The sequence below is a fragment of the Lissotriton vulgaris genome, chromosome 8 (genome assembly GCF_964263255.1).
Source record: "Lissotriton vulgaris chromosome 8, aLisVul1.2, whole genome shotgun sequence".
NCBI lineage: Eukaryota > Metazoa > Chordata > Amphibia > Caudata > Salamandridae > Lissotriton > Lissotriton vulgaris.
In genome coordinates, this window is record NC_141696.1 from 1,434,513,664 (window position 1) to 1,434,657,842 (window position 144,179).

General features: G+C 43.8%; 1 protein-coding gene and 1 pseudogene across 1 annotated transcript; both read left to right on the forward strand.

Moving 5' to 3' along the window:
* Positions 1-3,632: 3,632 nt before the first annotated feature.
* LOC147698891 (uncharacterized) lies at positions 3,633-105,591 on the forward strand. Its single transcript, XM_086935508.1, has 4 exons — positions 3,633-3,765; positions 79,051-79,076; positions 83,982-84,019; positions 103,300-105,591. The coding sequence occupies exons 1-4, from the start codon at positions 3,734-3,736 to the stop codon at positions 103,531-103,533; spliced, it is 330 nt and encodes a 109-aa protein (XP_086791634.1). The 5' UTR covers positions 3,633-3,733; the 3' UTR covers positions 103,534-105,591.
* On the forward strand, positions 32,437-33,131 carry LOC147698892 (large ribosomal subunit protein uL24m pseudogene; annotated as a pseudogene).
* Positions 105,592-144,179: the final 38,588 nt, after the last annotated feature.

Below are 144,179 nucleotides of genomic sequence, written 5' to 3' on the forward strand. Positions count from 1 at the left end.
GGGCTCTTGTGTGTGTGTGGGGCTCTTGTGTGGGTGTGTGTGTGTGCAAATGCAATACGTCTCACATTTGCGACAGAGTAAGCTATTGGCATTGTAAATGACAATGCCATATATTTATCTGTTTTCAAAACCAACACATAAATAAAAAGTTTGTCATTTACAATGCCAATAGCTCTAACTTTTCCGAAGGCGAAACCGTTGCATTGTAAATGCTTGTTTTCCCTTTGTTGATGAACTTGCCTGCTGGACTATTTGGAGCTGTCTGGTGGGAGACCAGACCTGAACTTTCCTGATTACAGCTCCATTCTCCTTGCCATCAACTTTTCCTTAGTGGTCTCCAACTTGATCCCTTTTCCCATGCTAAGTGAACTCTATGGAACCATCCTCCTGCTTTTGTTGTGGTAGCAAACTCAAACCTGAACCATCCTCTTGGTGGATTCTTTTATTCAGATATAGATTTAATTTGGCTAACTCTGTGGCTTTATACTCCGAGCTGTAAGACTCATGACTGAACTGCTTATAATGTGACTTATATGTACTGATTTTGGATCTTTATTACAATAACCTAATTATCTAAATGTGTCTGAGTCTTTTATTGTGTCTTAATATTTTTTCCATGGAAACTGTGCTAATAATTATCTGATGTCTAGTGCATGTCAGAGAGTGTTATAATCTGAGAATAATGTACTTAAACTTGATCACTAATTTGTGAGTTGGCTACTAATTATTGGTCCTCACTGAGTGGCCAACAGTTAAACACGAAATTCGTTTTATTTATTTAAATGTTACCTACCTCTAACCGGCCGTAATCTTTAGTTTACTGAACCCCCACCCTGCCCCTCCCCCTCCCCACATTAGCGCCCCGCAGCACTCCCACCACAGGCTCCTACTGTTGGGTTGATAGGGAGATGTAATGTGATAACGAGGACTATTTTTCCCTGTTATTTATACCTATTTTGGTATACACTGCTTTAGCTCCCCAAACGTTTTTTTGTAAGATCAAGACCAGTTGGCAGAAGTTTATATGGTCTTATAAGAAAACCCAATCCCATTTAAAAATAACCAACTATACTACAAAAAAACTACAGGGTGTTTTCTGTATTTTTTTTTTGGTCTGGTGGGCTAGTTTCTACTGTTGATTTTCCAGATGTTACCACAAATATTGCCTGCTAAAAGCACAAATGCATATAGCCTCCCATACTTTGCAAAACAGAAATGCAACGTGTCCGTAGCGTACAATTCCAAAACTGCCCCAGTTTTCAAATGGGAATCAGTTTTCCAGCTATCTGACTATCTATTTGGGACCACTTTTATTTGCAGCCCTTATCTGTTTTCTGTCCTAGTCACCCTCGCTAATAACAACACCTGAGAGGGAGACCTCGGCCTTCTGCTGCTCTGGTCGCTGTCTGATATGACGAATGGGCGCGCGCAGCAATGAATGTCAGCGCCTGGGGCGCAGCAGGTGACCCTGAGTCTGAGACCGGCCCTGGCCTCTGCTGGCTCTGCCCATTCACTATTTGTTGATGGTTTATGAGAGGGGCGATCTGCTTACATCGCCGCACCTTTCGCCACGGGGGGAGATGAAATAAAAATAGACTTGTCGACTCTCCTAGTTTAAGCTACCCATGATGTCACTCAGCGATTAAGCATGCTAAGCAAAAATATTTCTTGAGTAACATTTGTAGTAAAATGAGGCATTACATCATGCCATTGGGCCTATATGAAAGACTTTCATCCTGCTATAAACATGGACAAAGTACAATAAAATCTCTATTATCGCTGCGCAGGGAAGAAATGACTTGATCTCACTTGCGATTAATGTTGTCCTTCATCGCTTTCAAATATGTTTATAACACATTATTTTTTGTTTATATGTTATTGCCATGTTACTTGTGCATACAATGTTTCGTTACTTCATATTCTTTCATCTCTATTTTCCTCTTAGTCGCCATTATTTTTGTTTTTTATTTGAACTCCTGCTTCCTATGAAGCAAACGGTAAATAATGTCCTATTTGTTATATGTATGCATTCTGATTTGTGCTGAAAGTGGTGGACACATGCTGATAAATGTGTAACTATCCACGTTCTGTAAAGTGTTCTAATGCACTCTTTGCCTAGATAGAAATCTTTTTTAACCTAAACAAGTAACGTGGGGCGGGACTGAGAAAACGAAACCTATCGTGGGGCGGGACTTCCGTTTTGTGAAGCCCGCGCCCACGGAGTGCCTGGAGGAGCACCGAGGGAGAGCCCCGCGGTCGGAGGGCCTTTGACCGGTGAGCGGAGGGGGGGGGGGGGGGGAGGGGGGGGGGGGAGAGAGAGAGAGAATGCCTGTATGTCTGCGTGTCCGGAGGGCCTTTGACCGGTGAGCGGAGCGGGGGGGGGGGAGAGAGAATGCCTGTATGTCTGCGTGTGTGTGTGCGCGACGGCGGAGGGGTGGGGGGCGGGGTGCGACGGCGGAGGGGAGGGGTGCGACAACGGAGGGGTGGGGGGGATGCTCGGTGCACGTGTGTGTGTGTGTGTGTATGCATGCGACGCTGGGTTCGCTGTATGTGTGGGTGCGTGCGTGCATGAGCGCTCGTGTGTGTCTGTCGCTGTTTCTGCGCATGCGCGTGTGGTGTAGCTGCTTCCCAGGAGACAGCAGCTGAGCGCGTTCGCGAGCGCGTGGCCAGCGGAAATCGCCTCCAGAGAGGCAAAGCGCGCGACAGACCCTGTCTCCTGGGAAGCATCGTCCCTGACATAAGATCTCGGCGGAGACGCGCTTACGCGCGTCTTTTAGCCGAGACCTAACGCGCGTCTTTTAGCCGAGACCTAAAAAGTGTTTGTCCTCCCAACAGCTGTGATAATTTTGTTTATTTACTCAGTTGCCTTAGGGTGAGCTTTCAGGAGCACATATATAACATTACAATACTATTAAAGTGTCTTAGATAACTAGTTTGTGCTGTTTTTCTCTGGCAACAGGACAGATGAAAGGAGGACAGTCGTTAGCCTTCAAGGATTTGTACGTCTGGTTTGACAGTGCAACTTTCAATGATCTTATAACCTTCTCCAGTATTATTCTACAGTTCTTTACTTCCCCACAAATACATATCCATACCCGTTTTATCGACTTGTAATGCTTTACATTACCATTCAACATTCCTGTTTTAACCAGGCACATTGGCTTTGCCAATGCTTGTTATGACTTGCATTGGACAAATCACAGCATCCATTCGGCTTTGGCTAGGTACTTAGGAAGATATTTGGCCAATGAGGAATATTTTGGGGCAAACTCATGTCAAATACGAATCGAAAGCTGTACTTTCATACTCTGCAGCTGTATTTGGGAAGCTAAGGCGAAAGTCGGGTTTGGTTGGTCATTTATTTCTAGTTAGTTAGAGATGTGCTGTCTTTGGTGTGCGAGACAAGGTCCTATTGGCCGTGCACCCTCTCTCGTGCCTGCATCTCAGGAAATGATACACTCCGTACATCTCCCTTCACTTCCTGTTCACTTCCTCCTTGCAGGGAGCCCGGCTTTGCACTCGGTTCATCTGGGGCGCTCTGCATGTATGTGCGGTCTGCGCGCGGTCCACAACCGCACTACCTTTCGCATCTCCGCCTGATAGAGCGAGCATAGAGGGGAGCGGGGAGGGGCGCGGGGGCTTCTGGGCGCAACAAACAGCGCGGACGCTCAGGATGAGAAGAGAAACAAATTAAAAGACACAAAACCAGAGCTGCAGCCAAGTGTCCGAGAGAATGGGGAACTTCAGCTGCATACCAAAGCAAAGGTACGTGCTACACCCTGAGAAGCAAACTAGAATGTATGCCTCCTGCACACACCCCAGGTGACAAGACACCTACCAGCCTTTCCGTAGTACTGCTTCTTAGAGACTATATCTGCTTGACTCTAAAATGTGTCGTTTGAACAATTGTTTCATTCTGACTATTTTTTTTTCTTTTTTTCTTTTACATTTTAAATTAAATCTTAAATAATGTAGCGGTAGAAAGAGCTCTCTTCTTTCGTCTCGCATAAAAAACGATTTCAAATAGTTGAGCATTCCGCTGCTGTTTATCTGGTGAATAAGCTCTGAGTCGTGGACTGTAGCGTGTGACGATGAGTAACAGAATGAATGACTCGAGCGTCAACCAGAAGGTCGTTCAGCCCTTTACTTCTGTGCCAACTAGCAAGAGTTCAAAGCTGGTCAAATGACCGACTTTGGAGCATATGTACACACTTGTCCCAACTCTCAGCCATCAGCCACTACCATGGAGGATAGCCTAGCACCTGCCAAAAACATGAAACAGTATAAACTACATATATACTTGATTTCAAAGCCATTCATGGCACAGAATGTCCATGATACTGTTGATTTCCCGAATATTCAAATAAACATTGCTGCAGCAAGCTGAAATCCATGCAGTCTTCCATACATTGCAAAACACTTTTACAGCGTGTCTTTATAAGTTTAAAACTGCCCCAACTTGCAAACATGGGCCACTTTTTTAGCTATCTGATTCACTAATGGAGGCCACTTTTTAGCTATGTGAGTTGTTAAGGAGGACCACGTTTATTTGTGTGCCCGGGCCTACTTTCTGTTGCAGTCCAGTCTGTCCTTTAATCTCCCAATTTGTCATGCCCCGCACTCCAATCTGAATTACCGACTCAACCAAACCATGTCTTCCTCAAACTTGTCTTGAACTCCTCTGTAATGCCTCCACACCCATCTTCGAAAATGAAAGAGCCATCCCTGGACCTTTTTTCTGCACAGGAGTGGTGGAAGGGCTACTTTCTCTTTTCACTGGTGTTCTTTCTAGGATATCTGACTCTCATCTTCACTGGTTTCCGGTTCTCTTTAAACCTGTGGTAATTGGGGAGAGGTTGTGGTTTCACGGCCAGAGCTAGCTATTTTGGAAATGGGAACCAGTTTTGTGTCTCGGCTGAGCATCCTGAGATTGTGGGCAAATCACTTAATTTCCCTGTGCATAAAAAAAGGAAGACTTTGTGTAATGTAACTGTTGCTCATGTAAAGCGCTCCTGTTCTTTTGGTCGAAGTTTGTGCTATATAAAACTGCAAAAACAATAACACACACACACGCCGCACACATACACGCATGCACACAACCACACAAATACTCACATATATATTTGTCGGAAAAGGCCGGAATCACGGTTGCAACGCGTTCAGTATGGCAAACCGTGTCCGAATAAAAATGTTAGATGTGTCAGTCCTGTTCTTTATTTGGAGCAGGTTTTGGAGTATATATGTATATATATGTGATCAAGGGCCCAGGAGCCCGAAACGCGTCTTGATGCTGCTGTTTTACCTGTGCCATTAAAGAACAACTGAGGCCAGATTCTGTGGTCCGTCTCCTTTCTATGCCTCGCCGATCGTAGAGATTGGAAGTCGCTTGGGGAGTATCTTTGTGCATATATATATATATATATATTTGAATTTTTCCATAGCAGATACTATGGCCTTGAAAACTGCTCACTCGCTTACCAATGATGATATTGACTCCATAGCCAATACTCAGGAAGTTTTTAAGTCTATGGAATAATTAGTAGCAGTGCTGGCAACAGTCCTTTTTGTTCAAAGTCCACATTTGTCCCTGTTATGCCAAGGGACGCCATTGACATTTTTAATGATCGTGTGATTGAGGACTTAAAGGAACTCAATCGGACTGTTGCTAGAAAGGATAAACATAGAAGTTACAGAGATAAACAGTACTCCACCCTTAGCCGTAAAATAAACTCTCATGGTAACATCATTGTCAATAAAGCAGATAAAGGTGGAAACGTCGTCCTGTGGCCACGGGATATGTATGTTAAGGAAGCTGAGAGGCAATTGAGTGACCCAGCTTGCTACAGAAAAGCCTCATTTAATGAATTGAACAAGGTAAAACTATTAGTGCACACGCACTTGGCACAATGGAAAAGGGAAGGTTTGATAAGTAAAAAAGAGTTTGAGTTTCTGAAAAAGGATTTTCCTCTCACTCCTACGCTTTACTTATTACCCAAAATCCATAAAGGTATTTCACCTATACCTGGGCGTCCCATCATCTCAGCCCAAAATGGACTTTTGGAACCTATATCCAAATATGTGGATTACTTTCTTCATGATTTTATGGAGGCTCTTCCTACTTATTTAAGACACTGGTGATTTTCTGACCAAGTTGAATGACATTGTTTGGAAACCTAATTACATGTTTTTGGTAATGGATATTACCTCTCTTTACACCTCGATCAATCATAGTGATGGTTTAACTGCTGTTGAATATTTCTTATCTAAAAGGGACATCAAGTATTTTGAACATAGCAAAATGCTGATTACTATGATCGATTTGTGTCTCAAGAATAATTTTTTCTTGTTCAACAATGAAGTCTACCAGCAATTGCGGGGTGTTGCGATGGGGGCATGCTTCTCCCCCAGCTACGCATGTTTACACGTGGGCTGGTGGGAGAGGCATGTTCTTGGTGGGCTCCGTGATTGTTTGGGGGACTCTGAGACAGGCATTGTTAAAATGTGGCGTTTTATTGACGACGCATTTATAATCTGGCAAGGTTGTAAATATTCTGCGGAAGAATTTGTGAGTAATATCAATATCAACTCGTTGAACTTGGAGTTTACAGCCAATATAACCAATGTGAGTGTAGACTTCTTGGATGTAGAGGTTTAAATTATGGAAAATAAGATCATGACTAGGATGCATAGAAAATCCACTGCTGGAAATTCTATTTTACATTCCCAAAGCAATCATCCTCGCCATCTTATCAAGAGTATTCCTTATGGGGATTTTTTTTTAAATACATATATACTTGTTTTAAAAGCCATCCATGGCACAGAATGTTCATGATACTGTTGATTTCCTGAATATTCAAATAAACATTGCCTGCAGCAAGCTGAAATCCATGCAGTCTTCCATACATTGCAAAACACTTTCACAGCGTGTCTTTATAAGTTTAAAACTGCCCCAACTTGCAAACATGGGCCACTGTTTTAGCTATCTGATTCACTAATGGAGGCCACTTTTTAGCTATGTGAGATGCTAAGGAGGACCACATTTATTTGTTGCAGTTCAATCTGTCCTTTAATCTCCCAATTTGTCATACCCCGCACTCCAATCTGAATTCCCGACTCAACCAAACCATGTCTTCCTCAAACTTGTCTTGAACTCCTCTGTAATGCCTCCACACCCATCTTCGAAAATGAAAGAGCCATCCCTGGACCTTTTTTTTCTGCACAGGAGTGGTGGAAGGGCTACTTTCTCTTTTCACTGGTGTTCTTTTTAGGATATCTGAATCTCATCTTCACTGGTTTCCGGTTCTCTTTAAACCTGTGGTAATTGGGGAGAGGTTGTGGTTTCACGGCCAGAGCTAGCTATTTTGGAAATGGGAACCAGTTTTGTGTCTCGGCGGAGCATCCTGAGATTGTGGGCAAATCACTTAATTTCCCTGTGCATAAAAAAAGGAAGACTTTGTGTAATGTAACTGTTGCTCATGTAAAGCGCTCCTGTTCTTTTGGTCGAAGTTTGTGCTATATAAAACTGCAAAAACAATAACACACACACACGCCGCACACATACACGCATGCACACAACCACACAAATACACACATATATATTTGTCGGAAAAGGCCGGAATCGCGGTTGCAACGCGTTCAGTATGGCAAACCGTGTCTGAATAAAAATGTTAGATGTGTCAGTCCTGTTCTTTATTTGGAGCAGGTTTTGGAGTATGTAATATATATTTGATCAAGGGCCCAGGAGCCCGACACGCATTTTGCTGTTGCTGTTTTACCTGTGCCATTAAAGAACAACTGAGGCCAGATCCTGTGGTCCGTCTCCTTTCTATGCCTCGCCGATCGTAGGGATTGGAGGTTTCTTGGGGAGTATCTTTGTGCATATATATATATTTTAATGTTTCCATAGCAGATACTATGGCCTTGAAAACTGCTCACTCGCTTGCCAATGATGATATTGACTCCATAGCCAATACTCAGGAAGTTTTTAAGTCTATGGGAATAATTAGTGGCAGTGCTGGCAACAGTCCTTTTTGTCCAAAGTCCACATTTGTCCCTGTTATGCCAAGGGACGCCATTGACATTTTTAATGATCGTGTGATTGAGGACTTAAAGGAACTCAATCAGACTGCTGCTAGAAAGGATAAACATAGAAGTTACAGAGATAAACAGTACTCCACCCTTATCCGTAAAATAAACTCTCATTGTAACATCATTGTCAATAAAGCAGCTAAAGGTGGAAACGTCGTCCTGTGGCCACGGGATATGTATGTTAAGGAAGCAGAGAGGCAATTGAGTGACCCAGCTTGCTACAGAAAAGCCTCATTTAATGAATTGAACAAGGTAAAACTATTAGTGCACACGAACTTGGCACAATGGAAAAGGGAAGGTTTGATAAGTAAAAAAGAGTTTGAGTTTCTGAAAAAGGATTTTCCTATCACTCCTACGCTTTACTTATTACCCAAAATCCATAAAGGTATTTCACCTATACCTGGGCATCCCATCATCTCGGCCCAAAATGGACTTTTGGAACCTATATCCAAATATGTGGATTACTTTCTTCATGATTTTATGGAGGCTCTTTTCACCTATTTAAGAGTCACTGGTGATTTTCTGACCAAGTTGAATGACATTGTTTGGAAACCTAATTACATGTTTTTGGTAATGGATATTACCTCTCTTTACACCTCGATCAATCATAGTGATGGTTTAACTGCTGTTGAATATTTCTTATCTAAAAGGGACATCAAGTATTTTGAACACAGCAAAATGCTGATTACTATGATCGATTTGTGTCTCAAGAATAATTTTTTCTTGTTCAACAATGAAGTCTACCAGCAATTGCGGGGTGCTGCGATGGGGGCATGCTTCTCCCCCAGCTACGCATGTTTATACGTGGGCTGGTGGGAGAGGCATGTTCTTGGTGGGCTCCGTGATTGTTTGGGGGATTCTGAGACTGGCATTGTTAAAATGTGGCGTTTTATTGACGACGTATTTATAATCTGGCAAGGTTGTAAATCTTCTGCGGAATAATTTGTGAGTAATATCAATATCAACTCGTTGAACTTGGAGTTTACAGCCAATATAAACAATTTGAGTGTAGACTTCTTGGATGTAGAGGTTTAAATTATGGAAAATAAGATCATGACTAGGATGCATAGAAAATCCACTGCTGAAAATTCTATTTTACATGCCCAAAGCAATCATCCTCGCCATTTTATCAAGAGTATTCCTTATGGGGAATTTTTAAGGATCAAGCGCATCTGTAATAATGAAATGATCTGGCTATATGTCTTGATGGTTCCTTTCACAGGTTTTTACGTAGGGGATATGATAAAGATGCACTCACTAGTTCCCGAAAGAAAGTGATGTTTAATCAAACGGAGTCCAATTTTGATACTGGGGTTACTGTTACTGTTACTCCTGAGTCAGTGCCCACTCAAACTGATAAATCTACTATCCATTTAATCACCACCTTTAATAACCAAGAGAGGAAGATCAAACAGATACTAAAATCCAATTGGCCTATTTTAAAAACAGATATTACATTAGCGCCCCTTTTGGAAGACAGACCAAGCATTACTTTTCGTAGAGCACCCTCTATGAGGGATGCTCTGGTAAAAACAAGTCCGGAGGTCAATATTAAATCCAACTGGCTTTCCAACAGGACTGGGTTCCGTAAATGTAGCTCATGCAGGGCTTGTAAATTTGGAGTTAACACTACTGAATATTCTGAAGGTGTTACTAATACTACTATGAAGATTAATAGTCTTTACACCTGCAAAACTGATTATGCGGTTTATGTTTTAAAGTGTACTTGCCAGCTACTATATGTTGGTAGCACCAAATTACAAGTATATAACCGCATTTTACAGCACCTTCGGGCCATAGTCAATTCTGACCCTAATTACCCCGTGGCGCGTCATTTTAAATTAGTTCATAATAACAATCTGAATGAACTACAATATTTTGTGATTGACGCTGTCCCTTCAACAAAGAGAGGGGGTGATAGAGAGAAGAAATTAAGACAATTGGAAAGCCATTATATAGTCCTCCTTAATAGTAAGATTCCTAACAGCTTGAATATGGGCGAAGATCTTCATAACTTTCTGTAAATATTTTAGCTTATTTCATTATGTGCACAGTATTTTAATGGTTCTACCCATATGTATGGTTTTAGCTATTTATATATTGTGCTGAGGATGACTTATTGCTAATTTATTGGGCTTTTCTATGCAGTATTCTAGTGTTTTGTTGTATATATTCTATGAAATTCCTCTTGATATTTTCCATGCAGTGTTACCTTTTCTTGCCCAACATATTCTGATGTTTTCCCGTCCTGACCAATATCGGTGACATTACCACCGGCCCCTCTCTTCCTCTCCCATGGACAGATCATTTCCTTATCCCCTTCTCCTGCCCTCTATTTACAGCCCCCCACAACTCGCCAAAACCCGTATCACCGATCGACGCTGGCACAAACTTGTCCCAGAGGAATGGGCCAACACCCTTGCTAATTCTACACCGACTCTCTCTGGTGACCCCATCGTCGCTGATGATCAGTACAATCTCTGGATCACATCCTCATTGGATCAACTCCTCCCCAAAATAACCACCCTCAAACATCCCAAGCGAGTCACCCCCGCTCCCTGGTATACTCCAGAGCTTAAAGTCCTTAGACAGGAATGCAAGAAAATGGAACGCTCCTGGAGGAAGGATAAGGATAAGGACAAAAAGGATGCCTACCAAACCGCACTCCAAACCTATAAAACCTCTCTCCAGAAAACTAAAAGTCTATTCTTTCAAAAAAGAATAGAACACGCTGCTTGCTCCAGTAAAGAATCTTTCACCATTCTAAAGGAGATCCTCAAAGTCCCCGACTCATCACCCAGAATCCCACCAGATCCCAAGGCTGATGAGGAAAAATGCTACAAATTAGCCAACTTCTTCACGGATAAGATCCAGAAAATCCTCGATTCAATTCCAACCACCAACACGTGCGAAGATATAGAGACCAATAACACTCCTGTCGCCCCTTGTCTCACCTCTTGGGGACCAGTGACAGTCGAGGAGGTCGAAAGCACGCTAAATAACATCAAAAGCGGCTCCCCCAGAGACCCTGCGCCGTTACGCTTTCTTAAGAGTGTAGCACCCACGATCATCCCCCCCTTACCCAGCTCATCAACACCTCACTGGAACAGGGTATCGTCCCCCCCAACTGGAAAGCGGCAGTAGTTAAGGCACTATTGAAGAAACCTTCCCTTGACCCCGCCGACTTAGCCAACAACAGACCAATCTCCCTCCTCCCTGGAACTAGCAAAATCGCCGAAAAGCTGGTAAACAGAAAACTATCCCAATTTCTGGAAACCAATGATCGGCTGAAAAGATTGCAAACGGGATTCCGCCCAGGGCAGGGCACCGACATCGCCCTCCTGGTAGCGGTGGAAGACGCCAGAGCACTACTCGACGCTGGAGGATCAGTGGCAGTGATCCTCCTCGACCTCAGTGCGGCCTTCGACACCGTCAACCACCAACTCCTGATCCAACGCCTCAGGAGTGTCGGCGTGGAAGGAAAAGCACTGTCCTGGCTATCCTCCTTTTTGGGGCATCGGTCCTTTAAAATCTGGGAGAACAACACCCGCTCCTCCGAAAAACCCCTCCAGTGTGGCGTACCTCAGGGCTCCTCCCTGAGCCCCACATTGTTTAACATCTACATGTCCCCACTGGAGGAGGTCGTCACCCCTTTCGGAGTGAGCATCGTCAGCTACGCTGACGATACACAACTAGTGGTCTCCTTATCCCACCCAAGCCAACAACCTGCAGACCTCTACAATTGTCTCACGGATATACAAGGATGGATGAACCGTTCCCATCTCAAACTTAACGGCTCGAAAACCGACATCCTCCTCCTGGGTCAGAAGGGACCCTCCCTGTCACCGAACATCTGGTCACAGAACATCTGGCCACCCTGTTTAGGCCCGCCCCCAGACCCAAAATCCGAGGTTAAGAGCCTGGGAGTCTGGCTCGAAAAAGACCTTTCGTTCGCCACACAGGCAAAGAAAGTAGCCGGGACATGCTTTGGGCTCCTTAAATCAATCCGTAAGATCCGCCCTTTACTCCCTCCTACCGCAAATAAACTATTGATCCAAGGCCTAATACTCTCCAGGATCGACTACAGCAATTCCATCTACCTGGGCGCTCCTGAGGCCACTCTGAACCGGCTACAGAGGATCCAAAATGCGGCTGCCCGGATCGTTACCAACACACCCGCCAGAGCCTCAGCTAAGCCGGCTCTTAGGCTCCTCCACTGGCTCCCGATCAGGGAACGAGTCCAGTTCAAAGCCCTTTGCCTGACCCACAAATCTCTGCAAAACAAAGGACCTCCGATCCTAGCTAAATTCATCATACCGTACAAAGCCGGAAGAGCTCTTCGCTCCGATCAGGAACATTTCATCACCATCCCCAGAGTCAAGAAGGCCCGCACGGGTGGAAGACGCTTCTCGGTTCATACCGCACGTCTCTGGAACGCCCTCCGCCGCGAGATCAGAACAGAACCCAACTACCTAAGTTTCAGAAAGAGGCTGAAAACCTTCCTTTTTCCATAAATCCTTCTCACCTCCTTGCCCCTCACTCCCCTCTGGTTAATTGTTCCTAGCGCTGGGATACTCACGGGTGACTACGCGCTCTATAAAAAAAAAAAAATATATATATTAATGTTTTGTCTTTGAGAAATTGATAAATTTTGCACATGTTTTTTACAGTGCATGTATTTACTGCTTAATTTGTTACATTAGCCGGTTAATTGCACTTTATTGCACTTTACACTTTTTCACCCATGAATTTTTTGTCTTGGCTGTGGATAATTTTTAAACTTTGGAAATTACCTTGCTCTGGTCCATGTCATGGGCTTAAAATTGTTGCACTATCTTTCTGCACTTTCATTATATTATGTGGTTTTTAATCGTTTTATTGGATTGTGTCCGCTTGACCTCCTGGGACAAGACATATTTATGAAATATTTTCATTAATGTATTTGGGGCTATGATCTAGGCCACTTGCCCTGTATTTTCAGCCTAAATTCTATCATCGTTTCATCATTGTATTTATGGAGATAGTTTTGGAAATGATTATGGTTTTTTAAACTTGTTCCTTGACTATAAATTTCTCCAATACAGTGATGTTATTAACATATAAGTATGGAATTTTATCCTTACATTTGAGCAAGCCGATTGTGCTATGAATAGTATTTTTTCTATGTCCTTGCTGGTATGGGATGAGTCAAATGTAGTGACTGCCAGTATTTAACCACATGTATCTCTGGGATTGTCATGTGATCAAGTCCAGGTTTCCCGGACGAAACACGTCATGTTGCCGTCCCCATCGATGGAATAAAGCACCTTATTTTCACTACGAACCCTGGCAGTGGTCTGTACCTGGTTTTGTGTTGGAGCCGTTTTCTGGTTACTTGCACTTCAGGATTGTGGACTCCTATATATATGTATATATATATGTATATATATATATATATATATATATATATATATATATATATATATATATATATAAAAACAGCAATCTCCTTTCTGAATAAAAAGAAGCAGAAGCCTCAGCGGGGGTGAAAGGCAGCTCCATTTAATTAACATTTTTAAGGCGAATGCATTTCGGCCGGTGTGGCCTTCGTCTGCGCCAACAATAAAATGAATGAAGAGTCCCTCGCTTCTGCAGTGTTAGTAAGTCCAGCCGCACTATGATAGGTGCAGATAGTAGCTCCGCCCCCAAGCGTCAATTACCTCAATTCAGCTGGTCAGTGCAACACAAAGACTCAGTGTCCCAGAAAGCAGCAGTGGCTCCCAGGTGAGTGATGCTTGGGTTCAATATATATATTACCTACTGGTGGTCGCCAGTAGGTATATATAGTTAGGATTTTTTCTCTATGGGACTTTTGAAAATTCTATGTCTAATAACTTTGGCGTTTGTGGACGGAATCGGCTGAAATGTTCAGGAAAATGGCACATTTTGTTTCTGAGCAGCCCCTGAAAATTTGGGGGGTTTCGTCAAGGGGGGGCTGAGAAAAAAAGGGGGGTCCCAAAACGCGTTTTTAACATTGAGTTTTCCATAGGGCGTTTGGCCTCACTTTTAGCTCGAACGGCTGAATGGATTTGCACGAAACTTGGCAAAATTGTAGGGACTGTTAGCCCGATGTGCCTTTGCTGGGTCTCAATATATGTGCTCCAGTGGATTTTGAGACATTTTTTTATTTTTCTTTTTTTTCTTTTTTTTGTCCTCATATATGCCACCAGAATATGTATGCTCTAGATGGGTCTCACTGTTGCCTCTTATACTGTTATTTTTTGAGTCCGCCATGGAAACAGTATCATAGCAGACAGAGATTTCCCAGAGGTAGGCTGCTTTCCTTATCCTACTCCTCCAGGCCTATTTTAGGCACCCTAGGCCTGGTGGAGGACAGGACCGACACAACCTCTGGCATAATACACAGGACCGCTCACCTATTTATCCAGACCATCAATTTAGACCAGACATTCTCAGTGTTCTCACTGCGGCCAACCTGATCCATTTTACACACTTCCATTATGTACTTCAGGCATACTGCAAATCTAGGGGGAGATGCTGACTTCCACTCCATGCAAATTTGTCTCCTTGCGATAGCTATTATGTAAAAAATGAACTGAGTATCCAAACTCTTGATATTATAGTCTTTCAATAGACCAAAGAAGACAAGTCTGCGAGAGCACATGATGGTTATTGAAAGTACATCACCCAGGAAATCCATTATCGCTTTCCAGTAGTCTTGAATGACTGGACATTCCAGAAAGATATGGATATCATCAGCAGCGTTATGGTTACAACGGGGACAATAATAGTTGTTTAGTGTAATCTTATGCAATTTGACCGGAGTCCAATAGACTCTATAAGCCGTAAACAGGTGATTGCGTCTTAAATTGGCTGGTTTAATTAGCCTCTGTGAGAGAGAAAAGGAATCTAACCATACTTTACTGACTTCTTCGGGGGGCTCAGATATACAATTTCCCCATAACTTTATTATCTCCAAATACAATTTACTCTCCTCTTCTTTGATCATCAAATTGTACCAAAATGAAAGCTCTTTTACCCATTTCCCCCCTCTGCCAATTGCCTCAAGAATATCTGTATCTTCCTCCCTTTGCATATTTTGACTGGACCACCAGGCGGATAGTTGATAGTATTTGAACCTAGTCAACTGTCCATCTGTAAGTTGTGCTAACGAATTCCAACTCACTAGGCCCGAATCTGCCCAAAGATCCCCCCATTTTTTAAACCCAGCTGTTTTCAGGGGTTGTGACAGTTGATCCTGGAGGCATTGAGGTGTACCAGGAGAGTCCCATATTGGGGAATGTGTATGGTAATAGGGAATATTAAATGTCTTCCTGATGAACCCCCAATTTTTTAGTGCAGTCTGTAAAATTTTAAGGCGAATTTTTTAAAAAAAATTCTGGTCTCCAAACTTAAATATAAAGTAATCATGGTTATAAGGTGAGTCGGTTAACATAGCTTGGAACAGGCGGCCCTGTGATGATGCATCAAGCTTATTCGCAAGAAGCCTAAAGTTTTTAAAGTGAAATGCATGACAGTATGACAAAAGATCAGGGAGGGCTAGCCCTCCTATTTTTAAACCCCTCCTCAGTTTCTTCCATGCGATTCTTGTTGACTTACAGGCCCATATAAAGGATCCAATTTTACCCTGTAGAGTATTAATGTCTTTCAATGGGAATGATAAGGGGATGCAGTTAAATAGAAAAGTCAATTTTGGAAGAATTGTCATTTTAATAAGGTTGACACGACCATAAATGTTCAAAGGCAAGTTCCCCCATCTTGTTAAAGTTTTATTAATATCTTTAACCACCTTTTGCCAACTGAATGATGTAATATCATTTAATGATTGAGTTAAGTAAATTCCCAGGTACCTCATATTCTGTTTTGCACCCAATATATGTGTGTTATTATTCCAACCCATAATCTCAGTTTTCTCCTTATTAATCTGGTACCCAGACAATTTCCCAAATTCTTCCAATAGATGAAATAGCCTCGGAATTGCTACCGAGTGATCAGAGGTATATAAAAGAAGGTCGTCTGCGTACAACGCCACCTTCAAGGGCAGATTTCCAAGCTGAAATGGTTGAATGATATTGTCCTCTCTAATCCCACAAACAAAGGGCTCCATATAAACGTCAAACAAAAGGGGAGACAGAGGACAACCCTGCCTGGTACCTCGAGATATATCAAACCACTCAGATAAAATTCCGTTAACTAAGACCTTTGCCTTTGGACTGTGGTATAAGGATCTAACCGCCTCTATGAAGATTTGAGGGAACCCAAAAGCCGCCATTGTGGCCCATAGATACTTCCAATTGACCTGATCGAAGGCCTTAGCCGCATCTATGGCAACCAGGGCCAGTGGGAGATTTTTAGCGTTGGCGTAGTCTATGGCCCCTATTGCTTGAAACGTTAGTTCGTTTAACTGTCTCCCTGGGATAAAGCCTCTCTGGTCAGGGTGAATTATAGATTTTATGACCTTCGATAGTCTAGTGGCTAAAATACCAGAGTACATCTTCATATCCGTGTTCAGTAATGAGATGGGTCTATAGGACTCTATTCTTTTCAAGTCTTTATTTGGTTTAGGTATAAGCGTTATAATAGCTTCTCCCCATGAAGGAGGTGTAGAATAGCCATGAATCAATAAAAGATTGAAGAGTTCCCTTAATGGAGTTATTAATTGGTCTTTATTATCCAAATAGATCTCCACTGGCAACCCATCTGAACCTGCAGCTTTCCCTCTTTTCATTTTCTTCAGTTGATCTAGAATTTCCCCTTCTGTTATCTCACTTTCCAAGTATGCTTTATCCGATTCGGATATTTGCGGAAGATGTTTTATAACCAGCCAGGATTCTAAATCCTCCCCCTTAGGATCTTTGTCTTCTGTGTAAAGACTCCTCATGAAGGACCTTGCTTCTTCTCTTATCTCTGCGTCTGTTTCTATCAAATCTCCTGTCTGTCTTTGCAATAGGGCTTTGATGTTATTTCTCGTTCTCTCTTCTCTGGCTTTCCAAGCAAGGAGGGCTCCACACTTCTCTCCATACTCAAAATTTTTTAATCTACTAGACTCCCATTTTTCTTTAAGAGTTCTCTCATCCGAAATTTTTAATTGAAGCTGTAAGTCAATAAGTTCCTTCTCTAACAAATGTATTTCCCTGGAGTTCGTTAAGATTGCATTTTGTAATTCGAGATCCTTTCTTGTTATTGCTGCCAAGTCTTCCCTTCTTTTTATTTTTATACTCTTTCTCTTATAATACATTAGAGAACTTAAAACACCCCTCAAGTAAGCCTTATAAGTTTCCCATACTACCTGGGAGGAGGAGGATCCTGAATTTATTATAAAGAACTCTGATGTTTTATCTTTAACTTCTACTTTTATCTGATTATCTAGTAGAAACGATCTCTCCAGTGTCCACCTTGGTTTTGGTGAAGTTATATTCAGTTCAATTACCGATTCTAGAACAGCGTGGTCCGATAATCCTGTAGGCGTGAAGGAAAGATAGTTAATATCTTTGAGAAGGTGTTGGTCAACTAAAAGATGATCTATTCTAGAATAATTCTTGTATTTTTTACTATAAAAAGTGGAGCCTGGTTGAGATCTATACTTTTTTCTCCAGACATCTACTAGAGTAAAGTCTTTCATTAAGGCATCTAAAATGGCAAGTGATTTTAAGGGAGCATGGTATTTAGCCCTAGAGGTTCTATCTAGTTTTTGATCGAAGACCAGATTAAAATCCCCACCTAAGATTAGAGGGCCAGTTGTCGTAAATAATGCTAATTCTAGTTTGGACAGCGGAACCGGATTGTCCTCGTTTGGACCATAGTACGCTGCGATTGTATATGGGATAGTTTGAATATATACTTCTGCGACTAGCCACCTTCCCGATTCATCTGTCTCAAAACTTCTCAAGCTTATCCCTCTGTTCGCTCGAATTATAATGGAAACTCCCCTTGTAACGCCAGATTGCCTGGAACTAATTATGTCTTGAACCCACCTAGACTTCTTAAAGAGAGAATCACATAATACTGCCTCTAAGTGTGTTTCTTGTAACATTATAATTTGAGCATCCGAATTTCTTAAGAATTCACGAATTCTATTCTGTTTTATTTTTTCCCCTATACCATTAATATTCCATGACAGAACCTTAAGCTTATACGGATTAATCATGAATCTGATGTACGCTTGTGCCCATCCATACCTTTATGCATCAAACATTTGTTTATATATGAGGATTTTTTATTTTTCCCCCTGACTCCCCCCACCCGTTGAACCCCTCCCCCCTGAGGAACCCCCCCAACATACCTGGCGATGACTTCGCCTTTCGGAGCAACGGAGTAGTGCCCTTGACCAGTTTACTGTATTCTAGCGAGACAAATTAAATTACAAATAAATCATCGTGTCTCCCAGTTTTGTCATACAGCCTTCTTATACAATCATTTATTTTCTCAAATTCTCCCCTACCATTCCCCCTTTTTTTTATTTTTTTTTTTATTTCCTTTTATTATTTTCTTCCTTGAAGTAATCAGCTTATCTGCCCAGTTCTATTCCTCCTGCTCGCATCTTATTCGGTCTAAAAGATTGTCGACCTCTTCTGGCTGTGTGAAGCTATATGTCTTGTTCTTCCACATAATCCTGAGCATGGCTGGGAATCTCATCTGGACATGTGCTCCCATTGACCTTAAATCCGGCATTCTAGTGCCCAGCTCCCATTGTCTTTGTGCAGTTCTTGCGCCAATATCGGACCTGATAAGGTAAGGACTAGACTTATAGCGTAGATCTGTTTTCATAAGGGATCTCCCTAGGATGAGCTCTTTAACACTGTATGTCTGGAAGTTTACAATTATTTTCCTAGGAGTTTTCCTATCTGTACGCCTCTTGTAAGGGTCTCTATGTACCCTTTGGATTTCTGCCTCCAAATCTATATCCGGACGATCTTTTAAAACATCGTCTCTCAGGAGTTTACAGATCCCTTTAATCCCTTTAAGTCCTCCAACTCTTCCCCTTCTGGTATTTTCAAGATCCTTAAGTTATTCCTCCTAGCTTGGGTCTCCAGCCGTTCAATGTCCATAACCAGTGATCTGTTCTGGGCTTTAAGAAGTTCTATGTCCTTTTGATTTCCATGTACAGTTTTGTTCAAAGCAGCTGCTTCTATTTCAAGTTTCCCTGTGCGCAAATTGACCTCCTCTAGCTTAGATTCTAACACATCGAATCTGTCCTGTATTGTTTTTTGATTGGCTTCCGATATCTCAAATTTCGACATCATGTCACCTCTCAAGGATCGAAAAAGATCCCCTAGTCGGTCACTCTCCTGCTCGCTTGAATCATCAGACCTCCTCCTTATTCCTGAAGTTATTTGGGCTGAATCTGATTGATTATCTTTGCTTGCGTCCATTCTCCTAGTCTCCTCTTCTGCCTCCTTAGAGCTGCTTTGTACAAGTTTAACCGTTCCAGCCTGACTCTTAGGTCTAGTGTCTTGGTTTCCTTGCACTTTATCTACTGGGGGTGCTTTATTTGGATTAGCCGGGGCAGAAGTCTCTGGATTTAGGGCCAGATGTAGGTAAATCCGATTTACCGACTTTTAAATACCGAGTCATATCATATTTAAAAGTCGGTAAATTGGAAGGAGGCAGATGTAGGTAAAAAATTACCGAATCTGTCAGAGTCGGTATTTACAGATTCTGTAAATACCGATTCTGTATTTCTCATTGATTCCTATGGGCCTTGAAGCCCATAGGAATCAATGTGAAATACAGATTCGGTATTTACAGAATCGGTAAATACCGAATCCTGCAAGGGTGCAGGGGGTGTCACTTTGACACCCTCTAGCACCCCAATTCTGGACTTGTGTGCAATGTGGCACACAGGCATGCACACCTGAATTCGGTATTTTACCACCCAATAGGATTGGGTGGTAAAATACCGATTTTTAAGGGCCTGTGGCACTCTTAGGAGTGCCACCTACATATGGTTTTTCCGAATCGGTAAATATACCGATTCGGTATTTTACCGATTCTGTAAATTTACCGATTCGGTAACTTTACAGAATCGGTAAAATATAGGCCCCCTACATCTGGAAACCCAAATACCGGTCGGTAACGGCCGAATTTGGCCGTTACCGACCTGTATTAGGGCTCCTACATCTGGCCCTTAGTGTTTCTATTCCCTCATCCGCATTCTCCATATTTCCCAAATTTTCTAGGACCCCGTAGCGGTTTTTTAAAGATGTAGTGTCAATGTTGCCCTCCAACTGCACTGAGGAACGCTTAGCCTGATCTAGGACCTTAAAAAAAGATTTGAGGGATGAGTACTTTTCACCACTTGGCCCTCATGGGATACTCCTTTAAGTTTTTTGACTAAAATAGTCTTTTTCTTCTTGCTTTTGCAGGGGGTTAATGGCATAGGTCGCTCCCTCTCTTCAAATTGTGAAGCCCCTTTCTCTTTTAATTCTACCCTAGATCTCAGCTGGTACCTGTTTCTTCTTATTGGAAGGATATTTCCCTGTTTTACAGGAATTGAGCTTATCTCTACATTAGCTAACTCGATATTCCTAGGTATAACCGCTTCCTTTAATTCTTGCCCTCCTGTCTCAGGAAATTTCAACAGAGCCGGTTCTTGAGCTAAGACTTCAGTGTTCTTATAAACTGGGAGACCTAGCTGCGTTTGCTCCATGCAACACCTCCTCCCAGTAATAAGCCTGTGAGTCTCTACCACCTTACTCCCCCTCTCCCCACACCTTGTTACAAGAGAGTAAAGCTTCTTTCTCTCAAAGTCCGTTTTGTTGGGCTGTTGCTCGAGTGTATGTGTTACCAAACTTCCAAGTTTAAGTTTAAATAGTGCGGAGCGAAATCTGCTCCATAGGCACCGCCGGCGTTCTTCCAGCGTAAATGTTAATGAGCGCTGGTCCGTGATCAGACCAGCCTTGGCCAGCTACAACCTTAATAGAAGTAAAGTCAAGCGGGTTGTAGATTTTCTATCTTGCAGTGATTTGCTATAATACTCCAGGGACTTACTACTATCCCCCTTTAATACCTCCTTACCGCTGATTACCGCTGAATACTGCTTTCCAATAGGACATTCTTGAATACACAGCGCGCAGATCTCAGAAGCATTAGATTTAAGGGATGCATAACCTGCAAACCCTGCATACGTTTCCTGGCCAGCCGCCTCCGTCGGCGTTCACCCAGTAGAGGCGTTTCCTCTCGCACTGAGCCGAACCAATTCCGAGACCATGCTGGTCCTAGCGCCGCCTGCTGCAGCACCTCCTGAGGCAGCCGTTGATCCTCGGAGGAAAGAAACAGAGGAGCCGGCTTAGGATAATGATCGGCGGTTACGGGGGAAAAAGCGCATCTATCTCTCACCTGGACAGGGGGAGACTAGCGACCACTCGCTATCGTGCCACGTTCATTTCGGTCGCCAGGGGCGCCTCGGTGCTGCCGCGACCGGCTCTCAGCCTGCCGCCATGTTCCTCGTGGGCGTGGTCAGTGTCCTTTGTCCAGACCAAGGATTTTGAGAAATTAACGTTTTAAAAAACAGATATATCTGTGACAGCGTCCCGGGTAGCGCTCCGGTTCGCGTACTTTTCGCGTAACGGAACTTTGCGGAGCGAAGCTGATTGGCTCTCCGGTGTCTGTCAACATTCTAAACAGTCCGGAGCGGCCGCCATCTTGTCTCTCGGTAGGATCGAGAGACAAGAGGAGGCCAAAACGAAGGGGGAAATGAAGGAAAGGGGGCAAGGTAGACCCCTTCTGACCCCCTAGGATTGATGAGGGGGATATTAAAGTGCCCCGCGGGGCCAAAAAAAAAAAAAAAAAATTTGCGATTTTTCGTCGTAGAGGCGTGTCTCGGTACGCGAACCGGGCAGCTAACCGGGCAGCTAACCGGCAGCGTAACAGGAGTCTGAGGAGAAGCTGATTGGCTGTCAACATTGTAAACAGTCCGGAGCGGCCGCCATCTTGTCTCTCGGTAGGATCGAGAGACAAGAGGTGGTGAAAAACGAAGGGGGAAATGAAGGAAAGGGGGCAAGGTAGACCCCTCTTGACCCCCTAGGATTGATGAGGGTTATATTAAAGTGCCCCGCGGGGCAAAAAAAAACAAAAAAAAAAAAACGATTTTTCGCCATAGAGGCGCGAACCGGGCAGCTAACTGGGCAGCTAACCGGCAGCGTAACGGGAGTCTGAGGAGAAGCTGATTGGCTGTCAACATTGTAAACAGTCCGGAGCGGCCGCCATCTTGTCTCTCGGTAGGATCGAGAGACAAGAGGTGGGAAAAAAAGGTGTAAATGAAGGAAAGGGGTAAGGTAGACCCCTCCTGACCCCCTATGATTGATTAAAGTTCCCCGCGGGGCAAAAGAAAAAAAAATTGCGATTTTTCGCGGTAGAGGCGCTTCCCGGTACGCCAACCGGGCAGCTAACCGGCAGCGTAACGGGAGTCCGACATCTTGTGTTTTTGGAGCGTCCGGTTTGCGTACCGGGTAGCGTTCCGGTAAGCGTAACAAGGGGAAAACCAAGAGAAACAGTAAAATAAAATTTAAAGGAATAGATTTTCACCAAATTTGGCAAAATTGTAGGGACTGTTTGTTTGATGTGCCTTTGCAAGGCCTCAAGATATGTGCACGTGTGGATTTTGTCTAATTAAGGTTAAAAAAATATGTATGTCATTTGAGATGTCATCGGTGATGTCATCAGTGATGTCACTGACCATGTCATGAATGATGTAATATGTGACATCATCAGCAGTGGATTGCGGGTGCGCGATATATAGTTAGTGCAACTAACTATATATGGGAATTTCAATGGTTTTGTGCGAGTAAAATAAGGTTTTGTAAATGCTAATCCCTAACTATATATGGTCTATAACCTATGGTTTTTCAGTGAATTTTCAAGGTTTTGTAAATGCAAATTCCTAACTATATATGGTCTATAACCTATGTTTTTTTCAGTCAATATATATATATACATCACACAAAGAACGCCCATTAGAGGAGCCTCAGCGGAAAGTTGACAGCCTTTATTTGTAGGATTGCAGCAGTACGGCACAAACAGAATGTCTCTCCAATTAATGTCAACGCCCGACGCGTTTCGAACAGCGAGTGTTCTTGTTCACGGGCACAGGAAGCAGTGATGGCAGCATTACTGGGGAACACACCTTGATAAGTACAACTGTCTCCTCCTCCGACATGAAGTGCTGCTAAGCATGCTGGAGCTGGTGGTTCCACATAGTGTTACCCTTGTGGGTGCTGTTCACCATCTGCAAAGTAATCCAAATAAAATCATTGGTAGGCAGAAGATAAAGTCTTTGTTTGCCGCACTGTTGAATTACACATCCTTCAAACGCCCTTTCCGCTCCAACGCGCTCCGAGGTTTCGAAGCGCTGGATCTGCCGGGAAGGTAGCGGGCTTCCTCGCGACCAGGCATAGCCGCTTTTTATACATCACACAAAGAAGGCCCATTAGAGGTGCCTCAGCGGAAAGTTGACAGCCTTTATTGGTAGGATTGCAGCAGTATGGCACAAACAGAATGTCTCTCCAATTAATGTCAACGCCCAACGCGTTTCGAACAGCGAGTGCTCTTGTTCACGGGCACAGGAAGCAGTGATGGCAGCATTACTGGGGAACACACCTTGATAAGTACAACTGGCTCCTCCTCCGACATGAAGTGCTGCTAAGCATGCTGGAGCTGGTAGTTCCACATAGTGTTACCCTTGTGGGTGCTGTTTACCATCTCCAAAGTAATCCAAATAAAATCCTTGGTAGGCAGAAGATAAAGTCTTTGTTTGCCGCACTGTTGAATTACACATCCTTCAAACGCCCTTTCCGCTCCAACGCGCTCCGAGGTTTCGAAGCGCTGGATCTGCCAGGAAGGTAGCGGGCTTCCTCGCGACCAGGCATAGCCGCTTTTTATACATCACACAAAGAACGCCCATTAGAGGAGCCTCAGCGGAAAGTTGACAGCCTTTATTTGTAGGATTGCAGCAGTACGGCACAAACACAATGTCTCTCCAATTAATGTCAACGCCCAACGCATTTCGAACAGCGAGTGTTCTTGTTCACGGGCACAGGAAGCAGTGATGGCAGCATTACTGGGGAACACACCTTGATAAGTACAATTGGCTCCTCCTCCGACATGAAGTGCTGCTAAGCATGCTGGAGCTGGTAGTTCCACATAGTGTTACCCTTGTGGGTGCTATTCACCATCTGCAAAGTAATTTGAACTTTCTCCAGACCCACTGTGGATTTAATTTGTCAAATTTGTTACAGCACGCCAGCGACTCACTGGAGCAATACCAACAGCACTACAAGGACCAACGGGCTCAGCGAGAGCCGACGCCCACTGGGGCAGGTGGAAAGAATACAAATGAGTGCTGACGTTGCACGCTGGTAATGGACTCTGTGCCTCTGAAGAAATGCTTTGACAGCATGAAACGCGTCAGGCAGCTTATGATATATGGCGTTTGTTCACCCGCTTTGCTGCAGCTTCCGGAATAAAACAAAATTGAACCTACCTGCTGATGTGGCTCTCCTAATGGGAAACTCTCTGTGTGTGGATTTTGAAACGGCTGGTCCCGGTCGTGGGAGAGCCCTGCCACATCGTATGTGGTCCATGCTGCAGTCACCCGACTGGCGGCACGTGTGGCAGAGAGGTTGTTGTCTTGAAGTAGTATGGTGCAGCACAGCGTGATTTGAACTTTCTCCAGACCCACTGTGGATTTAATTTGTCAAATTTGTTACAGCATGCCAGCGACTCACTGGAGCAATACCAACAGCACTACAAGGACCAACGGGCTCGGCGAGAGCCGACGCCCACTGGGGCAGGTGGAAAGAATACAAATGAGTGCTGACGCTGAATGCTGGTAATGGACTCTGTGCCTCTGAAGAAATGCTTTTACAGCATGAAACGCGTCAGGCAGCTTATGGGATATGGCGTTTGTTCACCCGCTTTGCTGCAGCTTCCAGAATAAAACAAAATTGAACCTACCTGCTGATGTGGCTCTCCTTAATGGGAAACTCTCTGTGTGTGGATTTTGAAACGGCTGGTCCCGGTCGTGGGAGAGCCCTGCCACATTGTATGTGGTCCGTGCTGCAGTCACCCGACTGGCGGCACGTGTGGCAGAGAGGTTGTTGTCTTGAAGTAGTATGGTGCAGCACAGCGTGATTTGAACTTTCTCCAGACCCACTGTGGATTTAATTTGTCAAATTTGTTACAGCGTGCCAGCGACTCACTGGAGCAATACCAACAGCACTACAAGGACCAACGGGCTTGGCGAGAGCCGACGCCCACTGGGGCAGGTGGAAAGAATACAAATGAGTGCTGACGCTGAATGCTGGTAATGGACTCTGTGCCTCTGAAGAAATGCTTTGACAGCATGAAACGCGTCAGGCAGCTTATGGGATATGGCGTTTGTTCACCCGCTTTGCTGCAGCTTCCAGAATAAAACAAAATTGAACCTACCTGCTGATGTGGCTCTCCTTAATGGGAAACTCTCTGTGTGTGGATTTTGAAACGGCTGGTCCCGGTCGTGGGAGAGCCCTGCCACATCGTCTGTGGTCCGTGCTGCAGTCACCCGACTGGCGGCACGTGTGGCAGAGAGGTTGTTGTCTTGAAGTAGTATGGTGCAGCACAGCGTGATTTGAACTTTCTCCAGACCCACTGTGGATTTAATTTGTCAAATTTGTTACAGCGTGCCAGCGACTCACTGGAGCAATACCAACAACACTACAAGGACCAACGGGCTCATCGAGAGCCGACGCCCACTGGGGCAGGTGGAAAGAATACAAATGAGTGCTGACGCTGCACGCTGGTAATGGACTCTGTGCCTCTGAAGAAATGCTTTGACAGCATGAAACGCGTCAGGCAGCTTATGAGATATGGCGTTTGTTCACTCGCTTTGCTGCAGCTTCCAGAATAAAACAAAATTGAACCTACCTGCTGATGTGGCTCTCCTTAATGGGAAACTCTCTGTGTGTGGATTTTGAAACGGCTGGTCCCGGTCGTGGGAGAGCCCTGACACATCGTATGTGGTCAGTGCTGCAGTCACCCGACTGGCGGCACGTGTGGCAGAGATGTTGTTGTCTTGAAGTAGTATGGTGTAGCACAGCGTGATTTGAAATTTCTCCAGACCCACTGTGGATTTAATTTATCAAATTTGTTACAGCGTGCCAGCGACTCACTGGAGCAATACCAGCAGCACTACAAGGACCAACGGGCTCAGCGAGAGCCGATGCCCACTGGGGCAGGTGGAAAGAATACAAATGAGTGCTGATGCTGCACGCTGGTAATGGACTCTGTGCCTCGGAAGAAATGCTTTGACAGCATGAAACGCGTCAGGCAGCTTATGAGATATGGCGTTTGTTCACCCGCTTTGCTGCAGCTTCCAGAATAAAACAAAATTGAACCTACCTGCTGATGTGGCTCTCCTTAATGGGAAACTCTCTGTGTGTGGATTTTGAAACGGCTGGTCCCGGTCGTGGGAGAGCCCTGCAACATCGTATGTGGTCCGTGCTGCAGTCACCAGACTGGCGGCACGTGTGGCAGAGAGGTTGTTGTCTTGAAGTAGTATGGTGCAGCAAAGCGTGATTTGAACTTTCTCCAGACCCACTGTGGATTTAATTTGTCAAATTTGTTACAGCGTGCCAGCGACTCACTGGAGCAATACCAACAGCACTACAAGGACCAACGGGCTCAGCGAGAGCCGACGCCCACTGGGGCAGGTGGAAAGAATACAAATGAGTGCTGACGCTGCACGCTGGTAATGGACTCTGTGCCTCTGAAGAAATGCTTTGACAGCATGAAACGCGTCAGGCAGCTTATGAGATATGGCGTTTGTTCACCCGCTTTGCTGCAGCTTCCAGAATAAAACAAAATTGAACCTACCTGCTGATGTGGCTCTCCTTAATGGGAAACTCTCTGTGTGTGGATATTGGTCCAATCCTGGCTTGACTTCCAAAAGAACAGGCACCGACTCCGTGGATGAAAATCAAAGGTTTTTATTTACCAATGCACACGATCAGACGCGTTTCGGTGGACAAGTCCACCTTGTTCACTACATCTGCTTGCACCATGTTAGTGAGCCTTATATATACTGGTGCTTAATTGATGTGTGGAAGAACCACCATGTGACATACAAAACCATGTGACATCAAACATGGAAGAGTTGGTAGTGCTCAAAATTGCAAGTCATTCTGGCAAATTAGGCAAAAAATCATGTTTAAACTGTGTAATTACATCATTACAATATATAAATAATAGTCGTGTATACACATTTTATGCATTGGAGAATTGTAGTTGTTTTGTTCATAAGAACTATATTTGTGTAACACTGAAGGCCGTTGCATGGCTGCCTGCTGGTTTGGACATAGAAGAGTTCCTACATGTGTGGATATAAGCTCCCAGAGGTTCTCTGATCTGTAACCTCGTCACGCCCAAGCTTGACCCTTTGTAGTTCCATCGCATTCCATGCTGTGTGTGCTTGTAGGTGAGTGCTGGGCGGGTTAAAATTAGAGGCGAGCGCATTTAGATGTGTTAGTAACAGCACGCATTTGCGAGAGACTTAATGTGAGTGAGACTTAGTTTGAGTTCGACAATTGCACTATAATTGCTAATTATTTCTTTTTAGGCGGCTGCCTTTTCTGAGTGTTCACGCATTTTAGTCAGGAAAGTTACAGAGCATTTAGCTACAAAGCCTCGTTTCTCCCAGATGAAAAACGCTGATTAGCGCTTAACTTTATGTTTGGAAAAATGTCAAGCCTGCATGATCTGACAATTTATCACGAGGTATGAAAACATTTTGCTCAAGTGAGTTACGAGGTTTGAAGCTTGCTGTCACGGTTGCTGCCTTTTATTTAACTTGGTTGTGGGGATATAACGCAAGTGCGTGATGAAAGAACTGGGTTGCCAGAGGGTGACAAGGGGTCCAGCCCAAGTGGGCATTAGATTTGTATCTCGTGAGAGAAGTCTCAAGTTGCCTAAGTTCCAGGTTTCCCTGTGCGTGTTGTTAGCGCAGATAGTCTGGTGAGGGAGCAGATATAATGAAGGAGCCTTAATTGTGGGGTTGCATGCAGCATCATTAGGAGCGCATGGTGGTACTGGTGAAGTATTGGGTTTATATGTGAAAAATTGGGGGAAGAGAAAGAATAATGAAAATTAAAATAAAAGTGCACTAGGTGATTTAAAAAGGATCAAGTCCTAGATGGTGAAACTAGATGTTATTCAGTAGAAAGGGTGTGTTTCCTGAGGCATGAGGAGGAAAGCCTATACAGAATATCAGAAGCCGTATCATAGGTGTACACTAAGTGCCTCATAAGCATTAAGACCAAATGGGATTTTACTATTGAGTTCTATGATGTATTTAGACTCAAGACGCCTTAGTTTTTGTAGTCTGTTCCCTCCCCTGGGATTTGGTGCTACACTGTCCAATACAAAGTATCTGAGTTCCTCACTTTTGCTGTTGTGGTGGGCATTAATATGGCGAGCCAAAGGATATGCTGGGTCGTCATTGATGATGGCTCTGAGGTGTTGGAGCATCCTCACATGGACTGGGTGTATGGTGCTCCCTACGTAGGTTAAATCACAGGAGCATTTGAGAACATACACAGCAAAGTCTGTTTTGCAAGTGTAATGTTGTTTAATTTTGAAGGGGGATTTTCTGAAGGGGAACTTGACTGTTTTCGTGTTGACCCCATGTTGGCAGGCTTTGCACTTGGTGCACTTATAGAAACCCGGTTGGGAATGTAACCAGATCTTCTTGGCTGGAGAAGAGGGAGCGTAGTTGACCAATTCTTGGCTCATTGAGGTTGCTCTCCTAAATGTTAGCTGGGGTAATTTGGCACAATTTTGGCCAATGACTGTGTCATTTTTAATCAGTGGCCAGTGCCTGTACAGGATTTTTCTAATGTTCCTGTGATATATATTGTATCCTGTGATTACTCTGGGTGTTTTGCTGGTGTTATTGGAGTCACTTGCTGCTTTGGGCTTTTTTTGTAGAAAAACCGACCTATCCAGGCGGTCGCTTTTTTGTCTTGCTATGTTCAAGGTTTTTGGGCTGTAGCCTCTCTCCTTGAGTCTGGTACAGAGACTATCTGTGCTTAAGGTGAGGTCTTTCTGTAGACTGCAATTTCTCTTAATTCTTATGCACTCTGCATAAGGAATGCTTTCCTTAAGACTTGTGGGGTGAAAGCTTGATGAGTGCAAAATGGTGTTCCCTGCAGTTTCTTTTCTATGTGTGCGTGTCTGTATTTTGCCTCCCTCATGGAACACCTCAAGGTCTAGAAAAGTGATTTTTTCTCTGCTAGCTGTACAAGTGAACTTTAGATTCAGGATGTTGTTATTTAAGTCCCTGGAGAATTTGAGGGCACTTTCTTCCGTGCCCCGCCAAAGGATGAAAATGTCATCTATGTATCTCCTGTACAAAACTACATTGTTGGTGAAAACGTGATGGTATTGGGACATGAGTACTTGCTCCTCCCACCAGCCCATATGCAGATAAGCATAGCTGGGGGCAAAGCAAGTACCCATGGCTGTCCCTTGTATTTGTTTGTACAGGAGTTTGTTGTATACAAAGGTGTTGTTCTCCAGGCACCATTCTGCCATGTGTAAAAGCATCAGGGTGTGTTGGAAAAGGGTTATGTTTCTGTTGCCAAGAAAGTGCTGCATTGCTTTCAAGCCGTCTCTGAGTCTAATGCTGGTATATAAGCTCTGGACATCTAAGGTGACAAAGCTGTAATTATCATCCCAAGCATAATCATATATACAATTCAAAAAGTCCCCTGTGTCTTGAAGATAGGCTGGCAAAGTTTGCACTATCGGTTGGAGGAAATGGTCTATATATTTACTCGTGTTCTCAAAGAGACTTCCTATTGCAGAGATTATGGGCCTTCCTGGGGGACACGTTGGATTTTTATGAATTTTAGGAATTAGGTACATTTGTGGGGTGATTGGATAGTCATTTTTGAGAAATTCCAGTTCCTGTTTTGAGATTAGGCCTTTTCCCCTCCAGTCGTAGAGACCAGTGTGGTATCTCTAATTGATGTTGAGGACGTTTGTGCTACTTGTTCTGATATAACATTCTTTGTCTTGCAATTGGAGCATGGCCTCTTTGTCGTACATTTCAAAATGCCACAGCACTATGTTGCCTCCCTTGTCAGCATTGCAAACTACTGTGTCAGGTCTTTGTTTCAGTTTCTCCATTAGTTTGTCATATTTTTTCCTTTGGTGGTTGATATTTTTGTTGTAATCATTGCTGCTTGAGAGAGCCAATTCTTTGAGATCATTGATTACTTTATCCGCAAACATGTCAATATATATATACATACATACATACATACATACATACATACATACATACATACACACACACACATCAAAATACCACTAGGCCACAGATTCAGTGGCAAAGGAATACAGACTGTGCTGACTTTATTTACAGACAGTTGTTTTCTTTTGTGGCCCTCTTTTAACTTGTTGCTCCTTGGTTATATTTGATGTTTTTTTTCTGTTATATTTATCTCTTTTATTTCCTGTTAAAGTGTTGTATTATTTTTATTGCTGGGCGTAGTTCACATAATAACGTTACGCGTAGCTACGCAAAGTGCACTTCGTACTACGCAAGCTACATTTAGCTTCGCTAACTGCGTAGTGCACTGTGCAAAAGGCTGTTTGCACTGATTGCACAGTGCCAGATGCTTGTCCGCAATGTGCAAACAGCCTCTTGTATAGTGCAAGCGGTCATTTTCTGCCGCTCAAGTAGATTTCTACTCGAGCGGCAGCTTTCTCAACGCGGACTGTAGTTTCTCATCGAGAGCGGTCTTAAGCATACGCGACCACTCGCAATGAGAAACCTGACCTCCCCACGTTGAGAATCTCGCTGGGAGGTTTATTGTCCACGCTCGCAATCTGCAACTTGATGTTGCTGATCGCGACGAGGAAAAAGTCTCGCCAGGATGTCATTTTGCTCGCTCGCGGTCGCCAACTTGAAGTTGAGGACCGCGAGCAAGCAAAAAATGACTGCTAAGCTAGGCGTGTTTGCACTGTGCTACGTGCAATACGCGTAGTATGAGTTAGCGCAAACTTTGCAAACTACGCGAGCGTAGCATAGTACTTCGCCCAGGGTTACTTATTTTGCAGTTCCAAGAAGCTCCTGATTACAGTGCTCTACACAAATTAAATTAACCCTGACCATGATGTCTGAGTTATGCGTGACTGACTAATGAAATAAGACAAGGACTATAACCTGAAATTAAGTTGTGGATAACAGACCTATGTCAGAGCCTGACTCTCTGCAGTCCTGTGATTCCACATTAACCTGTGCTGTTATTTTCTTTGTCATTGCACATCTTGGGCATGATTCACAAAGATAACCTCCATTTTTGACTACGTTTACGATTTGAGTAAGTTTATTACTTTTCAGTATTCACAAAGTGTAATGTACTACTAAAAGACACAGTGGCAACTCCAGCACAACTTAAAACTGTGGAGTCTTTCTATGGTAAAGTATAGAGAACAATAAGAAATGTATTTGACTCAAAAATACATATTCTAAATAGTTTTAGTTTAAATAATAATGAAAATGTGTTTTATATATGTACTTTAAATGTACAAAAAAGATGCTACAGCACTATCAAATACATTTTGAAGCAAAACAGTAATTAATGCAAATATATTAAATTAAAATTCTTTTTCTAAAGTAAAAATAAAATCCCCTCTGAAAGAAATATCTTAATATGTATAATGAAATATTAGAGTGAATTAAAATTAATTAAAATATGTCTTAATAAAATGTAATTTAACATTATCTTAATTTAAACTAGGTTATAAAAAAAAAAAAAAAATATATATATATATATATATATATATATATATATATATATATATATATATATATATCCAAACAGCTTGGCGAAAATCATGCCCGCGCCTCTTCGTTTGTGGCGGGCCTCGACGGGGTTTCGCCTCGCCCCGTTAAATCCAAACAGTTTACCGTCTTTGCTAGTAGACAGAGAGTCGAGGCCCAGATTAGCTTAGTTCAAGTGCTTTTATTCAGCAACACTAGCAATATATATATATATATATGATTAGTTAGTACTCTAGTTCTTGATTGCCACTTTGAAGCCTCACAGAAGACGTGCACATGCGTAAAACGAGCAGCGCGCATACGCTGAACGGATCGGTGCCAGATGAGTCCAAGACCAGTTTTGAGTTCTCCATGTTGGTGTTCTTACCATGCGTTGGGTAACAGGCATGAATAGGTGACCGTAGCATGCTGGACATCAGTATATAAATGGAATTGGAGGCGTTTTTCAACACCCAACCTGCAGACAAGAACGTGACCTGACGATTTTAATACACTATCACTAAACTAGTAAGAACGCAGAAATGCGTCTGACTGCCATTTTGGCTATGGTTGCCAAGGTCGAACTTCCTCACAACTATCGTTATGGAATGTCTCGGCCCTGGACGTTGGCAGCCAAGAGAAAAAACCCACCTGGCAAGATGCGCAAGAAGGTGTTTGTGGAGCCTATAGCCAAAGAGGACTGGGAGTATTTCCGTGGTGATACAGTGCTGGAAAAGATATCGGAAAGCAAGGGAAGATCAGCTAAGTCATCTTGCAACACAATTGGGTTGTTGTAGAGGGTTTAAATACGCATTACCGGTATGTGGGTAAAACTGGGGATTACAAAGGAACGTATGTGGCCAGCGAGTCCCCCCTTCTTCATAACCAGGTTGCTCTTGTTGACCCTACTGACCGGAAACCAACATCAATTGAATGGCGATACACGGAGGAATGGGAAAGGGTGAGAGTTTCCGTTCAGACTGGCGGAATCATTCCTGAACCTGTGAAGCAGAGAGATGATGGGGTTATTCCTAAACAGTGGGTTGATGGCTCTAAAGATACATCTGTGGATGACACCTTAGAAAACACCTACGTACCTTCTTTGAAGACATTTCAAGAAGAAATTATGGAAAAGATGAAAGACAGCTGTTACTTGTGTGCAGGATACACATGTGAGACTATTGTTTTGTTTTTTAATGTTTCCATACTTCTAGAATGAAGCACTTGTACATTTACAATAAATATCTATATGTCTAAAAAAAAAAATATATATATATATATATATATATATATATATTTATTTATTTATTTAACATTCATTTATAATATTTTCTATGGGGTTTTATTTTAAGTCCCTACCTCCATAATTTTCTATGAGATGAAGTTGCAGTACGAGTGGTTGGTTATGTGTGGTGTGTGACTTACTACTGTTTTTGTAATAGTAAATTGCAGTCACGGTTTGTGAATACCGACAATTAGTAAACATACTCAAATGTGTAAACTCACTCAAAAGTGTAGCGACCTTTCTGATTCAGACCCCTTATGTGATCGTGGTTACTCTGAAGTTCATCTTAAGGAGTCTGTTTTCCTCAGAGGCGTGCTTAATTTGCACACGAGGAGATAGGAATAGTAACCTATTTAATTTAAAATCATACATTTACAGGAAAAACAAAGATAGTCAAAGCTTGATACCATATTTCTCTATTATTTGGAAAGCTCAGGTGAAAGTTGAGTTGGTCATTCATTACATTTTCAGAGGTGAGATGTCTGTGTTGTGCGAGGCAAGGTCCTATTGACGATGTATAAACTGGACAAATGCATATAGCAACCTCCTGATCCCCAGATTCCAACCTTGAAGCCCAGGCTTTATGTCAAGGAGATCATCTTGTGCAGATGATGGAATTTTTTTGTTAATGAGTTCCTGAATTTATTTTCTAAGTGTTTTTCGTTTTCTGGCACATATGTTAGACTGAGCATCCTATCATGGACCAACACTGCCATTACTCTATAAGATTAGCCCTGGTTGTCTATTTTAAATACCACTAAGGTCCTAGTTGCAAGTTGCTTGTAGGCGTGTGCCCACGGATAATGCTTCAGGCAATTTAAAAAATACCTTCCTGCACATTGGATTACCGGGTGCATCTTTACAGGGCCCATTTTCATAGTCTGATCCCAACCTGACGCTTGCCACTCCATAGGGATGACCATGGAATGATTCTTCTAGCCTAGATACAATTTCTGTTGGCCCTGGACACCATCCTTAACCTCCGCTTCACCAGATTGATCCCCCACTCCTGTTTACCACCTGCTGAAAGGAAAAGGGCTCCTTATTGAGCCTGAAATGGGGACCCATGTGTGGTTTTGAACCTGGAAATACTGGGTTGGCATGTTATTCTCCATTCGTTGTGAATAACTAGCAATAGCTGGCATTAATATGGAAGGCACCAGTCAGAATTGTAAATTCCAGCCCCACTATCACTGCGCTTTAGTGTTATTCCCATCAGGGTCAAATCAGTCTTTTATCATTGAGCAGTTTTGCAGATGGTACAGACCTGAACACTAGAGCTGCGACCAGCACGACTCAGGCGTAGGGGAGCCTCCATCCACTTTGGAGGCCCGGCAGCTGCGTGTAAAGAGAAGAGGCAGCAGCAGCGGAGATGCCGGGCATGTGCTCAGGAGCCCAGAGGCACTCGTGGCTGAAGACAGAGGTGAGCTATCCTCCCCAGCGCATGGCAAAATGGCGGCTCCTATCTGCGCTTGCCTGCAGAGAAGGGAGATGAGACCCTGTGGGCTTCTAGTGACTGCGCGGGCCCCGATCACCCGTGGACGCCTGGGAGCACTTGTGACTCGCGCTGCAGATGTTTGACTCATGGAGGTATTTGGGAGCCCCCATCACCCGCCGGTTCGCTTTGTCCTCCAGGTGCTTGGGGAGGGAGAGGGGAGAGAATCAATCCGCTCAATCAGTGCATTACCTTAAAATGGCGGCAGTAAGTCACCTGCATTGTAGCCTCGTTAAGGGGCGCCCAGCTTGAGGGCTTTGCTAGTTGTGGGGAGCCCCTACATAAACGCCAATGTCAACACAAACAAAAATAATAGATCTTGAAGAAAATGCTGTTGAAGAAGTTGTTGATATTACATGTGAATCCACATCAGATGCAGTCGTAGTTGACTTAACTCACAATTATTCTGTTGTGTGCCCAGATACCATGGTCTGAGCATCATCCTCTGCACCCAAGAACTTAATATGAAAACATCTGGATTGCTGATGTGCAGCGTACTATAAACTTGGGTGAATTGAGAAGAAAAAAAAACATAAATAATAATTTGAATTACAAACTGTGTGCTTCTTGTCCTGGAGGGCAAAACTTCTGGAATGGACTGTGCTAGGTTTTTACCTTTGAGATGGGGCAAACTCATGGACACAGAGAGAAAACAGATGTTCCCTAAACTGATGCTGTTTGTTCCCATTTAGTACTCTTTCTCTCTTTGTCTACTTCCCTTGCTCCTATCCCCTGTCCCCGGAATCTCTCTCCTTGCCCGCTACACCGCCTCATCCCCTGTCCTTTGTGCCCTTTGACTAAGCACTCCTTCTCCCCTTGTTGGGGAAAGATCCAATATTTATAGCGAACCTGCTGAGAGAGTCCACAGCGCCAACGGAGCCACTCACAGCTGAGGTATGGTATGGCACCCCTTGCCAAAGCACTCCCCTTCCCCTTTTTGGGGAAGGATCCAGGATGTAGATCTTGGAGTCTCAGAGAACCCTCTGAAAGAGTCCACTGCGTAAAGGGAGCCGCTCGCAACAGAGATGGGGAAATGATACCACTTCCCCATGATCACAGCTTACTGGACTTTGGACGCAGCTTTGACTCGTCTACCGGTTTGTGTCCCCATCGCCCTCCCCCTCCTCTTTCCATGCTGTGTATCTCACCCGCCCCTCCTCTTTCCCTCCATCATTCTCTGTCTACTTCCCCTCCTCCTACCCCCCTCCCTTGTATCTCTCCCCTTGCCTGCTTGTTCCCTTATGTATATGTGCTTATTGTTTATCTCGACCTTACATGCAACTATGTTGCCATGCTCTAATAACTGTGTAACCTTTGTAATTATGTAACCTGCAACTATGATATGAAACTGATGTAAAGGGCTCTGATACCTCCGAGCCTAGCCAGGGCTATATAAAGCCTTTAAGAGAAAAATAAATAAATAAAAAATCATTCTGAGATGGATGAAGTGAATATTAGTTTCTATTGGTTAGAGCTAATTATATATATATATACACATTTACTATATGAAACATTTCGGATAAAATCACACCGTGAATAAAAATCGTTGTTATTTTTACTATTATACAGTTTAGTTCAGAAAGGAGCCATTCAGTGGCCCGATCTCAAAAATTGCACCAAAAATAGAAAGTCCCTTCTGAGGCTTTCAAATGGTTGAATGAGATTATGGAGAAAAGCACATTTATGGAAGCCTGTTCTGAGGAAACTTTCTCCATGAACCAGTTTCCTCTATAGTTTGCCATATCTAGAATGGTAAAAGGTCAGTGATGGCTCACCCATTGGGGCGCCGCCCTACTTGTTTCTCGCAGTGCGAGAAGGCAGAAACATAAACGTTAAAAACTACAGTTTATGTTTCTGCCTTCTCGCATTGCGAGAAAGCAGAAGTGCCTCTGTGTCTGGCTGGGGGCGGGCGGGTGGGCGTGCCTGCTCAAGGGCAAGGTGGGAGTGGCTTACCCACTGTTGTGGGTACTGACTGTTTGGTTGGTCCCAGGGCCGAACAAAGCAGTCATGCGCACTACCTCTTTTTCCCGATGTAGGCTGCTACATGCAGCCTACATAGAGAAAATGGCCCGGCAGGGGCGCTCTCCGCTGCGCCTCGCCAATCACATCGCTGCCATTGCAGCGTTGTAATTGGCTAGGGTAGGGGAGGGAAGCTGCCTCCAGGCTGCTTCCTGTTCAGGAAGCAGGAACACGCGGACCGGCTGCCGCTGCACCACTATGACTGGCCAGGAGCGGAGGCCGTGCGGTACCCGGCCCTCCCGGCAGTAAGGTACGTTTTGTTTTTATTTTTTAATTCCCTACCGCGACCCCCCCCCCACTCCCTCCCGCGAGCAAACCGGCCCCCGCAGCCGACGGTTGTGTTTCAAGGGACTGCCACTTCACATTCCACATACACTTTAATGTAAGCGCGCTAAGAAAGGCCACTACTTACTAAATCGTAAAAGGGCTGCTCTTTCAAGTGATGGCAAAATAGTATTTCTCCTATTTTGTTCCGCTGCTTTTCAAAGCCGTGCTGAACTGCACACTCATCACATTTGTTGTGGATGGATCATGCACATTCAGAGTGTCTAGCTGTATGTATATTTAAGCAAGCATTAATTACGTTTTTTCTTGTAATAACTGCTGTTAAATATTGTCTCTTCTTTACTGTTATGGTAAGCGAGGGCCGATCATTAGTTACTGCTTGGTCACACTACTGTGGCAATGCCACCCTTGCATAATCTTTGCGTGCATGCAGCACACATGTATTTTGTGGGAGCATAAAAGTCATGCAAGGAAGTTGCAATTGTGCGCTCCACGGTGCGGAAGTAGTAAGTTGCAGGAGCCTCTGGCAGTGTTTGCCCATGAGGTCGCACAGCGCAGAGGAGGCTGCGTTTCTCTTTCTAATCTCTCCTCGGTGCGGCGCGAAGAGAGAGAGAAGCCGCATTGCTTGCTTTAAAAAGAGCGGCTGCCTTCGATCGTCATTGTGCTTCCTAAGTTTGTATCCTCACATGGTGAGTTGTTTAGAAGCCCAGGCTATTTTCGTTGTGAAGGGCAGGACCCTCTAAGTGGCACGGGCACCTTTTCTGCAGTACAGGCTGTGTGCGCCGAGGAGCTGGGTTATAGCGAAGAGGTAAAGACACAATGCTGTGCTTTTTACATGACGTTTCTATGGAATGGGGGAGGGTTCTTTGTACCTTATTCTTTGGTACATCATGGCTTAGGGTGGTGGTGGTGGGTTTTAGCTTGGGGCACAATGAAGACACTTTGGAGAGGTCGCGAGTATGGCAGTGGCATGAGCTGTGGGCCCTCCGCTGTGCCTTGCCCCCTGCCAGTGGGTTCAGTGTGTGACATTTCACACGGCCTGGCCCCCACAGCAGGAGAGAAAGGTCGGTATGATTCACCCTGTGTGGCTTCTCGCTGAAGTCTGCGCTTGCCCGAGGCCACGCAGTGGCCATCAGGAGGGCGGGCTCCTAGTCACGGAGGGCTGCCCCCGCCCACCTTGTGACGAGCCACTCCTCTCCTGGGCAGGTATCGCCCAGTAGTAGGTAGGCGGGTCACTGACGCACGTCCGGGGCGGCTGGGAGGTGCCTCAGAGGGTTTATTATTCCCTTGCCCCTTCGGGGAGGGCTCTTTGCCGCTCCGGACGTCGCGATACAACTTTGGGACACTCTTTTGGGACACTCTTGACGCGTATTAGTGTCCTCGCGGGTGACTCTCATTTTTCTTTCTCTGCTTGCTGCCCTGTCGCTGCTGGAGGTGGTCCCAAGGGGGCACCTCGCTGGTCTGGCGTCAGGTTTGTTGGCTTCTTCCGTGTGCGGTGAGTCTTGCCCTGCGTTGTTTGTCGTGAGATACGCCAGTAACATTGTGTCTGGTTTGTGCGCGAGTAACGGCAAGGTGTGTTTTGGATGATGGCAGCAGGGGTCATTTGCATGTGCAGTAGGTGTCGGAGGAGTCTGCTGGGTCCCGTTGCTCCGATATCCTGGCATGGTCCCCTTGGGGGAGGGCAGCCTCGTTCCCCAGATTAGCGGTTCAGCGGCGTTGAGAGAGTGGGCGTTGAGGCCTTGGCTGCCTGGGGCGTTGTCCCGTTGCGGCTCAGCAGATTCAAGTGCATCCTAGGTAGGGCAGCGGGTGCGTCGGGCTGTTTCGCACTTCTGGGGGCTGTGAGTGTTGCGCATATGGGTCACGGCCTCCTTAATTTTGGGGCAAGTTGTCTGGTGTTCGGCGGGAGCACGGGTGGTGGTGGTATTGTGCCGAGCGCAGCTTCGCGGGTACCTTGGCACGAGGCGGTCACAGGCGGGCGCCGCCGGTTCTATGCTGCTAACCGCCCCGTGGAATACAGAGTTAATTTCGGCATGTTGATGTTATTGCTGCTGTCCCGGACTTGGCTCGAAGGGGTGGTTGAAAGAGGCATGAGGTCATTTCCATTAGCACTAGCCTCGGGCTATCGGCTCCGAAATTCGGCGGTGCCTGCTGTGGTTTCTTGAAACGCTTCTGACCACGGTGCTAATTCAGTTAGATATTCAAATTACGTGGCCATCCCAGCATACATACTCGTCACTGACGGGTAATAAATTCAAACTCTGCGTCATTAGTGTTTAACTCCGAGCCCATTATTCAGTCATCTCATTGTTGGGGTGCCGGCTATTTTCGGGCCTTTCTCGGCACGCCGGTTGTAGGTTTGTTGTGCTGGCACACTTGGGTCAGTCTCCCAACGATCAAGGAACGGCGCGATTTCTATACCGCAGTGTGGTTTGATAAAGTACATGCATATATTAGAATTCCGTGGGTCTTCGGTATAGGGTCCTGATTCTTCGATCATATTGCCGATCAAACCATGTGAGCAAGTGCGGGGATGGTGCTGGTCTCTGGCAGTTGTTTCCTACTATTCCGGTGCACGTGCGTAATGGCGGCCGGGTGCGGCCATTTTTAGGGACACCATTGTTTGATGTCCGGCGCATAAGGGTAATGGCGTCCAGTGCGGCCATTTTCAGTGGCGGCTTGTTTCTTTTGTCCGGCACAAGACGTGTATGGCGCCTGTGGGCGGTAAATTTGGGGGCACGGTTTGTTCATGACCGGCGCATGTGGGTAAGTTCGGACATTTTGATGGGCATTTCCTCTGGAATGTATAGTTTAAGGGGGATACGGTGTACGGGTTTTACTCCATTATCTTTCCTTTTTGTTCCTCGCGGGGAGCATGCAAGCCGGCTTTTCCTTTGATAATTTTGTCCAAGTGTGAGCCCGCAGTATGGTGGAGTTGCCTCTTAAGGTCGGCTATCGTAGGCATCAAGACGTTTATGTTGTACCTTGGCCGCCCGCAGCGGTGCGTCTTTTGCCATCGCAATCTTGGTTCGCACCAGGTTTCGTAACATAGATTGCGGGAGAGGTTTTTTTCTCCTCTATCCTCTTTTGTACTTTCAGCGGTTTCCAGCTGGGGGTTGGCCCCGCCCGTAGCGCGCCCTACGCGTGGCAGCACCGCTAGGGTCCCAGGTCGCATTTGCGGTCCACCGCGGCCTCTGTTCACAGCATCGTTTAGCATTGCCGTGAAATCGTGTAGGGCAGCGTCGGGTACCCCATTGGTCATCCTATTGCGTGAGGGGCTCGCAGATTTCCAATTTATTTAGTTCAGGTTTCTACCATGGTCAGAATACATGTTCCTTTTACATTATGCAGTTCGACACTTCCGAAACGGCTCTGTCCGCTGATCGAAACACGAGGTTCAAAGCAGTAAAGAAGGGTTTCCTGTGTTTGCCATCCTGGGCTAGGGGGCTCTGGTATTACAGAGTGATGTAAGCCGCAGTGCCCCTCATGGGTTGCCCCAGGCACCGACATGTAACTTAACGTGTTGCACAGAGGCTGCTTGAATCTTATATAATGTTATTTCATCAATAGTCTGATAATACGGGCCCCCTATAAATAATTTTGTTACAGAAAGAGCCATTACCTCAGAATTTAGATCTTGCGGGGGATTATCCGCACTCCACTGGACTGTTTTTAATTGTCATTTGCATGCGATTATATACATCTCTTATAAGTGATTTGTATCATATATAACTTACTGCTTGCAGATAGCCGCGGGTAGGAGTAAGATTGACTTTGGTATAGGACGCAATGCATTGATTTTAAGGCTGGTAATAATTTGATTTTAGTTGGGACGATGTTTCACTTGTGCGGCATATCAAATAGTGTTATTGTATCATGGTTATAGAAACCGATAATACACTTGGCACTCCAATTATACATTCATTTCAACTGCATTCAAGGTGGACAGCAGTGACATGCTTCCTGTTAGCGTCCATGCCGCTTCGCGGCTAGGAAGTATGGTGTTCGGCAGTGCCCGCCTGGGCATGCCGCGCAGCGTTGCACGTGTAGGCCCGGTAGATGCGACGCGGCCGGGCCCCCTGCTTTAGTAGCGTATTCTCTGGGCCGGGGGTTTTGAGCGCTAGAGTCGCCATGTGCAGTGCGGTTATGTGTGTTGCCTGTGGTAAAAGAAATGCTCAATATTGTCCGTCATTTATAGAGGTAGCATCATGGTATTCCAAAGACGCATCATTCCCCCCATGGGAGCAAGTCCCCTAGCTCAGTTCCTCAGTTCTAGCCTCAAATATTTAGGCCTCTTCCCCTAAATCGGAATTTTCAAGATGCCACTAGCCCGGAAAATGAGGTGTGTAGAGTAGCCATGTCAGCCTAGCAGAAAAGCACAAACCAAGAGGCCCGGGCCCCAAACTGAAAGTGTTGCACAGATACTTATGTAGGTATTTCTGGTTGGCTGAAATAACTATTCTGGTTTGTTCCCATGTACCCCTGTTATGAAATTGACAAGCTATTTATAAGGAAGGGCACTATACGATTTCAATGGGGATCAGCCGTGCGGTGCTAACCCTTAATTCATGTTACTTCTTTATAATTTCACCCCGCATCGGTTGTGCCTTCCCTATAAGTCTCTATGAACAGGTGCGAGTGCACAAGCCTTAACGTCACCAGTATTGCTCATGTTGTAGGATGTGCAGTTAAGAATATTTTCAAATTCATCGACCCCCCTGTACGCCAATTTGGTCCGGTTTGGGAGCCCGGCATAGGGGGAAGTCGAGGCTAATGCGCAACATCCTGTCCCATGGTATCTTACAATAAGTTGTCCAACCATTCCATTACAATGTGTGGCATTTAGGTGGCAAATGACATGCCCACGATCATATTACCTAAGATAAATATTGGATATTCGGCCAGCGTCATCAGGAGTTTAGCAGGACAGTTTCACTGGCGATGGAGGCTGCTAGTGGTTAATTATAGACTTATTGAAAGCGATCCTTCCGTCGAGCCCTGCTTCTATTCCTAATAATACATTACCTTAAGCCCCATGTATGACAGAGAATAGTGCTGTGTTCTTTCTGCTATTATCAGGAATAATAATGGCAAGTAACCCTCTAACCATAAGGAAACTGGGTAAGTCACAATATTTGAACAAAGTGTTCCCTTGGCGGATCCGTATTTACCGGCTCTGAAGATATTTTACTTGACCCAATCATTTTCTCTCCACATACCAGCGTCGCTTATTCAGACCTTATGCCCATCATACTTGGACTTTACGTCCCCCCCCCCCCCCCCCCCTTGGTATAAGTAGAACCACCTGATTTCGAAATACTTTCTGCGACTATCGCCTGTCCTATTCTTTGTGTTAGGGAAGGTTTCCCTGCTGCGGCAATGTGCAAAAGTCTTGGTTTGCCTTTGCTAAAAAAAAAATACTCTAGTGCGCTTATCATCCCAGTGTTTTATTCTGGTATAAAGTGACACTAAGTCCAGAGACATTAAATGGTACCCATCTTTCCATTCAAAATTGTTCATCTTGTCAAGAAGTTGCTGGTGTCTCTAATTTAAATTGCCTGTTTTGTGCAGAAAGGACTGGACGGCCAGGTGGGTTTTTTCAATCTTGGTGGGGGCTCCTCGTTGCTCCCCTCACTATCATAAACCAACAGTGCAGTGCCTCCCACCTTTCCATAGCCCTTCTCTCAAAGGTATGTATTTGTTTGATGGTTCCTCTCATACATGTGTAGGGTGTCGGGGCACTTTGCTCCACAGGTGGGGGTAGGCACTGTCAAACTGTGCGTCCTGTACAGTCACTTGAGTATTCGGATACCCTGTACCCACTATTCTAAAGTCCACCAGATGGGGCCGCTGTGTCGCGCTATGTCCAGACCTGTTTCCTGAGCATACATCAGGAGTGAGTTTTGGGCCCTTACAGGAGGAAAGGGTCTGGTATGCAAGAGTATACTATGTTCAGGTAGTGGGGTGTTTTAAGAGTGAAGTGCGCGGTTTCAGTAGTGGCCCAAGCTCAGAGAGAATGTAACATGCTGCTTAACAGATTGTTGGGGCAGACTTTCATACCATCTGAACTCCCTGGGAGGACCTCCTGAGCCAGGGGAATTTAATATCCTACATTAAGAGGCTCCTTTCAGACAATAGCAAAGGCATGTTAATTCGGAAGAAAAGTAACAATGCAGCAGTCTTCCTGACTTACTCTTAGAACATGTAATTTAGTTTCCACCTGCCCCTCTTATTAGTGAATGTGGTGGTCGACCTGCTTTTAGTCACTGTCATCAGACTTGACCTTGGTTGTGTGCGGCACTTAGGGCCTTGTCCCATCACAGGAACGCATACTTATATGTGGGGGGGATTGGCCATTGGGAGCGTTGTCAGGACTCCATTTATCGTTATCCCAAATAAGATAGTGTTGTGACGGGCGAACAGTAGGTATGTAAATCTCTACAGTGGGGAATCAGTGTGCAAAAGGTGCTATTTCTTAGTCACTTGGCATGTATATGACGTATTTTGGTCTGTTCGAAAATGGTAGAATAGGCACTGCATAGATTCACACGTCTTGTGTGCTATGGGGGAAGCTCCAAGCCGCGTCATGTGGACCTTTATTGGCTGTGTGAAAATTTGTGTTGGCACCTTATTATCATACACATTACAGTTTTGCCGCTGTACTTTCTCCTGTGACGCTCTATTGGGTAGGGCCCTCACATCTGAGGTTTTATCTGACTGTCATGGCAAGGTTTGGCTACATGGTAGACAGTCGAGGATGTGCCAAAATGGGATTATTAGCAGGTTCTAGGCCCAGCCCTAAACTATGGGAATATCCCCTGGCGCATATCATCTCCTGGGGCCTCAACCAAGAGGTATAGCTAGTCCTGTTACCTGTACAACCTGTACACCCCTGGGACCGGTACTGGGTAAATCTACCTATGAGTAGGGAAGGTCACATGCCAATAGTCATTTCACCCCTTCCATTATGGTGCTGTTGTCTGCCTGTTCATCCAAGGCTCGGGTATCCGAAGGCAGCCCACCCGCGGCCTGCAGCCTGCAGTGTAACACCCATTTCAGGTATAAGTAGAGCAACTGTGGCAACCACAGCCTGAGCCTGGACTGCCAATAATCCCTAAGAGGTGGGCCCCTAGATGACTTATATAGAACAATCTATCTGGTATCTTACCCCCGCTTGCTCGTTTCTCTTTTGGGGTGGTGGTTTTGCACGTTGGGCTCCTTTCAGGGTGGACACACGGCCTCTCTATCATGGTTTGCATGTAGGGGCTCCCTTGGCTTGCGTTGAACAGCCGCGTGAAGGAACCTGAGTATTTAGGCCCCTCCCAAAGTGAGAAGCTGGCCTGACGTTTGATGTCGCCAACCTTGGTTCCCCCATCCCCTGTTCAGTTTTCATATCCCTTAGGGGGGGTCGTAAGTCAACCTTAAAGACAAGCTATCCCCGTGGTAGCATAGACTTGCAGCCTACAGGCTAAACTAGGGGGCATGTGATTCCGGCTGTCACCTGGCATTCCTGTATTTCACATGTAAGTCCACGTCGCAAGTTTTATACCAATATATGCATTTGCGCACTGCAGTAGACTTCTGTATCCTTTGTGGGTTGAGTTGCACAAGCGTATACTTAGCAGTTACTATTGGGTTTTGTGAACTGCGCTTGTATGATTTGAGAGGGATATCAGCAGGGGAGGCCCTCCTCCTCACCCATTGTCTCTAGCCTGGGATAGTCTACACTATTGCTGTAGAGGGATTGTACCCGGGTGGTTATGCTGATTGGTGTCAGAGTGGCGTTGGTTTCTATAGGCGTGTCTCTATCCAGGTCAGGAGCTTAAGGGGCTCTTGATTTCAGTCTCAGCTATCCCTTGGTGGTGGTCGTAAGTCGACTTACAGACTAGCTAACTTAATGGTAGCATGGCCTAAGCTGCTTCCAGACTAAAACCCAAGAGGGCAGGTGATGCCGGCTGTAATTCCTGTATACCCTGTATTTAGCATACGATGGGACTCGCCCAAGTTATATAGTCTATGTATTTATCCCTCCAATTCCCCTGTCCTCTTTTGAGGTTAGCAGCACAAGCGTTCATGTAAGCACACTTTCTTGAGGATTGTGCAGAAGACGGCGTTACAGCAGTAGCTGTAGCTTCACCTGGGTGTAGTTTTCTGACGCTTCGTGTGTGGTGTAGGTTGGTGTTCCAGCGGCATGTACTGGACAGCCTAATTTATGATACAAAGGGCATTCAGTAGTAGGGGCCCCTCCTCTCCCTTTGGTTTCTCTGATTTTGTGAAAGGACCCGGGGGGATCTGCAGATTAGTGGCAGAGGGGCCTTTCTTTCCTTCAGGCATGTAAGGTTCATGTCAGGAGCTATGGTCTCTTCGAGGTGGATAGGGTCCCCGCACCTGTCGTTTGGTCTTGTTCCCAGGACTGACGAGAAGCTCTGCCGAGCTAAGGTTGTAGGTCGGCGTTATTGGTGGCAGATGGTGTCATTCCACGCCTATGGGCGTTGTCCTGTTCCTCCTCTATATGAAGGAAGCAATTCTGTGTGAAGGTTGTAGGTAAAGAGCAGTAGCAGTGGTGGTGGGCCCGTGCGGCAGCGGGAGCCACCGCACGGGCTGCGGCGGAGTTACTGGGCGATCCGGAAGAAGAGAGGTGCAAATGCTGGACGTCAGCGGGCACATAGGGGTGCCAGAGCATAACCTCAGAGCCTAACCTGTAACCTCATGGGAGGTGCAGGAACTCGTGTCGGCGCCCCAGTAGTCCTTTGGGCGGTTGTGGGCCTGTGCAGCCGGAGGTTTGCCAAGTCACGCCCGCAAAGGGGCGTGTGTAATATAATTATAATAATTATAATATTTGTGCAGCAGTTGGGTGGTTCGCCACTGTGCTGTTTGGCTCAACAGGCGGGCAGGTGGCGAGAATGCGGCCTGCCCTTGGATCGCCCGTAAGTTAACCCACCATCATTACATATGTTGTATGTAATAAACCTGCAGCAATTTTTCCCAAACTCAACACTTGTGTCTGTGTGTTATTTGCGGGTTTGGGCATCACGGGGGCGGGGGGTGCTGTGGCCCTGATGTGACTATGCGTCAGAAGCCCTCCTGCAGAGTGCAAGGGCGATGGCACTTCAAAACCTCTGGGCATTTCTCTTAAATGCGTGATTTGCTAGAATCTTTCAAGCAGTCAGTTGCGGACAGTAGTGTGTGATGTTCTGTGCATTATGACATGTATTATCCCAACAACCAACCTGGTGGCAGATGCTGTTGCTCTCTGCACTGTAATGTATGTTACTGTTGTGTTCTGTGTGATGTTCTGTGTGTTACTGTTGTATTCTGTGTGATGGCCTCTCTATTGTGGAGGTGAAACATATCCTCCAAACAACTGACTGAGCGAATTATGCGTGTGTCCTTGTGTAATGTCACTGGTGCTTATGTAAAGCACTCCATTACATGTTAAATCACATACATAGTAGAACACCTTCTGGAAAATTGCAATTGAGGTAAGGCGGTGGGTGACAGAAGCCACATAGTTCCTTGCCGTGTTTTTTTGTCTGGAGGTTCCACGCTGGAGCATATCCACCTCTAGTAGTTTTGCTATAATTCGGGATAGAATGCATGTTCCAGAATGCAAAAAATGCTGGCTAAGCGTCTGTCACATAGGGGGGATGATTCCTTTTTCAGGACACAGGGGGGGAGGGCTGGGTGTTGGGAGAGCTTTTTGTGTTACACAGGAAGCAAGTCTCCCAATTTATTTACTTTATTTGTATGATGTTTCGTTTACAGGGGAAGAGGTATCAAGGGAAAGAGGGGGGGGAAATGTCAAAGGGAATAAATGGGGTGAAAAACGCAATGAGTTACGGCATTGGGATTGAGAGAGCGTAAACTGAGTAAAATGTATGAGTATATCCGAATTACATGTAGTACGCACAAGTCATGAGGAGAAATGCCATGAGTGCGAATATTATATTCACCTATATCTGAACTGTGTAGCCAACGTAGAGAATATATATATAGAAGTGGAATTAATGTAGAAACGAGTATGAAATGTATAACCTTATTAGACGTGATTAATCAAGGTCCATGATAAATGTAGCTGCTAATGGGAAAAGGTCGTGCTGCAAAGCACAGAAGGGAACAGGCCACATGGCCATGCCTGAAAGAGTTAGAATGGTATACCTTTCATTTACATGGACGGTACAAATGTTATAATTAATGTTGTTTGTTCGTTAGATTTATATTCCATAGATGTGAGTTCTTTTTAGTAATTCAGAAATGATGCTAACATGTTATTTTAGTTAACTGTTGCAAGAAGGGTTGTAGGCCTAAAGGTTCTAATTTGCACGTAAAGGCACAGGCCGACTTGTGTCTAGAAATTGTTGCAAACTTCTGTTAGAAGTCTATGGGAATGGGGATCCAGCTACGGATGTCTGTCTGCAAATGTGAGGGGGTCCAATTTAATAATGAGATGAATAGAGAACTGTTTAGGAGTTCAACGCAGACACGTAGGAGGGTTCGAGAATGTTGGGGTGTATCAGCGGGCCGGAGACGAGTCTGAGAAGCAAGGTCAACTCTAACGCACGAGGCTCAAACGAGGAAGATCATGGAAAAAGCCAGAAGAAAACATCGCGTGAAGGGGCGTCTCTCGAGGGGCGTCTCAGAATGTTATTGTTTTGTATTAGGGACAGCACCCCTGGGTGGAGGGAGAGCAGATGCCTGAGGACCCTTCAGAGAGCGGATGGGTAGGCAGAGAGGGGTCATGACTGGCGAATATAGGTTTCCACTTAGAGATTAAGAGTGGGTGATCTTCTTAGGAAGTCATTCACAACTGACACCTTTTGGTAGGAGGAGAACTTGTTAAGTAGGGATACCATCCAGATCAGGGTAGGGACAGCCTAACCTGTATTTTCCCTCCTGCTGTAAATGACTGAGAGATCTCAATACGTGTCCATGCTAGTAGCCCTATTATTTTTAGAATTGGTACTTGTGGTTTTCATTGCTCGTCTGAGGGCTTTCAGAGAGCATATGTATGTAGTTGGGCCTGTATACCTCGTGAATCTCATTTTGAGGTGCCTGTACTTGCAACTTATATTGACTTTATAATAAACCTTCGAAAGCTAGAAGTAGTCTGTGGTTCTTCCGAGTCAAGTCCGTTATTGATTGAACTAACCTGGTATTAGATGCACCTTCTTCCTTAATGACAGGCAATAAAGATTCAGTCGACCAGAATCGGGGTTAGATCAGGAGTGATAAGATATTGATCAAATCTCGAGCCCCAGCAGTTGGTAGCTATAGAGGATGGTTGCCTTCTTGAGGACGGTGACCTAGGCCAGGTTAGCTTACCCCAAGGCCCCTAGAGATCGATGATCGGAAGAAACGCCCGCCGAAGAGGATCCGGATGACGTGAGAACAGAAAAGCAGCAGTATCGGTCGAGAGTGAGTATAAAGGGTCATGCGTGTTAGATTGCGGTGTTTCTGTATTGTATTTATGTTGTAATGTCTAGCGGAGTTGAATGCCTGTAGAGAGACTGTGAGACAGGTTGTGAGCGCGCGCAACCGGTGCAAATCTTAAGTTCAAGGAGAGCTTAAGTGGTTCGGGTGTATCGGACATCCAGAGTAATTGTCAACCAGAGTGAAGGGGGTCATGAGGTACCATTGATCGCCCGCAGGACCGAGATAGGGGGAACGTAAGAGTGAGTGCGTGAGTAACGGACGCTGGTCGGAAGTTACTGTGTGTAAGGAACCTATCGGAGAGACGGAAGAAGTTTCGTCAGTTGTGGTGACAATTACAGACAGACTGTGGACGTACAGTCAAAAGAAGTGACGGCTTGGTCGGAAGTAGTCATTTTTCAGTGTATGAATGGGACGCATGCATGACCAGGAGACGAGCTGAGAAAGGAGGGGTGCTGCTGCGAAGCGGAGACTAGTGACGTCAGAGAGTGCCGCGCTGGGATTGGCCGGTCGGAGCAAGACCGCGCTGTGATAGGCCAGCTAGAAAAGCCGCGCTAGGATTGGTGGATTGTCATCAGGAAGTAAACAGAATAGCGAGGTTGAAAATTGTATGTTTAATCATGAAATGTTTTAAATGGTTAAGAGCGGCATTTAAGAGAGAAAGGCGGAGATCTTATGAAGGGGAAGAAGCCCCGCCGGAGGGTACGCCGGCTTATTATATGGCGGTGAATGTGGGGCTACATACAATAATGTGGATCTCGGAGTGGAGTAAGATTACAGAAGGAAATGAGGAACTGACGTTTCCTAAGTACGGGACGTTCAGATTAGAGGTGCTACACCGATTAAAAGCAGTTATGACCTCAATGAGACCTATGCCTAGACCGACCCAGTTCGAAGCTCTCAATGCCTGGATTAGGGCGGCGCACGAGAGAAACCTGAATAGACGCCAAGAGAGGGTGAAACGATCGGTAAGAGCAGTGCAAGATGCTAAGTGGGATGCGGATGCTAAAAGATGGAGAGTGCATAACATTGAAGTAAACAAACTGTACCCAGTGTTAGAAGTGACCCCAAACAAGAATCCATGTGAGGAAGATGATGAGAGCGAGACAGAAGACAGCCTGATAAATAGGTTACTAACAGATAGGCCACCCCCGTACAACAAAGAGACAGGTAAAGAGGAGCAAAGCCGGGAAGGGGGGGCTAGCGTAGGGGAAAATGGACCGCTTTCCATAACAGATTGGGATCCCCCTGCTAAGAAAGAACTATCCCAGCCTAATCCGGTGCAGCAGGTAGTCGGAAGGTTTGTGGTACAGAGGGCCCCAGAAACAGAGTGTGCCACTTCCTACGCACTGCCAGATGCTCTGCAAGTACCTGTTACTATAGGCCCTATTGTATCGATTTACGACCCAGAGAGAGCAGAGATGGTAAGGAGGAACAATACTATCACCTCCTCAAGACAGATGCCCAGGCCGAGGGATTGGAGCACCCCAGTACACACAACAGTGGATCCAACAGGAGATCCGGAGGGACCTAGATGGCCGACGGATCTAAGGGGGTCAGGACGCAAATCCTTCCAGGAGCTAAACGAGTACATGAAAAAATGGGATGAGGCAGTAGAGGCTCACAAGAGCATCATAGCCGCAGAAGCAGAAAGGGAAAGCCAGGATAGCAGAACCCGGACTCATTGCGGAGCGGATGAAAGTCGCCAAGAGTGGGGCGAGAAGGGACAAGATAGTAGCAGAGACCCTTGCCCTACCTGAAGCCCTGAGTGTGAGGGGGTGTCTCGCCGGATTCACAGCGAAGAGGATAGGAGAACACAGGAGTATAGAAACAGCTTTAAGTGCACTCACCATGCGTCTAGACAGGACGGACAGAATGGGAGTCGCGAGAGACCTTGCCATAACCACTGGGATCGCGGACAAGAACGCGGTCCGGGGGAAACAGGGAGCCGGGAAGGGTCTTACAAGATACTGAGTGACACCAGGCAGAGAGAGAATAGCGATAGGGTGGAGGACAGCAAAGAATCCTGTCGCGAAATAAGAGAGCCCAGAGAGAATGGACAAAGTGGGAATGAGGGAAACAGGCTCGTGTTCCATCATCCCCCGAGGCAAGATGGGCGAGCATGGGACCTAGAGAGATGGGAACAAGGGAGGACTCCCCTTAATTCCCCCGAGCCTAAGCGTAGAGCCCGGAGCTGGGACGGAAGAGAAACCAATGGGCCACCTAATAAGGACATACTGAGAGCAGAGATAAAAGCAAAGAGACTCGACGTTGCTACCTTAAAGTCTGATCTAGATGATATGGTGGACGGTACCTTGCCCTTAGAAAGAATGGACATGTATGAACAGGATGAGATACTGTTCATGTCAAAAGATGTCACACGGAAAGCAAGAGCAGCACATGAGAAGTTAGTCGAATTAGCAGAAAAATATACGGTAGACCTGTCGAGGACCAAAGCATTACAGGGTAACCATAGGCTACATTATACGGATCGAGATTTAGATGAGAGAAGAACAATAGGCTTAAAAACACACATAAGGGAGCTGATCGCAGGAATAAGGACGTGGAGGGCATTGGACAAATGGGAAGAGAGGTGGTCCAAGAAAGGGACCGTCAGGAGAAGCATGCTTGGTACGACACCTGGAGGATTGCAGAGAATCGAGGCATACCCTTTGCGTGAAGTTGCAAATGGGAACTACGTGCATGTGCCATGGAGTAGGGGAGATTTAGCTGCTTTTACCAACTCCTTCCCAAAATTGAGGGAGAACCCGGTCGAGTGGTACAAGCAAGTGGAGAGGTTTGTAAAAATCTCTAAAGTCCTATGGATAGATCTGAACACTCTGTTCGATATAGTGGTACCAGGAGACTTGTGGACAGCATGCAAAGTTAGTGCCAAGTGGCCCACATCGGAACCAGAGAGAGATACACGGACTAATGGACCGTCTGAGACAGTAATGGCCAAATATGAGAGAGTGATGACTTGGCTGAAAGATAAGGTGCCAATGCAGGACATAGATTGGGTCAAAATAGATCGAACTAGACAGGAACCCAAAGAGACAGTTCATGAATATTATGAGAGATTGCTGAAAGCATTCAAGCAGTACAGCGGGTTGGACGTAATGGATCCTAAAGACATAGGGCAGTTTGTGTCTAAATTTGTTTTGGGTCTAAGACCAGACATTAGTCTAATGATTCAGCAACACTTGATTTGTTGGCAAAACAAACCTTTGGATGAAATCCTGAGATATGCTAGGTACTGTTGTGATGAGATAGATTCTAAAGCAAAGAAGCTAAAGGAAAAATTGATGGTGGTACAGATGCAGTCAGCAAAAGGGGGGCAACAACAACAAGGAACAGGAACTGGGGGTAAGAAACAGTATAGCCAGAACAAGGGCAATGAGGAGAACTCCACCTTTAAACCCAGAATAGACATAGCTGCTTTGAAGAAAATGACTAGGTGCCACCAGTGTAACGAGGTGGGGCATTGGAAACGCGAGTGTCCCTACAACGTAGAAATTGGAGAACAGGAGGTAGAGGAGGAAGAGGTCCAGAGTACGCCTGCGAGAGGAGTAACGCCATACCAGGGAAAGGTGCTCAAAGGGGGGACTCCTCCTCCACGAGCCCAGTTCCCTCAGCCACCCAGAGTAGGGACTATGGGGAAGACATATAGACAGATGCCCCTGTTTGTAGGAGGAGAGGAATGTTACTACGTTGATCCACTGACTGGACAACGAGTGGAAAGGGAGGACTGTACCCTTGGGGCAGCCCTAGAAGTGGATCAAAGGGGACCCTATGTAGAGGCAGAAGTGGCGGGGTGCCCCACAACATTCCTGGTGGACACAGGAGCCACTAGATCCACGATCAGATCAGCTGCAGTCCCAGACTTGCCCATGTCTGGAGAGATGATACAAGTGGTGGGGGTCGCAAACAGGAGAATAAACAGCCAATTGACAGAACCAGTACAGGTGAAAATAGGGAAATACAGTGATGAGCATCAGTTTGTGGTTTGCGATTCTAGTCCTGTATGTCTGCTGGGAAGAGACCTTCTGTGTAAGTTGAATTGTACAATATACTGCACACCTCAGGGAGTGGAGGTATTGACCAATGACGATGACGCAGATTTCAAAGTCGCAAACTCGAGAATATGTGTGGAACTGTATCCCACCTTGACAGTGGATGAGCTTCCATGGGACCTAAGGGAAACCGTGGCCCCGGAAGTGTGGGATTTCACTGGGGAAGAAATTGGGCTAGTCAAGGGAGTAGAACCAGTTAAGATAGTAGTAAAACCACATGCTGAGTTTCCAAGGACACCCCAGTATAAATTGACTCCAGAAACGATTGCCGGTATAAAGCCCGTGATCGAGTCCATGATCAAGCAGGGAATATTGAAAGAAATCGTGGGTAGTCCATGTAACTCCCCGATTATGGGTTTGCAGAAACCGAATGGAAAGTTCAGAATAGTGCAGGACCTTCGAAAGATTAATAACATAGTCGTTTCATGTTGTCCAGTGGTACCGAATCCATCAGTGATACTGTTTCAGATACCGTTCCAAGCTGAGTGGTTTACGGTGATAGACCTGTGCCAGGCTTTCTTCTCGATCCCTTTGGACGAGGAGAGACATTTTCTTTTCGCATTTAAGCTGGAAGATCGCGTATTAACATGGTGTTGTATCCCCCAGGGGTATACCGAAAGCCCATCAATCTTTAACCAGCTGTTGAAGAAAAATCTTGAAAGTCTAGTGCTGCCCCAGAAGTCAGTTCTGGTCCAGTACATAGACGACCTGCTTGTGGCGTCAGAGACAGAGGAAGCTTGCAGGGAAGACTCCATTGCTTTGTTAAATCACTTAGCTACAAACGGCCATAAGGTGTCCCCGGGGAAATTGCAGTATTGCCTGACAGAAGTGCAGTACTTGGGACACAGAATTGAGAAAGGCAAACGAAAAGTGTCACCAGACAGGATAGAGGCGATCATGAAAATGAATGCGCCTAAAACACAGAGAGAGGTCAGAATGTTCCTAGGGATGGTGGGGTATTGCCGACAGTGGATAGCCAACTTTTCACTGAAAGCAAAACCACTGCAAAAACTGACGCACAAGGAGGTGAGTGATCCGGTACCATGGGACAAGGACTGTTTGATGGCGTTCCTGCAGCTGAGAGAGGACCTGTGTCGTGCTCCTGCTCTGGGAATGCCTGATTACAATAAAACATTCTTGCTCTACTGTTGTGAGAGAGAGGGTTGTGCTTTGGCTGTGTTAGTCCAAATCCATGGGAATGCCCGTAGACCAGTTGCCTACTTCTCAGCTACTTTAGATCCAGTAGCCGCAGCGTTGCCCGGATGTCTCAAATCCGTTGCCGCAACAGGTGTCAGTATTGAAAGATGTGAGAATATTGTCATGGGGCACCCGTTAGAGGTATACGTGCCCCATTCTGTTGAACTGTTGATGACCAGGACCAAAACACAGCATCTGACCAATAGCAGGCTCACGCGCTATGAGCAAGTCATTCTTGCTGCAGAGAACGTGACCCTCAAGAGATGCTCTGTTTTGAACCCTGCTACCTTGATGCCACTTCCAAGAGATATCGATGATGAGGATGTATGTACAGACCATGACTGCCTTGATGTGACTGAACTATGCACCAAACCGAGACCCGACATCGTTGATGAGCCACTGACTGACCCAGATGAAGTTTTCTTTGTCGATGGTTCATGTGTAAGAGATGATGTTGGGCAGTTGAGGGCAGCTTACGCTGTATGTACAATAATGGGAGTTGTGGAAGCCGGATGCCTGGAAGGAGTACACTCCGCTCAGGTAGCTGAAATTGTTGCATTAACGCGTGCCTGCCTGGCAAGCAAACAAATTCGAGTCACCATATACACCGATAGCCAATACGGTTACGGGGTAGTTCATGATTACGGGCAGTTGTGGTCTCAAAGAGGTTACATGACTTCTTCAGGCTCTCCTATTCGTAATGGAGAGTTTGTTCGATTGCTGTTAGAAGCTTTGCAATGTCCAGCATCCATCGCTGTTGTAAAATGTACCGCGCATACCAAAAATATGGACTTCGTGTCACAAGGCAATAGATATGCCGACGAAGTTGCAAGGTATTGCGCAGAACAAGGGTACTCTTTCACGGAGGTGGAAGTGGGTGGAATACATGTCAGAACTGAATTAGCTATGGTTTTGGAAACTGTTGACTCCTGGGACGATTTAAGGGGTATGCAAGAAAATGCACCAGACTTTGAAAGGCAAACATGGAAAACTGCAGGATGTGTGCTAGGCGAGGCCCACTTCTGGGTGTCAGCAGAAGGAAGAGCAGTATTACCCAATGAGATGGTGAGCCCAATGGCCAGGCTGATTCACGGTCCAGCACACCTAGGAAGGGATGCTATGCTGAGAGTATTCAGGCAGACCTGGTATAACCCGAAATTTAGAGTAGCAGCAGAATCAGTGTGCCAGCGCTGTGTGACCTGTCAGCAGCTGAACATAGGGAAGAGAACACCAGTTGCTCTAAGCCACATAGGGAGGTCAGGAGGGCCATTCAATAGGATGCAAATAGATTTCAACGAAATGCCAAGATGCAACCGCCTTCGTTATGTCCTGGTGGTTGTTTGCATATTTTCCCGATGGGTCGAGGCATACCCTACACGCAGGTGCGACACCCTCACAGTAGCCAAACTATTGCTTAGAGAGCTCATTCCGAGGTTCGGGGTGCCGGCCTCTTTGGAATCAGATAGGGGAACACATTTTAACAGCGAGCTTGTAAAGATGATTTGTGCGGCTTTAAACATTGACCAGAAGTTGCACTGCAGCTATCGACCAGAGGCTTCAGGAATTGTGGAACAAATGAACTGTACTATAAAATCCAGGATTGCCAAGATGTGCTCATCAACGTCCCTGAGTTGGCCTGACGCTCTGCCATTAGTCCTTATGAGCATTCGTAGTACCCCAGACAGGAGGACAGGATTGTCACCGCATGAGGTGTTAATGGGGAGAGCAATGCGATTGCCGTCTGTGCCGACGGCTGCACTGTTAAACATCACAGATGATATGATCCTGGACTATTGTAAGGGGCTGTCTGACGCCATTCATTCTGTGTCCCTTCAGGTGCAGGCTGCCGAGGTTCCATCGTGCCAGGGCCCGTGTCATGACCTGTATCCTGGGGACTGGGTCCTGGTGAAAAAACACGTGAGAAGAAGCTGCCTAGATGTTCGTTGGAGAGGGCCCTATCAGGTCATCCTGATCACGAACACCGCAGTAAAAGTGGGAAGTCTGCCCAACTGGATCCACGCGTCGCATACGCGGAGGGTTCCAGCACCTCTGGAAGAAACAGCTCCTCTCTCGGATGAAAGTCTGGAAGCGGACAGAGAAGCCACAGAGGGGGCTAGCCAAGCTGTAGAGGTGCAAGAAGAAGCTGGAAGTGTGTCTGACCAGGCTGAGGACGGTCAGTACAACAGTGAAACGGACGACGCTACAGAAGGAGGAAGTAGCTGGGAGGACGAGTCGGACTCCGACCCAGCCGACAGAGAACGCGAGTCAAGTCGAAGGAGAAGGAGCAGAAGGGTAAGGCGGGGAGAAGCCAGTTGGCCGCCAAGAAGGAGTACAAGCCTGAGGTCAACGCCAGAGAGAACCCTTGCTCCAATATAGGAAGACTCAGATCAGGAGGAAGGTGCTCAGGGCGCTGCAGCACCAGATCCAAGAAGATCAAGGAGAATACGTGTGCCAGACAGAAGATACGCCACCCCTGAGTGGACATATCTGGAGACAGATGTCTTGGGAACGAGCGACAGGGAGGATCAGGGCGGTGCTGGTGTCCTGCTCTGAACCTATCATCAAGGTGGAAGTAAAGCTGTTAGTGCCCGGAGTCGAAGCAGAAGGGACACTAACTTTCACACTCCCCAGCCCTCCCCGCTTAAGCAAGTTAAAGCACATGTTTTTCACTGAACTGCAATTCCCCGATTTTGGAAACAAGGTAACAGACCATGAGGAGAATATCCTTCGCTTGGAAATATTGAACTATGCTATTCAAGCCGCAGGCCCAGGCCTTATAGTGGATGCTTAAAAGACTTTTGTAAATAAGCGAGAAGAGAAAGAAGATTACCTAGCGCCCAGGAAGCAGAGAATTGTAGGGACTTCCCTATAAGTTGACGGAGAAGGGCTAGGGATGTCTGTGTAAAAAGCTTGAAAGACATTGCAAAAGAGGAGTGCCAGTTCCACAGGTGGTTCTAAAGACTGGAAGATCAAAAGAGACTGTAAAGGAGCAGAAAGAAAAGAACTTTGTGTTACAGGAAAGAAAAGAATAGTACCATCTGAAGAAATGGAGACCGGCACCCCAAACAGAAAGGCCAAATGTATAATAGGCACACTAATAGTAGGAGTGATTTTCCTTATAGCTTTAGTTGTAACTGTATCTTATGTTATGGGACATGAGAGTGAAGCTAAGGTAACTGATGACAAGGCTGTAGTGACACCGAAACCCACTGTTGCTAGTAAGAAGGGAGAAAATGCACAGGAGAAAGCGTTATTAGCAGCAGAAGCCCGTAGGTTACACATAGATGAGTCCCAAGGCGACTATAGGTCAAACGCTTATGCTAAACTTCTGTATGAATACGTGGATGCCATGGAGGTTAAGGACTGTTGTCTGCATGCAGTTGCCGGCGTCTGTAGATGAAGGCATTAGATATCATCACCTCCCGCTGACATATGGCATTACATGTAGCCTATTGCTTAGTATATTTTATGGGAGAGATAGTTTTGAATACTATTTCTCCAATTACGATTCTGTGTTACCAGAAGTCCCAAATTATAAACAGATGAACAAATGGGACTACTGGAAGAGTGAAGACAGATTGGCCAAGTTCTTCATTCCTTGGATTACCTTAGATACTTCACATGCCCGTAGAAATAATCTGACATGCAAGGTGTCAGAAGTCGAGAAGAAATTTATAGGGCAGGTGGATGATCGATATAGAAGACAAAAGATCCTGAAGAAATCAGGACAGGGGAAAACAGATTGGACCGAAGAAGAGAAGACACACAAGAGAAAAGGTAGTAGCGGTCCAATAGCCTTAGATAAAACGCAAAGAGGGAAATTATGTCTTCACAGAGCCAAAACGTATTACGAAAATGTGTACGTAGGAGAAGTCAGTTGTGAACATGCTTTTAATATAGAATACTATACAAAAGACTTCCTGAAAGGAATGCAAGTGATTCCAAATGTATACTTTGTGTGTGGGAGAAATGCCTACGTGAGATTGCCTGACAACTGGTACGGATCATGTTATCTGGCAATCATCTTCCCCAAAATATACCATGCCCAAGACTTAGAGATCATCGAGGGCAAAGCCTCAGTGAGAGGGAGAAGAGACCTAAGAGATGCAGAAATGGTCGGAGATGTATTCGGAGCTGTTTTTCCTCTTTTAGGACTGATTCTCAATGATGTCAAAATTAGACGACTGGCTACAGTCGTGGACAGGTTGTCTGCTAGCACTGCTAGGTCCTTAATGTTGGTGGAAGGAGAGATGCAATCGATAAGGGCCATGGTGCTTCAAAACCGTCTTGCATTAGACGTCCTGTTAGCAAAAGAGGGCGGAGTCTGTAAGGCTTTGAAGGTCCAGGAATGTTGCACTTACATTCCAGACAATTCGAAGCCTCTGGAAAAGGTCATTATGAATATAACTAATATTCACAAGGAGATCGAAGACCTATCAAAAGAAAATGTTTGGGAAAAAGTGGGTCATGGAATGGGTGAAGTTGGAGGTTGGTTCGCCAACATAGGAAGGAGCTTTGTTTGGTACATCCTAAAACCTATCATCATAATAGTGATCTGTGTGATCATGTTGTGGGGATTGGTGAGGTTGTATCAATGGTATAGATCAAATGAGTTGGAAAGATCCAGAAGAGAGCAGCTACAGAGATTGGCTGCTATACAAGACAATCAGTATAGGAGCTTGAGGGCTCTAGAAACGCAGAAACGAGGAGCACTAGCAATTACTTCAGTTTAAATGTTGGTGATGACCCCGAGAGGTCATCAAAGGGGGGAACTGAGAGAGCGTAAACTGAGTAAAATGTATGAGTATATCCGAATTACATGTAGTACGCACAAGTCATGAGGAGAAATGCCATGAGTGCGAATATTATATTCACCTATATCTGAACTGTGTAGCCAACGTAGAGAATATATATATAGAAGTGGAATTAATGTAGAAACGAGTATGAAATGTATAACCTTATTAGACGTGATTAATCAAGGTCCATGATAAATGTAGCTGCTAATGGGAAAAGGTTGTGCTGCAAAGCACAGAAGGGAACAGGCCACATGGCCATGCCTGAAAGAGTTAGAATGGTATACCTTTCATTTACATGGACGGCACAAATGTTATAATTAATGTTGTTTGTTCGTTAGATTTATATTCCATAGATGTGAGTTCTTTTTAGTAATTCAGAAATGATGCTAACATGTTATTTTAGTTAACTGTTGCAAGAAGGGTTGTAGGCCTAAAGGTTCTAATTTGCACGTAAAGGCACAGGCCGACTTGTGTCTAGAAATTGTTGCAAACTTCTGTTAGAAGTCTATGGGAATGGGGATCCAGCTACGGATGTCTGTCTGCAAATGTGAGGGGGTCCAATTTAATAATGAGATGAATAGAGAACTGTTTAGGAGTTCAACGCAGACACGTAGGAGGGTTCGAGAATGTTGGGGTGTATCAGCGGGCCGGAGACGAGTCTGAGAAGCAAGGTCAACTCTAACGCACGAGGCTCAAACGAGGAAGATCATGGAAAAAGCCAGAAGAAAACATCACGTGAAGGGGCGTCTCTCGAGGGGCGTCTCAGAATGTTATTGTTTTGTATTAGGGACAGCACCCCTGGGTGGAGGGAGAGCAGATGCCTGAGGACCCTTCAGAGAGCGGATGGGTAGGCAGAGAGGGGTCATGACTGGCGAATATAGGTTTCCACTTAGAGATTAAGAGTGGGTGATCTTCTTAGGAAGTCATTCACAACTGACACCTTTTGGTAGGAGGAGAACTTGTTAAGTAGGGATACCATCCAGATCAGGGTAGGGACAGCCTAACCTGTATTTTCCCTCCTGCTGTAAATGACTGAGAGATCTCAATACGTGTCCATGCTAGTAGCCCTATTATTTTTAGAATTGGTACTTGTGGTTTTCATTGCTCGTCTGAGGGCTTTCAGAGAGCATATGTATGTAGTTGGGCCTGTATACCTCGTGAATCTCATTTTGAGGTGCCTGTACTTGCAACTTATATTGACTTTATAATAAACCTTCGAAAGCTAGAAGTAGTCTGTGGTTCTTCCGAGTCAAGTCCGTTATTGATTGAACTAACCTGGTATTAGATGCACCTTCTTCCTTAATGACAGGCAATAAAGATTCAGTCGACCAGAATCGGGGTTAGATCAGGAGTGATAAGATATTGATCAAATCTCGAGCCCCAGCAGTATCATGAAGTCTAGCGTGTTCGGAAGATTAATCTTATTTTGACCTTCTATATTTAAACGGACTTTGGCAGATTATTTATTGGGGTATTCCACCGACTTTACAATGGGAATAATTAAATGTATGTGCTGGAATATTTCTGTCCTAAACACAGCCATAAATCGTCAGCTGGTCGGGGAAGAGTTGAGAATGTACAAATCTCAAATAATCGCTCTCAACGAGACTCATTTGGCATATAAAGATTGGTACTTGCTCAAACAGCCTGGCTATAAAGTAATCGTTTGTACATCCAAGACCATGTCTAGCATAGGGGTTGCAGTCTTGATTGATAAGGCACTTTAATATAATTTTCATAAGGCCTCGCATGATCAGCGGGGAAGATGGGTGATTCTCCAGGTCTTAATTATTGGCACAAAATATGTCTCATATATGGGCCTAATTCAGATGATTGTGAACTTTTTGACACATTAACATTAGAACTACTAGAGTGGGAAGAGGAGCTATTAGTTATGGGCAATTTCAATTGAATTATGGACTATGCCATAGATTCCACTAATCGGCGTGCTTCACTAAGGATGGTTAAAGTGAGGGCCTTGGCACTAGTGTGGCTCGCCTGCATTGTCCCAGGGATGCACTATTCCCAAGTGAGCATGGCTCTACATACTATAGCGCCCCACATAAGCACTACTCCAGGATTGATAAGGTTTTTGCAAATAATAAGACATTTGAATTGGCAGATATGGAGCTATGCCCAGAGATAACTTCAGATCACAACCTTATTTAATTTTCATTTCAGCTAAAGGTGGCGAGTAAGCAAAGACGGTTATTCTCATTTTCACTATATCTGCTTTGGATGGGGAATACATCTCATTAATAAGGATAAATATTACAGCCTTTTTTTCAGGAGAATGTTGGGTCTGCTTCCCCTCTTAAAGTCTGGGACACAATGAAGGCTTGTATAAGAGGAATTACTCAACAATACCTTTTTCAACCAGATAGAAGTAAATACAGTGTTTTTAGAAAACCTTGTTAGTTACAATTAGAAAGCTTCATGCTGAAGAAGCTAGGCAGAGGGGCCACGAGCAAACACAAACACAAACTTACCTCTCTCTGATTGAGAAACGTTCCACCATGGGTAGGGTACTAAAAGAAAATAATGTGGCTAGATATAACAGACATTCTCTTCAATACGAGTATGTAGAACAGGTGGGGAGAATTTTAGCACATCAACTTACAGATAAAAAATCTAAAAGTCAGATAAAGTCAAATAAAAGGGAGACTGGATCACTATACGCACAACCTCAGTTAATAGTTGAACAGTTTGCTCAGTTCTATCAAAAACTATATGATCAATCTGATATTTTTGATGTTGGAAAATATGCTGAGTATATAAATAGGTGCAAACTTCCAAGGCTTAAGGATGAGCAGATGAATGTTCTTAGTCAGGCGATCGCGCATGGGTAGGTTCAGGAGGCACTAACAGCCTTGCCTTCTGGTAAAGCAGCAGACGACAACACGATAACAGTCAAATGTTATGAAGTCTTTAAAGACTGCATTGTTTCCCTAATGTAAAGGCATACAATACATAGGTGATAGTGGGGAACTTCTTGACTCATGGGACATGACAAATATTGTTTAAAAAAAAAGAATAAAACCCCAGAAGAGTGTGGATCCTATCGCCCCATATCTCTTATAAACGCAGATGCCAAACTCTTTGCTAAAATCTTGGTGACTTGATTAGCCCCCGAATTCTGGGCCAATTATCTCACACCCCTTTTTAACCAATTTTTATGTGATAACAAGATGCCACGGTCTTGTAACAGAAATCTTTTTCATCCTATCTGCAAAAATGGTAGTAGAACAGAACCCGGGAATTACAGGCTGAGGGCCCTCATTGACTTAGAGGCAAAGCCTTTCGCCTCTTGCATTTAACGTCACTTACAGGAATGGACAAATGAAAATAAAATAATCCCACCATGAAGACCCAGATAAACTCAGTGATCTCTGCCTGTTTCTTCCACTTGCGAAGAATTCAGAAAATAAGTAGATTTCTAACCGCTGAGGCTCTGATCCAAGTTATTCTGGCCCTGGTTATGTCGCGTATTGACTACGCCAACTCTCTGTATGCTGTCATTCCAGCTTACCAATAACTCAAGCTTCAACTGGTGCAGAACCAAGCCGCAAGGCTCGTCTATGGCCAGCCAAAATCTCACCATGTGAATCCATTGCTTAAGAGCCTTCATTAGCTCTCCGTGACTCAACGCTGCCTCTTTAAACTTGGTTGCATGACCTACAGGGCCCTCTCGGACCATGGACCGGATTTTATCTCCACCAAGATACGGTGATATGTCCCCACCCACGAGCTACGCTCATCTAACATGAACTCACTGACTCCCTGCCCATTTAAACGGAAAAAACACGTCTGTCTTAGATTTTCGGCTCTTGCGCCACAAATTTGGAACTCCCTTCCTCCGTATTTACGCCTAGTTACCTCCTATTCCTAATTCAGGAAATCCCTCAAAACATGACTTTTTGCCCAGGCTTACAATTAAAGAACCCTCTGTGTTTGTTTTGCATTTGTCTCCGCTCAGCACCAAGAAACCGTAGGTGAACGTGCGCTTAAGAAATATTTTTAACATAACATAACATCAGGGTCTAAGATCCTTTCTGTTACAATTGGGGGTCTCTAGTTGGCACAGGTAGGTACTTGTGACAAACAGGGACCCTCTCCTCTACTCAGAGTAAGGGGGGTACACTCCTAAAATAACCCCTGCTCACCCCTTGGTAGCTTTGCATGAGCAGACAGGCTTATCTCAGAGGCAGTGTGTAAAGCATTTGTGAACACATACAGTAATCAAGTGACAACATTGTATAGTTATACAAATAAGTATATTTTATATAGAGTTACCACAAGACCAATAAACAACAAAAATAATCCACAATACTATTAGAATTCAAGAGTTCTGGTTAAAAAGGCTTAAATCAAAGTTCTGTGCTAGTCGGCAGCCCTGTCCGGCTACAGCTTTGCTGAAATAACAGAAAGTCTAAAAAATCCATTGCAGGTCGCGTTGTCCCTCGATGCGGTGCCGGCAACCGCCCGTTGACAGAGTCAGTGGGTCCGAGGTGTACGTTGCAGGGTGAGACGTTGTTCGTTGCGTTGCTTGCAGCTTGCGGTGCGGCAACAGAACCGGAGTTCGGGAGCTGGCGTTGATCAGTCCGGACAACGGTGTGAGTCAGGCGGTGCTTCACAAATCATGCAAGGTGGTGCCCAACTCCCATGCGCTCACAGGACTCGAAGTCAGCAGCAGTGACCGCAACGGTCAGACCAGTACGAGATGGTGTAGCGAAGCTTTGCACTTCGCGGTGTCCACCCGTCGCGTTGCAGACAATGGCTCGGTGACGGCGTCAGGACCGAGTCGGTGAGTTCAGAGCTTTTGTTTTTCAAGCCGGACGTTGGTCGATGCGGTGCCTACAGGACACCAGGCCGGTTGTGAGAGTTGGCCACAGCTCCCTGCCTCTGTAGCCACTAAAACAGTGTTTCCAGCAGCAATCCACAAAGGCTGGTGAAGTTTACCTGTCCTGAGACTTCGGTCAGGGGGCAAGCTCTCTCCCAAAACCTTGGAGATCCTTCACAAGTTGAAAGTAAAGTACACAAAGTTCTTTCTCATTTCTTTGGCAGTCACGCAACCACTGCAGGCCAATCCCACAAGCAGCACTTCAGCTTGAGAATAGTCTCTCCTCAGTTTCTTCAGGTTCTTCTCCTCAGCAAAGGTTTCTTCTTGTAGTCCAAAAGTGATCTAATTTCTTGGGATCAGGGTCCCAATATTTATACCCCCAAATCCTTTGTTCTCTGAGGGGAGAGGGGCCTGTGCCCAGTCCAAACCAGTTCTGAAGCACTCTGATCATCAGACTGCTCCTTTCCTTTCACAGTGCAGGGCAGAGACATCAGACGCACCACAGGGAGTGGAGCCAGCACTGTGGGGGGCAGATTCAGTCCTATTCATGTCTCAACTCCTCCCTCCCATCTAGATGCAGATCTCTCTAGTCACCACTGGGCTGACTCATTCTGTCTCTTGGAAGCCCCATCCCTGTCACTCACAAATCCCAGACAAAGGAATACACAACCTTGCAGAGGCAGGCTTGAAAGGTTAGGCAAGCAAATACCTACTTTCTAAAAGTGGTATTTGAAAACACAGAATGTTAAAACCCACTTCACTAAAAGATGTATTTTATCATTCTGAGTTCAGGCATACTATATTCGAATTTCTACCATGTTCTCTGAGTCAGTTAGGATTATAAAATGTAATAATTCTAACAGCCCATTCTGGCCTATAGAGAATAGGTAGCCTTGCAATAGTGAAAAAACTAAAATGGCTGTAATTCACTATTAGAACATGCCACACACATCAGGGCTTGTCCTACCTTATACTTACAATGCACCCTGCCCTTGGGCCTACCATAGGGGTGACTAATATGAAGAAAAGGGAAGGTTTAGAGGACTGGCAAGTGGGTGCACTTGCCCAGTCAGCAGGACAGTACCAGACCGCCCGCAGGCTCTGCAATGGCAGACCTTAGACAGATTTTACAAGGCTGCTTCTGTGGGTGACACAACCAGTGCTGCAAGCCCACTAGCAGCATTTGGAGTTACAAGCCCTGGGAACTCCTGGTGCACTGTACTAAGGTCTGATAAGTAAACCAAATAGTCAATCATGGAATCACCCATTAATACATTCATTTACAATAGGGAGAGCATATGCACTTTAGCACTGATCAGCAGTGGTAGAGTGCACAGAGTCATAAAATAGCCATCAACAGGTCAGAAAAAATATAGGAGGAAGGCAAAAAGTTCAGGGATGACTCTGCAAAAAGGGCCAAGTCCAACATTTTCTTTCCATTTTTATAGTTGCTGCCCGATTGTGCATTGCTCGGGCATGTATACCTTTAATTCCTCCAAGGGCATCAGAGTGGTGGGTAATCCTGAGAGAAATATATGGAAGAGAGACGGCCCTACCTAAGACTAGAGGAATTTGTTCTCTAAAAACGTTTCACTCATATGGGGGGCTATGGAAAATAGTTGTTAATAGGATTTAACATTGGTCTTTTGGTTCTTCAGGTATCTCTTTGGTTTGTGTTTGGTAAGGGGTCTGTTTGGTTAGATCTTTTGTGAATGTTGTAGTAATTGTAATGATGTAATTGCTTACCTTGTTTTAGTGATTGCATTGTCATTTCTCTGTACTTGATGTTTATTCCCTTTTGACAAAAAAATAATAATTCTACACCAGGCCACAGGGCAATGAATTTCAAAATTTTGGACATATTATCTTCTAGTTTTTGAGTGTGACATACATTATGATCAGGACACCATGAAAATTATTATAAGGCAGACTTTCATAATAACCATTGACTATACAAAATGCTCCACTTTCGATCTATTGCATGCTAATATATCTTATGACGCTATCATGAAAGTCTGGCTTGTATGATAACTTGCTGAGGCTCAGTTGGACACCCTTATGCTTAATAAGTGTTTGTTTTTATTTTTTCACATTAGCAGTGAGCCATTATCTGCAGGTTGTTTTTTAATCTATCTAATGATTTTAGGAGTAGAGTTTTAGAAGGTCTGGAATCTCCTAATGATGGGCTGTTGACTCAAAATCCATATAGCCGAGATACCCGCCACCCCCTCTCAACACAATCCCCAAAAGGAGTGAAACCGGAAACAGTTCTTGAAGTTTTTGGAAGTGGGATGGAGTGACCATCCCGGCCGTATTTATTAAAACAAAATTAAAACATTAAACGTTTCATGTTATGTACAATTTCATTACCATATTGCGATGTTTGGCTAACCTTAACAGATTCTCTAATACAGAGGTTCTCCTAGCCGAACTAGCAACCTACAAAACATTTCTTGACATATTGAAATTGTACAACCTAACGTTTAAGGGCCAACGGCAAGGTCATAACCGGTGTCAAGATCCCTAACCGGACTTACCCCTCCCACTTGGGATGGGCGACAGCACGGAGGCGTACCTCAAGTGCAACTACTACCAATTTCCCTTGACTTGACGGGGGCACCTAAAACTCGACGCCAGTTAAAGGTCGTTCGAATACTCGTGTGAGGTATCTAGAAGGTATCGTGGCCCTTATCCCAACCCCACACAACTTACCGCATCTGCCGTCGCAGATGTCACTGGCCCCGGGAAATTCCCCAGGAGGGGGCTGTAACCCCTCCTACAAAGGAAGGGGCCTTGACCGCCTTTCCTTTACTTCCGGCGACCCATCCTTAGAAGGGACCGCCTCCCCATTGAGGGGCCAATGGCCACCTCTCCCGAGCGCTCCCATCCGTGTTGGGTGACGCCCACTCATAGGGATCTACTAATTAGTGCTCACCGATCATGACCTTACCGCCTACCAAAATAAATACGACAGTGCAAATTAACCTAAGAATACATTGGTCACTATGACCGAAAGAGCATACATCAAAATTCGACACCAACTGAATATCTTTAATGGCAAACATACTCAACGAACATTCTTTATTAACTCAAAATCAGCATGGCACTACAACCTGGAAACGAAAACAAAACAACATTAATCAACTTTATTATACACAACTGGCTGTCTTCAGGGGCTGGTGGGTGGGTCAAAATTGGCTCTTCGTTCTGTCCCGAGCTCACGTGCAGCGAGGAGGTGCAGCTTCAGAGCACAAGAACAAGAGGATGTCTTCTGGTCTTGCGTCCCTTTTTATCCGTCTTCAGGGCGGGCGTATACTCGCCCCTGCCTGCCCCTGAGGGCGTGGCTGGCTGCGTCGGTGTCTAGGCCAGCCCACTCTAGGGCGGGAACGAGCGCGCCCCAGCTACGCCGCTTCGGGCATACCAGCTGAGACGCGCCTCCCGCCCAAAATGGCTTCCCGGGGGGATCGAGGCACTCGGCCATAAGTTCGGGGGGACCGATTCGGTCGCCCCTTTCCATATAGCCGAGATACCCGCCACCCCCTCTCAACACAATCCCCAAAAGGAGTGAAACCGGAAACAGTTCTTGAAGTTTTTGGAAGTGGGATGGAGTGACCATCCCGGCCGTATTTATTAAAACAAAATTAAAACATTAAACGTTTCATGTTATGTACAATTTCATTACCATATTGCGATGTTTGGCTAACCTTAACAGATTCTCTAATACAGAGGTTCTCCTAGCCGAACTAGCAACCTACAAAACATTTCTTGACATATTGAAATTGTACAACCTAACGTTTAAGGGCCAACGGCAAGGTCATAACCGGTGTCAAGATCCCTAACCGGACTTACCCCTCCCACTTGGGATGGGCGACAGCACGGAGGCGTACCTCAAGTGCAACTACTACCAATTTCCCTTGACTTGACGGGGGCACCTAAAACTCGACGCCAGTTAAAGGTCGTTCGAATACTCGTGTGAGGTATCTAGAAGGTATCGTGACCCTTATCCCAACCCCACACAACTTACCGCATCTGCCGTCGCAGATGTCACTGGCCCCGGGAAATTCCCCAGGAGGGGGCTGTAACCCCTCCTACAAAGGAAGGGGCCTTGACCGCCTTTCCTTTACTTCCGGCGACCCATCCTTAGAAGGGACCGCCTCCCCATTGAGGGGCCAATGGCCACCTCTCCCGAGCGCTCCCATCCGTGTTGGGTGACGCCCACTCATAGGGATCTACTAATTAGTGCTCACCGATCATGACCTTACCGCCACAGGCCCGGATAGTTGACCGGCTATCCGGGCCCCCCACCAAAACTCCTAGCTAAAGGTCATGTTCCAACGTTTTCAACCATGCTAAGAAGTCTCCTATGAGTAACTCATTTCCCACCCGAGACAAATGCACACCATCCCCCATATACATACTATCATCATTAATACAACCGTGCGAGATAGAATGCAATGTCCTGGAACGGAACAACCTACTCATTTTGTTATTAAGTTTCCTAACAGAATGGTTCAAAGCAGGGATCGAAATAGCCCCCCGCCACACTTTTCGTGGGATCATATGAGACCACGCAATTATGCACCCCGGAACTTTCCTCGCCAACCAACTTACGGTGGAAAGCATTGCCTCCAGGAGAAGTCGTCTACCGGTGGTGACCAAATCATTGCCCCCTAAATGTACTATGACTATAGACGGCGGTGACCTCATCCGCCCTAACAAACCCTCAAAGTAAGCTTGAAACTGGTCAATACAGAGACCGCCCCTTCCGTAGAAGGACATCCTGTACCCGTATTCCCCAGCTACGTGAATCATGTCACCTGCTTTGAATACGTCTGCGGCACGCCTCACGTATGAGTGGCCCACGACCCACACCTCCTTTCTCACAGCCGGTGATGTCTGACCGCTGGCCCGGTGTTGGGTCGACTGCATAGTCCGCCCCGCCTCGAAGGCTTGCGTAACTGAAAACCAAACAAAAAGACAAGAAGCGTGAGTATATTGTTACAGCTTCACAACATGTGCAACCGCACATACCTCTTATAACAATTGGAGGACCAACGCCCCACTCGTTTTACTTGTTCCACATTAAGACCCCTGGCTGCAGCTTCAGTGGCAGCCCCTATCCGAAAGGAGTGGGTCCCAAACTCACCCGGGTCCAAGCCTGCTGTGGTAATTGACATCGCGAGCACCCGCTGAAACTGAAACTTTGTCAGTGGGGTGGCGTCCGCGTGTCTCAACATTGTCCCCCCCCATGATGCCACCCTTTGTGCTAGGTAATCCTCTAAACACCTCACCGGACACATGGAGGACCCTGGAATCCTGCGAATGACTATGCAGTCTCCCACCCCACTTTGATCGGTTTTCGACTTGACAAAGGATACCGTCATAGTCTCACCCCTGATCTGAACGTGTTCCCGGCACAAACCCCCCGCCACATCCCGCTTGTTCCTTGCCACCAGCTCACTTATCCTCATAGCCCCGTGAAATGCAAGCGTAAAAGCGGCTCGGAACAAACAGGCCTCGAACTGAGACGAGCATATGTCGGGGAGTGTGGCCAGCAACTGGGACAACCTATCCAGACCTATCGGGCGCCTCTCATCTACTCTGCGACCCTCAAGGCGTTGCCACCCACGCAGCGCTTTCTGTACAGCAAAAGACGCTGTCGGGTCCTGGATATTATGAGCCCTGGCAACAAAGGAGATGGCAGCACGATGCCTCTGGGCTGTAGCCACCGACTTCCCAGCCTTACGCAAGGACATCAGAAAATGTACCACCCAATCCTCATGGCCCCAAAGTCCCCCTCTCTCAGTCCCCAAAAAGGCCAAATAAGCCCGAAACGCCCCTTCGTATGCCTTCCTCGTCCTTGGTGCTAGACTCTCTCCCACGAGGTAACGAAGTTCGGGGCACCGAGAGACCAGAGAGCTTCGGGAAAGGGTGCTGGCTCGGGGTCCGCTGAGGGAAGGAAACCCAAGAAAGCCTGCATTTGAAAACGAGACAGTGCATCAGCAGCCTGATTCATCACCCCCGGGACATGTTTTGCTCTGAATACCACGTTCAGTTGCATACACAGTAAGATAATTTCTTTTAGCAGCCTCAAAATCATTTTACAACGTGCCGCCTGACTATTAATGCATTCTACAACGGTCATATTGTCAGACCAGAATATGACAGAATGATTTTTGAATCCATCGGGCCAGGATCTGAGGGCCACCAAAATAGGAAACAGCTCAAGGAAAGCAATATTACTCGTCAGCCCCTCATCGTGCCACCATGTTGGCCACTTTTGTGCTGACCATTTTGTGCCGAAGATGGCGCCGAAACCCATGCTTCCTGCTGAATCCGTCCATAGACCAAGCTCTTCAGAGGTCAAGGCCGGTTTGTTCCAAACGACTCGACCATTGAAATCCGCCAAAAATGCTAACCAAATACGCATGTCTTGGCGGACCTCGGCCGATAACCTTGTGCGATGGTGAGCCTCCTTTAGGCCGACCATCGCCTGTGCAATCGAACGGGAGAAGGGGCGGGCCATCGGGATCACCCTTAAGGCAAAATTCAACTTCCCCACCAATTGCTGCAATTGATGCAGCGTAACTTTAGATGCAGTGATACACATTTGCAGGGCTGTCTTGAATTTCGATACTTTGGAAGCTGGTAAACGAAAACAACCCTCACTAGAGTCCAACTCGATCCCGAGGAACTCGAGGCAAGTCGTGGGACCCACAGTTTTTCCTGGTGCCAACGGCACGCCAATTGATTCATTAAAACACAAAATTCAGTCAAGGCCCGGGCACATTCATCATCCCCAGCGGCCCCAAGGAACAGAAAGTCATCGAGGTAATGCATCACATTCCGAAAACCTGTTTTCTTCGTGTAAACCCATTGTAGAAAACTACTGAATTTCTCGAAATAAGCACAAGATATCGAGCACCCCATTGGCATACACCTGTCCATGTAATACAAACCTTGAAACATGAATCCCAATAAACGTTGGTCATCCGGGTATACCGGGAGCAAACGGAACGCTGACTCGATATCTGATTTCGCCATCAGCGTCCCGGGCCCCAGGCGATTCAAAATGGCTACGGCCTCATCGAATGATGCGTACCGCACCGAACACATTTCTGGATTAATTGCATCGTTTACAGAAAGGCCATGAGGGGCTGACAAATTGTGAATCAATCGAAACTCACCCGGGTCCTTCTTGGGGACCACCCCTAAAGGAGAACAAACAAAGTTCGGTACCGGGGGGACAGGAAACGGGCCGGTAACCTCTTTCCGGATTTTATCCTGTACTACAGTAGTATGCTGCAAGGCGGAAAGTTGATTTTTGCACGTCCCGACACCCTGAAAGCTACCCACCGGGATGCGGAAACCATATGAAAAACCGTTTCGTAGCACCCCAGCCGAAGTACGATCTGGGTATTCGCTGAGCCAGGGAATCATCGCCAGGGTATCAATCGGGGTTGGTAAAGGCGCCCCTCGGACTATATTAGACCTGTTTAGCGCCTCCTCTACCCCCATTTTCACCCGATTTGGCTCTGCACGAGGACTCAGGATGGGGTGCCCCACAACCACTACATTCGTGTTTGAACTTACAAGATCCCGGGGGCCTAGTACATTTGCTTCTGTTGAAATTGAAACAGAACCCCCTCTTCCCTGCATTGCCGGCGGGTCTCGGGTAATCGTCTGTACCCGTACCCGACCGAAAGGGCGTCCCCCCATTTTGGCGGGAGGACTCACTAACAGCACTCCCCACCAATGGCACTTTCAACATTCCCGACTCTTTCATCTTATTCCATGTTAAAGAATCGTAACAGTCCCAGGTTAAACTTTTGTTATGCTCCATCGCTTTCCTGAAAAGGTTGTCATAACAGAACCATTGGTTACCTTGGTGTGATGTCGAGTACCCCATAATTCGTGACTGATATACTGGAAATTCAGGGAGCAAATCAGGCCTACGTTCCCCCAAAATTGCCGTGAAAATTCCCCAAGCATTACCCCAGTTACCGATATTTTCATTCACTTTAAAGGCGGCCATTTTTGCGCGCCAAACACTCGGATGCATCAGATCCTTTTGACCCTTAACAGTTTCGACCTCATAGTGATCAACGAGCAGGGAGAAAATGTTAACGTATTCCCCCGCCCAAATCTTTTCCTTTATTGGCAAAGGAACATGTTGCCCCAATCTTTCTCTACGAGAGGGTGTTGACTCATCCCTTGCAATCGGCAATGGCCGCTTACCTGCACCGGACGCTGCCTCCGTCCCTCGTGGCTTGTCTATCGCCGCATCCGGCGCGGGCACCTTGGCTGTATCATGTTTCTCGCGCAACTGCTTTATGAGAGCTTGCGCTTCGGTAGCCATGGCGCCCCCATTACTGTCCCCCAACCATGCTGCTAACTGCGCCGCCAACTCGGGAGGCATATCTCCGGCAGGCGTCGGGGTGACTATCACGGGAATCGGATTCCCCTCATCTGGTACCGGGGCCGGTACCGGGGCTGGCGCTTTGAGCGGAGAACAGGGAACCGGGACGTCTCCCCCGACCGGCCCCCTTCTCGGCCTCTTTGGCTTCCCTCCGGCCGGTGGACGCCCCGATCCCTCCTCGCCGTCTCGCTCCGCCAACCGCTTCTTAATTTCGGACATGTCCTTCATGAGTGCCCGAACCAACTGGTCAGTCGACATTCCCTTTGCTCCTTTCTTGGGCATCCTATTCGACGAAGTATCTAAAAGACAAAGAGAGAGATTAAAACGCTCAAAATTGGCTCTTCGTTCTGTCCCGAGCTCACGTGCAGCGAGGAGGTGCAGCTTCAGAGCACAAGAACAAGAGGATGTCTTCTGGTCTTGCGTCCCTTTTTATCCGTCTTCAGGGCGGGCGTATACTCGCCCCTGCCTGCCCCTGAGGGCGTGGCTGGCTGCGTCGGTGTCTAGGCCAGCCCACTCTAGGGCGGGAACGAGCGCGCCCCAGCTACGCCGCTTCGGGCATACCAGCTGAGACGCGCCTCCCGCCCAAAATGGCTTCCCGGGGGGATCGAGGCACTCGGCCATAAGTTCGGGGGGACCGATTCGGTCGCCCCTTTCCATTCTCATTACAAATCATCAAAATGTAAAGTGAATTAAAGCTAAATTCGTCTCAGTTAAGTGTTTTCCTAATTGTACCAGCACCATCCATCTTAATTGGGTCATCTCATTGATATATTTACATTTAAATTTTTTGAAAAACGAGAGTGTGACGTGGGTGCAGTAAGGGACCGGAAACTCTTTCGGGTTAGATACGTTTTAATTTTTGTTAAAGTCTTTCTGGTGCGGGAGGTCAGTCTTTTCCGAGCAAACTCTGCCAGATCCGTTGTGGCAATATTCTTTTCGCAGGGTCGACCGGAATGTCCGTCTTCCGTATTCCTCTGATTTGGGTATTCACTTTGGCTCCCCACCTGTGATTTGTAAAGAAAATAGAAAAGAGGCCGTCAGGACTCAAGATCTTTTTCTAGGGACCCAGGGGGAACCCGGTACGTGAAAGGAAACCGCTGATAGTTGTGTGCTATACAGTAGAGGTGGTGCAGAGGGTTGCGTGATGAGGATAAGGTGCAGGGTAGGGGGGAAGGATGCGGGAAGAATATGTAAAGGAGTATTTACAAGGTATTTACAATGAGGACAGGAGCTGTCTGCAGCGCTAAGGAGGAGAGTCTCCCCGCCTCCCAACCCAGCCTCCAAACCGCTGCCGTACCTGTCTCCTCCACACTCCTCCCTCGGGAGTGTGGCACGGCGCTCCGCAGGAACGTTGGCCTCCTGGTTCACCTTCCTTCTCTCTTCCTTGACTCCGCACTCCGCTCCCGTCACCGCTAACTCTCCGCCACGCTCCTGCCTCTACCTCCTGGGTGTCGTCACACGCCAGCAGGAGCACTTCCTGGGGTTTCTCCACTACGTCATATAGGGGCGTGTCCTCGGTTTTTGTACACGCCCAATTAAAGGCGCCTTCTTCGTTTTCATCCGTTCTGGCTAGCAGAGGCCATGATGAACAGTCGCCCTGAAGGGAAGGAGGGGAGGAATGATCAGCGACTCACCATTCTTCATATGGGTTGAGTTCTTCCACCCTCCGGCCCTCTCCGTTACACTGAGTCATACTGACTCTAATAATTGCAGGAGGAGCTAAATATGGTCAACCGTCAGAGATTGTATGGGACTCAGCATACTAAAGTTCTTTATGAAGGTCAATAGTTAGGTCTTTGTAGATGTAGATAAGTAGCCAAAAGAGTATATGTTTGTGTCATGAAACTGGATGGGAATGATCAAAGATAGTGTCTGGATGCAACTGTAGCACATTAATTCAATGTCCACCTCTATAAACGTGTCAATTTGTATGCAGGAGCTCATGTAATTAAAAATATTACATTAATGTTGGCTTCCTATATATTGTCCAACCTGGTTGCAGTTATTGCGGGCAAATCTAAGTTAGAAAAGTCAATTAGGTGAAAGACATCTATTTGTCAGCCGCTTAATATTTGACATGAAGTCTATAGTGCAGAGGGGATTTTGGAAAAACAGTAGAAAGTTGGAAGGTGTTTGCATTACCTGATAATCCTATTGTTTTAATACTAATAGCTAGTAATGGAGATGATATTCAGACCAGTGTGACTAACCTTTGGTATCCATTTCCTGTCCATATTTGTCAGTCTGCAGCTCCCATAGGTGCCACCTAACATGCAATCTCAACTTAAATATCGCACCTCTGTTATGGTTTATGTGGATATGTGGATATTATGTAATGCATCTCATACAAGGGTATCAAATAACAATATCATTCTGTAAGATACTACCAAAATCTGAACTTAATATCAGTCTTTGAGTGCTTTATTGGTTCAACTGCAAATGATATTGATATACTTTATTTTGCTACTAGTGGGGTTGCATAAACTCTTTAGTGTTTTCTCCCAGTGGTTCTTATTTTACCTTTTTTATAGCCTTTTACTTTTTACTGCCATGTAGCCTGTTATGGTGAAAAAGCTAACTTCTCAGTCTGAACCCAATAGTTTAACACCTATGCTTAGGAGATGTTTGTGCAGTTTTTTTCACACAAAAGAGAAACCCTTTTACTGAGTGGGAGGCCCTGGGCAGCTGACCACACTGCCCATACCTAGCGCTGGCCCTGGGTACCTCATTAGGGCAAAGAATGCTGTGGTAGGATCTTATGTGCCACAGGCTCCTCTGACAGCTGACTGACTCAGCCCCATCCATACCAGTACCACATAGCCACCATCCTATCTACACTCTAAGCTGTCCGCTTCCCTAGAGCTCTAACTACCACAGCAACAGCACTGGTCACTTGCTTGGTAGATCATTATTGGGATGTTAATGTCAACCTGTAACCTTGGTGACTCCATAATAGTAAATACCACTTTATTACCCTGGTAAGTATCCATAGGGAGGTATATATTTATTATGTTGAACTCCACATCTACTTACCTTGGCAAAGTATACAGTCAACATAAGTATACACTTCTTTGTATATGCTTACCTTGACAATATAGAGGTAATCAATACCATGCGCTCCTTATGTGTGCAGGTCGAAGCATCTCACCTCTACACTCCGACTCAGAAGGAAGTCAAGGGCTCGCTCATCCTTGTCCTCATCCCACCTGATAGTGCTGCAGGATGGTTCTATGTCAGTGGGGTAGCAAGTTTCCAGTAATGTACTTCTTATTCAATAAATAATGCATTCTGGGGCTTGTAGTGATGGTTGGTGTCAGTTGCAACCATTGATGTCAATTACCAGTTTTACTGAAGTTGATACATTTTGAGGTCAAAGGCTGAAACCATATTTTTGGGTGATCTTGAGAGTATGGGTTCCCATCACCAGTGTCCTTGAGGGATGCAGGCGAACCCCCAGCAGGGTTTTAAGTGGGATGAAAAAACTGGGGGGGGGGGGGTCTCTCAAAGGGGTGTGGAAAATGATTGTTTGATATAATGTTTACTTGTTGATCTTTTTCTGGTATATTGTTGAACCACATTGTTGCACTTCCTTCCGTCTCTCCTGTTGTCTCCTCCTGCATCCTCCCTCTATTTATGCCTCTCCTTCCCTCCTCTCTCAATGTATTGAGACCAAACTATTTTGTCTGAGGCCGATGGGTCTACCTGGTTTAGCTGTAGGGGACATGGGCCGTGGATTCCCTCCTTGGTCGTCACCTACCCAGTCGGTCTTTAGACAGACTTCCTTTCGTCTCTACGGTTGTTTCTTCCCTTATCCTCACTTTCCCTCCTCCCCTACCCCCCACTACTTTCTCTCTCGTTTCTCTCCTCCCAAATGTATTGCTGATTGTTTGATATAATGTTTACTTGCTGATCTTTTTCTGGTATATTGTTGAACCACATTGTTGCACTTCCTTTTGTCTCTCTTGTCGTCTCCTCCTGCATCCTCCAACTATTTATGTCTCTCCTTCCCTCCTCACCCAATGTATTGAAACTGAACTATTTTGTCTGATGTCCAATGAAGCTACTTTGTTCAGTTATAGCGGAGATGGGCCGTGGATTCCCTCCTCGGTCGTCACCTACCCAGTCGGTCTTTAGACAGGCTTCTTTTCGTCTCTCCTTATTGTCTCTTACCTTATCCTCCCTTTCTCACCTCCCCTGTCCCCTCCACTAGTTTTCTCTCTCCTTTCTCTCCTCTCCTAATTGTATTGCCTATTTTTTTGGATGTATTGTGTAATTGTTGAACTTTCTCTGTTACATTGATGATTCTCATGCAAAGCGCTCTGATACCTTTGGGTCTAGCCAGCGCTATATAAAACTCTTTAAATAAATAAAATAAAATAAAATAAAGTAGATTTGTGTCTTACATAATGAGACGCTATAAAAAAATAGTGTAGGATTAGGGATACAGCATATTGGGAGTTACTTGGAGGGACAGCGCGGGAAATGGGAGACCTGCCATTGGCAAGGGAAACGGTTCAATTAGGAACTCTTCAGAGGGGTTCATCATCCAGGTTATCTTGTTGCTTATCTCTAATTAAAGAGAGGGACCCCAAACACCAAAGGGGTAGGGTTCCGAAAGACAGTATGTCACAAAATAATGTCCCCTTTGGAAAGATTCTAAGAAGACAAAAAACTTGCAACTGTAACATACACTAGTCCGTTCATACTTTCAATTTCGAGCAGCAATCAAAATGATGTAAAAATAGTCAAAAATCATACAAAAGTACACATTTATTATATCATTAAAAAAATTTCACAATAAAAGGGATAAATAATATATCCTAATACAATACATGCAGGTAATAATCACAAAGTAGGAACAAAACAACACATTGGTTAAAAAATATGACGGGATACTATAGGCTGACTTATGTAAATCATACTCCAATTTAGTATAAATATTTTTGGTTTGGAGACGTTGTATAGTCCAATAATTTTAGTGTATCCCAATACACAAGGGCATCGACGCGTTTCGGTTTTGGCAACTTGGTTTACAAGCCAACACCTTCATCGGGATAAAATTATAAACATTCCCACAATATAAGGAAAATCTGCAAGAATATAAAATGTACAGTATCAGACAAATAGTCATTAAAAGTATTGTTATTAACTACCTATTACAACATCAACGATTTCGTACTCATTTTGAAACACACAGTTATACTTGCAACATACTCATCTACACATTGATCTAAAAAATTTTTTTTTGCATTGGTATTCATGAGAAGAGCATACATGTTCATACACATTGGCTTAAACTGTAAGATGATGAGGTGATACTATCCAGTTTTAAGCTTGACATTCGTGCATAGAGTTATAGTTAAACTCATATATATATATGTAAACAGAAATGCAATTTTCCGTTGACTCGTCATAGAAAAACCATCAGATCGGCCTAAATGATCGAATTACTCTCTAGATTTCTCTCTTGGAGACCAAAAAAATTTATTACCTCGTTATTATGGTATCAGGCCTAATTAGGTCCTTTCCACATTTGAACTCGAATTAGGTGACAAAATGATGCACTTCCACCTGCTGTCGCCTATAAAGTTAATACAATATGTTAATTAACTTAAAATGGTGGTAGACACTACGGTCACAAATATTAGTATACTTATGACGGACGCTCACCCGTTAGGACTTTGGTATGGTTGTCATCTTTCAGGGCTTTGCTGGGGTTTTAAGTGTAGATACCCCTTTGGAGGTCTGAAAGCGAATGATAAAAATACTCGAATGCGATGTTGGAAATAAATCGAAAAGCGTCAGACAAGTATCTAAGATAATTTGTTGTAAACATAACATTGGTCCTAACCTAGTAGTAGGAGGGCCTATTAAGAGTAAATGGGTCCCAAAGTATACCATTTTAGAGAGTTGTATATATACACTCTCCTTGCACTTAACCGGCACAAGGCCTTGTTGCTTACAAAAAAACTTTTATTCTTCTGGCTAATTGTAAAGCCAGTTTCCAGACTGTTATGTCTATTATTGGTGAAGACATTATATTCAAGCCAGTAGACACAGGTTCTGATGCTGACCTGTCTGCTCAATACCATATGCCATCTTTAGCTAATTAATACTTCTAAAAGCCTCAGTTTTCTCAAAGATAAGATAGAAGAACTTTTAGGTAGAAAACCCCATGCATTAGATATACTATAAAAAAGACATTCCAAGAAACAGCAGAGCATTTTTATTAAGTACATGTAATTGTAGCTGAAGCACCTTGAAATTGATGTGCTATGAATAGAACAGTTTGAACATTATGCACATTGAGCCAGGACTTAATGGGGTAGTGACTTCAACCAGTTATTTGGGATACATTGTGGAGTTAGGTTTTACATTACATATTTACATTTTGAGTGACAGGGATAATGTGATTAGCACACGATTGCATGATATTTTTATTCAAGTTTAAAGCCATGATTCAAACCCAGATCTCCTTGTCATAAGACGAGCAACGTAACAGTTACACAGTATCTCCAAACATAGTACTAGAGCAGGCCCCATGCCCTTTGGGAATTGGTTACCACTCCTACCTGGAAGTTTGTAACTTATCAAAAGTTTGTGACTGGAATTAAGGTAGCAGATCAATGATACATAGAGTTCTGATTCAGAATTTGCAAGGGACTGCCCAAAGCACGACCTTTAAAAAGAAAATCAGTAATCCGGTCTAAATCAATTTAGGGATGTGGACGTTCTTTTCCAAATCATTAAATGGGTTTATTACATTAAGAAATTCTTTTTACTAGTTTCAAATCCTCTGATTCAGTGAAATGGAGGATTTGAAGTTGGTAAAGTGGTTTGTTTATCTGACCCATAGGTTTTATTTTCAAGATTAAAAGTGTTATCGATTTGCAGAAAGTTTGTTGGTAAAATGTGTAGTAAGTGAGAATTGACCACTATGTCTGAAACCACATACATAGTAAGTGCTAATTGGTGCCTGTGTTCTCTCTCTCCTAGGTATAAAACCCATATCCCCAAGGCAGGGTTAAAGTGCATTGCATGTGCTCTAAGGTCAAGCCTGCCATAAACTACCTCTTCTAAGGGCCATTAAACTCTTGACTTTAATTTGCTCTCAGCCCTTCTCCGTCAAACCCCTGTACTTTAACAAACATAAAGTACAATGGTAGAGGTATCGTACTCATTGCATTAGGTGCCTTAAGTGAACTGGAAATAGCTTTAGTTTTGCCAACCTCTATTCAATTCTCTATTTGTAAACATCTTTGGATTATATGACTTACATTTTTATTCTCTCCTCCTTTACAGGAAGAAATCATTCAAGACAAAGGCAGGTAATTATGTCCTTTTCTATTCACTGAATTAAAGAATACTACCCAGATTTAGAGTTGGGTGATAATGGAATGTCCTCAAGTTTCTGGAGGAAATGCTACATTCGGAGTGGTTTTTACTACCTGAATTTCCTTCATCACAGTATCCATGTGATAAAATTCGAAAAGCAAATTGTCCTTTCAGAAATTTATGGAGTTTTTATAACCTCTCATCTCTAAATTGGCCCCTATATTCAATACGCTACATCAAACTATATTTGGAAAATTTCACATTCCAAATTAAAATCTCAAAAGGTACATTTGAGTTTCTACCCATTTTATGGTTTATATGGCATATCCACTGTTAATGTATTAGCCAACATTCACACGTAAGGTGTCATGCAATGCACGGTTCAAGCTCACACACTTTAATTTCATGCACCACACTTATCTGACCCCGGTTTCCTTGCAGCATATTTCAAGCGATAGGGAGGACACCTGCCCCAGATGTGGGACGGCGCGGGCAGGGTTCTTGCACTTGATCTGGGACTGCCCCTTGGTGAGGAGTTTCTGGACGTATGTGGTGGAATGTATAGCCGCCACTACCGGCCTTCGGATAGATCTTACCCCGCTCCACTGTCTCCTGGCCCTGGTCCCTAGGCCTAAGAGAAGGAACCTCTCCTACAAGCTACTGCAGCTTATGCTAGTTCTGGCGCGACTTAGGGTGGCCATTACCTGGATGGGGCGGAGGGCTCCTGAGATCTCAGCATGGCTTAGAGATGTCCGGGAGTGGTCCTTGGTGTAGTAGGGATGTGTGCGCGTAGGGATGATAAGCTGCAAGACGACCTCCTGGCCTGGAGGGTCATGTGTAATGCAGGGCTGGCCCTGAGTGACTCGGAGGGGACAAGTGAGGAACTGTTCACGCTGGAGGGGTCGGGGACTGATGGGGAGGGGGAGGGTGATGGGGACTGTTAGATTTGATCAATGTGTAGATTTCGGCTGCTTCCTCATGTTCGTATTCATCTCCTATTTATACTATGCTTCTTTCATTCCTCATGGCCGTACCTTGACCTGTGCTGCCTGTACCCTTTAGTGCCATAATGAGGCCATCGATCTGTATGCAAGTTTTTATCAGATGCCATTTGTAGGGGGGAATGTTTTTATACATGTATAAGTAAAATTAAAGTAAAAAAATATATATTAGCCAACATTAAGTCCATGTCAGCCTAAGTTTTTTTTTTAGATTTTTTTTAAATACATGTTTAATTATAAAGTTTAAAGAAATATCATATTTCTGCAAAATGTGTTTAGAATAAGGAGGATAGAGCCAGGAGTGTGTGTTGCCAGTGCACTGAGTGGCTGTTTGTGTCATGTAGATTGGTTTTGTATATATCTCATGAAGTGTAGTTAAGGGTTATATATTTCGGTGTGCATAACCCAGTCTGAACATATGTAGAGTCATGACTATGGAGTCATATGTATAACATTGGCTGTATCATTTGTTTGTGGAGTGTGTGTATTGGGCATCATGAAATGTGAGGTACTCTTTATAGACTTCACAAACTTGTCATAATGAATAATGGTTTATGAATGCACATGTACTTTTTGCAAACTTTATTTCCTATATCCATCTGTCAAGAATGTCTTTGGAGACAGTGTGTGTTTAAATGAGGAAGGAGTTAAAAGTATTTGTATGTGTTCTACAAATGAAGTTGGAAGTATGTGTCATCATTGCAAGTGTATACAGTTCATAAATGTCTGTATTGTACAAGTGTGTGTGTGTGTGTAAGGAATACGGAATCAAGTGTGTGTTGCCAGTGTAACGGGTGAGAAACTACATCCCATGGACTGTTTGTGTTGGTTGTGTAAATATCATGGAGCTTGTGTAAGTGTCATGTATTTTGGCTATCTGTGTCAGTCTAAATGTAAGAAGTCAGGAATGTATGTGTTTTTAAGAATACTTAGAGTCAGCAGTATGGAGACAGAAGTAGGTAATCTGCATCATGTGGATTGTGTGGGTGTGGTTTGTTCTGGAGAGTGTGTGCAGTGGACCCCATAGAGAGTGTGCTATCCTTTTCGTAAGAATTCATCTTGTTAATTGTGTAAATTCTGGAATAGCCTACCCATCTCGATCAAAAGCAGTCCGAACCTCATTATGTTCAGAAAATCTTTAAAAACCTGTTTTTTTCGAACAGACATTTAAACATACAGGCATTTTCTCTGACGTCGATTTCTTTAGTGTCAGCGCCAAGATGCCTCCAGGCATTCTTTGCGCTTTATACATTTTTAAATCAAAAGAAATCAAATTAATACATTTTTCGAAGTATAAAAATATGTTCACAAACTCCTGTCAATAAATGATGCACTACAATCTTGTACATAATATTCACAACCGTTTTGTAAATAAAAGGTAATGCAGTAGTGTGTGCCGGTAAAATATGTATATGGAGACAGGAGTGTGTGTTCAAACGTGTACGGAGTTAGAAGTATGTGTGTGTTCTATGAGTAGGTTCATGTGTCATCAGAGTGTTAAAACAGTGATGGATTTTTTTTTAAGTGTCCGTGTCAGGATAGTGTGTTGTTCAATAATTCTGTCAATAGAATGGAGTAAGATGTGTGTCATGAGTGTATGTATCGCGTTGAGTGTATCTGTATTCAAATTTTGTATCAGGTACAATATTTGTATTGGCTGTGTATATCAATTATAGTGCATCTAGAGTAAGATGTGTGTGATTTATGTCTATGTGTGTCAAGGGTCAGGAGTGTGGGCTTTCAAGAGTGTGTACAGTTAGGAATATGGGGCAAGGTGCATGTGTATAGGGTGTGTATATATTACTTTGAGTGAATACATATATTAAAACTTTGTATCACATGAAGTTTGTGTATTGCCTGTGTATATCACTCACAGTGCACCTAGAGTCTGGATTGTATATGCTTTATGACTGTGTATCAAGAGTCAGGAGTGTATCTTTCAATAGTGGATGGAGTCATAATTTGGGAGTCAGTAGTCTAAATTTCGTGCACCTTTTGTGGTATGCGCTTGTGTCACATGGAGAGTGTGTATTGGTATTGTGTAGTGTCTGTATCCATCAGGTGTGTCAGACTTTTATATTAGCCTTAGAGAATCCAAAGTCAGGAATCAGAGGGCCTTATTCACAAATGTAACTTACACTTTTAAGTACCTTTACAATTTTGAGTACGTTTACAACTTTTCGGTATTCCAAACTTCACTTTTGTAGTGACTTACATCTTATAGTAACTTAGAATTTTGTGGTAAATACTGCACTACACATGACAAACCACTTGTAGTCCCTAATCGTACCATTAATAAATAATGGTGTTAGACCCCATAGGAGCTTATGTTAAATTATTTAAAATTAATTAACATAGTTAAAAATATAAATCAAGGGGCTAACCCTTTTACTTATTTTCACTCTAAATTTCCCTTCTCCACATGTTCCTTATTTTTAAATAATAATTCCTGCCATGGATTAGTTCACCAACAAAATGGTCCATTGTCATTATGTGTTGTCCATATCTTTGATGGGTGATTCTGTACAATATTATTTGTTTTGTTTAGAGCAATAATTGTTACTGACTATCATCAGTCGTAATTGCACAAAATGTTGTTTAACGATGGCCAGTTGCATTTTGCTTCAAGCCCAAACAGTTTGCTGGTATTTGAACTTGTGTGTGTGTGTGTGTGTGTGTGTGTGTGTGTGTGTGTGTGTGTGTGTGTGTATATATATATATATATATATATATATATATATATATATATATACATATATATATATATATACACACAATATTTTCAATATTAAATCAATATTTTGTACAACCTACCTCCAAGTCAAAGTACCTTGTCTGATGCACTGAAAAAAAATTGTTATTCAGAATCCCTATAGATGTGTAAGGGGTGCCTCGCTCAACACACCACAATACAGACAAATAATAAATATATTGAGATAATACATTTACGATGAATCCGATAACCACCTCTACTCAAATCAATAACACAATAATCTTCAAATGGGATCACAAATATGAATAATACATCATCATAACAGTAATCAATCCACCAATATAACCCAGGATCATCATCTCATATCCTAACTGGTCATCACAAACCATACTTCAGATACATTCACAAACTCAACTTTTTCCTATTTATACTTCTGCTACAATTTCATTTAGTAACACACAGCCAATACAGATAGTCACTTCCCTGGAGGATCCAACATCGGAAAATCAGAAAATTTCCCGAAAATCTTCTCTCCTTCAATTTAGCCATAAATGGTTCAAAAACGGTAAAAGATCTTCATGGGACCCCTTAAAAATGAATTGGTCTTACACCAACCATCCCCTGCTACCAAAGTTTGTGCGAGCCTAACCCCAATAATCTTCTGAACCCCAGTTTTATTGAACCTCAAAATATACACTAGACAGTTCAACCCCACGGGTCCTCTCATTGATCTAACAACAAGAGACTTCTCTCCCCATCAATAGCACAACTTAGCAGAGTAAAATCATAATTAGAAACTGAGACCTCTCAATAACTAAATTCTAGATCAAAATTAGGGCCTCATTACAATGGCGGATGGGTGATCGTCCGACTGCCTTCGCAGCTGGATTGGGACCGCCCGATAAGTAGTCGGTGGTACCACTCACCATATATATATATATATATATATATATATATATATATATATATATATATACACATACACACAATAGGACTCATCTAGGTGTACATTCTTTCCAGTAACTATGTTTTATATGTCTTTGATATGCACAGCTTTATTATTTTACTTTACCAACATAAATTCAATATAATTTGCAGTGTCCAAACAGCAGTGTTGTTGTTGTTGTTGAAGCTCCTGCATGTTTTTAAGGAATATGTCAATAATGTGTTTTTTCATTGTTTAGGGATGTCAGAGAAACGTATAGAAGAAGTGCTGAGTCAGGTAAGACCGCCGACCCTCGGTCTGAGTCCAATCTCTCCCCTCAGCTCCACTGTGCCGTCTCTTGCCTCCAGACCTCCTCCATGGGAGGTTTGAGGCTGCTGCCCACTCCTGCGCCTGCTGTCCGCTCCAACTGGTTCCAGACTGCCTTTCTCGGCCGTTTTTTTTCTTCTTTATTTTTCCCTGTTGTGCCACTGTTATTGTGCTCATCTGTGTCTTGCTCTAATTCCACCACTGTTTTTATTTTCTCATGCCTGCCTCTTCCATTCGTCTTTTACTGCTGCTGCCCATGCGGCCCCTCCCCCCAGAATTCCCCCTCTCTTGCCTCCCTGGCTCTCCTTCCTCCCACCTCCCTTACTTAATGGTGGTCGCTGCGTGGTCGCGGCGCGGTCGCGCAGCAGATGCACACAGCGGGCGTGCCAAAAGGCGCACCAAAGGCAAACCTGTCTGCGCCCGTCCGCGACCCGACCATGGCCAGTGCCAGGAACCCTGGACCTCCCACTACCCATCACTACAACACCACCACCCTGGAAGACTTAGAGAAAGCCAACAGGCCTCGCCGAACACGGCCGGTTCTCCTGCCTCCTCTGCCACCAGACCCTCACCGCCACCCCAGCCTCCAACACCGCCGACGCCAGCACGGGCGACACCCTAAAATGCATACTCCTCAACGTACGCTCTGTACAAAAACACGCCATAGAATTCTGCAACCTAATCGACTCTCTTTTGCCTGACATCGCCTTCTTCACAGAGACCTGGTACAGAGCATCCTCCACGCCGACATCAGCACAGCCATCCCAGATGGATACAAGATCCAGAGGAAAGACCACCCCAACCACCCAGGAGAGGACCTCGCCATCACCCACAAGAGCACCCTCCGCCTCATCCCCTCTAGCAAAACCTTCCCTCTGCCAAACACTTGCACTTCCAGATCCAGACCACCCCCAAAGCCACACTCTGAGGAACCCTTGTCAACAGACCCCCTGGCTTCCGATCACCCTTCACCACCACCATCACCGACTTCATTGCACCCCACGCCATCGCCTCAACAAACTACATACTCATTGGAGACCTGAACTTCCACCTCGACAACCCCAGCGACCCCAACTCCACTATCCTTCATGACACCTTGACAGCATCGGACTTAAACAACTTGTCAGCACACTGACTCACAGAGCAGGACACACCCTCGACTCCATCTTAGCGGCAGGAAACAGCGACTAATTCATCCACACAATGCAGCCGCCATGGATCAACCACCACTGCTTACACTTCGCCATCAACAAACCCAAGGCACCCAAACCAGCCCCACTATCCTTCATGACAACCTTGCCAGCATCAGACTTAAACAACGCGTCAACACACCAACCCACAAAGCAGGACACACCCTCGACCCCATCTTCGTGGCAGGAATCAGCGTCCAATTCAGCCACACAGTGCAGCCACCATGGACCGACCACCACTGCTTACACTTCGCTATCAACAAACCCCAGTCACCCAAACCAGCCCCACGCCCTCCACAAAGGAACTGGAGCAAGGTTACTGACGATCAACTTAACTCCACCCTCACCCGAGACAACCACACCTGGGCACCCGACGCAAATGACGCAGCCAGAGAACTCCACACCTGGATCTCCAACTGCGCGGACGAGCTCGCCCCGCTACACAACCCCGACAGACAACGCCCCAGGAAAGCTGCCTGGTTCCCCACCTCTCTCCAAGAAGCCAGATGCACCTGCAGATACCTTGAGAAGAACTAGACAAACACCAAGACAACCGAAAACCACACCACCTACAAGGACGTCCTGATGGACTACCACAACCAGATCAGAGCCACCAAGAGGAACTTCATCCACAACAAAATCCTTTCCAACTCCACCAACTCCAAGGAATTTTTCAGTGTCATTCAAGAATTCACCAACCCACGCAGCGATCCCAAGACCTCTGCGACAAGCTTGGAACTTATTTCCAACTCAAGATCAAAAACCTCTCTGACAACTTCATCGACCGTCCACCAGACACCACCGACCCTGCCCCTCACATCCACCAAAGAGCCACGAACGCCAACGCATCCCAACTAAAATGCACCATCAACACCATCTTCAAAACAGGCACCTTCCCAGACGTCTGGAAGCATCAGAAGTCAGACCCCTGCTCAAGATGCCCACAGCTGACCCCACCGACCTCAAGAACTATCGGCCCATCTCGCTCTTCCCCTTCGCCGCCAAAGTTGCAGATAAAACAGTCAACATGAAACTGACATGATTCATTGAAGTAAACGCTGTCCTCGACCCATTCCAATCTGGATTTGGAAGCAACCACAGCACAGAGACCACCTTCCTTGCTGCCACAGACGACATCCGCACCCTCCTTGACCAAGGTCACTCTGCAGCCCTCATCCTACTCGACCTATCAGCTGCCTTCGACACCGTCTCCAACCGCACACTAGTTGCCAGACTACATGACACAGGCATACAAGGAACAGCCCTGGACTGGATCCAATCATTCCTCACCGGAAGAAGCCAAAGGATCAGACTCCCACCCTTCTTCACCGACCCCTCCAAAATCACCTGCGGAGTCCCACAGGATTCATCCCTGAGCCCCACCCTCTTCCACATCTACATGGCTCCCCTAACAGCGATCATCCCACAACACAGCCTCAACATCATATCCTACACCGATGACACCCAGCTCATCCTCTCCCTCACCAAAGACCCCACCACTGCCAAACTCAACTTCCAGAAAGGAATGCGAGACATCGCAGTCTGGATGACCAACAGCTGCCTGAAGCTCAGTGCCGAGAAGACAGAAGACCTAGTCCTTAGTACCACCCATTCTGCATGGGACAGCACCTGGTGGCTGACCGCCCTCGGAAACCCACGTACCCCCTCAGGCCACGCCAAGAACCTCAGCATCGTACTCGACTCATCACTCACCATGAACCGACAGGTCAACGCCGTCACCTCCAGCTGCTTCAACACCCTCTGCATCCTCCGCAAGACCTTCAAGTGGATCTCCCCTGAGTAAAGGAAGACAGCCACCCACGCACTCATCACCAGCAGGCTGGACTATGGAAACGCACTCTATGCCGGCATCAACAAGTCCCTACTCCGCAAACTCCAGACAATACAGAACACCGCCGCCAGACTCGTCCTCTGCATCCCCCGACACAAAAACATCAGCCAACGCCTACGAAGTCTCCACTGGTTCCCCGTAGAGAAAAGAGTCACTTTCAAAATTCTCACTCTCGCCTACAAATGCCTACACAACAACGAACCCAAATACCTCAACAACAGAATAAACTTCCACGTACCTAAAAGAAACCTCAGATCTTCCAACCTCACACTGGCCGAAACCCTGCGCATCTACAGAGCCAGAGCAGGCAGAAGATCATTCTCTCACATTGCAGCCAAGGCCTGGAAGAAGCTACCGGCAGACATCAGACGTACCCCCTCCCTGAACACCTTCAGGAAGACCCTCAAGACCTGGCTCCTCGGCTAAACAGATCTGCGGACCTCCCCCCTCAGCGCCCTGACACCCTCACGGGTGAGTAGTGTGCTTACAATTCCATGATTGATTGAGATAGTATTACCACCTCTTTTTTTTTACTTCCGCTAGTCCAGTAAACCCAACACTAGAAGGCAGACAACACTGTCTACAGACTGATCAGCCTTCTGAACATCTTGGAGAAGTTGTTTTAAAAATTCTGACTGTTACGTTTGGATGATTAGGCACATGAACATAAGATCTTAACGATCGGGCAAGGAGGATTTTGGGAAGGTCCCTCAACCATAGATCATTGTTTTGCTCTCAGGGCCATCACTCGGAAAGCCCTGGAAGTGAACCAAAGGCTATGTTCCTGTTTTATTAATGTCTGGATAGCTTTGACACAGTAGACAGGGGCCCCCAATGGGACAAATGCCACTCCTAGAAGCTTCCGATTTACCTCCTTAGTGCATTACAAACATTGCATATGAACAATTGGGCACAGGTTGAGCTTGATAAATCTGGTAGATTATTGCAAAAAAAAATCCCAATTCAGAATGGCCTCCGATACGGATGCGTTTTAGCCCCTCAGACTTTTAGTTTATTTCTGGCAGACCTTCCAGCAACCATAGATCTAGTGAATTCAATTTGCCCCATAGTTGAGAAACAGCATATCCATTGTCTGCTATATTCAGACGATTTGGTTCAGCTGGATTACATTCCTATCGGTCCGCAAAGAAAATTGGAGTCCCTTGAAGCACATGCAGCAAGTGGACGTTGAAGAAAATTCATCTAGAGAAGACTAAGGTGCTGATCTTTGGGAAAATATTGAATAACTGTAAATGGTACTTGCAAGCTCAAGAGGTGGAAGTGGTGAATTGTTATAAACATCTAGGGATGTCCTTCAGTAGGAACCTAAAATGGGATACACATATGGTGAGCACCAATAAGAAGTCAATTCTGCAAGCTGGTTGTTTTGTCAAATTTATTTGGAAATATGGGGGGTTTACGTTTCTATTACAATCTACAGTTGTTTTATTGTTTTAGAATGTGTTATGGACAATTGTTCCAGTAAACTTCATTTTTACCTACCTATTTTTACCTAAATCGTAAAAATTGCATATGTTCAATACTACTAACTAGATTTTTTAAATTTTTAGTCTCAAATCATTTATTACATATTTTACACAATGCCTCTAAGTTAAGCCTGACTCCATGTCCATGTCAGCAGACCACCATGTCTGTGACTGCTTTTTCTATAAATCATTTTTTTTTAAATGCAGCCCGTTTTCCTTAGAGGAAAACGGGATGCATTTAAAAACAAAAAATTTAACTTTTCAGTTTCATTTTTTAAGGGCATGAATTGGTCTCTTGGACCACTGCCTGCTCTTAAAAAATGTTTTTGCACCCATTCGCAAAGGGGAAGGGGTACCCTGGGGACCCCTTCCCGTTTGCGAATGGTTTACTTGAAGTAGGTGATAAACTGCAAGTGTTTTGCGACTGCAAATGTGGTCGCAAAACATTGGTACTTACCATATGGACTCGCTATAAGGAAGGGACGCCCTTGGCATGCACCTTCCTAATAGCAAATTGAAAACGCTATTTTGTGAGTCTGTGACTCGCAAAATAGCATTGGCACATACCATCACCGGAAAAAAACAGTCATACATCTGACCCTTTGCCTCATAGTGAAAAGATATTAAAGTGCACAACAGTAGGGCGGTAATGCAGTCCCACTTTGTCATTGTCCCTAAAAATATTTTTTAAGGGCAGGCAGTGGTCCCAGGCACAAATACCTGCCCTTAAAAAATTAAATGAAAACGTTTCATTTAAAAAAAAAAATGTATCCCGTTTTCCTTTAGGAAAACAGGGTAAATTTAAAAACAAAAGGCTGCTTTATTAAAAAGCAGTCCCAGACATGATGGTCTGCTGAACCCAGCAGGCTACCATCCCTGGGAGAACTGGAATTACCAATAGGCTCGCAAATTGCGAGAGGCTCATTAATATTAATGAACCTCTCAATTTACGACCCCATTGGGAATCGCAAAACAGTGTAATAACACTGTTGTACATTTCATTTAGCGCCTCGCAATTTGAGACTCGCAATGATTCGCAAATTGCGAGGCGCTAAATGGAAGGGTCGTACACCTGGCACTGTGTATGACTATTATATGGGACTTTTTGAAAAGATCTTAGCAGGGGTGTCTATCAGGGAGATAGGATGAACGTTTGTAGGCTCAGTATGACTACTGTTTTAAAAAATGGGCACTATTTTAGAATTGTGTGATGGCTCATGGAATTAAAGACATTTGACAATAAAGGTGCCCATAAAATCTGCTCACACTTAATCAAATCAATGAGAACTCGGTCAGAGTTGCCTTGTCACCCTTCTCTCCTGAATGGCAGCTATGATTTCCTACAGAGATACAGATTGGAAAGTGGAGGTATCAATTTTCACAACATCAGTGTTGCTTTGGTTACTGGCAACATAGATGGCTTTAAGATGCCCCACCCAATCCTTTCCCCTTGTATGGCAGCTAATAGTGGTACCAGTTTGATCTATCACCTTTATATCTGATACTGTTCTCCAAATAGCCATACTATCCTTCGTCTTAGCGGTATCTGAAAGGATAACCCACTGGTCAGTTATAATTTCCTTTCTGCGCTCTCTGGTCACAGACTTTTACTCCCTTTGCAGAGAGGCCACAAGAGCTTCATCTTGAGCGCAAGTAATGAGTGGCTTGTGCAAGAAGCGATTAGCGAAAGAGCATGAGTGATCGAACCAGGGAGGGACCAGCTACACTGATTTAACTGGCTTCATTAAGGACACCTTCATTTCAGCACATAGGGCTACAAAGCTATCTACAGCCCCCCCACCCCCCTACCTGTGATCTCCATTAAGCACCCCATCCCAAGAGACATATTTGCATCTACTATTAGCCCCCAAACATTTTATTGGTTCAATGAGCTTCCAAGACAGTCTAAATTGTCTGGGGTTGGCTGTACACTGTTAAGCCTGGGTATAGTTCTGGCAGGATGCCTAGCGGGTGTTGCTAGATCCATTTAGGTTGGATTATGGTCACTAAAATTGGTGCGGATGACTCCACCTTATAATAGGAGGCTTACTTAAGTTTGGGAAATAACAACAGAGTCTAATATAGAGGTAGTATTCCTCTCCCTAAAAGTAGGTGGCCCTTGAATGACTAACCCCGCCGCCTCGACTATATTATACAGGTTTGCCACAGTGAGCAGGGCTTCTAGTTCATTCCCTCTTGTATATGATCTCGACATTGCAGCTGGATCAATTTTTGCTCTGTAACTGGGTAAGCTAGCATAAAAATTACCTGCTAGGCACAGGTGCATTTGGTGGCCCTTCTGAGACTTGATCGCTACAATGGAAAATATGAAGTTAAATAAACCTGGAAAAAGTTTATTTGATATATTATAAACATTTGCTGGTCTGGGGGTGATATTTTTGAGCAGAGACCCGCTATATTCCAGCTTAGAATTTTTATCGAAGAGGCTTTATCCCTTGAAGGTGCTCTTGCATATTCCAACATTGGGCACCCCACCATTAAATTATGTGCGTTTTCATATCTTTCAGCTTAGAAGTGGTACCAGGCGGACCCACTGCGGTTTTGCTGTCCTCCTTGTGCAAAACCTTGTTATTTGTCTGTCAACTTCTGTGTATTCCACCAGGGCTGTGTAACTGTTGTTACTTAACATACTTGGGTGTAACTAGTGTTGTTGAACACTCCGCTCCGGTGTAGTACCATAATCCCATTCGTTGGCTTGTAAAAATAACCCAATGGAAGGGTAACAATATTAGTTACCATGCTCCATCCCAGTTCGTTCCTGCTCAGTAGTGTTAGTGTTCATCAGGCCACCAAGATTGCAACCGCGATCCAGAGACATCCTACTTTCTGTTAGGGAGATTCCGTTTGACACAAACCCTATCACTCGTTCCAGCATAGTGCCAATGCCAATGCTTGTGGGTTTAAGTGTATGTTTTAATAGCAAAGCAGAGGCTACTTTAGCCTTTTGCTTACCTATGATGTGAGAAGAGTCTTTTCACAGCAAATTATCCCCCAGGAGTTAACTTCTCACTTCTGCTTTTTTTATTCCTCTGTTATCTCAGAGGAGTGTTGTGGGATGCCACTGATAGTTTTATGGTGCCCTGTCAACCCCCACATAATGTCCTGGAAAGCTGGGAAGTGAAGACCCACCCTATCGAGCACTGCTGGTGATCAGGGCAGCTCAATGGCAGGCAGTGTCTGAACGAGGCAGTAAAATATCATCTCACCAGTAGAGTTTGTGGTGCAGCTGACAGATGAATAGTCCAAGCCCAGCCTTCCCTAGAAACGCAGTCTTTGCCAGCGCCATTCACCTGTTAATCAACAGTGGTAGCTTCGGAGGAGGAGCTACGTCAGCAAGCAAGATGGCTGCTTAAGCTCCCGGCTCCGCCGACCTCCATAACCCACCACGATATCCAGTACGCTATCCTGACTTTACGCCCAGTTTCGGTGTGCACGAACTGATCCACACTCCAATGGTGAAATCTGGATACTTTTATCAGCTTGTTTGACGAAGTTCCATCAAATTTAAGTTTGCGGCCTATACCAGCGGTGAAGCCGGGGCCTGGAGTACTTTCACAGCCGGGCTGTAGTGCAACAACATCGGCCAGGAGGATTGGGCTGGGTCCGGTCAACCGGAGTGGAGGCATTAATTCGGGCCAAAATCGACAGCGATCGTTTCCATCGCTCAGCATCGACCGAGGGGTGAGTCAACTTGCTGCCGGCTGCAAGTGGGGGCCCCATCCCTGTTTCCCCATCCCTGTTTCTCGGTCTCCGGGGTTCGGCAGTTTCGGGGTCTCTGACCTGCGGCCTTCACCGGGTTGACCCCGGTTGCGGACGGAGACTGGTCACCCTTAGCAAATTACTCTTTAGTGGTCTTGCCTGTCCGCCCCCCGAAGATGCCAGATTCACCCGGGGAGGCGATTGCGACCGATGTCGGGCATGAAACTATGTATCGAGCGGTGCATGAACCATCATTGAGGTCGATACTGGCAGAACTTTGGGCACTTCGCTCACATGTGGACACTTTGGTGAGCAAATTGGACACGCTCCTATCCGCAATGCTCCGGACGGAACCGGGCCTGGCCCTATCATTGGAACTGGAATCTACAGCCATTCAGACCGCGGCCATTTTGATCCTGTGTGAGAGCCCCGTGAGGAAACAGACATTGGAACCATCGGATGGTCCCCTGGGAGATTGTGTTCCTGAGGATGTCATGATCTTGCTGAACCTTCCACCACCACCGGCTTTGGAGATAACATCAGGCGCCCCTCCCCCCCCCCGGAGACTTTTGTTTGTTACTCTTTATTTTCTTTGTGGTCATCTTCTCTTTTCCTGGTGACGCTGCGACTCCTGTGCAAGACACGTTGGAACTGTTCCACTAGGAGAGAGAGTTTGTCTGCGTCTACAGTTCCTGTGGACTCACTGCCTGCGGGTAGCCATGGACTGCTTTCCTATGACTCTCTGCCTCTTTATTGCTTCTTCCTGGGCCTTTGGGTCTCGTTGGGAGTGGCTCGCTTTCTGGTTCAGAGGGGCCAAGGTTGAGATCGACTGGACCGGGAATGGTTGGCATGGCGTTTGTACATGTTGGACTCGTAATTGTTTGCTCTGAGAGGCTGGGCGGTGTTACACGGTACCCTCTACTTTCATTTATATCATCGTTTTTAAACTTGTCTTTATAATGATAGGGGGTGGCTATCTCGGGCGGGGTGTCTAAAGGGGCCGGGAGCCCACATGGAAATGCCCTCCTCCGTTTCTTCTCCTACCTTTGGGGTTTTAGTTATTAGGGGCAACAGGCACGCTGCTAGTGGGGTCAGGCTATAGCCATTTGCAGGGGTGCAGGGTGGGGGGTTGGAGGTTTTTTTTTATTTTGCCTTTTTTTTCTACGGCCTTTTCTTTCTTTCTTCCTTTCCCCCTTTTAAGGATCAGTATAGCTAGGAATCATCTAGACTCTTATTGTGTGCTCGTATTTTGTGCTGATGCTCTTATGGTATCCTGACTTTTGGGTGGGCGGGCTCGGAGTGCCGGAGCAATATGGAATGTGACTTTTGTTCTCTTTCGTATAGGTCTTAATGCTCTGGTGCTACTTTTCTATTATAGTGGTTATTTCATGCAAATCCTGTTTCTACCCTGTTTCCCGCATTCTGTTTGATTGTATAGCACCTGATCCTCCTATATAAAATATAAAATGAAACCTCTGTCTCATCCTGTACCCATCTGTGCATTCCTAAATACAATTCTTATCCTGAATCGCTGCCGGACCTTGGGATTGTCAGCTGATGAGCCGTTTTGTACAGTGAAATTGGGGATTTTCATTTTCTTAGCGGCCGGCCCCCATGGTTGTAGGCCCGTACTTGTATTTTTATTGAATGTTACAATAAAGGTTTTCAAAAAAAGAAAAAAAGAAAACAGTGGTAGCTTCATCCGCTTGCCAACTTGTTGTTTGAGTTTGACTAGGGCTGTGCTGTAGTTCTCTAATAGGAAATCTGATATGGTTCTTCTAGCTCAAATACTGAGATTTCTGAATAGTGTGTCCTCTGACATTAGTGGGTATTCCATTTGGCCTTGGCCAGTATTATCTGTGAGAAGAATTATAGTGGATTTAGCCCAATTGATGTTGACCACCGGTATATAAGTAAATCTTAAGAATTCAGTTTAGTAGGTCACATTGGTATTCATTTTTTACACATATAAAGTGCTGTCTGCATATAGCGGGATTATAAGTCTTCTAGAATATAAATAGTGTCTTTTTTCTTTGTGGGGGTGCCATACTCTGGTAGCCAGTGGCTCCATCGCCACAGCAAAAAGAAACAAGAGGGGGCAGCTCTGCCTTGTGCCACTGGTAATGTGTATTGGGATTCATATAATTCCATTTTGCCTGATCCTATCCACAACCTGTGTGTTGGGAAGTCGCACCCGGGATAGAAATCCTACACTGAAGCTGAAATGCTCTAGCAGACTTAACAAGTACTTCCACTCCAATAAATCAAACAATTTTGTCACATCTAAAAAACACTGCTGCCTGACACATAGAATTAATTTGGTGGGGCAATGCAAAGAGCATTCTAAGTTTGTGTGATATATGATGTGGACCTGCCAGGTATGAATGCCAATTGATCCCACCAGATTAAGTTGGAGAGTAAAGGTAGAATTCTACTGACAAGGAGTTTGGTGGGTCCTAGTAGTTTGAGCCTGGTTTTGAGGTCCGTGATCATCATGGCTTAAGGAAGAGATGGGGGCACGCTACAGTTGGGATCAGCCTCCTTGTAAACTGCTAATAACCTGAGCAATAGTAGGTGTGTGTATTAATTACATAATTGTGCTGGTACCCCAACAAGCTAGGGTCTTATCATTGGCTTCACAGTTTATGACTTTGGCCATTTCTTCCATTGTGATGGGCCTGTCCAGGTATTGTCTATGCCCTGTTTCCAACCATTCTACGGCTATGGTGTCAAAGTATTGTTTAAGCTCAGTTGTGTTTGGGCAACTTTTGGATGCTATAAGTTAGTGTAGAATTTGTGAAATGCTGCTATAATGCGGCTAGTTTTGTTATATTTCTGCCCTCCCCCTGTTTGAGCTCAGTGATGAACGTAGCAGAGCCACCAGTGTCTTGCGGGGGTGTCATGCTCTCCATCCATCCCTGCCCTGGCTTCCTTCCCTAGATCGTTAAGTTCATTCTGCTCCATTTCTTGATCTTCATCTAACTTACCTCAAATTGCCTCTATGGATTCTTCAGTGCCGACTGTGGTGATGCTCGCCTGTAGTTCTTTCAGCTCTGATTCTATCCTGGTCATTCAGTTTCTAGTGTATTTTAGATCCCCCTTGCTTGGCTATACAGTCCCCTCTTATTATTACTTTGTACACTTCCTACAGGATCACAGCAGGGCCCACTGTGTGGTCATTTGTGGAGAAAACTGCTCTGTCTCATTGCAAATGTCATCTCAGAACACAGCGTTGCAAAGTGCTACACTGGGGAACCTAAAGGAGACTGCCCTATTCATCTGCCCCGGTACGCTCTGTCAGGGATCTAGCTAGTTAAGGATAAACCTTCAGGAAGACTAGCTGATTTCATGACAGGGCAGCATATGGGGGTTCTTGCTCTATGCAGGGGCAAAGGCTTGCCAAAGAAGGGGTTTAAAATAACCACAGGAATATCTGCAGGCTAGGAGGGAAGCAGGTGGAAACAGTAAGCCTGCAGTTTAAACTATCAAAACAGCACAAGTATAAACAGGAAGGTAAACGCTATTACAATTATAAGTGATAGTGTGTCTGCTCCTTGAAAGTGATCTCTCTGTGAGTTAAAAAAGATCTTACAAGAAAGTAAAGAGCAGAATAATCTCACAGGGTTCAGGGAGACGCCGAGCTGCTCATATGGAGGAGTGCTGGGTGGTTCTCTGTGCCAAAAGCACAAGCATTGGAATCTATCTGGCACCTTAAAAGCAATGAAAATTAGGATGTAATATAAACACACAAGAATGCAGAGAAGAATAGTAGAAGGAACATAGAAACAAGAATTAGGCACTGGCAAACTCTGGACTGAAATAATTGCCAGAAACTAGAATACACACAACTGAGTATACTGGAACTCTCCACACTAACTAGAACAGGAAAATGCCTACAGAACAGGAAGATAGGAATACAAGACAAGGAATCTGCATATGGAAGACAGGTCTGGATGTGTGCAGACAAGACCTAGGGTCAAGTCAAACAAGGAAACAAAAAGGTAAGATAAATAAGAGACCGGCAACAAAGACAAGTAACTAATCAGAACGGAAACATAGAGTCAAAAAACAATGAAAATGGAAAGCAAAGGCAAGCCTAGAATATATTTGGAGGATCACACAGATAGCGAAGAGACACAGCAGTGGAGTCTATTGCAAGTCGTTGTACTCTGCACTGACACGGTTGAAATAGCCCGAGGCTTAGGGAAGGAACACAGGTACAGGAGGAGAGCCAGGTGCAAGGAATCAGGGACCACCAATTAAAGGAAGGCAGAAATGGGAAATGGAAAGGAGAAGACGAGGGAAACCATCAAACACAGTGCAGGGCTTAGGAAAGCCAGAAACAGACTACAGATCAAACCAAAGAGAGGGGGAAGTCCAGAGGGCAGATATAAAGAGGTCAGAAAGGGTGTGGGATCCAGGGTCAATATAGAAAATAGACTATCAACATTAGGGCGTGATCGTGGTAGGGTTTGAAGACAGAAAGGACTACAGGGACCATGAGGCATCAGGATGATAGTGTGGACGCCTGTACTGGAATACAAAGTGTATCTGACAATGCAAGCTGTAGAAAATTATAACATCTATTTAGGGATAAAGGAAGGACTTCAGAGCCCCTTTGTTAGTGCCACCTAGTGGCTGGAAGGTAAAACACTACCATGCTCAGCATGACTGGAGCATGGTCCGAGAGAGTCCTTGGATACCCAAGCACTGCTATTTTAGTATGTGGCCAATGTGTCTAGCAATATGCCTACATCAATGTTGTGTCACCATATATATGCCAGTAAGTGCTAGTTTTACAGAAATCATTGAGGCCTCTGACTTTCCATATAATTTAGATAATGTCTTTCATTGCGGTGTTATAGCCTGTATCCCTTGGGTTGTGCAGTGTCTCTGTATGGCTGGGTATTGCATGTGTGTGTCAGATGCGGAATTCTGTAGCTGCCAGTGACAACATCTCTGAAGCCCACAGGCTACCTCTTGTTTTCCTGTTCACTTCTCCTTTGTCCCTCTTGTCACCCACTAAGGCCACCCCAACTTGCCAGAGAGATCATTTTATCTTGCATACCCATCCCAACCATAGGTCTACCATCTTCAACACAACAAAGAGGGGACTTCCCTCTTTTGGAGGGGCTGGGAATCCTCGTACACTCATTCTCCGAGTGGGACCAGTGGCCATGAGTGAACTGTTACTTAAAGTCTGTCTCCCCGGGCCTCTGATCAATGCATAATTTGTTTCAGTGTGACTTTGTGTGCAGGCCGGTCAATTTGTTCCTGTTTGTTTTGGGTCCGCTGTAGATATGCTTCAATGATCATGGGTGTGCTAGGAGTCAACTGCACCCCAATTAGTGGTTCACAGTGTGCATCTTTCAGTCTGTGTCATTTTGTGTGTTCCTGTTATTTTGTTGGGGTTCTGCTCTAGGCAATGGCGAGTTCCATAGGTTTTTAAGGAGGATGAATGTGTTGGGTTGGGAGTGATTAGGAAAGAAAGGGGTATTTTCCAATTATTAGGATCTGTAATTTGGGGAGTATAGTAGGCTTGATTGTATCCCTGATTTCTGCAAAGTCTGCTCTAATGAATGGAATTTTCTTTGTGCTGTCTGTACAGCAGTTGTGAAATATGGATACATGGCTATGTGTTTGCCATCACATTTCATGTCATTCTGTTTTCTAGCCAGCGTGAGCACTGTTTCTCGCTCTTTAAAATTGAACAGGCATGTTATGACTGTTTGTGCCATAGAACCAGGTGGGGGCCAGGAGCCTACGATCTGTGGGCCCTCTCAACCAAGAAAAGTGGAGTATATGAGTTGTCTCCAAAAAAATACAATTCAGCATTTCTTTCGGCCTCCATTGATATGGCCAATGCTAGACACTTCTGCAAATTGTTACTTCATGATCTAGCTTTTAGATCTTAATTTTTAGCTTATATCCAACACTCTTTCCATCTGCAGTAGCTTTTTGTTGTGCCCTTCTGTCGTGTCTTCAGTGTCAGACCGGTGATTCTCAAGCTGTTCAATGCAACCTTTATGTGTGTCTGCTCTCTCTTTCATTTGGTGTAAGCAATCTATGAGAGTGTCTATTTTGCAATCTATCATCTTCAAGCTGTGCTTCATGTTGAGTAGTAGATGCTTGAGATCTGATGTTTTTACAGTGGCTGTGCCTTGTTCCTCAGCGGCTGCATCCTCATCCATAGCCTAAGAGGCTGTGCGGCGGGTCTTAAATGGTAACTTTGATTGCTTACCAGAAATGTTCCTCATTGATCAGTTATGTCATGCTAGACTGCCAGGCACTGCACTGGATCCAAGACTTTCCCAGGGTCCCTTTAGAGTTACGTCAGACCTTCAGATGTCTTGTGCTGTAGCCGTGACTCAGTGCCTGGACAACCCCCAATGGCCGGAGGCAGCCACAGTGTCTCCTGGGGTTACAAGCAGATCTGCCTAGCTGCACTGGTGGCTAGGGTGGCTGCTACTTGCTCATCCATAGTGTAGTGCTGTTGACAGTTGTTCGACTTGTAGTCCTCTGGTCTGACCCCCCCTCTCCCCAACCAGGTGCACTGTGCAATGTATACTTTAGATTGCCTGTTCCTGACTTTCAGTGCAACCTCACAACTGGAATGTGGTTGGCTTGAGATCCCTTGGGCCTGTTTAGGGCAGTTTGCTTAGGGCAGGTGCCAGCTGATTCACAATCTTACCGCCATACTAGTAAGATGGTAAGACCCCATCCAGGGAGCACATCAGCCCACTCACAGTGTTGAGTCAGGCCAGGCCATGGCCCTCCTCTTCCTCTACAGCCCAGGTAGGTCTCTCGCCCCTCGCAATGAGCCACCTAGTTGGGTCGATGTTGCAGACCGGCGGGGCGAGTGTTGCTCCTCAGCCGACATGTGGGAAGGGCCTATTAAGGTGGCCTTCTCAGTTTAGGCCACAAACCTTTGACCTCCAGTTTAACCAGTCGGCCTTCGGGCTCTCTGTCCTGTCAGTATATCGGAGCCCGCAAATCCTCAGAATCAGGAGCACCACGCAGCCATTGGGCTATTTATGGTTCAGCGATTTGCCTATCAGTTTCTTCTGCTGCCGTTGGCGGGCTTTGCCAGTTTCATTCTCTCCATCCGTTAATGCAAAATGGAACCACGTCTCGCAAACGGGTTCAGCGACCTGTCCCAGTAACTTATCACTTGCAAGTTTGTTCTCGTTTTAGCTCAAATTAGTTTATACACGCACATGCATGCTGCTCTTTCTGAATATGCTATGAGGCCTCCTTATGCAGACATTAGATGGATTATTCGGCCTGCCAGCAAAACCTCACTAGTGTGCGACTGTCTTGCTGCTGCATCCTATAGCACTCTTACCAGGTGATCATGACTTGCCAGATATACCCATTTAACCATGAAGAAATACATTCTTAATCTGGAAACAATCAATTCCTGACCAATGCAGATACCACAAGAGCAATATGCAACATCTTTATATGATGCTCTTAATCCATCAGCTGCTGGTGGACCTCAGAAATGGGAGCAAAAGGTTATAGCTGAGATGGAATGGGTTATGTATTAGAGGTTTAAATTAGGTACAATGTGCAAAATATGAAGGCTCAATAATGCAAGGGTGCGTGATATGATATGATATGATATTGTATTTGTAGAGTGCAACTAATGCCCGGAGGCATCTAGGTACTGCCCAGACAGAGAAAGTAAAAACCCTGCAAAGTAGAAAAAAATAACCAACAAAAGGCATTGGTGATGGAACTACCTATGTTAATGACTAAAGAGCCAGGTTTTTTGTGCTTTCCTAAAAGCTAGCAGATCAGACGACGACTTTAGATGAGGTGGCGGGGAGATGAATTTAGGTGAGGAAGCAGGAAGTTCCATACTTTGGATGTGGCATAGACGAAGCTCCTACCACCCCAGCTCTTCTGCCGATACTTTGGGACTTTAACTAGGTTGGCAGTGGAAGATTGGAGCTCTCTTTGAGTAGTGTACCAAGAGAACCTGTGTTTAAAATACTCAGAATCAACCCCATTTAGGGCCCAAAGGCAATACAGAGGGCTTTGAAACTGATCCTTCTGCACTATACAGCACACATGCAGACTAGGAAAAATTTGAGAAGTTGTCTAAGCATAGTATTGTGCACTGGAAGGGAACGCTCCCAGTACAAAACCGTTGCTAGACTCTCGCACACACCCGTGCTCTGTGGCGCAAAGGTGTGTGCATGGCAGCAAATTCTGTGCCAGTGCTATGTAGAGGGGAGGTGAGGTGAGTGGCAAATCTCTGTAGATATGGTGCTGTCCTGCTCCCTTCCTGTCATGCAATGCAGTGCAGCCTTTTTTTTGGGCTGCTGCACTGGGTTGGGTGACAGTTTAGTGAATCCGGTCCAAAGTGTGCAGATAATGGGTGTTGCCTGGGTGTTGCCTGGGAACACCCACAGCAACACCCATGGAACGCCCCTTTTACCCAGTGTTCTGTGTGAAAGTGCCACATATTTACAAGGCCATGAAAAGCCCATAAAGTGGCTTTACATGGCCTTGTTAATATGCCAGACACATTGTGCCACCGGACACAAAAATACATGATGTTCTCGTGCTGCAAGAAGACTCATACATGAGACCCATTTAGTTTTGAACCATGGTTGATATTCTCAAAATCCTGACCACAAACTGCTTGTTGTGTCCTATACACTGAACCCCTCAAGGCCAGGCATCCATGTCATATATTCATGTTGAGTCACTGTGTAAAGTGAGAGTCACTGCAGCTCCGCATCTTATCTGATGTCTCCCCTTAATACTAGTGCTGCACTGAGAATATGGAATTTGCTACCTCCAAGCATCAGAAGGTTACCTACTCTGCAAATTCAAGAAAGAAACCAAGATCTTTCTAATGAGTAAATTGCTACCGTAACCATTACCGAACAGCCTAAAACCTCTCGCTTAAAGACGCAAGAGCATCTCTTGCTAGTCCAATTTCACCTGTTTTATATAGATTCTTACTTTCCTTTATGCTATGGTTCCTCTAGACTTACATTCTGTGAATGTGCTAAAGTCTTCATTGCTGAGTGAAGTTTCTGTTACAATTTTTTATTGGACTTTAATGTGTTAAATGTTGTCCAGATTATCGCACTAAAGAAAAAGTAGTCACGTCGTTTACTGTGAAGCACTCTGATACCCTGTGGGGTTAAGTTTGCGCTATACCAAACACAGAATACTGTAGCAGCTGTTATCTGGGGCTTTGAGGAATGCTGATTATACATGACCTGAAACGACCTTCACAGTGCCCTTGCAATGGTGGACCTTGGTTTTCTGGCTGAATTGTCTGAATCACTGCTGCTGTATGCATGCATGTATGTATGGGCATATGTATATATTTGATATTTATATAGGTCAAAATTAGTGAAAAGGGGGCAGAGTGTTAACAGGGCCAGGTAAGCTTACAGTCAATGAGTGAATGTAAAGGCATCTGGGTTCTGGGAGCAGAAATGTAGTGGCACTGCATTGTGATGTAGGGTTCTTTAAAGAGTTACGTCTTCAAGTTTTTCCTAAATTGGACCATCGTTGAGGTGGTTCTGATGGATACATGGATGTTGTTCCTAATTCTGGGTGCATAGATGCAAACGTATATTTCATTTATTTTCACTTCTTAGTCTCCATTTTGATGATGTCCTGGTTGCAAGGTTTGCCGAGAGCCACCAGAGATAATGAACTTGTCTACAGATAAGCAGGGTTGGCTCTGTAAATGATGCAGCTGGTTTTGAAGATGGTGCAGGCAGGCAAGGAGAGCTAATTGAGTGCCATCAGGATGGGGTTGATGTGATCATATTTTTTCAGGCCCTGGATGAGGCATGTGCCAGCATGAAGGATACCCTGAAGGGGGCTAATATGGAGTCTGAGAGGCCATGGAGCAAGGCGTTACAACCATTCAGATACAAGAGTATGAGCGCTTTATTAGCACTACTGAAGTCACTTTCTGGAAGAAATGGTTTTACTTTAGAAGACAGAGCTGGTACCAGCAGGTCTTTGTTTTTTGGCACTTTGTTACTTGAGGGTGAGGTTGGTTTTCCATATGAATCCAAATGCTTTGACATTCAATGAAAGTTGGGGTTCACAGCCTTCAATGATAATGTCATTGAGATGGATTTTTACTATTTCTTGCCTGTTGTTCTTAACAGGAATAACAGGAATTCTTTCTTGGTGGATTTTAACTTCAGGTAGGCGTTGGACATCAGGATCTGGATGAGGTGCAGGCAGTGTGTAGGCATTGGATATCTGTAGTGGAGGAGACTTTGAAGCAGAGTTGTCAGTGTTCAGCATATTGATGACATTTGATGCTGTTATCTGTGACCTGTGAATTGGTCTCCAGGGGGATCCATGGAGAAGTTGAAGATGACAGGTAACAGTACCAAACCCTGATGTACTCAGCAGGTGATAGGAATGTTTTGAGGCCTAGAGGTGTGGTTATGGACACAAAGTATTGCTCACTAGCCTGCCACCTGCCGAGTCTTACAGAGCCTGCCAGCTCCTTTGTACTGGCTACTCCACTTGGGATTAGACCATACTGCTCTGTTCACTTCCTGTCTGTGCACAGCAGTGCAGCATACGAGTGACCAGAGTTAGTTTACTACTACTGTCATGCTGATCCCAGTTCTTAAAGGTCACAAGTTAAAGGCAGATGGAAGCAAAAGGCCCAGCCCTTGGGCAACAGCCGTGCTGCGGCAGGTTTGCATTCCATGGCCCTTTCCCAGCTCTGTCAAGCACAAATTGGAGTCATCCACAGTTATATGTTATACCTCTATGAGAAATTATTTTGAAATACTAAATTACACATTTTGTTAAAATCTATTATGTAGTTTGAAAAGTGATAAGTGAAAAAGTATTTGTTGTGTGACATTTAGAACTGCAATAGAACTCTCTTTGGCACAAAAGATTGGTTAGGGCAGTGTTACTGAACTCTTTCTTGGAGTCCTATAAAACTTATCTAACTACTTTTCCTGTGGTGTGTTTTCTTTCTTTTCTCAGGAGTACGTAGGAGATGAGGAGTCTAGATCTAACGAAATGTACTACGCTGACATCATCTTCACATCTAAGGACGCTTCTACCATAAACAAATCTTCCAATGACACTGAATATGCCACAATCTGCACCAAAGTGCCAACAGACACCATTGAGGGCAACAGTGAATATGAGTATGCCCTGCCTCATTGTGAATGCCCCCAGTTCAGTGAATGTCAAGCAGACCAAGATGCTGAGTAAATATCGATTGTTTCTTAAATACCAGGCCACAACCAGGGACAACCAACTTCTACTGTTTGTGAAAGCCCAGATGGCCATAATAAATGCTATTGTTATCATATTATCATATGACAGTTCAGATTCAATGATAGTGATTTTCTTTATGACATCTTTACCAGCAGACCCTGGTTGTCTGAATCAGGGTCTGTTATTTGCACTTTAGATGGCATTTTGGCAAAACACAGTTTTGATTTGGGGCTGTATAATCACATTTATAAAGAACAGCTGTGGGAAGCATTGATTGACCTTTTGACTACAAAGCTCTATCTGGGATCTCAGAGTTGGAATCACTTTCAAATAATTGTTTCTATTTTAATTCTGTCATGTAACCCATGCAGCATACTGGGCATTAGCAATGCAGTGAGGTTGTGGGACAGGTGGGATATAGTTGTAAAAAGTGAAAAATCTGTAAAATATTGAATTTGGGCGATTTAAGGAAGAGTTTGTGTTGCACTCTACTTCTCAAGGAGATTGGTAGTATGATTTACTTATGAAATAACCTACTTTGACTTTCACAACTAATATTTTCCTTCATCAAATGTTTCTTGATACACCTCCTTGAAGCTCACTTGGTTGCCCTGTACCATGGAGGAATGTCTTTATTGTAAGAACTTTACTTAATGTGGTATAACAGATATACATTTGGCTGCCTGGAAAGCCCGTTGTCTTGTTTTAAGCGAGAAACAAAAACAAACCTGGGATCACAGGGTATTTCTGGGAACCTGGGTATAAATGTAATCGAAGAACAATGGTTCCCTCAGGCGCTTTCTGACTCAGAAATCAGTAAACCATAAACCGATTAATTGCATTATTTGCTTGTTCATATGCACCAAGAAAACAGAAAACTATTTAGAATAGGTGCTCCAAGTAACGGTGTTGTGATTGTCAATGTGAACGATGCGCTATTGCTTATTGACAAAGGCAGAAAAATCTTGCACTGTTGACTCAATAAATCACGGTTCTTCAACAAGACTCAAAATCAAAGTACAATGAAGAGACACAGTCGAATTGTTAGTCAACAGGTGATTATGTCAACATTTCGACCCCAGAGAGCATTTCACAGGGTCTTCATCAGGACACTGATTGGCAGCAACCCTCTAGAAAATTAAGACAATTCATTTCTATGAAAGAATCCCACACACTTGGGCTAAAATATGCTTCAGTTTCTCAGCTCCTAAATGATCCACTCGATAAAGTGCATAGGAGATGAGCATAGCATTACAGGCCTGGATCGAGCCACTGCTCACGGTCGACTTGTATTGGAAGATGCTGCTACAAGGAAATTGGACCTCTTGCCTCCTTGCCCTTGCGGCAGCGTCTTCGAGCGGAAGACAATCATGGGCAGTGGCTCAATACAGGCCTGTGAGGTTCTGCTCAGCTCCTATGCATTTAAGTTAGGGCATGGTTCATTAACAAAACAAATAGTGAAATCCACAAAGGTGTTCAGGGCAGTAAATCAGCTTGAATATGTATGCAGCAAATTTATATATCGTGGATTCCCACTGTAGATTTTTTCAACATTTTGAAAACCAATTAAATGTTCCTAGATGGTGATACAAGAAGCCCAACCTTATTTAAAAATGGCAAATATGGCACTTGACTTTGATTTTATTGTAGCAAGTTGAACTGAACAATTTCTTGCCCTTCTTTTTTATTTTCCTAGTGCTCTATAGGTGAACACAGTTAAATATATAAGTATTTGTGGTTTTAGCTCCATGATATTCACTGTCATCACACAAACCTGTCTTTTACCCCGAGGGCACACAGTTTCCAGACATGATCTGCTTAAACCTCATTTTAATTTCATGACAACACCATAGTTCCACAAATCCATGGATTATATATGATCACTCATGACCTTGGTTTAATCGTATTTTTGACTGTATGGACACACATGCTTAATTTTGTACATATTCTGTACTATTTGAATATAATGTTTTGGAAGATTTAAATGTATTCTTGATCAAAATTAGGAGATTTTAAAGAACTGACTTAATAAAAATGTTGTATGGATTAAAAGAAGCAGTCTGGCTTGGTTCAGCAAATACCAATTGGGATGGCTAAAAAAAGGCAAAGCATATAAGGGTAGTCATCTGAATCTTTTCTGAACCTCCTAATGGTCTTCTGTTTTGCCACCTTTTTCCCAATTTCTTCACGTTTTACTTTTTTTTCACCTATGTGGATATCTCTCTTTCTGTTTGTCTTTTACATTTATAACTACATAATTAAATGTTTAATTGTATGGTTGCTTTACATATGTCACTATGGTTAAATATCAATAACCTTTATAATTCAAGACTGGTGCAAGTATTTCACATTGAGCCATGTAACACATTTTATCATTTTTTTATGGTAACCACAGTTGTGATGCATAAATATTGTGAACCTATATAGTGTCTCACATGATAATTGAACGAGAGTTTATGAAATTCCCTGAATTTATTGGGTTTAAAATATTCGACTATTATTTTGAATGAAAGCATGACATAAACAAAAATGGAAATCAAATGTGAATGATTAATTAAGATTTTATCATGTGGAGTAGCAATGAAATAAAGAAAGAAGTAATGCGAAATGTATTAAAAGGTATCAAGTAATAGTAATGAAAAACAAGCATTGTTCGTTAACTCATCTAATCGTGATCAAGGAGAAGCTTGCTTTAAATTTGCATTACATATCAGAAATACATTTAGAATCATCCCTTGCTTTGTAAAACCGCCAATTTCCACTAAGCTAGGTAAGCTGCCGACACAGGTAGTAAAGAAATACATTTGACCCAAATGCTGCTGAAGTGTCAATGTCAAATTATTTGCAATTATCTTTGTTTAAGATGTTACAATTTTAGAATCATAAAAAGAATGAATATAGTACATCTTTACTAGGCTGAATTTAATAGTTTGCATACTCCATTCCCGACAGCAGTAACAATTTTACGTCAGAATTAATTATATCTGATAACCTATCTTCCTCATCATTGCATTTGTAGCAGATCATTTTTTGGGGTTGTAATTTAGCTTTAAATATTTCCTGAATGTCTATAGTACATCATAAATTAGAAAGAATTTAGGGGCATATTTACAATGTCTGGCGCATTTCTGCAAATCAGCAGGGATGCGCCAGAATAGATGCGACACTCAATTCTTTCCTTGCGCCACCACAGATGTGTTGCATTTACAATGCAGCAAACTGTGGCGCAAGGATAGGCAGATGCGTGTCACATCTTGTGGTGTAAGGGCGGCGCATTGCTGGAGTCGTGTCGCAAGCGCGCCACAACTCCAGCAATGCACAGGGGTCACCCGTACTTAACCTGATGCGTCACTCCTTACGCCGGGTTCAAGCAGGCGTAAGGGTTTGACGCAACGACGTCATAAAACTGACTCAGCGAAAACTTGTAGATTTCACGCAGTCAGTTTTACAAGGCTTTCCTGCGACGGAACGCCCACCCTGCGACAGAACGCCCACATGAAACCTGATGCAGGTTTCTTGTGCCGCAGTGCTTTACAATGTGACGCATCTGTAATGCATGGTTTACGCCGCTGCTGCGTCACAGAAGTGACACAACGGCGGCGCAAATGTGTCACAAGGGACTAGTAAATCTGCCCCTAGGTTTGCATAATAGAGGCTCGAAAACTCCTCCAAGATTACATTTCCAAAGGTCCTCAGTCCTCATTAGGAATTAACATGTTAGTTGCATCATCCAATCCACAATGTAATATGCAATTGTGTTTCGAGCCATGGGATTGAAATATTATATAAGCTTTTGAAATTAATGGATAATTAATGGATAAAGACTTTAACAGCTTTCCGTAGTAAACACTGTAAAACTTGATTTTACAGAAGGTAATGTATATCCACAATCTCTGCAAATTCAGTGAGTTGTTGCACATTTAATCATTTGGGTAAGAAATGCCTTTTAAATACACATGCACTGGGCTAGCAGTGGAATCCATGGGTAATGCCATTCTGCTATGGTCTGCATGCACTGTGCTGGCAAGGGAATGTTACGGATTTCTCTGGTGGCAAATTGAATGCCTGAAGCATTAGAGAATCACTACTCAGACCTGCCCTGGTGAGTTGATGAGCTGACAACCAATACCCCCCCTGAAAATACATTGACCCACATATACTAGCAGAATTCCGTTTGTCATCGCCAAACCGAAGGTCTTGCTCAATTGCCCCCTTTGCCTCTGACATAAACTCACAGCTTCCAAGCTCCTCTCTCTGGCACACTGCTTGGAGGTCCCTCCTATGCCATGCATTAAAGGCAATAAACCGGGAATACTGGTGCCTCGTGCAAGGGAAAACAGGGACATGGGAATAACACTCACAGAATACTGTGCTGATATCTGCCACAGTCCTCCCATCCTCCCTTGAAGCTCCACTGCCCTGTAATCAAGGGCATTTTGAACGGTGGGGATGGAAGGATGTTGGCAATTTTAAGACCTGGGCAGTGCTGGCAATCCCACCCACATCTAGCACATGGAATGTCATTTATTTTTAACATAAAAAAGTAACATACAATTTAGAATGTTGGTAGATGTGAAGCCAATCAAAATGCTTCTTTTGTGGGCTATAACTAAAGTTGTAGGCAAACTTACAGAGTATCTCATGGCTGCCAGCTCCCCACTGATTTACCTTTTTTAAAAAAAGTTTTTGCTCCAATAGGAGAGAAATAGTTTCTGTTTAGTGACGCAGCAGCATCATCTTTCATCCAAAACCAGTCTCTCTAGTGTGTTGGTTACCTTGGCACGATTTGAGGCTGACTGTGATGAGCATATGTAAAATACAGAAACCAGGTCTTTATCTCGGGACTTAGTATCAAAAATGGTAGTCCAAAATCTTTACCAGGGCATGGAAACAGGCTGTTGCAGAGTAGGACTCCACAAGGTTGGATAGGCATCGGAAACTTTCCCAGTTAAGCTGTTGTTTTTGGCAGGAAAGCTCGGTGTACAGTCAAAATATCGAGTTTTTTATATCGAATTTCATTAATTTCGATTCAAAAATATAGAATGGACACAATATCGACTGGACAGAATATAGACTACAAAAATATCGACTAGAATAGTAATAATATTGATTCCAAAATATAGAATGGACAAAATATCGAATGGACAGGATGTAGACAACAAAAATATCGAATTAGAGGTAAGTAAATTAATATTATTTTTTTAAGTGTTTTTTATGTTACTATATGTGTGAAAAGTGTATATTTAATTTATAATTTATTTTAAATAATTAATTTTATGGTATTTTATTTTTGCGTAATATAAATACGTAGCAGGTTGTGGGTTTATAGGGGAATAGGGTGGGAAGTAATTTAATTATAATTAATTAAATATGTTAATTTATTCATTGGTATTAATTTTTAATTAATTATTGATTAATTATTAATTGTTTAATAATTAAATTTAAATTGGTAATTCATTTTAATTAATTGATTGATTGATAATTATGTTAATTATATTAATTTATTTTCTGTAGCCGGTTGTGGGTTTATAGGGGAATAGGGTCGGAAGTAATTTAATTATAATTAATTAAATATGTTATTTATTCATTGGTATTAATTTTTTAATAATTGTTGATTAATTATTAATTGTTAAATAATTAAATTTAAATTGGTAATTAATTTTAATTAATTGGATAATTGATAATTATGTTAATTATATTCTTTTTTTGTTGTTGCGGGTTGTGAGTTTGTAGGGGAATAGGGAGGGAAGTAATTTAAATAAAATTAATTAAATATGTTAATTTATTTATTGGTATTTATTTTGATTTAATTTTTTATTAATTATTAATTGGCAATTATTAAAAATGTAATTGGTAATTCATTGTTAATTAATTAATAATTGGTAAGGAATTAAAATATAATTGGTAATTAATTTTAATGAATTGATTAAATGTTAATCATGTTAATTATGTTAATTTCTTTCGAGTAGTGGGTTGTGGGTTTTTAGAGGAATAGGGTGGAAAGTAATTTAATTATAAATATTACATTTTTTAATTTATTTATTGCTTATTTTTGTTGAAATTATTTAATGTATTATAAATAACTAATAATTATTCTAATTTATAATTGGTATTCAAATTTAAATAATTTTCATTCATTTATGAAGTATTTATGTTCCCTACTGTTGCATTCTCAGGAGTGGGAATAGTAATTTTAACCCCTACGCTATCCAATGCTTTCCCTACTGTTGCACTCTCTGGAGTGGGAATAGTAATTTTAACCCCTACGCTTTCCAGCGCTTTCCCTACTGTTGCACTCACTGGAGTGGGAATAGTAATTTTTACCCCTACGCTATCCAACCCTTTCCCTACTGTTGCACTCTCTGGAGTGGGAATAGTAATTTTAACCTCTGCGCTATCCAATGCTTTCCCTACTGTTGCACTCACTGGAGTGGGAATAGTAATTTTTACCCTCCCGCTATCCAACACTTTCCCTGCTGTTGCACTCTCTGGAGTGGGAATAGTAATTATTACCCCTACGCTATCCAATGCTTTCCATACTGTTGAACTCTCTGGAGTGGGAATAGTAATTTTTACCCCTACGCTATTCAACGCTTTCCCTACTGTTGCACTCTCTGGAGTGGGAATAGTAATTCTTACCCTCCCGCTATCCAACGCTTTCCCTACTGTTGCACTCACTATAGTGGGAATAGTAATGTTTACTGCTACGCTATCCAATGTTTTTTCTAGTGTGCACTCACTGGAGTGGTAATAGTAAATTTAACCCTCTCGCTATCCTATGGTTAACATATTGTATATTTTAATATTAATACTATGTTTATATATATATATATATATATATATATATATATATATATATATATATATATATATATATATATATATATATATATATATTACCTACTGGCGGTCGCCAGTAGGTATATATAGTTAGGATTTTTTCTCTATGGGATTTTTGAAAATTCTATGTCTAATAACTTTGGCGTTTGTGGACGGAATTGGCTGAAATTTTCAGGAAAATGGAACATTTTGTTCCTGAGCAGCCCCTGACAATTTGGGGGGGTTTCATCAAGGGGGGGCCGAGAAAAAAGGGGGGTCCCAAAACGCGTTTTTCCCATGTTAATTTCCATAGGGCGGTTGGCCTCACTTTTAGCTCGAACGGCTGAATGGATTTGCACGAAACTTGGCAAAATTGTAGGGACTGTTAGCCCGATGTGCCTTTGCTAGGTCTCAATATATGTGCTCCAGTGGATTTTGAGTAATTTAGGTTCAAATAAAGATATATATCTGGGCGGAGCCTAACCACACATCTGATCTGATTGGCTGTCAGCACTTCATCCAAGAAGTGTTGGCAGCCATCTTGGGACCAATATACATGATAGCACCTCATTAAAAAGCATTGCAGTTAATAGAGGGTTTTAGGACTTTAGTTACATTATAAATCATTTGTTGATGGTACCATACTCGTTTTAGGAATTGTGGTGGGTTCTAAGGTGATTTTACCATGTGAAAAAACCTTCTGCTGTGATATCATGAATATTGTTTGAAAGAAAACTAATATCTCTTGATTTTCCCACAGTGGTTTGGAAGGGGATCTATAAGCTAAACTGAAAGCATATTTTCTGTAAATTCACATTATCTTTCTCAGTCATGTGAAAATGAAGTCTGACATTCTCAGTAAAACATGTACATCCAACAACAAGGACAGAGACTGTCAGTTGATTCCTTTGTGTTCTACTGCAGCCTCCTAGAGTGTTCTAAAGAACAACTAGAGCGCTAACAGTCCTACTTATTACAAAGGTATGGCACACCTGAAGCCATCTTGATTGGAATAAAGTGGTAACTCTTAAAACATTTAATTTAAAAAGAAACAACATGAGGGGGTATATTTTGCCATAGAAAGTATGATTAGTGCTGCAGAATGAAAAATTAGGGCACATTTTGAGTGACTTCTCAAATCCTTTTCTATTTCATTAAAACATTCTGACATGCAGTCTCCCAAAATGGCCACCAGAGACAAAAGAGCCCAAATGTAGCCCAAATATCACCCAGATGTAGCCCAAGTATAGCCCAATGACAGAATGTCCCAGAGTGTTCTAAAGAACAACTAGAGCGCTAACAGTCCTACTTATTACAAAGGTATAGCACACCTGGAGCCATCGTGATGGGAATAAAGTGGTAACTCTTAAAACATTTAATTTAAAAAGGAACAAAATGAGGGGGTATATTATGCAATAGAAGGTATTATTAGTGCTGCAGAAAGAAAAATTAGGGCACATTTTGAGTGACTTTTCAAATCCTCTTCTATTTCATTAAAAAATTCTGACATGCAGTCTCCCAAAATGGCCACCAGAGACAAAAGAGCCCAAATGTAGCCCAAATATCACCCAGATGTAGCCCAAGTATAGCCCAATGACAGAATGTCCCAGAGTGTTCTAAAGAACAACTAGAGCGCTAACAGTCCTACTTATTACAAAGGTGTGGCACACCTGAAGCCATCTTGATTGGAATAAAGTGGTAACTCTTAAAACATTTAATTTAAAAAGGAAAAAAATGAGGGGGTATATTTTGCCATATGAATTATGATTAGTGCTGCAGAAAGCAAAATGAGGGCACATTTTGAGTGACTTCTCAAACCCTCTTCAATTTCATTAAAAAATTCTGACATACAGTCTCCCAAGATGGCCACCAGAGACAAAAGAGCCTAAATGTAGCCCATATATCACCCAGATGTACCCCAAGTATAGCCCAATGACAGAATGTCCCAGAGTGTTCTAAAGAACAACTAGAGCGCTAACAGTCTTACTTATGACAAAAGTATGGCACACCAGAAGCCATCTTGATTGGAATGAAGTGGTAAGTCTGAAAACACTCAATTTAAAAAGGAACAACATGAGGGGGGTAATTTTGCCATAGAAAGTATGATTAGTGCTTCAGAAAGAAAAATTAGGGATCATTTTGAGTGACTTCTCAAATCCTCTTCTATTTCATTAAAAAATTCTGACATGCAGACTGAAACATGCACTTTGAATACCAGCAGCAGACGTCCCTGGTGAGCAGTAGCTTTACTACAGTGATCTAATGTGCAACTAGAGTGCTAACATTCAGAATTTATGGCAAACGTGTGACACATCTGAATGCCTTCTTGATGGAACCAAAGTAAACAAGCATTGAAAATGCAATAGATCTCGCCCTCGTTTAAGTTAAAGCCATTCTGTTTGTAATGAGGTGGCTTTTTAGCTTTGCTTTTATTAGTGTTTTTTCAACTTTCATGTAAATAACATGCATCTGTATGCATATAAGTATATGTATGCATGAATTTATGTTTGTATTTATATAGATATACAGATGATATATGTTTATATATGTATGTATATATATATATATTCACTGAAAAAACCATAGGCTATAGACCATATATAGTTAGGAATTAGCATTTAAAAAACCTTGAAAATTCACTGAAAAAACCATAGGTTATAGACCATATATAGTTAGGAATTCGCATTTACAAAACCTTATTTTACTCACACAAAACCATTGAAATTTCATATATAGTTAGTTGCACTAACTATATATCGCGCACCCGCAATCCACTGCTGATGATGTCACATATTACATCATTCATGACATGGTCAGTGACATCACTGATGACATCACTGATGACATCTCAAATGACATCACTGATGACAACATCCAGTGACTGTATGTTTCTGTAAAGTTAAAATATGTCTTACATATTGAAGAATGAGTGGATGTATAAGTGTCTGGATGAAGGATTTAGTAGGTGCATGACTGACTGTATGAGTGACTGATTAAATGTGTCTCACTGAGTGCATGGGTTAGTGACTAAACTGTCTTAATTTGTGCATCATTATGTCTGTTGTTCTGTAAACTGTTGCATGTGTTGATAAGTAGCTATATGAGTAACTATATGGGTTATTGATTGGTTGCCCAAGTATTTGTATGGGAGACTGAGTGTGTGTGTGGGTGGCTAGGAGGTGTATGACTCTGTGCATAGATGTGTGAGCAGTTGATTCACTAGATGTATGGTTTCAAAAGTGCATGTGGAAACAGCTGTATGGGCGGTTGACTGTGTGCATGAGTGTATTGGTGAGTGAATGGATATCTCAGTGCTACATGTCAAAGTAAGTACATATGTAAAACACAGTACATGTGAGAGTTGACATATATAAATAACTGTGCATAAGAGCCAGTGAATGTGTGAGTGGCTGTATGGATCATTGTGAACTTGTATCAGGGATTGTATAAGAGAGTAAATATGTGTTAGTATATGTTTGAATAAGTAAAGTTTGTATAACTGTATAGTTGAGGAAATGGAGGTGTGATTGATTCTTTGCATGACTGACTAGGTGTGTGAGTAACTCCATGGATGAGGGACAGTCTGTGAGTGTCTGTTTACACTGATTGTATCTAAGGTTATATTAGAGTCTGAAGAGGTTCATCGTATTATCACATGAATGATATCATCAGTGATGTGATCAGTAATGTCAAATGAGATGTCATCAGTGATGTCATTTGAGATGTCATCAGTGATGTCATTTGAGATGTCATCAGTGATGTCATCAGTGATGTCACTGACCATGTCATGAATGATGTAATATGTGACATCATCAGCAGTGGATTGCGGGTGCGCGATATATAGTTAGTGCAACTAACTATATATGGAATTTCAATGGTTTTGTGTGAGTAAAATAAGGTTTTGTAAATGCGAATTCCTAACTATATATGGTCTATAACCTATGGTTTTTTCAGTGAATATATATATATATATATATATATATATATTTATATTTATTATGTATATTTTTTTATTATTTTAAATATTTATTAGTTTTAATGTTATTTAAGTATTTTTAAGTTAGTTATATTTATTATTTCATTAAAAGTCGATATTTTGACTATCTATATTTTTTACATCGATATTTTTGATTCGATATTTTTGTACTTACCTGTTTGGAGATAGGAAGTTGATATTTTGGCATTCTATACTTTTAACTCGATATTTTTGTATATCGATATTTTTGACATCGATATTGTGTCAGTGATTCGGAAAGCTCAGGGCAAAAGATTTTTAAATTTCATGCCCAAGTAAGATCCCTCACTGGCCGGACACACATGGCGCCTTCGCCTGGTAAAGATTTATTTGTTCTCAACTTATTCACTTTTTTGGTGCTCAGATTACTCCAAAGCTGAAGACTGTAGCCAATGAGGGCTCAATAAGTCTTTATACCTTTTCTGTGAAAAGAACAAAAAAATGCACAATATTCAATCTAAAAAGTGTTAGATAAAATCTATCCTGAGTATTTTATACCATTGAAAGGTAGGAGTTTAGATCTTCCGCTATCAGTGAATCTATATGGAATTGCACTATATGTTTGTGTTGTAATTTTCCTTCCTGTTTTCTCTTTCTTGTGGTACATTCCTTTCCCCCCTCTTTTCCCCTCCTCTATTGCTATGTCCCTCCAGAGCTTGCCTTAGAATGTTGGCATCTCTCAGGCAGTCTTGGAGAGAGGGTAACAGAATAAAGACTGGTCTTACCTTTTCCTGCTTCAAAAGTCTTCTTTACAACAGTTTGCTTATTTCAATCCTTAAACTAACATCTTCAAGGTATGCTGTATACAATCGTTTCACCTTGTCCTTACTGGATACCCTCAACATTTTAAGGGAATTAAAATACTGTGGTACTCACAACAAATGAAAGATATCCTTTATATAAGCAAGCCAAGAAATACGCCAACCTTTCTCTGGGGCAACGAGTCACTTATTATCTTGTGGGTGAGACTCAACTGCTGTTTAGAACCTATGAAATTCCACAGTAATGGCGGTCATATGTTAATTTGGTTGGAAACAAAAGGCAATACCAACTCATTGTGGCATATACAATTGGAGCAGAGATTTATTTTCTACCTTCTGCAATGGATCCGCCCATTCATAGCATTGCTCTTTAGAAGGTTAACGTCAAGCACTTACTCTTATATAGTGTCAACCTGTCCTTCAAAGTCTTACAGCCCAAATTCTTTGCAAATGTAAAACTAGCCTCCAGGGATCTGGCAAATTGCTGTGGCCTGGCATTTACCAAGTGCCCCAAATCAAGTGAAGATTGAATGTGGATACCTAAATAAGTGAAGGTCTTGACACACCGCACAACAGAACCGTCTAAAAAATGTGAGCTTCTTTTGGTATTTTATGGTCCACATATAATAGTAAATGCTTTTGTCGAATTAAAACTCGGATCTACATTTCTCATAAAAATAGTCAATGGTTTTCGAGAACCTGGAGACTATTTACAGTTCTATCGGCATGTAGAAGTACAGGTAGCAAAACCCCCATTTAACTAGATAATCTTGCAGTCCATTGATATAAAGTGTTGCCAGAAAATATATATATATGTTACCCCTATATAGCCCTTATTGCCCATAAGGTAAGGTGTATGGTATTTAAAGTTAGGACATATAAACGTTTAATGTCTAAAATGTCCTTACAGTGACTAACACCTCAAAGCTATTTTCACTGTATTAAGTCCTGCTATTCCACAGGTAAGCACTCGGATGCAATATTAATCATGGGAAGGGGGCTGGCTAGAAAAATAACTAAACCACTATTTTACTAGTTATTAAAATCAAATTCAGTGGCAAAGTTGGATTTCGTTCTAAATATTACAGGTAAGTAGCTTTTAGAAATCTACCTTTGCACTGCCTGACATCCCTGGGAGCTAAAACTGCATTTTACTGTCCAACTTCTGCCAGCCAGTAATAAGCATTTGAATAGGTGTGAATGAGGTGTGAACTTGCTCCAAGGAGAAACAATGGTAGGGATGATCCATCTGAACCTGATAGGATATGAATGGGGAGGCTGGGAGGATCCTCATTTACATTAATGTGTCAAGAACTGCTTGAATGTCACATCCTGCTTAGCAGGTCTGCTGGGGTTATTCATGTGTCACTTGGGCTGTCCTTCAAAGAGGCTCCCCCTCTGACTGGCGAATGTTAACTGATACTTGGGTAGGGCCCTTCCGTTGACACCCTAGACAGTCAGGCCCCAATCACAGTTGGCTTCTATTTGACATTAAAGTGTTGCAGCCTCTTTGACAGATCTGCTGGGTTTACATATAACAGTTTGGGTGAAAGCAGGATGCCAAAGCAATCTATGTGTATCCCGTGAGTGGCTGATGACATTGCAGCTTTGTTCTACCAGTTGTCTGTCTCAGAGGTTCTTGTGCGTACAGAGACTGCATAAAACTGGATTTTGGTGTTAGATATGGGAGGACACAAGGATAATCATAGTACGCTGACCGCGCACAACCCCAGCCCTCAGTTTATTGTGGCTGAAGGCTTTGGCCATCTTGAAAATGCCCAAAGTGCATAGGGTTAGCCCTGGGAACCATTACTCCATTGGTTAGAGCATCCCCGGGGATTATTTCAACCCACTAGCTCGAGACAGACATAAATGTGGCACCTCCAGGCACCTACTTCAGAACCCTCCTGAACTTGTAGAAGATAGAAGGAGACTGGGCCTGCTGTCTATGACCTGAGAAGAGCCTAGAAGACCAGACCTGCACAGGACTCTTGTACACAGGACAAAGAAGTCGACTCCGAGGGTCATAAGACTGACATCCTGTTAAAGCCATACAGACACAATAAACTCCAAGAGGCCCTTTCTCACAACTGCCCAAACTAGGTCCTGTTCAATGGTGTACATTGACTATATTGACACTTTGTGTGCTTCTTGGTGCTATTTCTATTTAAAGCTTCAAAAATCATATCTCTGGTTCCCTATTGGATCGTCGTCATTTTGCAGTCATTTTCTTTATTGCATTTTACTCTCCTTGATTGTATATGGGATTGTTATTGTTTTGCATTTTAACTTCATTATTATTTTAGTACAGTGTAAATATTTTACACATTACCTATAAGTTAAACCTGTCTGACCTATGCCAGAGCTACCAGGGGGTTACTTTCAGATTTATTTAGAGACTTTAGTGGTTCACCCTGACAAGGGTTGTGATTATTACTTGAGGTGGGTACATACTCAACTAATGTTCTTGAATGCAGAAAGTATTTTTTAATCTTCTCAATATTTCGATTATTTCTTTTAAATCGGGACAGGGTACTTTTGATGGGGGAATTTGCTCTACCTCCTGGGTTTGATTTGAACTCCTCATGAATAAAGGACACATCTAATCTTGTCCTTTTCATAGTGGTAGAAGAAGCTTCTCCCTTATTGTTGGCCATGTTATATGATAAAAAGATGAACTTTTACCACTACTAATATTAATCAATCCACAATTTTGTAACTATGCTGTCATTGGAAATGTACTCACATTATACTGGCACCCTTTGTGCTGCCTAGAACCAATGCAGTAACCATTGTACCTTAGTGCAAGGGTGCCAGTGTCGGATAGCTTTGGTGCAGGGGTACTTTACTGCACGAAAGTTATCCTTTTAGGCTATTTTCTTTTCGTATGTTGTTCCACAATGCAGTACACATGCAAAAAGGAAATTAAGATTACAAATAAAGATATTTTTCCTTGTAACTTGTTATGCCTGCCCTAGGGAGGATCAGGATTTTGGTGCAAATTCATGTCTACAAGTCATTGTAGAAATAGGTTTGTATCATCAAAATTCATGGAATAACTACCTGACGCAAGGTAACGCAAGGCTGCGTAATGCCCTGCCTTGTGTACCTTTTTGTTTTTTTACAAAGCAACACAAATACCAAAAAGTATATTGAATCATATCTGTATTAAAAAAAAAGTGATGCAAAACCTTTGCATATCTGGCCCTGATCATGAGTTAATCCTATTGCACATGACTGAAGGCTGGAACAGAAAACGCACACTGCAAAGGATAGTTCTGTTAAACAGTGTTGGTACTCAAAATTAGTATGTTCAGAATCCTCTGTAGATTAATAAAACTATAAGTTCACCCTGTAGGTCTATGCATTTTTAGATATGGGCACATTTACTATTTTGTCATGTGTTGGTGTATTGTGTTCTGCCTAGTGCTGATGCAGGCACCCTTGCGTCATGCACCTTTTAACCATAGTGCAAGGGTGCCTGAGTTACCGGTAGAGTTGTTTTTCTGCAGGAAGGGACACCTTACTCTAGAAAAACAATCCTTTAAGGCATAGTCCTCGTTTGGATGTATGTCGTTACTACGCAAGCTTTTGCAACGCATGCCTTTACCACGCAGGTTTTACAACGCAAGTCGTTATAACGACTTGCGTTGGGGGGTGCTGGATAGTGAATAGTTTAATTTACTATTCCAACTCCAGTCCCCGTGGATAGTAGGGAAGGTTTTGGCTAGTAAATGAAACTATTCCCTATCCTACAGCGACCCCCAGCGCAAGTCGCTGTAACGACTTGCGTTTAAAGGTTGCGTGGTAAAGGTACTGCATGGTAAAAGTTGTGTTGTAAACGCTGTTCCCCCCTCGTTTTATGTGTGCTGCAAAATGCAGCACACCTAGAAAGAGAAATTAATGAGGAGAAATCAAGATCTGTCGAGTAGGCGCACTATTTTGGCACAAACCCAGGTTTACAAGCCCTTGTAAATCTGAGTTTGCATCAAAATGGGAATGCCATGCTCCACCCATGTAACACCTATCTGACGCAAAGTAATGCAAGATAGCTCTATGCACTGCATGATGTTACTTTGTATTTACTAAACCAGGTAAAGCCACACAACATGGCATTGTGTGGTTTAGTAAATGCCAAAATGATTTAACGTTGGGGCTGCTCCATAAAACGTATGCAACCCTGACGCAAAATAGTAAATCTGGACCCATAAGACTTTTTGAGAAACAGCTGGAACCATGGAGCAGCAGCTATTGTCTTGCATTGCTGAGCTTTGCTGCGCAGCTCATGCACTTATCCAAGTTAGTGTATGTGCTGCAGATATTGCAGGGTGAGTAGCCTCTTCTGCTTCTATTTACAGGCACAAAATAGGATCCTGTTGTTATGCAATAAAAGTGCACAGTTGTATTTCAAGAAATGGTTTGTCAGCAGCACAAAGAAACAGCTGGAGGTGGGAGAGTTGTTCCTGTTTCTTCAAGAAATAGCTCTGCCGCAACACAAGACATATTGTGAACAAACAGGCACACAGCTCCCTTTCCAGAACAAGAATACTGCAGAAGGTGACAAAAACACAGTGAAGCACGGTGAGGTACCACATGAATATTCTCTTCACTCATTGTGGGCAAAAATCACTATGGGAATAAAGTGGAGGAAGAGGGTACCCAAAGGTAATTATTTGAATATTACTTGGCAGCAGAGATCATTTTCTGCTCATGAAAGAATCCTTCAACAAAATGCACAGATCCACACACCAGCAACGGCACCTGCGCTAAGGCAGAGGAGCGTCGCCCTCCAGGAAAAATAAAATGATATTAACACCATGGTATTATCATTGTAATTTTCAATACTGGCTCTGTTGTTTTTCTTTTAGGTGTAGGCGGGGCTGGGCTGCACACAGAGCAGGGGGAGGAGTGGTGGGCACTTTCTAAGTGGCATGATGGTTTGGCCTGCCGTCTAGGGCTGGCAACGTTATGAAGAACAAAGGTGCTTAGCTTATTTCAAAATCAACGCAATACAGTATAGGTACACAATGGAAAACTATACGAGTGAAAGTTTCCAAACCCAGCCGGGAAAGGAGTTTATTTACTGGAGGCAATGTCCAATCTTGCAATATAAACCAAATAGCTCGACACAAGCCTGTGCCGTACACAAAACAGGAAAAAAGAAAAGAAGGATAGCGTTAAAGTGAAAGGGGTGTCTTTCAGGCAAAGGAAGAGAGCAAGGACAGGGTACTGTAAAAAATCAAAGATCAGTAACAGTATCGCCTGGAGTTGAGTCTACACAGTTTCATTTAACAATATTATAAGTGTAAACCCACTCGTGATTGTCGACGTTTCGATCCCTTTATGCTCAACTAAATACATGGGATCATCATCAGGACTTTTGTAATAGACAAAAACATGCCTGAATGAAATACATTAAGCCTGTTAGGAGAGAAAAGAAGAAACAAGGTTTTTCAGAGACCTGGGAGAATATTAAACATATGTACCAACTTTGTAACACTTTCTCAGTGTGTGACCAAGTGCACAGTGTTTGTGCTCTAATAAAAACAATATATACAAATGCCTCGGAATCGCAGTGTCATGCGTGAGAAGTTGCGTCAGAGAGCCGTGCCGTGAGGGTGCTTAGTCTAAGGGAGAAAGGATATCCGTCGTGGGGTGATAGTGCAAGTCTTAGTGATTAAGGGTGGCACAACTGGAGGGAGCCCTACGGGTTCAGCGTTAAAATTGGTATAATCATACCTCAGTATGTCGAGGAAAGTGACCTCAAAGGGTTATGGGTCCTTCCCTTCAACTTTCAGCTATGGTGCTAGGAAAGGGACAGAACATACAGTGGGATTTAGAATGGGTGAACCTTGAGGATATGAAAAACGAGCGAGTGGGGTTAAAGTGAACCTACCACGTAAATAACGTCTGGGAGGTCTTTAAAGGGGTCCGGCACAAAGTTACTTCATGTACAAATAAGTAGTTGTAACTCGAATTCGTTTCCGACTGCAAAGGATAGCAGCTCTGAAAACAGAAAAATACACTTTGTGTCATGTGGAAGTGGCAAAGGCTTAACATCCAGGGGAGTAGGAAATTAAAAAGACATACCTTACTCCACTCTGTATAGGGACAGGGAGTAGCTTCAGTAATGCAGGCAACGATGGCCGTGCAAGTAGATTGCCACAGTGTGGCGATGGGGACGCTGTGAATAGACAAGGGAATCAATAAAGCGCCTGGTTGTGATGACAACACCTGGGCCGAGCGGGAGAAATATCCAGGATAATAACTCACCCGGTCTCAATGTAGACGCGTCTCTCTTGGGGGCTGTTCAGGTCAATGCCGAATACGGAGCAGCGGTGGCTGTGTGCGAGCGGACTGAATACAGCCTCGCCAGTCACGTGACTGCTATTGCGAGCGTCACAACTGCCGGAAAAGGCGGGGGCCATCTTGGAGTGGAGGATAACAGTTTGATTGTGAAGGGGGTGCTCGAAATAAACATGAGTGAGAAAAGTGAAATATTCTCATTTTGTGACAAGCGTGAATATTAGGGATTTCAAGTATCAAAAAACGTTTCCCAAATGACGATAACATTCCATTACTTCTCATTATTCAAACTTCATATATGAATTCAGAAACATGTTTCACATGTTTAGAAAGCTGCATTAGAGTCTCAGATTGTTTGATGTTCATAGTTTTTATAGGTTATCATGGCTTAGAGTGTCTCATGATACAGTCTGTTGGTTATGCATAGTCTTGGTTCAATCAAAGCAATGTAGTCCAGTCCTCATTGCGATTGAGTCCATTCCGGATGGTATTGAACTGGATGATTGATTTCAGTTCCTCACGATTCAGTATCTGTTGTAGGTTGCCACCTCTCTGGGGTAATTTGATGGCCTTAAGGACGGTCCAGCGGAGATCATCTGCTGTGTGGTTCAAGTGGGCAAAATGTTCGACCAAGGGTGCGTTGGGAGTTCCACACCTTATGCGACTGCGATGCTGACTTATTCTTGTTTTTACTTTCTGTGTAGTCTGGCCCACATACATCGAGGGGCAAGGACAAACAATCGCATAAATAACATTGTGACTGTTACAGTTTGTGAAGTCCCTCATGTCAATCGTGATGTTATTGTGACTAAACGTGCTCCCCTCAAGTGTCAGATCACATACAATGCATTGTCCACATTTCGCGTGTCCTCTCAATGGGGGTAGACCCCAGTTAGACTCAATTGTGTTCCTGGGTATTGGTACTGGTAGGGCCGCTCGAACAAGATGATCTTTTATATTCCTACTTTTTTTGAACGCAAATAAGGGTCTGTCAAAAGTTAGCTGGCCCGAGTTTAAGATTGGCCAATGTCTTAAAATTGTTTTGCGGATTTTATTGGAGATTGGCGAGAAAGTCGTGACACACGCTATTCTCTCAGAGCTGGGCCTGGTCTTTGGTTGGAGCAAAACCTCCCTGGGGCAATACCAAGCCCGTTTCGAAGCGTTCCTCACTATTCTGCTTGGATAGCCTCTAGCCTTTAGTTTGGAGCATAAGACGTCTGCCTCACTAAAGTAATCAGTTTTTGTGGAGCAATTACGTCTGATCCGCAGGAACTGCGAGTAGGGAAGCGAGTCCTTAAGGGCCTTAGGGTGGTTGCTGTCGTATCTAAGTAGAGTATTACGCTCAGTGGGTTTCCTATACAGGCGAGTAAGGAGCTCGCCTGACTCATGGTAGATCATGAGATCCAGGAATGGTATTTCCGTCTTATGATGTGTGAGCGTGAACTGTAAATTGTCACAATTATTATTCAGCCAGTGTAGGAATGAGTTAAGGATTTCACTCTCTGAATTCCATATTAGGAAAATATCATCTATGTACCTGCGCCAGACACCTATACAGGCTATGAATGGGTTAGTATCGGCCAGGATGGTGCCTGTCTCAAGGGCATCCATGTACAACACCGCCAGATGGGGAGCAAAAATTGCTCCCATAGCGGTGCCTTTGATCTGCTGGTAGAAACTACAGTCAAAAACAAAATAATTTTTCGTGAGGCAGAGTTCAAGTAACTGCAATATGAACACCGTCGGTACTCTATGTGGTCTTGGTCTGGAGTCAAGTGTCCTCTCTATTTTCCTAATATGGAATTCAGAGAGTGAAATCCTTAACTCATTCCTACACTGGCTGAATAATAATTGTGACAATTTACAGTTCACGCTCACACATCATAAGACGGAAATACCATTCCTGGATCTCATGATCTACCATGAGTCAGGCGAGCTCCTTACTCGCCTGTATAGGAAACCCACTGAGCGTAATACTCTACTTAGATACGACAGCAACCACCCTAAGGCCCTTAAGGACTCGCTTCCCTACTCGCAGTTCCTGCGGATCAGACGTAATTGCTCCACAAAAACTGATTACTTTAGTGAGGCAGACGTCTTATGCTCCAAACTAAAGGCTAGAGGCTATCCAAGCAGAATAGTGAGGAACGCTTCGAAACGGGCTTGGTATTGCCCCAGGGAGGTTTTGCTCCAACCAAAGACCAGGCCCAGCTCTGAGAGAATAGCGTGTGTCACGACTTTCTCGCCAATCTCCAATAAAATCCGCAAAACAATTTTAAGACATTGGCCAATCTTAAACTCGGGCCAGCTAACTTTTGACAGACCCTTATTTGCGTTCAAAAAAAGTAGGAATATAAAAGATCATCTTGTTCGAGCGGCCCTACCAGTACCAATACCCAGGAACACAATTGAGTCTAACTGGGGTCTACCCCCATTGAGAGGACACGCGAAATGTGGACAATGCATTGTATGTGATCTGACACTTGAGGGGAGCACGTTTAGTCACAATAACATCACGATTGACATGAGGGACTTCACAAACTGTAACAGTCACAATGTTATTTATGCGATTGTTTGTCCTTGCCCCTCGATGTATGTGGGCCAGACTACACAGAAAGTAAAAACAAGAATAAGTCAGCATCGCAGTCGCATAAGGTGTGGAACTCCCAACGCACCCTTGGTCGAACATTTTGCCCACTTGAACCACACAGCAGATGATCTCCGCTGGACCGTCCTTAAGGCCATCAAATTACCCCAGAGAGGTGGCAACCTACAACAGATACTGAATCGTGAGGAACTGAAATCAATCATCCAGTTCAATACCATCCGGAATGGACTCAATCGCAATGAGGACTGGACTACATTGCTTTGATTGAACCAAGACTATGCATAACCAACAGACTGTATCATGAGACACTCTAAGCCATGATAACCTATAAAAACTATGAACATCAAACAATCTGAGACTCTAATGCAGCTTTCTAAACATGTGAAACATGTTTCTGAATTCATATATGAAGTTTGAATAATGAGAAGTAATGGAATGTTATCGTCATTTGGGAAACGTTTTTTGATACTTGAAATCCCTAATATTCACGCTTGTCACAAAATGAGAATATTTCACTTTTCTCACTCATGTTTATTTCGAGCACCCCCTTCACAATCAAACTGTTATCCTCCACTCCAAGATGGCCCCCGCCTTTTCCGGCAGTTGTGACGCTCGCAATAGCAGTCACGTGACTGGCGAGGCTGTATTCAGTCCGCTCGCACACAGCCACCGCTGCTCCGTATTCGGCATTGACCTGAACAGCCCCCAAGAGAGACGCGTCTACATTGAGACCGGGTGAGTTATTATCCTGGATATTTCTCCCGCTCGGCCCAGGTGTTGTCATCACAACCAGGCGCTTTATTGATTCCCTTGTCTATTCACAGCGTCCCCATCGCCACACTGTGGCAATCTACTTGCACGGCCATCGTTGCCTGCATTACTGAAGCTACTCCCTGTCCCTATACAGAGTGGAGTAAGGTATGTCTTTTTAATTTCCTACTCCCCTGGATGTTAAGCCTTTGCCACTTCCACATGACACAAAGTGTATTTTTCTGTTTTCAGAGCTGCTATCCTTTGCAGTCGGAAACGAATTCGAGTTACAACTACTTATTTGTACATGAAGTAACTTTGTGCCGGACCCCTTTAAAGACCTCCCAGACGTTATTTACGTGGTAGGTTCACTTTAACCCCACTCGCTCGTTTTTCATATCCTCAAGGTTCACCCATTCTAAATCCCACTGTATGTTCTGTCCCTTTCCTAGCACCATAGCTGAAAGTTGAAGGGAAGGACCCATAACCCTTTGAGGTCACTTTCCTCGACATACTGAGGTATGATTATACCAATTTTAACGCTGAACCCGTAGGGCTCCCTCCAGTTGTGCCACCCTTAATCACTAAGACTTGCACTATCACCCCACGACGGATATCCTTTCTCCCTTAGACTAAGCACCCTCACGGCACGGCTCTCTGACGCAACTTCTCACGCATGACACTGCGATTCCGAGGCATTTGTATATATTGTTTTTATTAGAGCACAAACACTGTGCACTTGGTCACACACTGAGAAAGTGTTACAAAGTTGGTACATATGTTTAATATTCTCCCAGGTCTCTGAAAAACCTTGTTTCTTCTTTTCTCTCCTAACAGGCTTAATGTATTTCATTCAGGCATGTTTTTGTCTATTACAAAAGTCCTGATGATGATCCCATGTATTTAGTTGAGCATAAAGGGATCGAAACGTCGACAATCACGAGTGGGTTTACACTTATAATATTGTTAAATGAAACTGTGTAGACTCAACTCCAGGCGATACTGTTACTGATCTTTGATTTTTTACAGTACCCTGTCCTTGCTCTCTTCCTTTGCCTGAAAGACACCCCTTTCACTTTAACGCTATCCTTCTTTTCTTTTTTCCTGTTTTGTGTACGGCACAGGCTTGTGTCGAGCTATTTGGTTTATATTGCAAGATTGGACATTGCCTCCAGTAAATAAACTCCTTTCCCGGCTGGGTTTGGAAACTTTCACTCGTATAGTTTTCCATTGTGTACCTATACTGTATTGCGTTGATTTTGAAATAAGCTAAGCACCTTTGTTCTTCATAACGTAGTTATACCCATGGTACTTAGCTATCTGTTGGGTCCCCCTTGTATTAAAAAAAAGCGTCTAGGGCTGGCAAGTCATGTGGACTTAGCATGTTCACCGCCCAGCTGTATTCCACTGCTGGGTGGAGAACATGCACAGGCTCCGATTACCTGTCTCACCGCCGAACCAGGCTGCTCAGACCAATCACGACACTGCTGTCATGCCGACAGCAGCGTCGTGATTGCCTTAGGGAAGTCTGGGACCCTGTGTGCTTCCTGCATTGACCGAAGAGGACCGAGGAGAGGTGGTGGCTAGCAGGTAAGTGACATTTTTTAAACACACAAAGGGGGCATCAGTTCCTCTAGGAGAGTGAACCATAATCTAGTTCGCTCAATAGTATAAATGAAAGGAGAGAATGTTCTGAGTAATGTGGTTGTTTGCTCTGTAAGAAAACCATGAGGAGGGGAGAGAGATGTAGGGTGGGTTGATTCTCCTCGGTCACCTAGTGCCCTCAGAAGACCGTACGTGCGCCCTGCGTCATCATTGGGCGTTGCTACTCGTGTGGGTGGCGCTGCAGTCCCTCACGGGCCCCACAAGGTGGCTCTTTAGCGGAGTTCTTTTGGTGGAGATGCCGCAGTTGTGCATGCGGGTTTGAGGGCCTAGTGAAAAAAATATATATTAAGTGAGTGCAAATTTAAAATGACCAGACAGTACCCGTCAATTAATTTATTCAAGGGTCTGGATAGCCAATTAAAAGAGGTGGACCCTGGAATGTCCCTATATAAACCAAATAATAGGGGGGCGTCTGTAATACTAGACGTTTGTCTCAGGGTAAGAGTGTGGGTGTGGAGATAAAAAATAAATATATATATATATATATATATATAGATATAATTATTGGGTCAACATGTTTCGCGCATCGAGTGGTCCCTAATGGATCCAATTGCGCTTCTTCAGGACCAAACCATATTACTCAAACCAAAAAGTTGGGTTTGACGACGCAGGTTCCAGGCCTAATGACTGTGAGCCTGCAGTACCTTTGTCATCAAGGTGTCAAGCGTCTTGGCGCTATCCGGTACGTTCAAAGTATGTACCTAAGCCCAACCCCAGCAGTCCTAGGTATGGGCCCCCTCGGCAGCCACTTGCCCAAATAGCGAGAGAGTGTGTTGTCTCCCTCCGTAGGCATCATTAACTCCTACCCTCGGCAAAGTGCTGCGCGGTATGGAGCCGGAGCGTCTCCGAACTGGTTCATTATGCCAGTGGTGGCTAGCAGGTAAGTGACATTTTTTTGCCTTTTTTCAACTCCCTGCCCCACCCTACTGCCCTGTAGCAGCCGCTACTGCTACATGCTAAATCCACCCCCCAAATGTCACATGTAACAACACAAAAGGCATTTAGTGCAAAAGCAAAACCTTTGTTTATTTTATAATGGTGTAATTTAGACCACTTTCATTGCTATCAGCCGTACAAGCAACTAAATGTTAGTTTTGCACCTCCACTCAATACTGAACATGTTACTACAGCCCAAGCTGTTTGATGTCCATCTTGAAAGAGAAATAGCTCAATGATTAATGAATATGGAAAAAGAAGTGGCAGGCCTTTGAAGTTTCCCTCCCGAGCACTGTGCCCATCCTGGGGCAGGAGGTGTGACACCTCTGCCCAGGATGCGCATTGTTTCTGGTCCCAGAGAGCAGAGGCTCTCGAGCCACAGGTCCAGAAACTTGGCTGGTGGTGGCAGGCTGCCTATAGCCAGTCTGTGACCACACCAGGGTTGGTAGGTTTTCAGGGGGGCACCTCTAAGGTGCCCTCTGAGTACATTGTTCAATAAACCCCACACTAGCATCAGTGTGGGTTTATTGAGAGGAGTAGTTTGGCACCAAAAAGTCCTGGGTTCAGAGAAGCCATTATGGTGCTGAGGTACTCAAGTTGTCGAGTGTCCAGCCCATAAACTCTCTATGGCTTCCCTGGCACTTACAATATCCAAGAATGGACTTAAATATCTGCTCATGCCGATATGCCCACACCTGTGATATAGTGCACCCTGCCTTTGGGTCGTAAGGCCTGCTGGAGGGTTGACTTGCCTATACCTTAGTAGTGCTGTAGTACTAGTTGGCTTGGCACACATGCAGTGTGCCTTGTCGACTCTGTTGGCTTGTCTACACCAGGCCATGCATGCTGCAGTGGCAGTCTGCATGACATATGTGAAGGATCCCTAGGGGACCCACTTCAGTCCCAATGCACTAGGTACCCAGGTACCATTTACTAGGGACTTACAGGGGGCCTTAAGGGCCAATTGTGGAATCGTTTTAGGGAAGAAGCACTGGCACAAGGGACTTGGTTGGCAGGTACCTTGTGCACTACAATCGAAACCACACCAAATACCAAATACCAAACAAACATTGGGAGCGAATCATGTCAAAAGAGTCACTTTCTCACAGGGGCAAACTCTGATAGGGTTAGACATACACAGGGGCAGGGACAAGCACACATAATCACTCACGGTATACTTTGTGGGCATGCAATTTGGGTAACAGCTTACACTCTGCAAGGCTAATACAAAATGAAAACAAGGAGATGCATCCACCAGGATAAAGGCCAAATAATCATGGTCAGAGGACACAAGCCATGGAGTCGGGATGACTGAAAGTCTAGGCCAGGGAAACATCACAATGGACAAATTCACTACGACAAGAGTAAGCGTAAGCGAAGAGACACAAGAGCGCAGATGGGAGAATCATACACTGAGGGCAGAATGTAGGAAAGATAGAAAAAACACTATTTGAGGCAGGAATTGAACACTGAGTATAGGAAAATTCTCAAGAGAGAGGAGGGCGGGGCCCTTTGTGACAGGAGAAATCAATACAAAGCAAGGAGTCAAACAATACGCCGGCGATATCTCCAATTGCCTGTTGGGTATTAGGTTGTTAATTTACATGCTTAAGACAGGACTGTCCGCCACATGACAGGAGAAAATTCCCAGAGAGACATAGCCATTGAGTTTTTGTTTTTTAAAAACAAACTCCAGCTTTGTAAGTTTGGTTTAAAAAAAAACATTGGTGAATAACCACATTAAACATGGTGACAATTCAGCAAACCTGGAATGCCTTCAAAGGACCAACTGTGATGTGCTGGCTCCCTTAAAGGCATAGATGTCTCTGCAGACAGGTGGAGATTTTTAAATATGGCAGGGTTGTGGTCTACCAGGGCAGCGAAGTACATCCCTCTTCTGTTCTGGCAGAATGGAGTGCAGTCCACCATACTCTCAATAAACTCCTCAGTTAAAAAACAGATACATTTTTACTACCATAATTTCTGAATCAAGGGAACGCAGATAATCAGATTTGACATTCACTGATCACACACGTTACTTTAAGTATTGGTTCCGCTCTACCAAGGCAACCGGACAAAGCATTAAGAACCCGTCTAAAGCATTATGAGTTCTTTAAAGACAAATCTGTTTATTCAAAATTAGTACTTTGGTCAGAAGTGCGATCCAATGACTGAGACTGAAATTGCACCGCCTGCTTGGCAGGAAGGAACTGGTAGTAGGACAGGAAAAGCACATACAGACAGAGACCTTCTGAGGCATTTTCAAAGGAAGTCAGGTGATACACTGTGGCACGGAGAAGCTGATGCCATTTATGAAGCAAACACAGCTCATCATCTTCATGTGGGTTTTAGTAGATGGTTTATTAGACAGTTGAAAGGACAGTCCTCCTACTTGCAGAGGAGACATATAACACATCTGAATTGAGTGCTGAATTAGCTGAAGTGCAAAACGAATAATTGATGGACAGAATGGTGAACAATGTAAAACATTCACCCAAGTACAGAGATATGGGTCAAAATTCATAGTTTTTTGCTCCCCATGCCATTCCAGCTCAAACCCAGCCATCTGCAAACCAGTCTTGACCCTGCTCCCCATGGGAACAGTCCAGCCCGAACTACCAGGCCAGATCCTCCCTTGACTGAAAGCAAGCACCTTGGGACCAGTTTCGGGGTTTCACCCCTAATCAGCCAGGTTAGCTTGACTCCAGAGGCATAGAGAACATGGGACCCACATCTGGGCATACCCATCACACTCAGGGTTGACAAATGCAAAAAGAACAATTGATGGACAGAATTTTGAACAATGTCAAATATTCACCCCAGTTCAGAGATCTGAGCCTAAATCCATCGTTGTTGTGCTCCCCATACCATTCCAGTTTAAACCCAGCCATATGCAAAGCAGTCTTGACCCTGCTCCCATGGGAACAGTCCAACCCGAGCTTCTGGGCCACAAACTCCCTGGATCGGAATCAAGCATCCTTGGACCAGTTTCAAGGTTTCAACCCACATCGGCCAGACTAGCTTGACTTCAGTGGCATGATTATATATATCAGAAGATCTCTGGGTGTTTGCAGCAGACCCCACAACTTAGAATGCACAGATGAAAGTTCTACATCTCTGGTGTAGTTGTGATCTCTTCGGTAAAAAAGCTCTCTCAAAGTCATGTTTGTGCATACCTATATGACAAAGAGTTTGTGTTCCCAAACAACAGCTGCATTTGTGTGTTTTGTCTAGGTGCTAGAGCCTGACCAGAACAGAATAACAAGAAATATGTTGTTTGACCTTGTCTAACTTGTTCAGACTAAATCCTAAGAAAGAACAAAATGCAAAAATAACAGCAGGTTCTATACGGCTTTGGACAATGCAAGATGCGTTTGTATAGTAGCGTGCGCAAAGCAAAGAACAGCCTTCAACATGCTCATACTAACATGAGGGAAAATGACAATGGGTCTACATGAAGCATATGAAAATGTTAACAAATATATGGATAAAATGTAGAGTGTATGTTATCGTCCTGAAATTGGCACTTGGGTCAGAATCCCAACTTGTGTGAAAATACTGCACTTTCTCCCAGCAACCTTTACGTGAGGCCGCTGGCTGCGGTCGTCAAGCAGTGGGGCCTGGCGATGGTCTCATATGCAGACGACACGCAGCTGGCGGTCACGTTGAGTGGGGACTCTGACATGGAGGCTCCCAGGTTCCGTGACGGACTACGAGCAGTGGCCAACTGAATGAACTCCAACTGTCTCCATTTAAACACCAAAAAGACCGAGGTCATGGTGGTCGGCAAGCAGGCGGAGCTATGGGGTGACATGTGGTGGCCTTTTGAATTGGCTGTGACCCCTTCTCCAGCATCGGAGATAAAAAATCTTGGGGTTTGGCTGGATCCGACCCTTAGTTTCATCTGCCACACTAAGAAGGTGGCGGCTACCTGCTACGGCATTATCAGAGGTCTAAGACCTATCCTGAAATTTTTTGACGCACCCACCAGGCAGCTAGTGGTCCAAGCGTCAGTGTTGTCCCGGCTGGATTATGCTAGCTCACTTTTGGTGGGGATTAATCAGTCGGAACTCATTCGGCTGCAGCGAGTTCAAAACTCTGCAGCCAGAGTGGTGATTGGTCTGCCAAGGCAGTGTTCTGTTTCAAACGCGCTGCGCTCTCTCCACTGGCTTCCTGTGAACCAGAGGATTAAATTCAAGGTATTATGCCTTGCTTTCAAAATCCTCAATGGTTCATCTCCCCAAATACTGGAGAATTTTCTGAGGTCATATGTACCCTCACATCCCTGGGCCAAAACCTGGCAGCTGTTCCGCGTTTCAGGCTGAGCAGAGTCGGTGGTCGCTCTTTTTGGGTGTTAGCGGCGAAGTTGTGAAACTCTCTCCCCCCTCACACCCGGGCCCTTGAAGACCTCTTGCTGTTCAGACGCGCCATCAAGACTATTTTATTTGTGTAGTTTACTTTAATTTGCTTCTTTGTTGCTCCATTTTTCTGGCCTTTTAACAGAGTTTTGTTTTGGGTACCTTGCAAAGCGCCGGGACGCCCCTTTGCTGGGGCAGCTGAGCGTGGTATAAGTGCAGATAACATAACATAACATAACATAAAAATGTTCTCAGGTAAAACCTGGCAGATATTGTATGGGGAAATAGATCAGTTTTCTGCATTTTGTAGCTTGCAACAAGGGAAACATGCTATTACCATATTATTCCTCATTTCAAGGCGCAGAATATGAAGAAAGTAATACAGCTGTTAAAATACTGCAACACAGGTGAATTTACTGGGTGAAATATTACAACGCCACATACAGTTAGTCTAATAATCATACCTGCTGTGTTTCAATGTTGCTGTTTCAAACTTTTTTAAAAGTTTTATTTGTAAACCATCCAATTTTCTTTATTTTATTTAAATATCATAACAAGTTGACATATTGCAAATTTCTCCTTTCTCACCCTCTTGTACCTCAGCAAGCGTGTCAGAAATGCCTTCATTTTAGAGTCAAAGGGGCAGATGTATCAAGGTTTTTTTTGTCGCAAACGCTGCGATGCGCAAAATAGCAGTGTTTGCGACAAAAAAACGGGAAATGGTACGTATGAAAAAAATCGCTTCGCAAATTAAGAAATCGCAAATATTGCGATTTTTTAATTTGCGAGAAGTGGATTTCTGAGAATTTATTAGCGATTCCTTATTTAGCATGTTTTTCGTTTAGCGAAAATCGCAAACAAGAAATCGCAGCATAAGAAATCGCAACTGCATGTATGAAAAAATCGCAATTTGCCAATTCCTGAAAATCGCAAATTAAGAATTTGCAATTAACACCAACTACATTCAGGTGGTAAACTTAAAAAAAAATTCAAAAGGCACCCAGAATGCACTGAATTGATTTCCAAAATGGCTGGACTATACCTGATAGCCAGGAGGCTGCGCATTCAAGCTCTTGCACAGAGGAGACAGAGACAGGAGAGAATCTTCAGATTACGCATCACGCAGTTCCAGTAGACTCAAGAGGACATTTATGACAAATACAGACTTCATCCACACACCATTATGGACCTCCTGAATGAATTGAAACTAACTTTGGGGCATCCAACACGCAGAACTCAATCAATTCCAACTCATGTGCAGGTATTGTGCTCACTGCACCTTTTGGCTTCAGGGTCTTTTTAAAGCGTAATTGCAGAGGTTGGTGGGGTGGCCCAAAGTGCCCTATCACGCTTTTTTCATGTATTCCTGGATGCAACGTTGAACAGGCTTCAACATCACATCTACTTCTCAAACACCCAACAAGCCATACAGGAAACTAAGTTGGAATTCTATCAAATTGCACGCTTCCCACATGTGATTGGATGCATTGAAGCATTGATGGAACTCATATTGCCATCACTCCACCAGCAGCCACAGAATATGTATTTCGTAATAGGAAAAGCTAACACTCTCTCAACTTCCAGATTGTGTGCAATGCCAAATATATCATCAATGACATAGTGTCAAGATCCGGGCTGCAGTGATTTATGGAATAGGTCTCCGGCGGCGAGTCGGTGTGCACAAAATGGAGCGCATTGTGAAGATAGTGCCCCACTGACAGCCCATGTGGCACATGTGATTTTCATGTGATATTCTGGCTCCTGGTGATTTCTGGGAGTAAACATTACGGGTAAAACCGTGAGTTAAAAGGAATACGTTTTTTACCTTTTTTACATTTGTGTCCTCACGGAGTGGACGCGCCTTAGCGCGCGCGGACCCCCCGGGGGATCTCATGCACTGGTCCTGATGAAAGCTGAGCATAATATTGCATAGAACAGCAGAAACATGTTGACCTTTTTGACCTGGACACTGTGGTTCTAATACAAACCACTACGTTGTCTGCACTTTTTAACGTGAACAGCTGGCCCATTAATAAAGCTTTTTTTAGGCGCAGCTGGGATCTTTTAATCCTGCACTCACATCACTGAGCACACACAAAAACACTTTTAAAAAAAACCAGCTCCGCTGCAATTGCAGGCGTCCAGCACACAGGGGGAACATTCGGTCTCCCCTGTGGGAACTCCATGATGAAGCATGTCACCACTAGGGTGAGTGAGGGTTCTTTTAAGAAATAAGGTTTCTTTTTAAGTTCCTTTTCCTTATAATATTTTTTCTTCCTCATTTTGAACACTGTGTAGATCGCTAGGTAGGGATAAATTGTCACGTATGGTTTCACAGGTATAGTCACTCTTTTGTTATTGTATTATTATTAATAGGGGTAGAAGAGTGACTTCGTGACCCTAACTCTCCCGTTGATTAAATATGATGTCAAAGTACCCAGGCAGCACACATGATTCCTTTATCTTCAGACATAGCGGAATTCATAGATGTCTGAGTGCTGGACAGTTTGGAGAGGGATACCTGCTAGGTAAATCACTCTCATGCAAACATCCATCCATCCATCCATCTTTTGACAATGGAACATACAGTTAATATTTTTTTTCATCCATGCAGGTGATAGTGCCTATTCAGTGCGTGACTTCATCCTAACGCCATACTTGAACCCTGCAACTGCAAGAGAAAGACGGTACAACAGGGCACACCGGTCAACATGTGGGGTCATTGAACGCACATTTGGCATATTAAAAAGCTGTTTCAGATGCATACACAAAAGTGGAGGTGCTTTGCAGTACAGTCCTGAAACCTGTTGTAAAATTGTAACTAGCTGTGCAATGCTGCATAACATGGCCATGCGCAAAGGCACAGACATTGAAGTGAGTGAGTCTGACACATCTGATGATGATGACATACCTCCACCTAGAAGGGCTGCAGCAGGAGTAGGAGCTGTGGCTGGCCGTCAGAGATGGTCTGAGATAACACAGAATTACTTTTAGGTAAGACAAACAAAACTACAGATTTACTTTTTATTAAAGTGTTGTTTTTATTCACAACACACAAACCATAGTGCAGTTTGCAAAATGTAAATTTTAGAAGAAAGTAAATGAAAAGTAAAACAAATGTAACATGGAGCCATGTTCCACAATGCAGTAATACTCAATGAATTGTACTTTAAACGGTCACTTATTGCGCTGGCGGCTTGAAGCAGGATGTTCCTGTGGTTGTATGATTTCTTCATCATGTGCTGTGCTAGCACGCCTTCCACATCTGCGCTGGTCAAGTGAGTAGTTGGTGTGGGGTTCCTACTGCTCCTACTGGAGGTGTCCTCACTGTCAGCTGAAGCAATGAGAGCGCTTGCGCCAGAGTTGGAGGTTTGCAAAATGTCTACAGCAGAGGTCACTCTGTCAAAGCTGTTTGCCATTTTATGGGTGCATTCGCTCATTTCACGCTGCATGTTAATGCTGGTAGGGTGTTTAAATATCGATTACAAAAATATAGTTGACAAAAATATAGTTGTAAAAATATCGTTTACAAAAATATCGACACCCTATACCTAAACAGGTAAGTACATAACTATCTACTCAAAAATATTGTTGTAATAAATATAGATGTTAAAAATATCGACTTTTTAAATTATTAAAATTACATTAAATAATTTAAAAATATAAGTACTATTAACAAAAGACTTTACATTACTTTTATATTTTAACTATTTATAACAAATTAACTACAATTTTTCATTATAAACTTAATAATTGTGTACATATACATATATATAACACATTAAATTATATAACAACAATAATACATAAATTTATTTAAAATATAAAAAATATTATTAGTTAAAACATTTGATAGCGAAGGGGTAAAAATTACTATTCCCACTCCAAAGGATGCAACAGTAGGGAAAGCGCTGAATAGCGTAGGGGTAAAAATTACTATTCCCACTCCAGAGAGTGCAACAGTAGGGAAAGCGTTGGGTAGCGTAGGGGTAAAAATTACTATTCCCACTCCAAAGGGTGAAACAGTAGGGAAAGTGTTGGATAGCGTAGGGGTAAAAATTACTATTCCCACTCCAAAGGGTGCAACAGTAGGGAAAGCGCTGGATAGCGTAGGAGTAAAAATTACTATTCTCACTCCAGAGGGTGCAACAGTAGCGAAAGCGTTGGATAGCGTAGGGGTTAAAATTACTATTCCCACTCCAAAGGGTGCAACAGTAGGGAAAGCGTTGGATAGCGTAGGGGTAAAAATTACTATTCCCACTCCAAAGGGTGCAACTGTGGGGAAAACGTCGGATTGCGTAGGGGTAAAAATTACTATTCCCACTCCAGAGGGTGCAATAGTAGGGAAAGCGTTGGATAGCGTAGTGGTAAAAATTACTATTCCCACTCCAAAGGGTGCAATAGTAGGGAAAGCGTTGGATAGCGTAGGGGTAAAAATTACTATTCCCACTCCAGAGGGTGCAACAGTAGGGAAAGCGCTGGATAGCGTAGGGGTAAAAATTGCTATTCCCACTCCAGAGGGTGCAACAGTAGTGAAAACGTTGGATAGCGTAGGGGTAAAAATTACGATTCCCACTCCAAAGGGTGCAACAGTAGAGAAAGCGTTGGATAGCGTAGTGGTAAAAATTACTATTCCCACTCCAGCGGGTACAACAGTGGGGAAAACATTGGATAGTGTAGGGGTAAAAATTACTATTCCCACTCCAGAAGGTGCTACAGTAGGGAAAGCGTTGGATAGCGTAGTGGTAAAAATTACTATTCCCACTCCAAAGGGTGCAACAGTAGGGAAAGCACTGGATAGCGTAAGGGTAAAATTACTATTCCCACTCCAGAGGGTGCAACAGTAGGGAAAGCGTTGGATAGCATAGGGGTAAAAATTACTATTCCCACTCCGAAGGGTGCAACAGTACGGAAATCGCTGGATAGCGTAGGGGTAAAAATTACTATTCCCACTCCAGAGAGTGCAACAGTAGGGAAAGCGTTGGGTAGCGTAGGGGTAAAAAATACTATTCCCACTCCAAAGGGTGAAACAGTAGGGAAAGTGTTGGATAGCGTAGGGGTAAAAATTACTATTCCCACTCCAAAGGGTGCAACAGTAGGGAAAGCGCTGGATAGCGTAGGGGTAAAAATTACTATTCTCACTCCAGAGGGTGCAACAGTAGGGAAAGCGTTGGATAGCGTAGGGGTTAAAATTACTATTCCCACTCCAAAGGGTGCAACAGGTGCAAACTGTCAAATTTAGTATTAAATTTAATGTAGATTATAAACTTATTTAATATATACATTAAAATATATTATTATTAACAAACACCTACACACCTAAAATGAATTACTCAATTACATTTAATATTTACTAATTAATTATTGATTAGTATTGTATTTTCAAAATATTTACATAAATAATAATTTGACAGCTTTCACACCACATACATTTATAAACACCACAACACAAACTAAAATGTATTTACTCGTTTAAATTTTTTTTATTTAATTATAATTAATTAATCATTATTATTTAATTATTCAATTAAAATGTAATTACTTCACTACATTTTCAATTTAAAATTACAGTACACACACCTAAAATTAATTAAACAATTAACATAATTAATTACCATAATTAATTATCAATTAACTAATTGAAATTAATTAACTAATAATTATTAAACTATTTATATTAAATTAACACATTAATTAATCAATTATTTTATTATATTTAAATTACTTCCCACCCTATTCCCCTATAAACCCACAACCCACTACGGAACTTTTAACACTAAATTCAACATAAAATACATTATTAACTAATAAAATGCTAAAAAATATACTATTTTGACAAACAATACTCATTAAAAACACTAAATTACTTACAATTATTTAAAAAACGATATTTTTGTAAACTATGTTTTTGTAAACGATATTTATTACAACTATATTATTGTTAACGATATTACTTACCTGTCTGTCGATATTCTTGTCAAACTATATTTTTGACATCGATATTTCTTCTTGTAGATATTTCTGCGGCGATATTTAGGTAACTCGATATTTTCCTGTCGATATTCCCGCTCTACACCGTTAATGCTGCGCCTGGTGAAGTTGCTTGTGACAGTACATAGCCGGTTGATTGCTTTTGTATAGCCTTGCATCCTCATATGTGCATGCTTTGCAACCTTGTTGCGTGCATTCTCCGTACGTTCCAGGGTCAGACACAGTTTATCAATTGATGCAGCCATGCCTTCTTGATTTCTGTTGAATCTTAAAAGCTGTCTATTTATTGATCTGAGGGCCTTATGTTGCAGGCGCTGCACGTGAAGCATATAATGCTCAAGACCAGCAAAAACTGAGCCTGCTTCCATTTGCCCACTGCTGCTCCTACATGTCTCCAACCTGTATGACCGTGTACTCCTTTGACTTTGGGGTTGGTCTTGTGAGTCACGAGGGCACACTGTGTCAGGCTCACTGTGTACTGTACCTCCATCTATATTCTCATCTTCTTCCAATGGTGGCAGAGGAGCTAAATGCCTGCACTTTCTGCGCACAATTTGAGAAAGAACAGTGGCATCAGTGCCTCCTCCTTCAGTATCAGATGTGACATGGGGAGGTGAATCATCCCCCTCACTTTGCTCCCTGGATTCCCTTGATTGTTCTGTGGATGTAGAGTGAAACATATGAGTATGTTTTTGTATGTGCATTTCCTGACAAATAACGTTTTTAAAAAAAAATATATGTATCACTATACTAAATTTAAAGCATCATAATTAATTCTCTAAAATGTCATGTGTTTCTATGATGGAAATGTCAAAATAATTATGATTAAACTACAAATCCCATGATGCATTGTTTCCTACATGTTTCACAGTCTCACTGGACTACTACATTCATCACACTGAGAACTTGCACTGGACACACACACATGCATTACAAACATTTGATACACTTCTTTGCATGTATCTTACCTTGTGCAGTTGGTGTAGGGTCAGAGCTATCAATGTTAGCCACTCCACTCACACTCTCTGGAAGCAGGGTTGTTTCAATTAGATCCTCATGGGGTGTTGGTGGGTCTGCTGTTGATGTACCACCACTAGTTTTATTTGCCTCCTTGATCCTTTCAGCAACCCTCTCTTTGGATCTTTGACGCATGTCATACCATCTTTTTTTTATTTCGTCAATGGTTCGATTGGTAACTCCAACAGAATTTACTTTTTCCTGGATCTCCAACCTAATTTTTCTCTTCCTTGCTTCAGGAACTTTTAATGACTTTTTTCCATAAAGCACCTCATGGCTACACGCCATTTCTTCAATGAGGATTTCTTGTTCCTTTTCTGTAAATTTATGCTTCCTTTTCCTCTTGTCTTCAGACAAGTCCTCCTGTGTGTTCTGTTTCTTGTTCCTTTTCTGTAAATGTATGCTTCCTTTTCCTCTTGTCTTCAGACATGTCCTCCTGTGTGTTCTGTGACTCCATTGCACTCCAAACAGGTCTGCTCTGCTTCCCAACAGTGTTCCAACTGCCACTGGGTGTGGCTCAGGCAAGCAGGTGCAGGCAATCACTCCAATTTCCTGGGTGTGATGTCATCAGCATTGCACTTTCGCGTTTTTTGCGATTTCTTAATTTGCGAATTTCGCAAAATAAGAATTCACAAAATATTCTCAGAATTATTCGTGATTTTTAGGAAATCGCTAAATAATCGCAAAAATGTACATACATACCATTTTGCGATTCCGTAATTGTGATTCGCTAAAATTAAGGACTCGCAAAACAGAAAATTGATACATCTGCCCCAAAGAAAGGAAAACTAAATACTGTGTTAAAAGAATTATCAGCAGCCGGTCATTAGAAGCCATCTGACATTTGAGGTTCTGTTTATGAAAAAAATATTACATGGTGCAAGACAAACATGCAAAAGCATCTGCTGTTTCTTTTCAATGTGAGCTCCTTAAAGTTTATGTAACAGGACTGCAGCACCTCCAGCATCGCTTTTTCAAGCGCCGCTGCTGCTACCATTGGGGAGCGCAAAGGAAGCTTGACCTGCTAATATAAATGCGCATGTGTATGTGTGTGGTAGAATTAGTATGCTGGTGTGTGTAATATTCAAGTATTAGTGGCTCTATTCCTTACTAGGGCCAGCTAGATCTCAATAATTTAATCCTGTAGCACTGAGCAGACAGTTTAACTTGGGAGAAATGTGTAAAACTTTCATCTATATCAAACAGCTAATAAGTAAACAATACAACACAATAAAAATCCAGCTTCCATTTACAAGAATAGAGTAATTTGTAATGAGCAAATAGACACCAAAATGACACAGATCTGATGAAGGGAACCGGATGATTTTTCAAGGTTTTAGAGGTTTCTAGGGCCAAAAAGCACAAAGCGCCAACAACCGGTGTCTGGCAGCACCAGACCTGGTAAAAGTCAAAAGTTAAGACAGACTGCCATGGAGTTCGTGTTGGATACAGGGACCAGGTTCATCCCTGTGGAAAGTTTACCTTCTGAGGTAGTTGTTTTCTGGAGAAAAGTCCTTGTCAATGAGGGAATGGGCGGTTTGATCTGAAGAGGGGCTCGTCAGTAGTGAATGGGTGAAGTGCAGGACCTCGGTGGGAGCCTCGGCTCTGGTTGGAAGTGCAATGCTCTCACCACCAATGGCAGGAAAACTCCAAGTTGGAATAGTGCATGCCCATGAAGATAGCATTGTCGGTGTGTGCTGATCAACATTGGTCCTCATGAAATCCTCTATGCTTGAACTTTTATCGAAGTCATGATTCTTTCAGCAGGGCAATCCAGCAAGTTGAATCTGACCAGCAGTGCAAAGTCAGTAGCTGCAGCTTAGCCGTAGTCCTGTGGTAGCCTTTGGTTCATTTTTTAAAAAGCTCAGCAAAGGTTTTTAAGTGTACGGTCTTGCAGTTTTGGAGGGGGAAAGAGTACACCTTGACACCAGCCAAGGGTCCAGGACCTTTTGGGTACCATTTATGGGTTAGACCTCAATCCCCCAGAAGCTACCAGCATGGTGTAGGCCAAATCCTGTTGGAACTGGTCAGCTGGGCTCAGAAGAGATTTGGGCTTCCAGCAGCTTTTGTGGTCCTGGAACTGAATGAAGGGCTAGTCAACTAGTCCTTGGTCTTCCACAAGTCCTGTGTTGTTTTAAGAAAGTACCCAGGGGTGCTACCTTTCTGACTGACACTAGTTTGTGGGAGGGGAAAAACCCCTGGCCAATACAGAAAATGTTTCCATGGGTAACATAGCCACATTGAAATAATTTCCTGGAGGCTTGGCCCGAAACAATCACACATTGCACTGTTCTGCCAAAATACAACATAGCCAAACCTTTCTTCAAGTGGTCAGAGCTCTGAGCATGCCTCTGAGGTGTGTTTAGTGAAATGAAGAACTCCCCCGGCAAACTAAATCTGGGACAGGTTTTGTCCCCAGAGTGGAATTGGTGCCACTCTGGCTACATGGACAACATAAGGGTCAAGTGGGGACCAGGTTCAGCCCTTTAGGTTTCTCGGTCCAACAGCAGGTGTAGTCCCTTTTCTGTCTTCCACAAGACCAGTGCTGTTCTGCTGAAGATACCCAGGGTTACTCCATTTATGTCTGCCACTAGCTTGTGGGTGGGGAAACCCCCTGGCCAATAGGAAAAACACTCCCAGGGGAAAAATACCCACGTTGAAATACTTTCCTGGTGCTTGGCCCCAACCAATCCCACAGTGCCCTGCTCTGTCAAAATCCAACATGGCAGAACCTTACTTCCCTTGGTAAGAGCTCTGGGCACACCTATAAGGCATGTCTCAGGAAATGAGGAACTCCCCACTGCAAACCAATTCTGGAACAGGTCTTTCCCGGAGTGGGATTGGTACCACTCTGGATACTTAGACATCTACAGGGTCAGGGCTAAGTGTGAGCTACATCTACCTGTGACAGGAAATGCCCCTTTGAAGCTCACAAAGTTAGTGGGCACATCCCCAGGCCATCTTTTCAAAAGGCAATCACACCTCCTATCATCCAAGGCCTGTGCATTTGGGCAACATGGGCGTCAGATCTATGAGGACTATGTCTGCTCATACCATCAGAATATGTTGACCTAGTTCCTGGCTAGCTTACTATGCGCCATCTGGGCCCCTAAACCTTACAGGGTACCTGATGGTGTCTGCATTTAGAAAATAAAAACCCTAATTCCCCCAGGAAATCATGGAAACAGATCTACCCTTTGGTTGTTAACTCAGGCATGCCCAAAGAGAGACACAAGAAGTACACAAATTGCCATTTCAAACATTTATTGAAGCAACCGGACTTCTGTGTAAAATATGTGTGCTGCAATACACAGTAGAAGGAAACAAAGTATTGTAACAAGCACTACAAGAATGGTGTAAACGATTAATAATTCAAACATTATATTTAGAACATTGATTATATGAATACATACACCAGTACCCCTACCTAATCCAACCTAGCCTAGGGAGCATAGATTAATTATAGTTCTGCCAGATACCTTGGAGTAGTCTGAGTTCTCATTTACTTGTGTGCATGTACCATCTGGAAGCTAGTCAGGTGTAGAACAGGCTGCCATCCCTTTCAGGATAGTAATGAGATATAGCTGGGCTTGAATTCAGGTGTGAGGCAACCATGACAATCCTTCAAAATGCTGCTCTGCCAAAAAAAGGGTTGGGGCAGTTTACATAATAATAAATGGACCCATTCGCACTGTTCCTAGGTTCCGATCCGCCAGTCATAGATGTTGCCAAATGTACAGCAATAAACAAGAGCATTTCGCGCAGTGTACTTGGTCCTTGTACAAAGTGTACATAGATATGATAATGTGCTTATGAATAAAGGTATTTGTAAACAAACCCTTTCTGAGAACACTATCTCATACAAGCACACAAGCAAATATGTGCTAAAAGTCATTGTCTAAAAAGATGTCAACTTTAAAGATGAACATGTTGAAATGGATGTGCTTTTGCATGGGCCCAATTAACCACCAAACAGGCCCTTTTCTTCCCTTTCCTGGAAGCCACTCACACCTTCCAGAAAGTTTACGGGTAACAGTTGGGGATTAACTCTGAAAAGGCTAATAGAGGCTTTAGGAAGGAAAATGCAAAGTTTCTAAAAGTGGCATTTTCAAAATAGCAATTTTAAATCCGACTTTGCCTTATGCCTGTTTGTTAAATTACCATTAATTTGACCATGAAGTTATGCATTATAAGGTGTTATAATGTAACTTAGTACTTTTTTATGGGGAAGCCAATATTGCCACAGTGAAAAACTACATCAGAGATTTTTCACTGCAAGGACATGTAAAACATAATTACACATATCCAACATTTTAAGTACAATGCACTGTGCCCTACGGGCATTTAGGGCTACCTTAGGGGTAACTTATATGTATTATTAAATGGAAGGTTTAGGCCAGGGAAACAGGTTATATTACCAGGTTGAATTTTGCAGATTTAAACTGCACACTGTGGCTGCAGGGGTCAGGCCTGAAACATGTTTTGTACTTTCAGGTGGCACAATAGGTGCTGCAGTCCTCCAACAAAATAAAACCTATATACCCTGGGTATGCTGGGTACGATATACTAGGGACTTATATGTAAGTTAAATGTGCCAATCATTATTTTTATCCAATTCAACATGTTTTTGTAGATTAGATCACATGCACTGGGGCATGGGGCCATATTAGCAGGGCCCCATTGTACAGTTAAAAAACCCAAAGGATCAGTTTAACACATTTGTGGGTGAAAAAAGACATTTTCTTACAATTAATAAGATATATATCTTAATCGAATGCACATTTTCAATAACATTTCGTGGGATGGCAAAATCTGATCAGATTGGTTCTGCCATACGACTGCTTTTGGCTTTTAAATATTGGGTGCTGGAAGCATGCATTCTCTTTTGATCCAGTGAGAGTGTCACAGGCACCCTCATCTACTCGTGTGTGCATGGTAACAGCCACCATCCCCACTGATTCACACCTTTCCCCAGGTACTTCAAGTGTCCCAAGGAATTTCTGCTAATCATGAAAGTTAAACAAACTGAGAATGTGAGGCCACTGACCCATGTAAATCATCAAGAAAAAGGACAATAAATGATTTCCTATGTGTGAATGGGCCTTGGGTGGGCCACAAAACTACCTTGGAGGCGCAATACATGTGACAGGTATATATACAGGTATATATAATGGCATATAAATAAAGAATTTCAACGAGAAAAACTCAATAAATATCAATGGAGAAAATTGGTTTAGTGGTTGGGGTTGTACGTATGATATTGTGAGAAATTGGGTGTTTGGTTGTGAGGGGGGGCGGGTGAACCCCTACACAAACAGCGACCACAATTCTTGCCAGGGTGAAACACAAGGAAACCCCAAATGGACTTGTACTAAACCCTCAGTCAGACTTACCTTAGAGGCAAGGTGGAAAGT

Coding starts and splice junctions, on each gene's coding strand:
- LOC147698891 (XM_086935508.1), top strand. CDS start 3,734: ATGGGGAACTTCAGCTGCATACCAAAGCAAAG. Junction 3,766..79,050: donor AGCTGCATACCAAAGCAAAG/GTACGTGCTACA, acceptor CCTCCTTTACAG/GAAGAAATCATTCAAGACAA. Junction 84,020..103,299: donor TAGAAGAAGTGCTGAGTCAG/GTAAGACCGCCG, acceptor TTCTTTTCTCAG/GAGTACGTAGGAGATGAGGA.